Here is a 144179-nt window from a genome sequence, read left to right as displayed (position 1 = left end):
CAAAATGGGTTGTGTGTGTTGGATTCATGGGTTGGCTGGAGTAACTTCAGACCCCATATTCCATTTCTTTGGTTTAGATGACTCTGGATATAGAAATCCATAACTGGAAGCATCAAAGAGGTAATCTAGTTCAAACCATGTTGGATTTGTTAGAGTTGCCACGAAGTCTACTGTTCTCTTTTCTTGTTTAGACAGCCCCTGATATAGAAACTCATAACTGAAGGCACCTCAGAGGTCAACTTGTCCAACTCCAGTGTTTTGGAATGATCACAGGGTCCAGCGTCCATTTTGATGAAACAGTCTGATTCCATCAAGTATCTAAATCTCTAGATGCCTCATAGAAACCTATAGTTTGGACAGAGCCTAAAGGATATCTAGTCCGACCCCAGTGATGGATTTGAAGATGGGTTGGAGTGACCTGGAAGCTGTCTCTATCCCCTCCTTTGCTGAGAGGGTTCCCTATGGACATTTTCCCTATTAAGGGGAATTTGCTGAATTTGCTGAAACAAATCGATCAACTGCAAGTATTTGGATTCTGATTTAGATGGCCTCCTGACATACAAACCTAGTTTGGATGGATCCCAGAGGCCATCTAATTCAATCCCAGTGATGGGTCCACAGTGGGTTGTATCACAGAGTCCTGAATCAATTAACTGCCCCCAAATGAATGGGATTCTGGGTTAGATGGCCTCCAGATATAGATGTCCATAGTCTGGAGGAACACCAGAAGCCGTCTACCAACCCAATCCAGAATGTCCCTCTGTCCAGCCTCTTTTTGATGACCACAGACCAGACGACTATCTCACCCAGCATAAAATTTCCCTAGTTTGGGACACTTGGCCTTCCTGGGCTGCGATTTGTATGGATTGGTTTCCCCTTTGGAGACTTGGAGTGGAGCCCAGGTTTTGACGTTTTTTGCTTCTCCACAGGATCCATCTTGTGATGTTTGCATCAATTTGCACCCCATCAACAATCCCAAAACGCTGGCCAAAACAAAGTTTTATGTAAGCACACAAATACACATTCCTACCACACAGGGGGCAAAGAAAACATCTCAGTTCACCCTTGTTTTTAATTAAGAGGAGAATGTCACAATGCCGAACATTTCCCCCTTAATAGGGAAAATGTCCATAGGGAACCCTCTCAGCAAAGGAGGGGGTTGAGACAGCTTCCTTTTCCTCATAAAGAGGCCCATGGACTAGGAGGCTCTATGGGGACATAGACTGTAGGGGTCTATGGGTGTTCATAGGTACACAGGCCTTTTGGGCTAGAGTTCCCAGAACCCACAGCTATAAATGCCCCCTGCTGGACTACAGGATCCATTAACCCCCAGTTTGGAACAAGTCTTGGATAATGGAGTTGACTGTGGGGAAGGCAGAGAATACACAGTGTTTCTTGTTTTTTTTTGGGGGGGGGGGGCGGGGGGGGGCTACAACTCCCAGAAACCCTAGCCCAGAGGGTCCCATCATTGCTAAGTCCTCCAGGCTTGGAAAATTCTGAGACAGGACATATTTTTTTGGATGCAGATAGTAAAGGTAAAGGTTTCCCCTGACATTAAGTCTAGTCGTGTCCGACTCTGGGGGTTGGTGCTTATCTCCATTTCTAAGCCGAAGAGCCGGCGTTGTCCGTAGACACCTCCAAGGTCATGTGGCCCGAATGACTGCATGGACCTATTAATCTACTCACATTTGCATGTTTTCAAGCTGCTAGGTTGGCAAAAGCTTGGGCTAACAGCGGGAACTCATACCACTACCCGGATTCAAACCACCAACCTTTCGGTCAGCAAGTTCAGCAGCTCAGTGGTTTAACCTGCTGCGCCACCAGGGGGCGCTGAATGCAGATAGGAGTTTAAAAAATTAAATGAAATTATTGTAAACATTTTGATATTATAAAATAATTTAAAACATTGTAAAAAATATTTCTATGTTTTGGCTGTCTCTGCATCCAGTTCTTTTGTCCAGATGAAGCTGCTTTTCCTTACCCTTTTGCTTCTGGTCTCCAAATCTCTGCTGATCTGATTCTGCAATACAACATCCACAATGTTGTCTCAAGGTCAAAACTCCAAAAGGCCCATTTCCTCTCTGGGATTCAGGTGAAAACATTCTTTGTACTAGAGGTGTTGGATAAGAAATCCCATCCCTGCTGTGCTGGTGAATGATGGGAGCTGTAGTATCACTCTTCTCAATAGTTTTCAGGAACTCTCAGAAATGTCAAGATTTGGTCTCCCAATGGGGCCATTTCAGTCTTAAAGTCGCAACGAGCATTCTCACTCAGGTGAATTATGGGAGTCATTGTCCAACCCCTCTGGTTGGCTTCCAAGATTTCAGTATCATCTTTCTAGTTTTCATGTTTAAAAGGATTCCCTTGAAGCCTTTGTACATAGAATGAGAGTGGTGTGGTACTCCAAAGTCTATCTAATCCCACCCCATTCCCCAAAGAGACCGACCCAACTTCTCTTTAAAGAACTCAAAAAATGTCTTTAAGCCTCCAAGGGAGGCCATAATCCATTGAAGATTGAAGGGACCCCCAAAGGCCATCTACTCCAACCCCATTCCCAAAAGATAGCTTCACCTGGGCCACCATCATTTACCTGGCCCAAGAAAGAGGACAGGTGGTGGTCAGTGATGGAAGCCTCTTTTTCTTCTTTCCTTTTTTATTTTTGCAAGCCACCATACAAAGGATTAGATGGGGACATGGCGGTGTTTTGTCATTTGTCCTCTCCTTTGTCCTACTCCTATCCTCTGCTTTGGGTCTCGATCAAATAAATATATTTTAACAACAGCAAAAATAATTCTTCCTCCTCTCCCTCTCCTTCTTCCTGTTCCTTTTCTCCTGTCTCTTCCTCCTCTCCTTTCTCTTCTTTTTCGACTTCTTCTATTTCTCCCCTTCTCTTCCTTTTCTTTTCCCTCTTCTCCTTCTTCCTTCCCTCATCTTCCCTTCCCCCTATTTCTTCTTCCTCCTCCTCCTCCTCCTCCTCATCTCTTCCTCTGCTTCTTCTTCCAATCTTCCTCCCCCTCACCTCCTTCCTCTGGGAATAATGGGAACTGGGGACCAAGAACATCTTGGAGGGCCAAGTGTGGTACTCACACTTGTGTCAGTACCAGCCCTTATTCTACCCCGTCTGACCATTCATCCTGCTGGATAGGGCTGATGGGTTTTAAAGTATTAGAGGAAGAAAGCAGCCAAAGGCTTCAGGGTAGATCCTCATTCTCTGACAAAGCGTCCTCCAAACCACCCAATCCCAACACCCCTTCTCTCCTCTTTGCTTCAAGGTTGGCTTCACCAGTGCTTCACAAGACCAGGAAGGAATTGGGGGTGGGGGTGGGGGGAGGTTGCCAACTTTAAATATTGGTGGGGTTTGTGGGGATAGACCCAGGATTATGGGAGTTGTAGTTCACCCACATCCTTATGTATTTTCTAATGAGACCATTCATAAAACCCCAAAACAATTATTATTTCTTATAAATATCACAACTAAAGGCCTAACCCATGAATTGCTGGATACCTAAGCTGGTTTTAAATAAATAAATACAATTTAATGGGACTTTTGGGGTGCTTCAGGGCCCCAAAGGTGAGATCTTAGGACCACACTTTGCCCTGCCTGGACTTGTTCTTTCTTTCTTTTCACGCAAATGGTCAGGGCAGCCTTTGGCATCATGATCCTTCCATCTACTGGGATCCCTTTACTGCAAACTCTTCTGGGCAGCAAGATGGGGATGGGGTGCTTTCTCTCCATCAGAATGATCTTTGGTGTCCCACATTCTCCATGGGACATTTTTAAAAAATTGTAAAAATAAACATGGAACCACAATTTGAGCATGTTTCTTCATTCATTTTTCTGCTTCCTTTGGTCCAAAATGTTCCAATTCCAAATTGTCCATAGCTTGAACATCCCTTTATCTTCAATTCTTAAATGTTCCAAAATGCTAATCGTTCGTAGTTTGAACATCACTTATTTACAATTCTGAAATGCTTCAAAATCCGAATGGTTAATGTAGTTGATCTGGGTTTTTTTGTGAAATGAAGATCCACAGTATCTCTAAAACCCTCCGTTATTTCCTATTCAGGAAGTGGACCAAAGTTGAATTGGGGCTTCGGCACATTGAAACAGGGAAGTGTTTGGCAGAGTATGTTTATCATACACAGTGAAACAATTGATTAAAATAGCAAGAAATGAGATTTCACTTAAACATTAAACCTCCTTTTATTTGTCGTGTCAGAACAACCAGTCTAACAGAACAAAGCAAACAAACAGAAAAATACACAACTTGTGAGTTTGGTAGCTGGTTGGCAATAGGTGTTGTTTAAGAGTGCAAAGCAAAATGCTGCTTCAGAGTGTGGTGGAACCCCCTTTGTCTAAAAGTTTGTTTTTTTAAAATAAAGATTAAGTTTTTTCAAGTTTTTCTTATGACATTTCTCGACCTGGATAAAATGCAATAGAATGGCACTGTGGCTTTCCTTCCCTCCCCACTCCACTTTAGCCTTCTTTGGGAAGGAGAGAGATCAGACGGTTTGGGAATACATAAAACAGGGTAGAATACACTAAACCGGATAGAACTCTGCAATCTGACCCAAAAGATTATTTAACGCTTCCATGTTATTGCCAAACATCTGACTCCAGATGAATTCGTCGAGATGACAAGGCAATATGTTGTCAATTGTGCCATTCATCTGCTTGAAAACAGTCTTGGCTTGTTTCCAAAAGGTTTCAACGTGGCGTGTACATGCCCCGGTTTCCAGGTCAACGAAGTTTGAGTATGGTTCACAGTTAAGTGAGTATATGGTGGGATCACTTGCCACTGCTCTGAGTGTATAACTGACCCAGGTTTTATGTAACGAGGGACCAGAGGCAAAAGCGATGCTGCAGAGCAGTCCTCCACAAACTGCAGTACACCCAACTTCTTCTCCATGTCATAAACACCAAAAACTATTGCTTTCGAATACGCTGTCCGCAGTTGTACTTCCGATGACACATAAAGGACTCGTCAATCTCTACAATGACTTGGTGTCCTCCAAGTGGGATAGGGTGATTGAGGAGCCACCAGGAACAAATATCACGGAAGTACACATACTACTGAATAACTGTCTGGCGGGTTACGTTAACGACCAGCTTGGTGATCGACAATGGAATACGGTAACTCCAACTGTAGGCTAATAGTATAAATTCCTGAAGAGTTATCTCCTGCCCTCCCAAGAACTATTTGTCCTGGATACTGGTTTTTCTCCTATGTGGCCATCACGCAACATCGTTATTCATATCACTCCTCTTAACCAACATCATGGCTACCCCACATCCAGGCTCTCCACAACATGGAGGCTCTTCGGCAATAATTCCATGTGCCTGCAAAAAGCTGACAGCCAGTTCTGTGATGCGGAACTTGTCAATAAACTCGATTAGATTCATTTCATACCGCTCTTGGTATTTCTCCCCTCCTTTCTATCCTTCCTTCAAATGGAACTACGAAGTATCTTCCCGCCTTCCTTCAAATGGAAGTACAAAGTATTATATATTTATAATTATATTATTATAATTTTAAAAAACATGAATGAATTCCTATGCACACTGCACATTTCTTATTGTGCAAAAAAAAAAACTACACTTAAAAACAATACAATGAAGAACAATTTTAACAAATATAAACTTTTTAGTACTTCAATGGGAAGTGTGGGCCTGGTTGTGGCTGATGAGATAGGATTGTTGTGTGCTTTCAAGTCATTTCAGACTTAGGTTGACCCTGAACGAGGGCCGGGTAAATGACCTTGGAGGGCTGTATCCGGCCCATGGGACATAGTTTGGGGACCCCTGTTCTAGACAATAACATATACTATAAATAACCTTAACCATTTTACATATATCAGCATAAAACAATATATACATTAAAATCGCATCATTAAAATGTATCAGTTAAAACAGTTATTTAAAATCACACAATCCAGGAGTATAAATGTGGAATGGTCATCTGTAATATAACAGTCTCGCCTTTTTGAAGGGTTTTAAACAGAAGCAGGAGGGCCATCTGCCAGGAGCCCTTTCACTGTGTTCGTGCCTGGCAGAATGGGGTTGGGCTGGATGGCTCTTGGAGGTCTGATTGACACATGGACACCGCGGCTCTTTAAAGGGGGCGGGACATGAACTGGAAGGAGGGCCTGCCGCGCTTTCTCAAAATGGCGGCGGCCACAGCCTCGCTTCCTCCTCCTCAGCCAATGCCCATCCCCTCCGCCTCCCTTTCCGTTCAGAGAGCGACCAATCAGCTCCTCCCCCGCGCGGGAGAACGGGAAGCGTCAGCCAATAGGAGAGCACGGAGGCCTGAGTGGGCCAAAGTAGCGGCGCGGTGGCGGCGAAGGCCTCGCTGAGGTGAAATTTCTGGAAGCGGAGGCGGCGCTGTTCGTTCCTTCGTCCGTCCGTCCGTCCGTCGGTCCAGGCGAGGCGCCTCCGTGTGAGAGCCGGGCAGGGAAGCGAGAGCGAAGGCAGGGCCAGAGCATGAACCACAAGAGCAAGAAGCGCATCCGCGAGGCCAAGCGCAGCGCCCGCCCGGAGCTCAAGGACTCGCTCGACTGGACGCGGCACAACTACTGCGAGAGCTTCCCCCTCAGCCCTGGCGCGTGCAAGGTGGGCCCCGGAGGAAGAGCGAGGGAGGGAGGGAGGGAGGCGGGCCTGGAAGGGGGGGGGGACATAGCGCCCGAGGGCGGCGCAGGTGCGCGAGGTGAGAAAGCGACGCCTGAGGCCAAGGTCGCTCGGGGACAGAAAGCCTTGCGGGTAGGCCGGCGCGTTCCCTCTTCGGGAAGGCTCCCTTTCCCGCGGAGGTAGTTCCCTCCATGAGAGGGGGCTGTGAGGAAAGCAGCTACGTCCTGTGGTCCCGAAGGATGGGAGTATTTCGTGGTGCAAGTTGAGCATCCTTCATCCGAAATGCTTGGGACCAGAAATGTCTCTTCGTCGAATCCCAGCCTGGGAAGAGACTCCAAGAGCTGTCCGGTCCATGCCAGGCACACAATCCAAGCACCCCAGGCAGATGGCCACCTAACCTCTACTAAAAAGCCTCCAGAGAATGAGACTCCACCGCACTCCGCCTATTCCACTGCCGATCAGCCCTTTCCCTCTTCCTAGAGCCCTTCCATACAGCCATGTAACCCAGAATAACAAGGCAGAAAATCCCACAATATCTGCTTTGAGTTAAGTTATCTGAGTCCACACTGTCATATATTCCAGTCCAAAGCAGAAAATGTGGGCTCTTATTCAGCTGTGTGGAAGGGGCCTTAGTGTTTATGGTAGAATCTCTTTGCTTTCCGTTTGAATCCATTGCTGCATTGTGTCATACATGAAACAAAGCAAAGGCTTCGCTATCTCAGCCATCTGTGTGGACCAGATTTGGATTTTGGAGTATTTTAGAGTTTGGAATTCCAGATTAAGGGATTCTCAAATTGTATAGTTTTATCAGAAATCCTGTATATGACCCCAAAGAGTAGTTGAACCCAGAGGAGCTAATTTCCCACTTGATGTGCCCCCCCCCTTTTAAATTAGAAAACAAATTCATCGGAGAGGATTTTCCACAGTGTAATCCTAGCTGTGCATATCTACTCACAATTCAGTCATGTTGAAGTGCATTTTACTCCAGATATTTATCATATCAGGGGCAACCAGACAATTGTATTACATTTCTAACAGAACAAAACAAACAAACAGACAAAACACAAAGTTTGCAAGCTTGGTAGTTGATGAAATGTCCTTTGACCAGTATCTGGCCACTTGGAGTGCCTCTGGTGTTGCCGCAAGAAGGTCCTCCATTGTGCATGTGGGTGCATTGCTCAGGGTGCATTGCAGGAGGTGGTCAGTGGTTTGCTCTTCTCCACACTCGCATGTCAAGGATTCCACTTTGTAGCCCCATTTCTTAAGGTTGGCTCTGCATCTCGTGGTGCTAGAGCGCAGTCTGTTCAGCGCCTTCCAAATTGCCCAGTCTTCTGTGTACCCAGGGGGGAGTCTCTCATTTGGTATCAGCCATTGGTTGGGGTTCTGGGTTTGAGCCTGCCACTTTTGGACTCGCTTGCTGAGGTGTTCCAGCGAGTGTCTCTGTAGATCTTAGAAAACTATGTCTTGATTTAAGTTGTTTACTCCAGATGAAATGGATGCAAAATTCTAGTGTTGGTGTGCCATTGGAATTACTAAAATTATAAAATTCCTAATCTATTTCTTTAAAATTAGTCTTGATTGACCATGGCAAGTGATATGCCTCTACTCAAGTATTCAAGATTATTTAAACAAACAGAGCCATTAAAAGCAGGAATAGCATAATTTTAGGACTCTTAAAATGTCGACAAACTACTATTCTCTCTGTATCACAGTGTAGAAGGAAAAGGGTGTGGAAATTCTGGCAGTTCAAACAGGTTGGGAGGGATGGGAGTGAGGGAAGTTTAAATTGTAAGTAAAGGTGGAAATTTGATTACACTTCTGAACCCCATTTGGTGAAGATAGGTTGATAAAACTGGCAAAAAGTAATATTTTTCCTTCAAGGTTGTTGGGAGGAATTTTAACAAGAGAATAGAAACAGTTGTTAAACTCTAAACTCAGGATGGTAAATAAAGAGCAACACCCAAAAAGCAGGGGAATTCCAGACAAGAATCAGTCAGGGCCAGCTGACACCTCCCCCAAGCAGCAACCAGACAGGCTTTGAAGCTTCAAGGCCATTCAGTGCTAATCAAAGTGGCCCATTGCAACATTCACACTTGCCTCAAGCAGACAAGAGTTCTTTCTTCCACCCTGGACATTCCACAGATATGTAAACCTCACTTGCCTAGTTTCCAACAAGTCCCTCAACCTTTCAGGATGTCAGCCATAGATATGGGCGAAATGTCAGGAGAGAATGCTTCTAGAACATGGCCATACAGGTCAGAAAACTCACAGTAACTCAGTTAAAGAAACCTGCAACTGTGGGAGGCTTACTTAGAGGGATGAAAGTCATACTGCAATTCATTTTAAAGGTACCTTCTTGCAATTGGTTGCATTAGAAGCTAGTGGATATCAACAATGTCAGTAGTATTGTGGCATTAAAGGCTGAGCAAACTCACAGATGATCTCAAGCTGCAACCCTTTACCCACTCATTTAGCTGTAAGATTCATTGAAGTGAGACGTACACACTTCTGTGTAGACATATATAGGATTGTGTAGGAAGTCATTATGCCAAGTTGGGAACAGATCAGGAGTAGGAATTGTAGAATGGTGAGATATATTTGACAAATGCTTGTTCCTTTACATATAAAAAACCAGACAAAGAAAGGTCTAGAATATGGCTCGTTGGTTGGATTGGCTCATTATCTTGTTTGAACTCTGAAGGGTAGAATAACACACACAGACTATATTGTCCTGTAGTAAGATGTGTTTTGAATTTCTTGGTGTGGGCAAAAGTAGACTGTCACAACATCCCTGTCCCTTTTTTTTTTTTTGCCCCTTGATTAAATGGACAATATTTGTGGGCTTTTAACATCTTTGCCTCCTGGTTTCCACACTGCTAGAATAGAAAGTAAATGATACAATGATCCATGACAGTACTCTTCCTTGTGGAACTTTGGCTATACTTCGCCTGTTAATATTCTATAGGGTCAGTTTCTAAAGACGAAATGTTGATGTTGATAGCTTGTGACTGTAGAATAGTCCATATATTACAGGATTGTTACAGTGAGTCTAAGAAAAATATAGCAGCTTAATCTCTTTGCGTTTGTTGAACACCAGTGTTAAGAGTACATGCTTGAATTACATATGCATAGAGAATATGGATTTCAGTTATCCTACTGGCAGTTCTTCTATCCCTGATTATTGTGTAATATAAGACCCCCAAGGCACAGAGTGGGTTTTGAAGATCATTTGAAGGAGGGAGTGTCAAGTGTTTAAACTCTAATTCCAGGAGACTGGGAAAGTGACTTGAGCTTTGTGCCACTGTATTGATTTAACCTAGGAATATCAGTGTTATCAGGAAACTGTAGAAACCCTGTCTCCGTGGTCCTGTAAGACAACACAAAATAGAACTTGAGCTGTTTTAGACAGAGAAGTAACATGCTGTACTAGCACACCAAATGCAGTCTTGTGCACACTTACTTGAGAGTAAGCCTTACTGAATTTGGTTGGACTTCTGTAAAAGTATGCCCAAAATAAAGCTTCATGTGTGAATGTTTACATGTTTTGGTAATTCAGGCTTCAGTTAGATGTCTGTATAATAGAATGTCTCTGCTATGATCTAAGTATGGAAAAAAACCTGCTGATGTAAACCAAGTGAGAGTAATATCATCCTCCTGTGCACACCCACTTAAACTTGAATGGAAATTTCCATTGCAAAATCTACTGCTACTGAGGATAATAGTCTCAGTTGTAGCAAGTAATTTGGATGCTTTCAGATTAAGTTGCAAAGAATTCTGTATTATTGTTCTGGTTTTGTCTATCTGTCCATGGTAATGATGTAGGTTTTGTTTTCCATTAGTAGAGTAACGTATGTGAATGTATTCTCTTTGGTCAAGAATAAAAGTAGAGTCTTATTTGTTTTGTTCACATTTGTATTTTAAAAAAATCAATGGTTTTTGCAAATAATTTTGACTTTCATATTTCCATCTGCAGAACAGAAACATGTGCCTTTCCCCTTTTTATCTGTAATGGGGAAATAAATAGCAAATAGTTCATTGTTACTCATTTTAAATCTTGTTTACTTTAATGTTGCAGTCCTTGTCTTAAATCTATTTGCTCGTCTAGGCTAGTACTCACTTAGACAAATCCCACTGATTTATTGGTACCTGGGACTACCAAAAGGTTTTAGGTTCTGTATTCTCAAGAATAAATCCTACTGAATTCATGAAGGCTTACTTTTATATAGAGTTGTGTTATTAAATGGTCTAAAATTATTCTAATTATTCTGTGCAGTATTTCTAGTGTATACAAGTGGTAGACATCATTATACTCATGCAGACAGAACCCAAATTATTTGTATTGGATTAACAATGTGAGGCTATCTGGTGATTTTTAGAAATGTGTGGATAGTGGGGAGGAAGATCTGGCCTGAGAGCTGTAAGGCCCGCAGAATAATTAGTCTGGCTCCTTTTCTCTCCCTTTCTCCCTCCTTCTCTGGCAGTGTAAGCTATGGTCAGCTCCAGGAGCAGTTAACCTGCCTACCTGCCTCCTTCCCTGCCTGGCAGCCATTCTCCCCTTCCACCCTACCATCCAGGTTGCAACACCGCCCAAGAAGTTGCCAGGGATTCCAAGGCTGTGATTGCCAGCCGAGGTTCCACTCTCCTGCTTTGGATAGAGTGAACAAAGCTTCCCTCCCCTGAGCCCCTAATCCTCTCCAGCGGCTGAGGCTCCCTCCCTTCCCCTCGACTCGCCCACTTATCTTTATGTTGATAATTTGTATGACCCTAAAGAACAAATGTATAAATAAATTCAACTGCCTTGTGATTGAGCCCCGGAGAGCTAAGGAATCATATTTTGATGGACTAACATGGTAACAAGTAGTAGCATGTCAATTTGCACTCAATTTTTTTTGTATTAAAAGTTTTTGTCGCTCTAACAGGACAATGTGGAAAGAGCAGATGCACTCCATTTGTCATTGGAAGAGTTCATTGAGCGTTACGAAAAGCCTTACAAGCCGGTTGTCCTGCTAAATGCACAGGTGGAATGGCCTGCCCAAGAGAAATGGACTCTCGAACGCCTGAAGCGCAAGTACCGGAACCAGAAGTTCAAGTGTGGGGAGGACAATGATGGTTATTCTGTTAAAATGAAGATGAAATATTACATTGAGTATATGGAGACCACACGGGATGACAGCCCACTTTATATATTTGACAGCAGTTATGGGGAGCACCCTAAGCGCAGGAAACTTCTTGAGGACTACAGGGTGCCCAAGTTCTTCACGGATGACCTGTTTAAGTATGCAGGAGAGAAGAGAAGACCACCTTACAGGTATAAATTTGCTATTCTCCACCTAAAGAGAAACAGATAAAGGCAGTTATTATTCTTGTGGCACACAACCCACTATGAGTGCAAAACTTTCCCTAATAAATGTCTTCCAGTGAGTTCAAGACAGTGTACTTTATCCTGAAAACAGCATTCTTGTAAGTCAGGCTGAGAGCATGACTGACTCAAAACTACGCAGTGCATTCCATCACTCAGTGGGGACTTGGCTCTCCAAAGTCATATTACCACACTGAACTGTTTTTCCCTTTGCTCTGTATGACATTTGTGTGTCAGATTTGAATTTTGAGCCAGAATTATTTTTTAAGAAAACTCCAAATATCAACTCTTCTGCAGAAGTGAAATAGACTGCAAAGAAAACGCAACAGGAATAACAGTGTGTGTTGTGGATGGAATAAGAATCACTATACTTCTAGCCAGTTTCCTCGATAAGACTAAATAGGAGTGGGCAGACTTCAGACTTGCTGGATCTCATTTGTTTTTCAGTTTGAAACCTAACATCCAGGTGACAAATAGTTACTACAGAATGTATATATACAGTTATTGGACATTTTCTTTATATGTAGGTGGTTTGTGATGGGTCCACCTCGATCTGGAACAGGCATTCATATTGACCCTCTGGGAACCAGTGCATGGAATTCCTTGGTCCAAGGACACAAGCGCTGGTGCCTTTTCCCAACCAGCACTCCCAGAGAATTGATTAAAGTGACTCGTGAAGATGGAGGAAACCAGCAAGATGAAGCCATCACTTGGTTCAGAGTAATATATCCCAGAACTCAGCTTCCTACTTGGCCTTCTGAGTTCAAACCTTTGGAAATTGTGCAAAAACCAGGAGAAACAGTTTTTGTACCAGGTATGTGCACTTTTCAAACTTTGAGCAAAATTGTGATTTTATTTTATACAAGAACAAATCAAACCATACCTTTATTTAAATATTCCCTTCCAAACAAAAATGGTGTCAAGGAATTGTACAATTTCCTCTGGAGCTAATGAGGATGCTGTTTTTTCACATAGTCATCTTACTGATGCCCTTCTACTTTGTGGGCACTTTTTTCTAATTTGACCAAGAAGTATGCGTGGTATTTTGTAGGGAAGCATTCCTGAAATAAAACAGTTAAGAAGTAAACTAAAATTTAGATTAATTGTACGCAAGAAAGTTTTGAAATGGGTTAACCCTTGTTAACAATTTCTCAGTGGCAGTGAGCTTCATTAACATAACATGGGAGTGAATTTGTCAATGTTAAGATTTTCATTAAAGCAAAAGCAAAAAATGAAGGTGGACAAGCTGTTTTTTTAAGAGCCAATGTAGTATGAATGATGTACCAGGACTGTGGGAGACCAAGGTTCCAATCCTGGTGACATCAGGCAAGGCACACACCTTCAACCTCAGAAGAAGGCAATAGCAAGTTTTCTCTGAATCAGTTTTACCAAGAACACCTCAGAATAGGGTACTGTATCCATGTGAAGGTACATAACAAACAAAGCTGGCTTTACCTAAACTTGCTTTTCAGAATTATCCCTTGAGTATTTATTATCCCCAGCATCTCTCTGACATCTGTACATACCTGAATCTCATTTGGGTAAAGGGATATTTGATAGGTAGAGTAGGCAATGAAACATGTACTGGCAGTGCTCAAGTTAGGAACAAGATAGTCCTTTTGGTTTGTTCTTAAGTTGAGTTTATATGTTAGTCAGAACAGGCTTATTTTTAAGGGTCACTCCAGCCAATATGTATATAGTATGTGTGTGTGTTGGATAGCACAGGGAAATATTAAACATCCGTGTAGTATTTGTTTTGCTGTCTGTGCTGCTGTTCAGAAGATTTCACCTCACTTTCTGTCCCTCTGATTATTGAATTTTGAAAAAAATGGCTTGTTGTAGAAACAAGGATTGGTGAAAAAGCTTCAGTGGAGACACCTTTTCCCCCATGATATCTCTTTCGGGAGTGAATTTCCCCTCCAAGGGGGAGATTTCTCCCACTTCCTGTTGGCTCACTCCTGTTCTTAACTATGAGCCATTTATAAGTCAGATGTTTGTAACTCAGGGGCTGCCTGTATACCCTCATTTTGTTTGGTTTCTCTTAATTTGAGGGAAATGACTTCCTGTGTTCTGTGAAATGGAAAGAACGTTTATTTTACATTCTGCCATCTTTGGAATTCAAAATAGCTAGTGCACAGTGGGTTGTAATTGCTAATTGGGGCAATAAAAAAAGTTGTTGCTGTGCTTTAATTATTGTGTGGAATGCAGAGAGCGTATTTTACTCCTGTGTAAGAGTAAAAACAGTTGGCTTTCTTAACACTGGTGTCACCATGGCCAGTATGTTTATTTTACCTCTATCTTTCTTTTTTCTCCATTTCCTTCTCTGTGAAATAGGGAGCTTTGAAATCTGCTGTTGAGGAGCCATACATATGCTGAGGCAAATTTTAATGATGTGACTGCTTACTGTACAAATTTGGGGTAAATAGTTCAAGAAGTTGCACTAGGTCAAAATGAGGGTAGTGTCTTAACAAATCCTGGACTAGATGAGGCTTCTACTTTCTCCCATACAATTTTGAGCTGGAAGTCAAACATAATTCCATACCAGGCAGGTCTCTATTTTATTCATTTAGAGCAGTTGGCAGTTCTCTTTACATAGGTGTTCTTGTAATCGTTACTTAACGGGAATTGCTTGCTAATTCATTAGAAATATATTTGTCTTGGATCATAATAGAAAAGGTACCTGCCTGTATCCCATTCTCTGGGTAACCAATGCACATGCCAGAGGATGCAGAGGGCTCTTGTTTCCTTTTGTCTTGGTCTTTTTGCAGAAGCAACATCTTTCTGCTTTAGTTCAGGAGCATCTTTTCTCTCTCTCTTCACCACAATGTAGAAAGAAATAAAAGGAAAGTATATGTGTGCTGGACATCTGGTGTAGAAATAGTTGCTGTAGTCATCAATTTGCTGGTCTTTGTGACCATGTCCCTAAAACATAATTAGACAGGGGTGGTATTTTCCCCCCAAAGTAATTTATAAGCAGGCTCATTGGTATCTACAGTTTATATTTTTGAAAAGGGATGATTATTATTATTTGATTAGTTCTTAATTATGTGTGGTCTTTGTTTTTCAGGTGGCTGGTGGCATGTTGTTCTTAATCTTGACACAACTATTGCAATTACTCAGAACTTTGCAAGTTGTACAAACTTCCCTGTGGTGTGGCACAAAACCGTAAGGGGAAGACCAAAATTATCTAGAAAATGGTACAGGTGAGAGAAGTAATAATTACTTCAGTGACTTCCCAAATGCTGGCAGGACAAGTCAAATATTTATTCCTAGAGCAAGAAATACTCCCAAAGTGAAACTTGACAGCATATATTAAATGCAAATATGATGAAGTTTTTGCATTTTGAAAAGACTGTCTGGACTATCTGGCTTGAAATGACAACATCTTGCATGAGAGTATGGAGTCCAGAAAGAAGATTAGACTTCTAGATTTCAAAACTAAACTAAGGTGACTTTGGTGTGTATATTTAAAAGACATAGTTTTAAGGTAAAACTTGCATTTAGGTGCTTCATAATTGGGCATAAAACTTCCTAATATTAACTGATGCTTACTTAGTGTCTTGAGCTCTCTCTCTCTCTCTCTATATATATATATATATATATATACACACACACATACATATATATATATTTTATATATATATATATATATATATATATATACACACATATATATATATGGCTGAAGATACACTTAAAATGCTCCTGTTCTGACTTACATACAAATTCAAATTCAACTTAAAAACAAACCTACAGAACCTATCTTGTTCATAACTTGAGGACTGCCTTTATATTTTTTTTTTACTTTGCCTGTATTCATACCCTAAGATTGCTTCCCCTTGTGTTGTGTATAAGAAGAGTCCTATTGAATAAAGCTAATGCCATATCCAGTTCACAGCAGCTTACCTTATAACTAATGGAAAACATACATGGGGCCATAAAGGCAAAACCCCATTTCTGTGATTGCTGTGATATTTGATATTATTGTTTGAAAGCATTAAATTGTGGTACTGTTATTTATTGAAAGTAACTTGTAATTGTCAGAGGAACATGGATTGCACTTCTAACTAGTCTTCTGTCTGAGACAAGAAGTAGGGCTTTGGGTGGAAAACCTTAACTATGAAAATGTCAGATAGATGACAATATTTGGGGGGGGGGGGGGAAGCTGATGATAGGTGTAGGACTGGCTTCTTCCCTTGCTTGAGACACAAGGTGCTTTGAGCAAAAGATAAAAAATAGCAGTTATGAGCCAGTGTTTTGCTGCTTTAAAGCCTGTATATATTTACTTTTTGGTTGATAACTTCAGCATTGTGCTATGAGGCTGCTCTTAAGTCTCCTATATATTGAAGACTGTGATACAAATTACTTACTTTCCGGTGTTTAATTAAAAGGCATGATGATTGTGCTCTCTACTTGTACACCGATTAACTTATTAAATACTTAAAATGCTATCTTGAATATTGTTTTTCTCACTGAAGAGTCCTAAAGCAAGAACATCCTGACCTGGCTGCACTGGCAGATTCTGTTGACTTACAAGAATCAACAGGCATTGCTTCTGATAGTTCCAGTGATTCATCTAGTTCTTCCAGCTCCAGTTCTTCAGATTCAGATTCAGAGGTATGGATTCTGTGTAACCATTTAAGTCATTTAGGAGTGAGGAATGGCTGGGATATAAGCATCTTTTCTATTCCAGAGTGAAATGTGATGCATTTCACTGAAATCAGCATTGTACTTCACTATAAATCCATTACAAATTTCTTGTGATCAAGATGTTGAAAGTTAGAAAATATTCATAAGCCAGACCTGTCTTTGAAATACATCGCAAATTCTCCGACCCTTGCAGATGATTCATGTGTCTTGCCAAGCAGAACGAGCAGCTCACTGTTCAGTTGAGGGTGCCAGCCATTGTTTTTTCCCCAGATGTTCCAGTTCATCTCCTATCTCTATTTTTTGTTTCATTATATCCCTGCCACACACAATCCTAGTTAGACTGTGTTTCCCCAGGTCCACTTATCTAAATATGGTGTTTGTGTGGCTGCTGTTTGAGTTAAAAGTAAGTATATCTGGTATGAGGCCGTTCAGTGTGGAAAAGTTTACTAAAACATTTTCAGACCAAACTCTTAGACTGAAGGCTAACTTAAATAGACGGTATAATTGTGTCTCCCAGGAGTGCCCAAAAGTATAACCATGTTCAGAAATGACAAGCTAGTGACAAGCCACGCATTACAGTTTTCTGTGTGTGTTCTATTCACCTTTACATTAGTAGAAAACAATACTGTTCTTCAGAAGCTGTCACTACTATTGAGAAGTAATGATGGAATTGCTGTTTTTCTTGTTGGGATTTATTCTTGTCATATCTGTATTTAGTGTGATTCTAACTCAGAGATGGAAGGAATGATGCATCGAAGGAAAAAGCGAAGGACATGCAGCATGATGGGGAATGGCGATACAACCTCACACGATGACTGTGTGAGCAAAGAGCGCAGCTCCTCCAGGTGACCATATCACGACACTTATTTTTAACAATCAAATAGTGGGCATTAATTCAGAACTATCAGATTGACCTTCAATAGTGATTGCAAATGTAAAAGGGAGAATAAGGGAGGGGTGTTACTTTCAGTTTGTGTAACCAACCTGCTCCACATAGATCTCCTTTCCCATTTCTGATGCTCTAGTCTAAATCAAGCCTGCACAACATGCAGCCCTCTAGGTGTTTAGGACTCCCAACTCCCAGAAGCTCTAGCCAGTTTGTCCAGTGGTTAGGAATTCTGGGAGCTGAAGTGAAAACACTTGAAAGACTACGGGTTGTGCAGGCATGCTCTAAACAGAACCTTCTAATAATTTGGAGCACCAAAGAAAGCTTTCATTTAAATTCATATTAAACGCCACCCAACGTTTCTTTTTTCAGATATGTAGAATGAAAGTATTGTTGCAGCGGTATTAAAATGCTGTTTTCAAGGAAGTGTAATGACATAATTGAAGGATTATGACTATGGTTAATTTCTTGTAACTTTGCCCAACCATTACATAGGTGTTTCTTTGTTTATACTCAAAACATTTTTTTTAAATAATCATAGATGTAAGCTATTAAGAGCAGATGATTGAGATAACCGAATAAAAGGACCAGTTACACTTTATTTTCATAAGGATCATTTTTTGACAGCAGAACGTTGATTCTTACTATCCCAACTTCTGCCAGTGGGTCATGACAGTAAAACATTTAAGTCACTTCTTTTGGAGTGCCTGTGTTCTTTTCCTAATGTCCTTTTCACAGGAGTTCAGTTGGGTAAGCATCTTGAGTATGGCTTTTTGTCCTTTTTTTCTTTTGCTTGTATGACCAAGCAAAATGGGGAATTTGTTCAATTAAAGTATCTTTACTAGGTGCCTATTTTATATTTTTTCCCAATGTCTACATGTTTGGATAACTTTGACAGTTGGTTTAAATCAGCAAAGATGAAACTGCACCTAGAATGCTTAGAATACATCCGGGGTTTTTTTTTGGTTTTTTTTGTGAAAAGCTCTATGTTGTCATTTTGCATAAGTTACAAGAAACATGCCCTGACAGGCAGTTGTATTTTATTTTTGACAGGATTAGGGAATCTTGTGGAAGTCGTGCTCATCCCTGAAAGATAACAAGACCCATCTAAAGGCAGTCGCAGCCAGCCAGTTGTCTTCTATTCCTCCCATCAACTGTCTGCTTGGATCTTTCTCAAGTCTTCACCACTTTTCACTAATTTGTTTTAAATCCAGTCTTTGCCTCCCACTACCTACTATCTAAATCTGACTCCTTCCTAACAAAAGGAGAAAACTAGAAATTTCTGTGTGTTTAACCTTCTCTTTCTACACTCCATAAAACATATATGCTAAACATGAGAAGACAAGGCTGCTGGCTGCAAGGCTGTGCTGTGGCTCAGAACTCTGTGCAGTCAGTACAGGAAGCAGGGACTTTGTATTAACAAAGCTGTCTTAAAATTTAATCAAGTTGATTTTGAAAGTTTCTATGCTGCTCCAACATTGTCATATGTTTACAAGTTGCATTCTCATGCACTACTACTATGTGTAATTGGCCAGCAGATCCTTTCCTAAAGTGCAAAAGGAACAGTGGATATATTTGCTTATGGTGATTCCTCTGCTTCATAAATGATCACCCATAAGAAGCATATTTTTGTAAGTTTTAGATATATAACATCAAACCATGGGCTAATTAGACCTATAGTAAGTAGTATGTCTAAAGCAGCAACTCATTACAATTACATGTACATTTTTGTTTTAATAAAAGCATCAAAATTGCTGGTATTTTGCAGTTGGTTTGGAGCTTGATCCAGAAAATAGTGGGTAGGAAGAAGCTATAGCTGCTTAATTTATCTCCCTGTGGGAGTTTCAGGAAATATAAAAATAGAAAGATTTTTAAAATAAGAAGTGGGTGAAGTCTGAATAAACACATTTTGTTTTATGAAGAACTACTTTAGAGCCTAGAACCCTATTACTCAATCTGCTGTTGTAGTTTGACAGGTAATTTAGGTGTGTGGTATTTTGTCTTGAAATAAGATGTGACTGTGTATCCCAAGCAGCCATTTTTTAAAAAAGAATATGCTGTTTCAAGAGTGATTTTGTTGTTGTTAACGTAGAAATGAGTTACGTTCTATGATGGGGCTTGTACCTTCATCCACTGTTGTAACTGTGTCCCAACCTTGAAAATCTGCAAAGTAGGATAAGGGTTACACCCCAATACTTGCATTTTGAGACATGACACTGAAAAATATTTCTTTGTGGAGGATAGCTGTAGGTTTTCCCCGCATCCCATTGTTCAGGTAATGTGAAATCCACCCATTTGTATCCAATTGTCCGTAAGACCTCTGGTCCCGTAAGAAGTGTATTTTCTTCCATGATTTTCAGTGTTTCAGAAAAAAATCCACCCTACATATTGGTAGAGCGAGGATCAGTATATCACTTGATAGCTTTATCTCAGTGCATTTATGAAATACATTTTTGGTGAAGAGTTATTTCATGTTATTCATAACCAGCTTTCTGACTACAGATTAATCTTAGCAGTCCAAGTAATTTTTGCATAATTTTTTCTTTAGAGACCATCTACACTGTAGAATTAATGCAGTTTTACAAGGCTTTTAGCTTTCTCTAACAAATAGTGCTAGTGCAGTGGTTCTCAACCTGTGGGTCCCCAAGTGTTTTGGCCTACAGCTCCCAGAAATCCCAGCCAGTTTACCAGCTGTTAGGATTTCTGAGAGTTGAAGGGCAAAGCATCTGGAGACCCACAGGTTGAGAACCACTGTTCTAATGTCTTCACCAAACTACTAGGATTCCATAGCATATTTGGCAGAGAATGCTAAAAATAATGTAAAACCACAATCTCATAATTCCATAGCATTGAGCCTTGGCAGTCAAGACAACATCAAAGTGCATTAATACTAAAGTGTAGATGCACTCTTAAAATATCCTTGGGATATCACTTTTGGTGATGAGGGGAATGATTCTGTAGAATTTGATATCTGTTGGTTTTGTACTAAGAATTTACAATTATTGAGGCAGATATTGGGGTAGAAAAGAAGCATAGAAAGATGCAAGTATCATTGTTCCTTGATTTAAAATTTACGAAGCTGTTGTGAGCTCAGTAGTCCAAGCCACTAGCTACCTTTCAATGGCACTAAAAGGTCTTTCCTAGTCCTGACTTGATTTCAGAATCCCTGTGAATTGAGTCCTTTGGGATGTTCCCAATAAAAGACATTAAGAGATTATTTTAATCAGCTTCTTTACCCTGAAAAACCTAGTCCTCAGCCTTGGGCATCCCACTGGAACAAGCATGAAAGGAAGGAAATTTGTTTAAAATTACCTTACCCACTTAACAACTTCCTGTAATAATAATAAATAATAAAAAATGTATTTATATTCCACCCTTTCTCCCCAAGGGGGATTCAGGGCGGATTCCAACATACAACGGCAGACATTCAATGTCTCCATAAACAGACAAATATCAACATAATAATCCCAGAGGAACCCCACATATCAAAATAACATAAGAGCCTAATATCAATAAATAAAACCCAACGTAATCAAACAAAAATTGTATAATAGCATAAAATGTGAACATAAAAACATTCACTTTGATTTATAGAAGCCTGTAAGGGCTTTGGCTGGATTCTTACCTTTTTTTCTTGCATTAGAGTTCCAGCCCCTGATGATGACTGGTAATTAAAACAGTTCAGTTCCATGCAGTTATTTAAATTAGGATTTCACGTTTATATTGGTTTAATAAATTAATCTGGTAGTATTTGCCAAATTTCTTTGGTTAGACCGAGGTTGGAAGACCTACCTTTAAGTAAAAAAAACAACAACTCCTATTTCTTGAATCAGAATTGACTTTTTAAAAGCCTTTTCCCATTTTTCTGTTTGTATCAAAAACAATCAGAATTGTGACATTTCAGGGCCAAACTAGTAATGGTTTTCCTTTTTATCGGTAGTTACCACAGGCAACTGAAGTCCAACACTGTTGCAGTCAGTGTTGTTACGCCTTTTTAAATATTTTATCTTTCATATATATTTGTTCATTTATATAAGCAATTTGCCTCTGATGTACTATGGTAAGAAATAACTTGCATTAGAAAATACAAAACTTCTGAGAAAAACAACACATATTAAACCTGGGGCTTTCTTTTAAACTGTAAATTTTGTAAACAAAATTAAAGAGAAGCTGTGTCTAACTCCACTGGTCTGGAGTTGGGCATTCTGTAATTTCCTGACTAGATGCCAAGTATATTCCCATCCTGTTGAGCTGAAGTCAAGCAACTGTCTTGAAAGGGCATTGTTTCTTATTAGTTCAAAACATTATCTGGTTACAGCTGCTTGAAAAGAAATGCTGTCATATAGGTGATTGCTTGTACTAAACAGCTTTGAGTAGTTTCTGGATATAGCATTAGGAAGCTGCAGGCTTAGATTCAAGATCCTAAGTTCTCTATTTGCTCAGAATCACAATGTCCTTAACTTGATGCCATAGTTAGAAGCCAATCACGTACTTTTTACTGAGTTATGAACAAATTTCAGATCACCTTAACCTGCTCAATAGGACAGAGAAGTCTCGCTTAACAGGTTTTCTGCACCAAGGAGAGTTCAGGGAAGTAAGTGCACATTTTGCTGTGGAAGAGGCAGGAGAACATCATTAGATCTTCACATGTGAGCTTGGCACTTCCTTTGTGGGGGAGATAAAAGCATTAGTCAGGCTTTCAAAATAGGGTTAAACTGAACACACAAGGAAGGTGCATGAGATCTGCCTGCCTTCTTTGCTTATCTCATGTAGGGAATGACAGCCAGAGGGAGAGCCTTTGCTATACAAGAAGGTTCTCCATATGATGTGGAGCCCTCAAAAAACCAAAAGCAAAAAACCAGTGGAGGCTCTTCCCAGATTCTTACTTTGGACATGAGAGTAATGGAAGATGATGATGGAGAGCACTAGAATTCAACTCACACCTGATCATTATTGAATGGAACTTTATATTCTAGGCCATGTTTAGGATGCTGTGTCCCACAATGCTGATCTTGCGCTCAATGTGCCTCTTTAAAAAATGTTATTTGTGTGTGTACACACTATGCCAGCTGTTGATATAGAGCTCAGCTCTTGTCCGCTGCTCCTTAAAATCAGGGCAACTGCTTGTTGGCTTTTATTTAACTATGAGAACTTTAAAAAAATACATTTTGATATAAACACTTGGTCAAGACTCACCAGAATCCTCCATTTCTAAAATAAGTGGTACAAGATGAGCTGCCCTGTCTAAACTAGGTATGTTTAGGATAAAGACTAAGAAACTGACTTCTGTCATGTTTTTCTGAACATTTGTTTTTGTGAATGGTTCCACTTCCTTTATGGATTTTAAGAGCATGTATGTTTTGCAGGTACCTTCATGAACAATCTCACTGAGAGTTTGAGATAACATCAGAGAAAATACTGGTTTTCTTAATTCTCCTGGTTGACTTCAGCCAAACTTGATCCATCTTGTTTTCTGATCATCTTTACCAACGGCCACTATTAAATTGGAGAACTATTCTAACAACCTTTCTTTCTTGAACTCCCAATCTCTATGCTATGATGTTGAGACCTTTTGTCTGCCAGAGGTCCCTCAGAGGTCCCTTTCCTTTTCTGAGTAAGATCTCTTTGGACTCCTACAGCCATGTTTAAAGTGCCAGCTCCACTAACTATACTCATTAAGTCAAATCCGTCCATAGAGTGGAGCCAAGATTGTCTGAATCTTCTTTTTGGATGACAATGATTATTATATACTTTTTTAATTTAAAATAAAATCTTATTTTCCATTACTTCATTTGTATTTTGCTTTCATCCAAACTTTGAAAGATTCACATATTTCATGTGTACACATTTGTCTGTCCCTCCTTTTTTCAGACTGACAGGACCTCTTCACAAAAGAAAACACTTGCTTTGATGGTATAGGAAGCATTCAGAAGAATGCAGTAAGAAGTGTATGTGGGCCAGGTGATATCTCTGAGGCCCATATATTTCAATAATTCATTATAGCTGCCATCAGGATGTCACAGTCTTGGAATTATCCTACATCGCATACAGGAAGAGAGAGAGAGTGGATGGCTCCAGTATCTGTTTCAGATCACTGAACCAGGAGTTATTACCTGATCTTTCAGATAGATCTGAGTACAAGTTATTCTTTATCAAGGATCCTGAAATTCAATATACTCTTAAATTGGGTAGATGAAGTGGTGATACCTTTGCCTTCTGATGGTTCAGTATATGCACAACATTTTAAAATATTATGTATGACATTACTTTCAGGCTATGTAGTAGTAGTAGTAAAATTTATTAATTAGCCCTTAGGCCATATCACAATACCAAGCCTTGATAAGACTTGATTACACACTATATAATGAGTTAAATAAAATACTTATAATGATACAGTAAATAAATATGATAAAACTAAATACATACATCATATTTAACTCATCACCCCTACAGTTTACCCTTACAATTTACAATTTTTCATGCTATATGTATAAAAAGTGTATGGGACCTAAATGAATTGCATATTTAGACTTGGATCTCATCACCAAGATACATTATATGCAGATATGCAAATTCAGGTGTTCCGAATTCAAAGCACTTCTAGTTCCAAGCATTTTGAAATTCTCAGCCTGTTTAACAAAAGTGCATAATCCACCTTCCTCAGTATGCCCATGAAGATACTGGAACTAACCAAATTGGGCCTCAAGATACCTGTCCATAGTTACGCCAACAATAAAGGAATGGCAATTGCTTAAAATGTGATCTTAGAAATATGAAAGGGTAAATAACTTGGAAATTGAGTTCTTCACCTACATTGCTAGTCCCTTCTCTGTAAGCACCAGTCACACCAAAAGCTCTTCAAGCGAGTGCCTTCCAGTTGTGGACTTTAGCACCCAGTTTGCCTTTAGCATGAGCATGAGAAGTGCTGTGTAAAATATTGAGAGGGTAGTAGGTTAAGAAAGGCCGATTTCCTGTTTGATAAATGTTCATACTGTTTGCAGCAAAGGAATTTACAGCTGGTGCCAGTCTTTTGCCATCTAACATTCCAGACTGAAACCACCAGAGTCTGGAAGGACAGTTGTAAAATCATTTCCTATAGGTTTTCTCCTTTCTGTGTGGGATGCTTCTTACATTCCTGCCAAACCAGCAAGCTTGGGAGCACAACCCTTGTGTCAGCTCTCTTTTCCATCTGATTGATGCCCTATTAGGTTTTCTAAGTACATCAGTATCAGTTCTCTCTCAGGAGGGAACAGGACACAAGCTAAGCATGTCTGATTATTAGCAAGTTGGGGATAATATTTACTTTGTTTATCAGAAGCCGTACAACTGAAGAAGCAACTCCCTTATTATTTAGCAGTATTGGGCTTTTAGCGGGTTTTTAAACTTTCACATTCACACCCTTTTCTGTGCAACAGTGACAGAAGTGTTTTGCTGCCTTGAGATAATGCCACATAAATTGTGAAGGAAAGCTGTGTGACCCATGGAGGTGTTGTAAAAGCAACTAAACATTGGCAGACAGGCTGCTATTAATTTTGGCTCCCTGCAGGTGTGTTTTTACAAAACTGAAAAAATTCTACATTACATTAAAACCATCACCAACATCCTATTGTGAAAGCAAAAGAATCTGTACACCCGTAAGCATTCCTGAGGGGGCACAACTATATAGGAGTCTTGGCAATTCAATGTTACCTGATTATTTCCGGGGAACTGTCCTATCTCACCCAGAAAGTATTGCTATTAACCGTTGTGCATCCACCATCATTCAAAGATCTTTTCCCATCAGTGGAATTAAGAGGAAATCACTTCCCTTTTATCCTGAAAATTCCTCAAAGTTTGTGCGTAAGGCACAGGAGACCCTCTTAACCAGATCAGAATAAATCATGTCCTGTTTAATTTTGCACGTTTTTTCATATAAACATTCATTTCAATAACTGCAGCAAAGTCTCAGATATAGCTGGCTATTTCTTGATCAGTTTTACTGCAGGGTCATCTATTCCAGCAGAGGGCAGCAAATTGCTTATATTAGAAAGTCAAAGTGAACTTGGTTATTCATATTCCTTAGTTCACAAATGGGCTTATCACCCGTAAGACTGGTATGGCCTGGGCCTAAGGAAGGCAAACAACAGTGCTAGAGGCTTTTGAACCTGGTAATTTAGACCAGAAGTTGACAGCTTGTAGCACCCTACATAAGTTGGATTGCAACTCCTAACAGCCCTTGCTAGCATAGTCAAAGATTGAAATAGCAATCCAGTGCCATTAGGGGAGGAGGCACAAGTTGTCCACCCCCTGATTTTAAGTGCACAGATGGAAAAATAGCCATTAGCAAACCACATGTTTATTTTGCCTCAAATGGATTAACTTAGCCAATACAACATTGAATAGTTGACTTATTACAGCCTAGAATAGCATAAACATTTCCATTACTATTTTAAATGAAAACACAGTTCTAGGCTCTTTTGTGACACAATACTCCTTTTTGAGCAGGGGACCCCAACAAAAGCCTAATTCTTGGATCATCTTACCACTGGCAAAATTAGGGAATTGGAAAGCTAACAGATGCTATCTCTTGTTTTGTTTTTAAAGCATCAAAATGACACTAAGGTTAGTTTCTCAAAATGTTCAGTCACGTGGGGAAAAATCTTACAATTATAAAAACAGTAGAATCAAAGACTAGCAGCTTTACGAAGAATTAACATTCTGTTATTGTGGTTAACGGTTTTTGCCATATAGGCATTACTCTGAAATCTTATTTCTCATAGAGATTTTCCAGACTAATTGAGCTCAGTCTTGCAGGAATACGCATCTACTCACAATGTTGCTTATAAATCACACATTTGTACCGAGTCCAGCTCTGTCTATTCCTCAGTGTTAAACACAAAGCTGTGTGGAGGAGAAGATTAGGTGTTATGGCTGTTTGTTACTAAGAATATAATCATCCACCTGCTAATGACCACTGCCTTGATAGGATTAGTTAGAAAAACAATCCCCATTACAACCCTGGAGAGGTTGTTTTATCCACCCCGCTTCTATCTAAAATAGATTTCCTTGGTGCTCCTTATCTCAGGAGATGAATAAAATATTTGTTGATAAAGACCACACGAATCAATATAGCACATGCCAGTTCCTTTGACAGGACTAAAACAGACAGAGTCAAAAGAATTTGTGGGGTCCTGATGGAAAACAACTTCAGTTCCTAAAGCCAGAAGTTTTAAACAAATTAGAAGGCACTCATGGAAATTTGAAACTTGGAAATTTGTTCTCCAGATGAGTGTCTTGTAGGCTTGAAAGCAATATCCTCTGGAAGACCATGGAAAACTTTCACTTTGGACAATAAATCCCAGAATCCCGCACAGCATAGCTAGTAGCTTTCCCAATATCTGCTCTCAGGAAAGGCAAGACAACCCCATCCTCCTGTATCACTTAAATTGATAGTGATTATATATTTAGTGTTTTAAATTGTTTATCTGAATTGTGTATCTCGAAATACCAACAGCAATTCCTTTTTAAAGAAAACTGGGGCATCCCTTTTATGGAGCCCCCAGTGGCGCAATGGGTTAAACTCATTGACAGGACTGAAGACCGATAGGTCGCAGGTTCAAATCCGGGGAGAGGCAGATGAGCTCCCTCTATCAGCTCCAGCTCCTCATGCGGGGACATGAGAGAAGCCTCCCACAAGGATGATAAAACATCAAATCATCCGGGCGTCCCCTGGGCAACGTCCTTGCAGATGGCCAATTCTCTCACACCAGAAGCAACTTGCAGTTTCTCAGGTCGCTCCTGACATGACAAAAAAAATCCCTTTTATACCAGCTGTTATTCAGGATTGATTTTCTTCCCATTCTGCCAGCTAGGACTCTTAGCTTAAAAGTGTGTCTGCATGCAAGCACCTCCACAAAGTCATCTAACTGGGGAGCCTTAAAGCCAGGTTGCCTCTGTCCACAGAACAACCAGATATTTGGCAGGTACAGAAAGCCCCAGTTAATGCAGCTTCAAAACCAGTATTGATGAAAATAATGTCAATATACAAATGGTTATCCAGAAAATCCTGGAACCAGTTTGAGCCCAAGATAGTAGTTAAACAAACCACAAAGTGCTGATGCACATTAAGGGCTTTATTTCACGTGCTTTTGTGTGTTTTGTCTGGCTACTGCAGTTTGAAGCTCACTTTGAACTGCATTAAATGATCAATGCAGATAGGGCCCATAAGGCTGTAGGTCTCCACCCAGAGCCTCAACACAAAACATACCATCCATTACTGTACTTTAGATAAAAAACAGTTGCCAAGGCTGTAATATTGCCTGTAAACTCCTCCTCTAGCTTTCACCTTGCCCCTAACATAGTCTTCAGAGGCCAGTGAATGAAGAAAGCAAATGCCTCATTGAAACCTGGGGCACTTTTAACACTACATGCTTAATGGTGTTACGATTCCACTTTAACTAGCAACTTGAGATTGGCACTTTAGGGAGGTGCCTTCCAGGGCCATAGCCAGAAAAAAATTTCAGGGAGGGTTGAAAATTTCGGAGGGGGGGGGTTGATAATTTCAGGGGGGGGGAGTTAAAACCTGCCTCCTAGCTCACGCTGAAGCAAAGAGCACAGCAGAGGACAGAGCAGCCTTCAATAACCTGCAGCTCCGCCCGTGTCAACCATCTCCACCAAGTCTGGCCTCCTTAATGAGAGCATTCAACACCCCTCCCCCCCCCCCCCGCCCAACATGGTTGCTTTGCTACATCGGCTATTGCTGCAAGTAATGACAGTGTGAATAAATTGTCAATATTTGCTTGAGATAGTGTTTGCAGTTCTGGAGGGACTCAATTTTTTGCATCTCATAGACTTAGCATGGGGATTTGGTTAACCAGTTAAAATTCATGAGTAAACCAGGTTTATTTTTTTTAACCTGAAAAATTTCGGGGGGGGGGGGGTTGAACCCCTACCCCCCCCCCCCCTCGCTACAGGCCTGGTGCCTTCCAAATTGTTTTGGATATGAATGACACCCCTAGAGGATCAGTCTCCTTTCTGCCTTCCCAGAGTCAACATCCAGTACCCCATGTTTTGGCTAGGGTACAATTCCATAACTTCCTTTCAGAGATCATACTAAGATGCAAACAACATAAACTAGGGCAAGGGAACCCTCAAAACCTTTGAAATATACTCGCTGGGATGGAATGAGTGAGAGAAAAGAGTTATTGCTTTAGTTGTTGTATTGACAGAGACATTCACAGCTGGAATAATTGAGGTGTTGTGCAATTTCTGGGCTGTATGGCTGTGTTCTAGCAGCATTTTCACCTGTTTCACCTGCATCTGTGGCTGGCACCTTCAGAGGATCTTCAAATGCAGGCAGAATGTCAAAACAAAATGCTGCTAGTACACGGCTATACAGCTCAGAAACCACAGAACACCCCACTGTAGTTATTGTTTCTGGATACCCAATTGCAATACCACCCAGCTCAGTAACATCTCTCTTTCCTTTGTTTCCCTTTAAAAAATGCATTCACCAGCCTGACAATGACTCTGGCACAGTACAGCTTGCATGTGTGCTGTATGGTCATAATGCATTCCTTCCCTCCCTTGCAATTCCTTTTGTTCCCTTTGGTCCTTCTTTTGGGTTGAAGCTGAAGGGGGAGCTGCAGGACTAATGGGTGCTCAGAGGCCCAAGGATATGAAGTCTGGCATGCAGGCTTTAATTTCCCTTTCCTGCTTAGAGCTTATACGCAGGCCATGAAGCAAATCAAGTAATGCTGATCCAGCACACAAGTGCTTCACTTTAAGGGCTGGAGGTGGGGGTTAAAGCTCTAAGAGGCAAGGTTTCCTCTTCCCCACCACCCCATTCTGGGCAGCTACCAGTTTTGTAAACCTAATAAGCCTGACATGGCAACTTAGTGTGGTCAAGTGTAAAAACATACAGAGATAGAGATGCTGCTTCCATCTAACGTCTTGCTTTGCTATTATTCTAAGTGTATCAAACAATGCACAGTCCTTCGAAATGATTCTGTGTAGGTGTGGATGAATGAGAGAGGATGTCAGTCCCTTTTAAAGAAATAGGTCTTTGTTCTCTTGATCTCGTTCACCCTCTCCATGACTATGTGAACAGCTATTTACAAAGAAGTAACCGATCCTGAGGTGGATTTATCCAAAGTTTTCTACTTATCTCAGTTGAGCAAGTTCTTATATATTGCCATATAGGTTCAAGATCAATAATCGTAAATCAGATGTAGATGTGTTACCATCTGAATTAAGAAAGCCAGTCTATTCAGTGCTTGTATTGCACTGTATGGGCCAGAATAGTTACTTTAACCTACTTGTAGGACAAGCTTACAGGTGACTTTGCTTGGTTAATTTAGGTCATGAGTCAGGCAATTTTAGCTTAGGGTCATGAGTCCATATATGTGTGTGCATGTTTGTAAATACATGGATAGAATCATGCTGATTTGCATGGAAAGATGGATCGTTAGGGCTGGATGGATAAAGGTGCATGCGTCTTGAATAGTAGATAGAGACACAGTATATTAATAGAGGAGTGTGCATGGAAAGAAGTGTACTGAGTGACACTGAATACAAAAGATTGTCAACAAAGAAAAATTAAAAAAATATATAATTGGGCTGATTACCCCCCCCCCCCCCCCAATTTCCACCAGCCCGTGATTTGGGATAATGGAAATAGTAGTTCAGAAGGCCACAAGTTCTCCAACTTAGCTTTGCACAAAGATGGTCAGTCTGAAAACTTCATTGCAAGCTGGAGATAATGATGCTCAAGTCCCGATATTCCCACCCTCACTGACCTTCTTGCACTAGCCTTTAGCCAGCTAAGCAAAATAACGTAACCAGATCAATACCTTTTATCGCTTTGCCAGCAAATTAGCAAATAGCAGCACTTACACTCAAGCAGGGATTTTTATATATATTACAACCCTTTCCATCCACTCATCATGCAATGACATAGCAAGTTGGAAGTATTGCAAAAAATTTTTTTTAAAAAAAGGATGCTCCAGAAGTGGAAGAAGCACTTGAGGCGTTTGTTATCTTCATCCTGGAGCAATCAATTGCTAGTTCATATCTCAGGTTGCCTTCCTCCAGTGTCCTTTTGGGTGTGACCCTTGAAGCAGTCTTTAAAATCAAAGATAAATCTTGATTTTATCAAGAGTAATTCTAAATGGAAGTAACCAAGGCCCAGGCTAAGCACAGCCACCAAGGTGGGATGTGTTGACTGTCTGAAAACTCCATTACACAGGCCTGTATGATTTTTAAAAATATTATAGCTGCTCCTAGTGTGTTGTTGGGTTCTGAATTTGGTAAACAAATTTAAAATGTTGCATACAAGGGTGGAGTGTTTTGGCAAATGCATATTTATATCAGTTCATTTACTCAGTTTTGATTAAGTGTGGGTGCTGATGTTGCAGAGCAAGTTCTTTTATTGCTGTTGAATGAATGTTTGTGTTTTATATCAGTGAATCAAAGTGTTTTGAAAGGCTGTAAGGAATGTGTGTGTATGCGTAAAGTTTTGACACCCCTTTGTTTTGCCAGCCTGTGTTCTGGACTGGTATTATAAGAATAGGAATATATATATACACACACAAATACATACATACATCACACACACACACACACTCGTGTACACATGGTCTTTCCCCAAAAGCAATATTTTTTTTTAAAAAAAATGAACATACACACAATTACAGTTGAACTCTTTCAAAACAGGCTCATCGTAATTGAATAGGATTTTTTTCTGCCGCTCTGCCACTTTTCAAGCAGTGAAGGAAGTCTTCTCATGAGATTTTGTTCAAAGCCCTCCTCACAGCTGCCCGGATCTTCCTGGATTTCAAGTGTCCCAAAATGATGTCCTTTGAGGCAGGTTTTGAGTTTGGGGAGGAAATTGCACAGTCAAGTCAAGGTACGGAGGTGTTTGGAGCACCCATCACACTATGAACTACATTGTGCTCAGTTCTTGAAGTTGAAGGGAACTGCTCCAGACTCCTGCATTTTCTCCTGTAAACTACTATGTGCTTTGCTAATGTACTGACTATTATAAATGCATGGTCTCAATTGAGGAAGGTCAACCTCCCCCTCTACCTGCCTCAACACCTACTTTCCTTTCCTGGCCTTTTTGCGCTGTACAAAAAATAATTCGCATTGCTTTTGGGACAGATCACAGGCAATGTCAAAAGTGCCTTCTCTCTCTCTCTAAAAAAAGCGCCCTGAAGTGGCTAACAGTAAAAGCAATGCAATATATAATCTAAAACCTAGAAAACATATAACCATTAAAGTTGAATTAAAAATTACAACTATTAAAAATAGTTAAAACCATTAGAACCAATTAAACAGGTACATTTTTAGTGTAACTCCAGCCAAAAGTAATATATCTATATTAGGTTTGGATAGCATAGGGAAGGGTCAACTATTTGTGCCCTTCTTCAGATTTCAACTCACTTTCTGTCCATTTTTGGATTTTGAAAAAAATTGGCATATTGTGGAAACAAATTGGCATATTGTGGAAACAAACACTTCCTGTAGTCTCATCCCTGTTCTTAACTATGAGTTGTTTGTAAGTCAGATGTTTGTAATTCGAGGACTGCTATCTATCGATCTATAAAATCATCCTTAAATACAGGCCTGCAAAACACACACACACACTATATCAGTGGTTCTCAACCTGTGGGTCCCCAGATGTTTTGGCCTTCAACTCCCAGAATCCTAACAGCTAGTAAATTGGCTGGGGTTTCTGGGACTTGTAGGCCAAAATATCTGGGTACCCACAGGTTGAGAACAACTGCACTATGTGTGTATGTGTATCTACTAGCCGCCCCCTGCCATGTGTTGATGTGGCCCAGTCTGCGTATATGTGTTTTCTGTGTGTATATATGTGTGTGTATATATTTGTGTATATGTTTTCTGTAGATGTATGTTTGTGGTTATATATATGTGTATATGGTTTTGCCCATGCGTTGTAATGGGGTTTTTTTTTTTTTTTGGCTTTTTAAGTCTCTTCTGCTGTGTTTTCCAGTGTTTTTATGAGTGACGGTCACTCGTTGGCCTGATTGGTGTATTGTGTCCAAATCTGGTGTCAATTTGTCCAGTGGTTTTTGAGTTATGTTAATCCCACAACCAAACATTACATTTTTGAATATTTTTCTTTTGTGTAAGGGGTGGCTTGAGAAACTGCAAGTCGCTTCTGGTGTGAGGGAACTGCCCGTCTGCAAGGATGTTGTTCAGGGGACGCCCGGATGTTTTGATGTGTTACCATCCTTGTGGGAGGCTTCTCTCATGTCCCCACATGAAGAGCTGGAGCTTATAGAGGGAGCTCATCCACGTTCTCCCCGGATTCGAACCTGCGATCTGCTGGCACAGAGGTTTAACCCACTGCGCCACTGGGGACTCCTTTTCATTTATATAGAAGACTAGCTGTCCCCTGCCATGCGTTGTTGTGACCCAGTCTGTTGATCTGGAAAATAAAGTAATGAGAAAGTGTTGGTTTCTAATAGATATAATGTCTTGATGCTTGTGGGTAAACAGTACTTATTGCTGTTTCTTTGTCAGTGTTGAAGTGGAGAGTGTCTGGTTTGTCCATCCTAGAACATGCAATATATAATTGTCCTTCTTTAAGGGTCCCTTTAAAATCTATGATACTATCTGTGTGTGTGTGTGTGTGTGAATCATATCTATCTATCTATCTATCTATCTATCTATATCTATGGCTGAATGGCGCTTTTTCAGGAAGACTTTGATTACGTTTTCTTGCCCTGATGAAGGGAGTTGGATTGGATGGCCTTAAGTATTTTCTGTCGGTCATGGGGGTTCTGTGTAGGAAGTTTGCCCCGATTCTGTCGTTGTTGGGGTTCAGAATGCTCTTTGATGGTAGGTGAACTGTGAATCCCAGTAACCACTACTCCCAAATGTCAAGGTCGATTTCCCCCAAACTCCATCTGTGTTCATATTTGGGTGTATTGAGTATTTGTGTAGAATTTGGTCCAGATCTATCATTGTTTGAGTCCACAGTGCTCTCTGGGTGTAGGTTAACTACAACTCCCAAACTCAAGGTCAATGCCCACCAAACCCTTCCAATATTTTCTGTTGGTCATGGGAGTTCTGTGTGGCAAGTTTGGTTCAGTTCTATCATTGATGGAGTTCAGAATGCTCTTTGATTATAGGTGAACTATAAATCCCAGCAACTACAACTCCCAAATGACAAAATCGTAATTTTTTGAGTGATGGTCACTCCTTGTGTTGTGAGGCGTTTGGTTGCCAAATTTGGTGTGATTTTGTTAATTGGTTCTTTTGTTTTTAAGGTACTCATTATGCACAGAGCATTTTTATATATATAGAAGATATAGATATAGATTAGATATATATATTTATATCGAATCTAAATCTAAATTTAGATATATATATATATTAAAAAATCTATATATATATATATATGCCGTTCTAACATCCTTCAGTTCTTCAGGCCTGTATTCTGGGATGCATGGGCAAACTTGGGCCCTCCTTCCAGGTGTTCTGGACTTCAACTCCCACCATTCCTAACAGCCTCAGGCCCCTTCCTTCCTTCCTTTCCCCCCCTCAACCTCTTAAGCGAGGGAAAGGGCCTGAGGCTATTAGGAATGGTGGGAGTTGAAGTCCAAAACACCTGGAGGGAGGGCCTAAGTTTGCTTGGTCCTGTTCCATAGTAATAGTGATGTATATGTGTGTGTATATTCCTATAAAGCCAGCCCAGAAAGCAGGCCTGCCAAGCTCTTCTCTGTGAAGGCCTGAGGCGTCCCCTCAGTCCTGCATCCCTGGATAGGCATGTCTAAGTGGCGCCTCCCTCGGCTGAAGAGGCCAGAACTTTTCCCTCAGGCGGCGGTGGGCGGGGCCTGCGAGGGGCGGGGCTTGTGACGCGCGTGTTGTGAAAGCGGACTCGGCTTCCGAAAGAGCGCGCGAGGCGGGACTGCGGCTGTGAGGGAGACTCTCTCAGTCGGGAGAAGCGGGCAGGCGGGGAGCGTCGGGATGGAGGCGCTGGCGGTGGACTGGTCCTTCGCCCTCCCGCTGCTCTTCACCGTCCTGGCGGTGCTGCTCGCCTCTGCCTTCGTCAAGCTGCGCTCCTCGGGAGCGGAGAAAGAGAAGGAGGAGAAAGAGAAAGAGAAGGAGGGCGAGGAGGAAGCCCACGCCGATGCCGCCTCAGGAGAAGTGGGGGAGCCCCGAGAGGCCGAGGCCAGGACCGTGCCTCCTGCTGCTGCTGTTGCTGAGGTCGACCCCCTCGGCGGAGGAGAAGGCATCCCCGAGGAGAAGAAAGGGGAGGAGGGGGAGCGGAGAATAAGCGTCCCTGTGGAGAACCTCGGGGCCGAAGAGAAAGAGGAGGAGGAGGAGGCGGCGGCAGGAGAAGAAGGGGAGACCCGGGAGCGGGGGAAGGAAGAGGCGGAGAGGACTGCCCGAGAGGAGCCCCAGCCCTCCACGACGCCCTCCAGGCCGGCTCAGGCCCAGGCCCAGCGGGAGGAAGAAGAGGCGGCGAAGCCCCTCGCGAAGGAGGCGGTGGCGGGAGTAGCAGCAGGAGAAGGAGAAGGGGCCTCTGTCGCCGGGGCTGCTTCGTTAGCTGTCGAAGGGGAGCAACAGGAGGACGAGGAGGACGACGACGACGACGAGGAGGAGGACGACGAGGAGGAGAGCAAGGTAACGGCTGCCCTGCCATGGATTTAAGCGACTTGTTTGGGGTCTCTTCAGACCTCGGAATAGGAGAGGCTTCTAGACCTCTCAGGGGCCTTGGTTTTCTCCTGGGACCTCCCGATCTGTCATCAGCAAGTAAAGCTATGAAATATGTGACTCCTCCTCCTCCTCCTCCTCCTCCTCCTCCTCCTGTGAGTTTTCCAGGCTGTATGGCCATGCTCCAGAAGCATAATAATAATAATAATAATAATAATAATAATAATAAACCTTTATTTATACCCCACTACCATCTCCCACAGGACTCAGTGCGGCTTACAAGAGGCAGAGCCCAAACACATCATAAAACATAACAACAACAATACAATAAATAACTCATAAAAGCAAAAAAACAATACAATAATAACACGACACATTTTAAAAACCTGTGGCAGGGCCAAATGTAAGAATTAAAATTTAAAAATGCTGGACATGTCCAAGGGAAATAGGAGGGATATTTTTGGGATAGGTGGGCGTGCAGACATTTCTAAGTCTCCCGTAAAGTGCATTTAGGACGTATTGCTTAGGATTCCTTATTCTGGGAAGGCACACTGGAACATCCACGTTTTCAAGCTCCTTCTGAAGACTGCCAGCGTTGGGGCCTGTCCTTGGGGAGACAGTTCCAGAGTTGTGGGTTCTCTGGAATTCTCTCCTGACGTTTTCCCCACATCGATGGCAGGCATCCTTAGAGGTTTTGTGAGGTCTGTTGGAAACTAGGCAAGTGGGGTTTATATATCTATGGAATCTATGGAATGTCTAGGGTGTTAGAAAGAACTCTTGTCTATTTGAATGTCTCAGTTGGACGTCTTTATTAGCATTGAATGGCCTTGCAGCTTCAAAGACTGGCTGCTTCCTGCCCAGGGAATCCTTTGTTTGGAGGTTTTGGTTTTTTTGTGTCAGGAGCAACTTGAGAAACTGCAAATCATTTCTGGTGTGAGAGAATTGGCCGTCTACAAGGACATTGCCCAAGGCACGGACAGATGTTTTGATGTTTTTACCATCCTTCTGGGAGGCTTCTCTCATATCCCCACATTATTTATTTATTTATTTATTTATTTAAAACACTTATATTCCGCCCTTCTCACCCCGAAGGGGACTCAGAGCTGGAGCTGACACAGGGAGCTCAACCACATTCTCCCCGGATTCGAACCCGCAACCTGTTGGTCTTCAGTCCTGACTGCACAAGGGTTAACCCATTGCGCCACTGGGGGTTCCGTTGTTTGGAGAAGTGTTAGCTGGCCATGATTGATTCTTTTCTGGAATTCCCCTGCTTTTTGAGTGTTGCACTTTATTTACTGATTTTAGAGTTTTTAAATACTGGTAAGGTAAATGTAAAGGTTTCCCCTGACATGGACTCTAGTCATGTATGAGTGTGGGGGGTGGTGCTCATCTCCATTTGTGAGCCAAAGAGATGGTGTTTTCCGTAGACACCTCCAAGTTCAGTTGGCCACTGGCACGACTACATGGAGCGCTGTTACCTTCCCACCTCTGCGATACCTATTGATCTACTCACACTTGGATGTTTTCGTCCTGCTAGCTTTGCATAAGCTGGAGCTAACAGTGGGAGTTCACCCTGCTCCCCAGATTCAAACCGTCAACCTTTCAGTCAGCAAGATTAGCAGCTCAATGGTTTAACCTGCTGCGCTACCAGGGGGCCCTTAATACTGGTAGCCAGTATTCAAACTCACCTCAAGACAAGAGTTCTTTCTCCCACCCTGGACATTATTCCACCTATACATAAATCCCACTTGCCCAGTTTCCAACAAACCTCACAACCTTTGAGGATGCCTGTCATAGATGTGGGTGAAATGTCAGGAGATAATGCTTTTGGAATATGGTGATACAACCCAGAAAACTCACAGGAACCCAGCGATTCTGGCCATGAAAGCCTTCTAAAACACACCCTCCTCCTTTTCTTCTTCTCTCCACTCCCATCCCCTTCTTCTTCTGCTGTCTCCATTTCTTCATTGTCTCCTTGTCTTCTTTCTCCTCCTTCTTCCTCTTTTTTTTCTTCCTTCTCCACCTTTTCTTCCTCTTCTCCCACCTCCTCTTTATCTTTTCCTTCCTCCTCCTCCTGCTCATCTTTTTCTTCCTTCTTCCCTCCACTTGTTCATCGTCTTCTTCTCTCCCCGCCTCCTCTCAATCAGTCATCAGTCAAACTGTATTTATATCCCACCCCATCTCCCTATGGAGACTCTCCTTGTAATCAACTCAGGAAATCCACTAGTTGCTTCCGAAGGGGCAGGCGGTGGCTGCTATAAACTAGGATTTGAAGTGGGTGGGGTTGTCCTATTCACCCAGGCGTTCACGGATATCAATCCAGAAAGGAGATGTTCAGATTGCCAATGAAAAGTTATGCTCAATTATGTTGATAATGTTCTCTATTGCCAGGACTCTATAGAATTTCTGTGAAGTACAGCTATTGATAAGTTTGGCTTATGCTGACATTTTTGACCTAAATTCCCAAAGAACCAAAATCTGGGTTTGAGGTTTTCTGTGATGCCGCGTGGTGCACGGATGAAACCCTTTTAAATGGCCCCTTCTTCCCTAATGACAAATGGTACCTCCTGCTGCAGTCTTATGGTTTCCAGGAGTCATGAGAGACATTGTGGTGTCGCCTATTTCCACAGAAATATGCCTGAGGTATACAGCTGAGCAGGAGGCAGTGGCATAGGCAGCTTAGGATTTTTTCCGATTGAAAATAAGTGAGCAATCCTAAGGGCAAAAACAAGACATATTGCCCGTCTGTCACTCCTGCCAACACACTGGTTCTTCGCTGCCTCTTACTTCTTGACAGCAAGTTAAAATTTTGCTTGTCTGGACTAAAAAACTGCAGAGATAACATTTATCTGTCTCCACTCTAGACTTGCCTGAAAGATGTTTCTAAATACAAAAAAATCCTCCCACACCTCTTTTTCTTTCTTTTTAAATTCCCTTCCTTTCCTACTTCTTCTCTCCAAAGTGGTTAGATTAGATTTTTTGTTAAATTTCTTTTTTGAATGAGGAGCAAAATTATCTATTGCATAGGCTCTTTATCTGCAAGAATCAGTTGGTATGGGTCACAGCATAAATCTAGGAAATTCTGACTCTGCTCTGAGAACATGTTGTGCTTAGATACTTAATTTGTAAAATGAAGTTTGTTGGAACTTGTGAGATTACACTCCATAGCTGTGAAGGCCTTTTCCCATTTTCAGACGAATGGCTGCTGGGTGTTGGTACTATAGTAAAGGAAATGCCTTCTGTACTTGCTCTGAGGCATCTTTTTTATTATTGCTTTTATTTTCTTACGGTTTTTTTTGGAGATAATAATAATAATAATAATAATAATAATAATAAACCTTTATTTGTACCCCGCTACCATCTCCCGAAGGACTCGGTGCGGCTTACAAGAGGCCGAGCCCAAATACAATAGTAAAAACAACAGCAACAACAAACAACAAAATGACTCAAAACCAAAGCAATAACATTTAACCACACACAATGACGCAGTTAAAATCAATGGCAGGGCCAAATGTAATAATTAAAATTAAAAGTGCTGGGCATGACCAGGTAGAGTGTTTGGAGGGGGATGGGCATGCAGATATCCTGGATCTCTGATAAAGTGTGTTGGGACTTAATGCTAGGAGTTTCCATATTCTGGGAAGGCACACTGGAACAACTTGCACTACAACCATATTCTCATCTCCAGGTATATTCTGAAGTTCTGTTCCATGTAGTAGTTTAGTTCAGTTTGTCAGCCATCCAGCCAGTCATTGTTTTTCTAAGAACCTTTATTCCATTCTGTCTCCCATACATTTTCTTGTCCTTACAGTATTTATTTATCGTCTCAGAATCAAATTGAGGGCACAGTTGTAATGTATTTAAAAACACAAACAAAGTTTAAAAACCTGGCATTATACTAAATGTCCTTTGCCCAGTAGCTGGCTACTTGGAGTGCCTCTGGTGTTGCTATAAGAAGGTCCTCCACTGTGCATGTGGCAGGGCTCAGACCACATTGTAATTTGTGGTCTGTGGTTTGCTCTTCTCCATACTCGTATGTTGTGGACTCCACTTTGCGACCCCATTTCTTAAGGTTGGCTCTGCATCTTGTGCTGTCAGAGCACAGTCTGTTCAGTGCCTTCCAAGTTTTCCAGTCTTCTGTGTGTCCAGGAGGGAGTCTCTCATCTGGTATCAGCCACTGATTGAGGTTCCAGGTTTTAGCCTGCCACTTTTGGACTCTCGTTTGCTGAGGTGTTCCTGCGAGTATCTCTGTAGGAATCTGTTTCTTGATTTAAGGCGTTGGCATCCTTCGAATCAGAATATGTTAATTTCTCAGTGACACAAAATGCTGTGTTCATTTTGGTACAACACAACACACCAACTCCTCTGGGTGCTGCTAAGAAATGCTCCTTAAGTTTGATGAGGAGACACTGCTTATGCTGACTGGGGAACTGGTAAACGGAATCCAAAAAAACCAACCTTTCCAGGCTCTGGGATAAAAAACTTAACTACTGCTAATACTACTAATAATAATCATCATTATCACCATGACCATCATCATCATCATCTTTTTTTTTTTTTTTGACTGCCCTATCTTCCCCAGGGGACTCAGGACGGTTTACACATACAAAGGCAAATATTTAATGCCCTGCATATACCAAAACATTACAACAATAAACATAATACAGAGTAATAGCATTGTACTAGTCAAATGAAATTAAACATCAAAATAAAAACATAGAACAATTAATTACTAAATAAGTACATTTAAAAACATGGTCAACAATTAAACATCTAACATAGCACAATTAAAAATTGGGTAAGCATTTGGCTGCTATGGCATATTTACATATACACAAGTCTACTAGGGTTGAATGTAGACATGTGAAGCCTGAGCAGAGAAGCAAATTATGTCCTGTTGGGTGTGTGGTGCTCAAACCTACCCATTTATGTATGGGCTGAAAATCTCACAAGTGCCTCTGCCCTCTCCCTAGCTTAAAAACAACAATAACAAAATAGCTAGCAATTTGCTGCCCTTCCATGGGCATCCAAAATCAGCCCCCAAATGCAGCCACTTCAGTCTGCTGTTAATGAAGATATAATAAGGCTTGGTTAGGAGCCAAGCCAGGATACTTTAAGATGATCTAATCCCATTGAGGTCACTATTTTATCTGGCTTCTGTGTTCACTGCTGCTTCATATACATCTGTTGCTTCCTAACTTCCCTTCCGCAACAGAGGGATAATAGGTCATGTTGACTTGCAATAAAGTAAGACAACAATGAGTAATCTAGTAGCCTTCTGGATATTGTTGGATTACAGGTCCCATAATTCTTTATTACTGTCTGTGCTGTAGGGATAATGGAAGTTGCAGACAAAATATATCTGGAGGATCACTAATTGCTCATCCATGTTGTAATCGTTACTGAGATAATGTATTTGAAATTGAATTTGCAAAAGTGCTAGATAAAAGCAAATTATTTGTCACTGTTTGCTTTATGATTTATTTTCAGAATAGTCAGAAATATCAATATTGTGGAAAAACATGTAGTGTAGGAAATGAAACATGTTTATTCCCTTATGTTCCCGAGGTTTTTTTTGAACGCCAAAGTTTTCCCATAACTTCAGTTTTGCTTTGGGCTTCTCAATTGAGTACTGCATTTATGCTACTTTTTTGTTGTTTCTGCTTCGTGTGCTTCTTATATTTCCCCAAGAGAAACACCACCTTTGCTTTGTGAGGTAAATGGAAGTTAGTTTATCTTTAAACAGACCTCCATAGCCTGTGTGGGAGGATCTTCATTGTTCATTTCTTTCCTAATTTGTCCTTGGAGCTGGTGGTTACTCCCCACACACACACACACACACCCCACACACATTCCTCTAGCTTTCTGCCTTTGCCTTCAGGCACCTTTCTGTAATTTCCCAGGGGAAACATTGGCATGGCAAAGAACTTGCTGTAAGCAGCCGTGCTCATCAAGAGATAGATCCCTTGCTGTTGTGGCCACTGTGAGCCAGATGGGCTTTTCAGTACCCCTTCCTTGCAAGCTGGGGTGCAGGACATTAGCGGGCTTTTGTGGCAGGAAACTTACATGAGAGCTGACCTTAGCAAACTGTGATTCTGACAGTATGCTCTGTTGAAGCATTACTATTCTTCTGGCATGAGTTTCCTGGGTGAAAAAGAATGGCCTTTCTTTCTCTGTGGCAAGGGTGGCTGGTTGACGTCCTTTTCTTTCCTATGTCATACCAGCCTCAGTTTATCTAATGCTGTCTAAAGGTGCCTTACTATAGCCACATTTAGCCCTGGCTCTCTATGGAAGATTACCTCATTTTATTGCCTGTTTATTGTCTATGTCAGAAGATATCCATGGAATGTTGCCATATTGTGTTGCAGACAAATGTCTCTTGTCTCTTCGTGTACTGTCTGGTAAACTTTACTTCACAGGCAAGGCCAATGCTAGATTTGTTTGCAAGCTAAGAGGCCCAGAGTATGAGAAACCTCTAATGGTTTTTAGAGCCCCAAATGTCATGTTTTATATAATTATTAGAATAAGATAAAATGGGTTTGTTGAATGCAATGGATTGTGTTTAAATAGTTTAAGGCAAGAGTAGCCAGACTGGTTGCTCTTGAAGTTTTTGTACTGCAGTTCTCATAACCCCCTTAGCTTTGGCAGTGCTGTCTAGGGTAGATGGGAATTGCAGGCCAAAAATGCCTGCAAGGTCCACAGTTGCCCACTCTTGGCTCAGGAATTCAGAGATTCCATGATGTGCAACTCTCCCACTTTAGGTGAGGAGGGCAAGCTTAATTATCTGCCTTCACATTTATTCATGTGCTTTTAACATGTCCTATATACTCTGCTTGGTAGGGTCTGTGAAAACTTGGCTAGGCTGAGTGGAGGTCAAGTTCCTGGCCTCCTCTTCCTCTTTGCCACTGCTGTTTCATCCACCGAACAAGGCTGCTACACTGCTCTGCATGGTTCACGAAGGCTCAGCTAGGCCAGATATAGGGACAAGTTGTTCCCTTCACCTTTTCCCTTCAAGTGCATCCTCCACTTGACCATCCAAGAACCATACTTTCACTTGACTATGCCAAATAAGAGTGCCTTATCCTCTGTTGAGGGGAAATCAGCTGAGCTGGTGGCTCAATTGCTCCAGCCTAGTTCCCCATCTAGTCCTTGGGGGGGGGGGGGGGAAGGACAAGAAGATGAAGACAGCAGACACAGGTTACCAGTAGAAACAGCAACAGTTTAATAGCTGCTTGGAGAGAACCACCACACCTTGTACTGTGGCAAGCGTATTGGTCCAGGTTTTTATCTTTGGAATGTTGGAGGGGTGTGTGACATGAACAAGTCTGTCATGTGAAATTAAATTTGGCACAGAACTGGGATTCCCGAGAGTCCCAGTTTTCACCTCTCCCTACTGTCAAAAATAGCTAGTCTAACCAGTTCCAGTGATCTTCAGTGTACACGACTTTGTGCATTGTGCTTGTCTCCAGTGCTCTTTCTCTCATTTCATTTCAGGTCCATTGTCCTGTACCCTATCTATTACCATGCATTGATGGGATGCTATGTGTGTTTCTGAAACTTAATGGTATCCTTGAAAAGCAGCTTTCAAGCACCACAGCATGCTGCTATGGTTATTTCATGGCCATTCCTGGCAGAGACCTGGAAAGTCAGTGACAACTCTCCCTAGTCACATTCTTGCAGCCATATGCTTTCTCGGTCAATGCACAAACACAGGAACAACCACCATAACATCAGATCATTTCTCCAAAATTTTAAAATATATGGCTGCAACCATGCCTACATAGGAGCAGGGGACTGAACTGACAAGAATCAGATTGCACTACAAAATGTAGATCACTACTATAATTCAAATTAGGAGCAGCCTCAATCACCAGTCTTTCATAGAATTCACAGATTTTGCCAGCTTCCTAAAACTCAGCAAGGAAGTGGCTTGCTAGATGTCCTTTGCAGAAGGCCTTCCACCTTTGCATTCACATCCTAGACAAAACACACCTGAGAAGCTCCACCATGAGCTGCTAGAAACAGGCTTTCCTCTGATAAGGAAGTCAGTAGGGTGGGGCTCCTATATAAGGAATATTTTCCCATCAGGATCACTAAGTCCAACCTTCCAGAAGCAAGCAGGAGCACACAGTGCAGCTATGAGGAAAGGACCGGATATTCTGTGATCTTTTAGGTCCATTGCCTGTCGAAAGAGAAGCAGCTACACTCTGTACTCAGCTGTGCTTTTGGGCAGTCTTCAAGGACAGACCAATGAGAGCAGGGAACTGCTGCCAAATGAATGCTGGGACTAAGGCAGAGAGCTGCAAGGGAGAGGCACACTTTGAGTTAACACTGTTTTATGTTGAAGGTTTTTTGTTTTTTGTTTTTTTGTCGTGTCAGGAGCATCCTGTTGTGAGAGAATTGGCTGTCTGCAAGGACGTTGCCCAGGAGACGCCCGGATGATTTTGATGTTTTATCATCCTTGTGGGAGGCTTCTCTCATGTCCCCGCATGAGGAACTGGAGCTGATAGAGGGAGCTCATCCGCCTCTCCCCGGATTCGAACCTGTGACCTGTCGGTCTTCAGTCCTGCTGGCACAGGCTTTAACCCACTGCGCCACCGGGGCTCCTTATGTTGAAGTTGTCTCCTGCAGAATTCTGGGGCTTGTAGGTTTAGGAGAGGAACCTTTAAAATGTTCAGCCAGAGAGGTCCTGAGTTTCACTAAGCTACAAAACCCAGAATTCTGCAGGAGGAGGCAGCCACAGGGTTTCAAATGGGAAATGCATACTCTGCCTATTCTTTAAGCTCTAGTGTGAGAAGGCTGTTGTTAAAGGTTGGAGGCATTGCTGGAGTTTGGAAATGTTTAATTTTGGGGGACTGCATGTCCCAGAATCCATAGATCTTTGCCCTTATAATATGGTAAAATGTTTATCCACTTAAGTGTACCTGTTTGGATAGTAACCTTCAAGGGCTTGGCAGATGTTTACATCGTTTGAAACTTCATAGTCACTACATACATTGCCCTTTTAAAGAAAACAATTTCTGAGGAATAGATGATTTTGTAGGCTGGATTTTGTAGGCCACCTGCTACGATCTCCACCTTTAAGCAAAACCCAGTTTAGCCTTGGAAAGCCGAGATCAGCTCCATACCACAGTCTCCTGATCTCATTTTGTCCCACCCCATTGGATCTTCAAAGAAGTGCCAGAATGTTGAGATTTATTACTTTGCTGCCACTTGCCATGCATTGTTTGTAAGAAGAATGGTCCCATTTAGACTATTTGCTTTTCAGAGTTTATTTTGGTTGGTTACAGGAGGAGACTGTGTTTGATTGGTATCCACGGTAACCCCCCCCCCCTTTCTGAATAAGTTCGTAAAAGAACTAGGCTTGACTGGCACAGTGCATGCTGGACCAGGCGTGTGCCAAGGCTTTTCTGAGCAAACTGTTTGTTTAGTCGGCATTGATGTCCACAGAATTCGTGTTGGGTGGCAGTCATGGCAATATAAAGATGTGCTGCTTCCTGGCATCCTCCCATCCTGTAGAACTTTGAAAACCTGGTCTGTGACACTTCTTACAGTTCTGTCTAGTATCAGACTGCTCCAACTACAGGGTTAAAGCCTAAGTAAAACTGGCCAGCATTTGAATGGTTGTATTCAGACTTTTAATTATCTGATCATGGGATGTGCGTTGCATCTCCAGGAGGAGGTTTCCTGTGTTTGGAACACAAGACTGATTTATATCAAAAGATCAGAGTATTAGTCCATTTAACCTAGTACTGTCATCTTGGATGGCCGCAGCAACCCAGGATTTTCAGGAATGGTCTTTTCACCAAAGCTTAGGACAGATACTTTCTTGCAGAATTGTGCTGTTCTGTCCTACAACTCCGACTGGTTTGTATAAGAAGATATCATATTTCAGATAGTTTGAACCAAAGCCATACATTACCACTGAGGTATGTCTCCTTTTTTCTATTGATTCCTTCCACTTTCATTGTGGAGTTATTCCATGTTATTTGAGCCTGTGGATTCTGTTCATTTATTTGATTGGGTAGCAAATTGGTACATGTCATTGCTTTATTTGATTTGTACAGCCATTTTCTTGGTTATTTGTTAAAGTCTTTGTTTGAAATCATTGTATAATGGCCCGCCAAAAATGTAGAATTCAAAAAGATACTTCAGCTGCAGTTTTATAATCATTTTCATGGTTGTAAGCCCCTCTATTCAGTTTGATGAAACTTACTACTGAGAAGCCACGAACAGAATTATGATGTATATCTACACCAGAATGGCTTGAGTCAGCTTCGTTTGAGGGAAAGGAATTTCAGTGCAGATGCTTAGATTAGCTTTTAATGGTTGACTTGATTTATTTTACTCCCAGAAGGGGAATGCAGTTTTACTATTTCATTTGTTTCATCAAAACCAAATACCTGTCAAAAAGAAGAAATGGAAAAAAGAATCGCAATATATTGCCTTGTATAAGCTAATCTCGTGTATAAGTCAATTGCAGGTTTTGGGGTGTGAATTATGTATTTTGACATGACCAACAGATAAGTTCTGATGGTCATTTTGCAGCAAGGGTAAAGTGGCAGAAGAACCTCAGGGGCAGTTACTGTCACAATTTCCCCATCCAGGCACTTGAAAAGGCTGCAAGTAGCACCATGGCAGAAAGTATTTGTGGGGTGTGTCAGTGCTTGTTTTATGATCTTGCAGGACTAAAATTTCTAGATTTATATATGAATATGTACAGTAAGCAAGAAAATGCCTGTTTTAAAAATATTCTGTTCTTAGTTGTAGTGGGAGGTTGGAAATTAGAGAAGAAAATCCAGAATAGTTGGCCTCTTAATCATGAAGATTTGGAGAGGAGGCTGGGCTACTGTTATCCAGATGTCTGTTTAGTTAGGGAAGTGACCATTTGACTATTTCTGAAGGCCAAGGAAGGGCCTGGAGAAAGATTTGGGTGTCCTGAGCATAATGATATTGCATGCCTCATGGCTCCTTTTTAATCTGTGTCAGACATGATTTATAATATCTCATCAAGGAAATACCCAGTGCTTGTGATTTTTAGACACTGTGAGCTCAGCTGTCAGTTCTGCAGAAACCCCAGGGGTTTATTGCAGGAGACAAGAAAGTCTGTTTAATTTCATCACTGAATGCAGAATGGCAGAAAAAAGTGATGAGCAAATGATTTGCATCCAGAAGGTCTTGAGTTCAATCATTAAAATATCTGGTAGAATCAGAACACAATTCTGCCTGAAATGATGGTGAGACACTGACAGTTTATCAACAAAACTAGATTAGATAGGCCGGTGGTCTATGACAGAGTATAAAGTTGTTTCCATGTTCCCAAAAACTGGAATGCATCATGAAATGCATGGTTTGTATGCACATGCTAACTTCTCATTTAAAATATTTATTATAAAGACTGCTTTGAGTTTCAATGCAGTGAGAAAAGCAGGGTGCAAATAAATAGAAGGAGGCAGAGGAATTGTTGTTGTTTCTATAGTTTATTGACATTCACAAGCTGTTTTCCCATAAAATTTAGCCTATCCCATCTTCACAGACAAACAGTTAAGGGTTGGCCTGGGCATACACAATGATCACTTGATGACTTTATCATCAATAGTGTATTTAGCAACATTTTTGTACATAATATAAAGTAACAAAATCAGTGCACAAAAAGGAGAATGCCTCGATATTGTATTGAAAACAAGTGACCAGAAAGAGTTGAATGTACACTGAATGTACAAGAAGAAGAAGTCTTGCTACAAAATTACTATATTGTTTCAGCTTTGATAGGTCATTCACCCATGCAATCACCCTTCCATGTTTCAGCAGTCATAAAATGATGGGTGTGCACAACATTCTCGTTCCTTGAATTGTTTTCCTCACTCAGAAATATAATACAGCAAGCATTGTAGTTCAGCCTCTATAAATTTGAGGACTTTTTGAAAGAGTGATTGACCATATATATATATATATATAGAGAGAGAGAGAGAGACCCAGAATTTTTTGACCATTTAGGGAAGTACTGCACTTTTTCCTGTCCTTAGTATGAGTGTTCAATCACAACAGACAGTGAAAGGAAAGAAGGTAGACAAATCATGCATGTTGTCTTCTGCTGAAACAATAGACAATGGATGTGTGTGTGGAAGTCTTATGCCAGAAACTAGCAACTTTGCTGACTGTTCATGGACAAACAATAAATAGATCCGAGTAATATGAGGCCTAGCATTTCAATTTACTTTCTAATTTTACATTTTCCGATTACTTAAAGGATGCTCTCCTGAAGCCACAACAAAATTCCTCCCTGTTTAATCTGCTACAAAGATGATGTACACAGAATAATGCTGCTAAGCTGCCTTAGTGTAGAATGTATGGCATAAAAAAAACACATTTCTCTTATCTGAGCTCTGGTCAAACTAATACAAAATAAATATTGTAGCTGTTTGCCCTTCTCTTTATGGTTTAGAACACCATTTGTGGTGGGATGAACCTGTTCTTGAAGTTGTTTAATATTTTTCATCAGATTTTAGTGAATACATGAGTACTTCTCTCCTGCATCTAGCAAGCTTGCTGTTTGTTAACAGGAGGGATGCAAAAGAGAAGACTTCTTTCTTCAGAGATGGTGCAGTCTCTTCAAAGGGTGGTAAATTTGCTGATCGGCCATAGGGATCTGGTAGAAGAAGGGGAAAAAAACTATAATCTGCAGGCATGATCTCTAGGTCATATAATTTCCTTCAGCACTTTAGTCTTTGATAAACTGTTAAAAGATACCAGTTCTTGTTTGCTGAATAGGCCTTGCTTTATAGTATCAGGAGTGTTATGCTACTCCCGAAATTCCTTGTGACTGGTATAGATGTAACCAACAGTGTCTCGTGACTAGGAAGCACTGTGAGATAAATCAAAAAGTGGGTTTATGCTTCTCAAAGCTGTAAAGCCTTGATATTGAATCTATTTTAAAAGGATTTGGTACCCATTTAAAGGGGTATGATAATTCAAATAAGAAAGAAAGTGACCATATCCAGAGACTAGCAATACTAAAGCTGTGTTTCTTAAGAGCCCTCCTTTGCCTGCTATGTGTCTTACTTTGGCTGTTGAAAGAGGATGGGAGCACATACCAGCCTTTATAGCCATTCATATTCCAGACCTGGAGAACCCTGCACTTAAAACACACACACACTCACACAAAAACACACACCCAATTATTTTAGAGATGATTCTTTATTTAGGGTACATAAATGTGGATTTAAAACAAGGTTTGTGAACTCTCCTATTTACTGATATTAGAAAGGGAAATCTACCATTGGCCACAGTGAGGCCTAAGCAGTGGCAAGATATCAGAGGACAAAGAACTGTATACGTACATCTACTAAGCTTGCCTCTTGCTTCCATTGCAGTGAATGGATTGTGTCCCATCACCAGTCTTGTAGTAAGATTCAGCTTCTGTAGTCATTTTCTGTAAATGAGACATTGCGGCACTACCTTGTTTGCCTCATGCAATGGAATGTCTTTAGGTGGCATTTCTTGCTCTTATAATAATCACTTGCAGCATAGGAGTAAGCCTTATTTGCACCACAGAAGTATGTTGTCCCTACCTTTTTATGTGTGGAAATGAATCCTGCCAGCTATACAAAACTCCTACTTAATCACTTTACCCTAAAACCACAGCATACTTTGTTCTACAGTCAATGAAGCTTTAATACCGTTGTTCCCATTTGCAGATTACTAACCTAAGGTTATAGTGTGGGCTGGTAGTAATAAAGTAAAAAGCATTGCATGCTAAATGAGCAGCTGAGCCAGAAGGAAAACATACAGCTTCCCAGGCACTCTAGTCTAGTTGTTATGAGTGCCTTGTGTGTGAGCATTTAGCTTACCATCTGGTGACCTAAAATGCTGCTGTAACCTCACTCCTTGTTGCATGATTATTAAGGTGAGAACTTCATATCTCTTCCTAATTTGCAAAGGCATGTGCACAAATGACTTCCTGTTCCCAGTCAGCAGCTGAAATTCATAATTTCTTATTTTGGGATGAAAATTGCTAATTGTTTCCCTTAGAAACAGAGACGGGCAGACTGCTTGATGAAAACACATCTGCACAATCTTTGATTTTCTTGGTGTTATGGTATTCTAACATCCCAGCAGGAATGGCTAATCCCAAAGGATTATGGAAATTGTAGTCCAAATAATCTGGAGGGCCAAGGGATCTTCATCCTGGCCCTGATCTACACAAAATGCAGATTGCAGCCTTGATTGTTTTCTATTATTTCAAATGATTTGATGTTAAATAAATTGATAGTTGGGAATTTGCATGTGGATTCCCCCACAAAAAGATACCAGCCTCATATGTAGATGTGCTTTATGTTTTGTATGATGTCAAGGATATTAAATAATTTTCACTTATACATTAGACTGGCACATTTCTCACAGAAGCTGTGTAAGCCTGCTGGTTGACTTTGGGCAAGTTACATTCTCTCAGCCTGTGGTCCAAAAGCAATACACCTTTTCCAAGTTGTGTATATTTCACTGGAGACATTGTTTATCAAGTTACATATGTATAGGTAAATGAAGAATTGGTTCTTGAAGACTTTTCCTAACTTACTCTTTGGGGTTAATATTTTAACGGGAATTTTGGAAGATGGTGGCTGTAGCAAAGAAGCAAAGATGTGAAAATCACAGTGCGGCACTCTTAGTTCCTCAGAGCAGGGGCCACCTCTGACAGGCACAGCCATGTGGAAAATGGATTGTGCCAAACAACAGTGGTCTTATTCAGCCAGTAAACTGACACTTCCCCTTGCAGAGTCAGCTGCCTCCTAACTCACGCCTTGCTTTTCAGGCATACAATATCCTGATTAACAGGGAGAGGATGGATGTTAAGCCAGCTGCTCTGTAGGAGGTTTTTTGAGGAGTGGGTGGGGTGGGTGTGGGTAATATAGCTGCCATATATTTCCTAATTGAAAGCCAGAATGCCCTTGCTATGGGAAGGGAGGTTGTTCCTAAACGTCTTTCAGAATACAATAGACACACTGAACTGTATATAAAGGGGAAGATCCCTCATCTTGTATTCTAGTCAGGAGTAGGTATTGAGATTATTCTTTGACATAAAGCTTTGCATTGATCAGCTCTTTTAGAAGAGAGGAGAGAGGAAAGAATAATGAGAATATCAAATAAATGAACTGAGAGTAATAGTTCAGTTAAAAACTGTGTAGGTATTGAATCCATATTCAATTACAGTCCAGTTCATTTATATAGGCTCCAGTTTAAGCTTGTTGACTACTAGCAGTATATAGAGAACTCACATTTAAACAACCCATTTTAGTGTCTTAAATTGACAGGGTTTTTTCATAAGAAGAAAAGCTGACACTACAGAACTGTCACTGTTGTGACTATTGATAGCCCCTGATGGAAACTTACCCACTTATTTCTTTCTCTTTAATTTCTCGTACAGAGTTGCTTTTTATGGTTCTTGAATATCTCTGAAGGATGATTGAGAAATAAACACTTACCCACACTGAAATCTTCCACTGAAGGCAAGGACACCAGCCCAAATTATGGTTTTGAACTCAGTGTATGTGTACAAGTTCATGTAATGACTTTCTTTTGTTAGAGCTGCTGGGACAGATGCCACCTGCTGTGAGGGAGACCAATTAGAGGGGTCTTAATAGGCCACCGTCAGTTCTATTTTAGGGGTCAGGAACTCGGCAAACCTGTCTTGCATGTGTATATAATAAAGTGTTTAATTTCCCTTTTTGTCTAGTATGTGACATTAATGAGAAGCACAAGCAGTGTCTTCCTACGTGTATTGCCCAAGTAGGAAGCCATTTTGGCAGAATGAGCCAAACCTTTAGAGCAGTGATGGAGAATCACATGCCCTCCAGATGTGGATGGCTTACAACTCCTAGTATTCCTCATAGTTCTCTATACTAAGTAAGGCTGCTAGAACTGGCAGTGCAACAGCACCTGAAAAGCTAAATGATTCCCAAGGTTGCTTGACAGCAGAAATTCAGATGTTTTGTATATCCACATTCCTTCACCATTAACCATTATCCCATGAACTTTATGCCTTCCTACTGGGGACACCATGGAGGCGGATACTCACATCACTCATACAGGACATTTATCTTTTCCCTTACCATTTGGCTCTAGCATGTGTTACATTTCTTGCTATCCAATTTGAATGGAGCTGCAACTTGCTCTCACATCAGATCTGTGAAGGAAAATGACAGATCCCTCCTTATGGAATATGCATTATTTGACTGTAAGTCTGGGAGATTTTATTATTCAGGTTTCTTTGCTGTTGAGTTGCTGGAATAAAAATCACTGTAATTACCACCTTGAAACATTGAAAAGTCGATTGTGTAGGAAAGTGCTACTCAAAGCACTTTCCTAGAGCATTCACGGTGGTGGCTCCTTACCTGTGGAATGCCTTGCCAGCAGAAACACGAGCTCTCCGAGACTTACTATCTTTTCGTAGAGCTTGTAAAACTTATTTATTTAGGCTGGCATTTGAATCTTGCTGATTGAAATTTTTCTTTGATTTTAAATGTAATGTATCACATATGTATATTGTAAACTGCTCCGAGCTTTTGGGGAGTGGCGGAATATAAAATTGATAAATAAATAAATAAATAAAAGTGATGCTAGATCCCAAGCTATTAACTGCAGGTTCCTGATGAGTTTCAAGGAAATAAAATGTTGTAGCCAATGGGCACAAATCTGGTGCTGGTCTTTGCCATATTGAAAAAAAAATTCCGTATATACTTGAGTTTTTTAGCCTATACTGAAGAAGCCCCCCTAAGCTTATATTCGAGTCAAGGTTATATGTTATTTTTCTCTGTTATTATTGTTATTACATTTATTATTTTACTGTATTATTAATATTTTAATACAATTATTATTTTACTATTATTATCATTATTACATTTATTATTTCACTCTACTGTTATTGCATTTACATAATTTTACACTATTATTATTTTATTACATTTATTATTTTACTCTCTTTATTAATATTGGAAGGATACGTAAGCACATTTACATTGAAGAAGGTTATAATATTGGTTTAATCAGAGTTGGACAGTCTTGTCATAAATTACAAAAACATTTAACTTACTGATGCCTCAATGTAATTTTATTGGTATCTGTTTTTTATTCTGAAAATTACTAGTAGCTGCTGCATTTTCCACCCTCGGCTTATATTCAGGTCAACACGTTTTCCCAGTTTTTTATGGTAAAAGTAGTTTATATGGCTTAGATTCGAGTCGGCTTATACTCGAGTATATATGGTTCTATTGGGAAAACTGGATATTTATATCCTTGGAAACTAGGAGGAGCATGCTGTCTTTTTGCAAGTAGTAAAAGTGAAAGAAATCAACATGATGTACCCCAGATTGCATTGTACCAATGAAAAGGAAGTATAAAATCATTTGTTTTGGACTCTTGGTCTTGTGCTGTTATAATTACTGAATGCCTGAGCAAAATGACATTGCATATCATCAGGGCTGGCAGTGGGAGGTCTGTTATCAATGAACTAATTTGGTTAAAAGCAGTCCCTTGCAAAGTCTTCCAGGAAGAGGGGCAGAGTGGGACTGGGGGAACTTTGTTATCTTTATCACTGCATACAGGGCTGGGGCAAATATAGAAAGGGAATAAATAGCAAATAAGAGTAGTTGCCTGCTTGATAATAAATAATGTATCAAGGGTTTGGCTCTAATTGTCTGCCTGGGGATGTTGGCACCTGGACGCAGTTACAAGCAACTGGCTCCTAGAGAACTGCATTCCCCTGGGTTGTTGTTTTGACTTCAAGATCTGTGTGGATATTATTTGCTGTTTGAAATTATAAATGGGAACATAGCTCCGCTGAGAGTGACCTCTCTGCAGAGCTCAGCAATCCCACTGACCCCAACCTTTGGTAACCTTAGGAGCTTTACAACTAATGCTTGATTTATGTGTCAGAGAAATAAGCTATGGTCTAGGGCAGAGCTTTCCAAACTATGTGTCAGCACAGGTTCGTGTGTTAGCTGCAGAGTATGGGTGTGTCATGTGAACATAACAAAAAATGACAAAATCTTGAAATTTTATGCTATTATCTTACAAATTACATGTTTTAAATATATATATAAAGGAAAGGTTTTCATGAGATAGATTGTGTCCCCAGTAATTTCATACTTACAATTTATGTATGTGTTCATCTCTCTTATAAGGGATTGGTTTAACCTCTGGTCTGCTAGTAAAACTAAATTACTGTGTTGTGAAATGATGCATGTCTAAAATGTGTGTCACCAACATGAAATGTTTGGAAAGCTCTGGTCTAGTGATTCATATCCTGTGGTCCACAGTGGGTCCATGGATGGGCTTCAGGCAATCTGTGGGCTGCCTCACCCCATGAGAGTTTTGCTGAACCTTGAAATAGGGGACAGCCCATGCTAGCAAGTAAGTCACCACTGAAGCATTCCCACCCCGTTATGGTTCATGGTTAATAGCTGCATGCCTTCTAACTGCAAGATAAGAAAATACTTCATCTCTTATTCCAGTGAGTCTGGGAAAAGTTTGTTTTAGCAGCTGCTTCCTCAGTATAATGATGAAGACTTTAGATGCAGGATTGTGACAGAGGGAAGGAACCGGGCATGATGTAACCATCTCTCTCTAGCCACGCTCAGGAAATGTGTCCTTTATTCCAGACTTTATTCTTTCCTCTTGCAGTCTGTTGCATCAGGCTTGGGTCAGAAAGCAGAACCATAAATGGCAACATGTTGCACACTTTGGCACTAAAGCCAAGAGTTATTTTTCCAAGCTCTGGTTTTCCGCTTAAACTCTCCTTCCTCCGAGCTGGGTGTTTGCATTCCCTTCACACCCTCTTCCTTCCTGGGACAGAGAGATGACAGAGATTTTTCTTTTGGGATCTCTAAACTTGAAATTGTAGTTTCATATTTGAAATTCTTTATCATCAACAGTTACATAAATAACAACAATGCCTCTGGCAGAGCTGATACACCTTTCTGCTTTTTTTCTTCTGCAAGAATCATCTAATAATACTTGCTGTTTATATCTCTAGACTGGACTCTTCAGATTTAGGACAGGATCTCCCATGAGCTAGGAATGTTGAAAGCTGCAAACCTGCAACCCAACAGTGTTGTCCAACCCAGAATGGGTTGAGTCCTATGAAAATTCCTAAATTAATGACTGAATTCCTATGTGTAGAAGGCACACAGGAAAGCCCTCTAAAAAGGATACAGTCAGACTTAAGAAGGAGATTGTAAACTCCTAACTTACTGTACTCCTAGTAAGCTAGGATATGTTCTTTCTACCACTTCCTTCCGTCTTTTTGCCAATATGTGAAAGTATCGAACATGGATGAGCTTGATCTCTCGCCTAGAAATGCCCTTCCTTTGAGACATTAATGCATCCTTCATATAGTATCACCAACCTGAATGAAAAGGGAAAAGAAAGTAAAAGATCCTCAGATAAAAAGATCCTTGTAAAAACAAAAGTTTCACCAAAAAGAATGTTATTTCTCCCTTTATTAAATCAATATTTAATTTCAGTTTTCTGGAAATATTTTGCTCTTTCTCTGATGTAATTGTAAATTCTGAACGCATATTAATACTTGCAGAACAAAGCTTGCTTTTTAAGCATTGAACATTCAAAAGAGTTGAAACCTGACAAGAAACTCTGCTTTGATGTTAGTCCTTAATTTTTAGTGTATCAGCTTCGGTAAAGTTTACCAAAATTGCCAGTAGGCTTGTTTAGGGTGCCCCAGTAAATAAAGTAATGGGTACCACTTCAGATTAAGCTGTCTGGAAATAAAATGAAGAGGAGATGGATTAAAACAATCAGAGTTGGGAAAAGTTACTTCTGGTGTCAACTTATTGAGGGAATTCTGGAAATTGTAATCCAAAAATGCAGCTTTTTACAAGCTCTATCAATATCTTAAGGCCATGGGTCATCCCCAATAATGGCAGTTAGTTGCTCAGATAGATCTGTTTAGCAGATCTGTAGCCATATCTCTGTGATTCATTACAGAACATTTGCTGGGAGAAATCACAAACAGATTAAACTGAGCTCAGACAAGAGTGTGGCTAAGCATAAAGAGAAACCCTACAGCAGGGATGTTCTGGTGCTGGCATCCATTTGGGGGACTACATGTTTCCAAATTTAGAAACAAAAGGTTGTTTTGGGTGGGCCACCCTGAGTATTCAAAATCCTTATCTCAGTACTTTGCTTCCATCTACTCCCAGCCTTTTCATTGTTGCCCCACCCTACAGTTCACAATGCAAATGGTGCTGCCCAAAAGAGGCATGGCTACACACAGTACCCAGCCTGGCTCCTTCAAATATGTTCTGTTGGTTGTTTACCAGAAGTCAATGTGTGCCTTAGAAAATTACAAATGAAGCATTTCATTTTCTTGAACTTCTTTATTTCATTTCCTTGAACAATCATTATGTCAGGGTTTTACAGTCTTCTTATCAAGAGCTTATTTCTCTCTCCTACACAGATCCATACTGTTACTGGGAAGAGATTAATTCTAGCAGGGGACATGTTCTGCATTCAGACAGTCAGATAAATGATCACTGTCACTCAACTGACAATATTATATATTTTGTGAATTAGAGTGGTCAAAAGTCACAAATGACTTGAAGACACACAACAACAAATATCCCTACTTTTCCTCTCCTGTGAACTCAATGCAGCACACCTGGATCCTTTCCCATCTACTTTCTCCTCACTGGCAACCTTATGAGGTAGGTCAGATTGAGAGAGAGTTCTTGGCTCAAGGTTCTACACTGTGTTTCATGGCGTATTGAAGACTTGAATGGGAGATGTCTTAGGATAAAGTCCAATGCTTTTACTACGGCTCCTCCAGTGGCCTGACACCAAAGCAGACTTCTTTTCTCATTTCACAATGCATTTTTCTCCCTTGATCCCATTGGGGTTTGCTAGTGATTTTTCCAAAGCTAAGCGTAATAGATGATGTTTGACAGAAGCTTTGTTTTGTAAGGCAGTGCTGACTAAGGATTAAAGCAGGGAGACTGCTGAATACTGGATGTCTTACTGTTTTGACAACTGGACCTTTTTTGTTTTAAAATCTATTCCTTGGCTTAACTGTACTGTGCAGAAGAGAGGTTTATAAGGTATAAAGATGTGTGGCAAGGCTGGCGAGTTTGTTGTGAGGAAGTGTTTGGGTCCAAAGCAACACAGTTTGGGAGAAATGCTCTGAGGAATAAGACTGGCACAATTACAGAATGCAAAATGATTTAGACACCCTTTAGCCCCAGTCCCTGCTGACTGGGTACCTCAGGCAGCTGCTGGGCAAGAGGCCTCTTCATTAAGCCCCAGTCAAGAGATCTTTGTCTTGTATAGCAGCTGTTCAAACTCCCTTTGCATGTAGGAAATCTCCAGATGCTCTCAGAGTGTTCCTCCTTCAGGCAGGAACCTTTCCTTTTTTCTTGAAGAGAGCATTCTTGCTTTCTGTGGTAGCCATGTCACTATCAAAATCCAATCAGCACACATTGGGAGAGAAGAAGCTCAGGGGTGCTGAGGCGGCTGTTCCTTTGCAGGCTCCTTGCCAACTGGGTCACCCATATTCCCCCACTTGGTAGCAATTTTTGTCTTCTTTCTTTGCCCATTATGGGAACAGCCATCAAACCTCCTTACAGTGGAGGTGGGGGTCCTACGAAAGATTTTGCAAAGCTGAGTAAGGATAAGACATATTTAGTATGTGCTGCTCAAACTCAGCTGCACATTGGTGGTATAGTCATGATGGTGGAAAACTGCAGGCCAGACATAAGAGCAAAAGTCTGTGCCTGACAAGAGGAAAAAGGAACAACATCTGGCACGTTATGACTGTCCCAAGACATTTGCTGCCTATACCAGAACTTAGGAAAGTTACCTGTTTGGATTACCATTTGCAGGACATGGAAGTTACTTCCCCAAAAGGTAGCAATTTATCTAGGAGGAGACATTTCCACCCCTATCTGTTGTACATACAAAAGTCAGATAAAGTTGCAGCATAATCTTCCTGAGACATTGTCCACTGCACCTGAATGTGAAACCTTAGAGGACACGAGCCAAAATGGATAGTTAACATAGTTTGGGTGGTGGTGGTGGTGGTGGGGATATGAGATTTAAAGGCAATTTTAGGGTATGTATTTTAATTCTGTTTTCACCACGCTGTTACTATTTAATTGGTTTTTGTATTGCTCTTTTTAAACTGCCTAGTGTGGATAGATGTTAGCTGCCTTGAGTCCCCATGAGGAGAAAGGCGGGATATAAAGATGATGATGATGATGATGATGATAATTCAGACTGACAGAGATTTTGAGCACAATACTCCTGACCTCACGATCGTGTTAAAAAACAAAGTATGGATTGTCGATGTTGCAATCTCAGGTGACAGCAGGATTGAAGAGAAACAATTGGAAAAGCTGACATGATATGAGGATTTAAAGACTGAACTGCAAAGACTCTGACACAAGCCACTAAAGGTGGTCCCAGTGGTGATCGGCACACTGGATGCGTGCCTAAAGACCTTGGCCTGCACTTAAACACAATCGGCGCTGACAAAATTACCATCTGTCAGCTGCAAAAGGCCACCTTACTGGGATCTGCACGCATTATTTGCCGATACATCACACAGTCCTAGACACTTGGGAAGTGTCCGACATGTGATCCAATACAACAGCCAGCAGAGTGATCTTGTTTGCTGTGGACTCATCTTGTTGTGTTTATAATAATAATAATAATAATAATAATAATAATAATAATAATAATAATAATAATAATTCTGCCCTCCAACACATTTGCCACTACTCTGCACCTAGCAGTGCAGCTATTTAGAAATTTAAGTATGGCCCCAAACAATTCTCTGCTCCCAAATTAAATTTTCCTTTCTACCGTTGCTGTAGCTTAACATTTTAGTTTTCGCAAACATAGAAAAGGAGTAAACAAAATTATTAAGACATTGTGAACACAGTAAATATAAGAGATCTGAGTGTGACTAATTTTCAATATCTCATTCCCTTCAGTGCTAGAAATTGGGAAAGTGGATGAAAAATACATTTTGATTGGTAGGGTTTTTATATTTGGGAAGGCAATGCCCCTATTTTACATACTCCCACTCATAGCTACCACAGCTATATACTTCCAGTGTTTGCCATCTGAGGCAACTACTTTGTTCTGCTTAGGATTATGGCTGACATGAAGAGAACTAAAGTCAATGCATCAAAAATGTTCAAGATGAATGTGGAGCACATAATTACGGGTAGTCCCCGAGTTACAAAAAATCAACTTACAAACAACTCATAGTTAAGAACAGGAGTGAGACAATAGGAAGTGAGAGAAGTCTACCTCTAGGAAGGGAAATTCACTCCTGAAAGTTATCATGGGGAAAAGATTTCTCAGCTGAAGCTTTATCACCACTCCTTGTTTCCACAAGAAGCCAATTGTTTTCAAAATCAATTTATCACAGGGATAGCAAGTGAGGTGAAATCTTCTGAGCAGGGGCACAGGCAGCAAAACAAACACCACAGGGGTCTTAACCCCTTAAAGCTTTAAAAATAGCTGGAGTTACACTTTGAAAATGTACCTGTTCCAACATACATATTAATTCAATTTAAGAACAAACCTACAGAACCTATCTTGTTCATAACTTGAGGACTGCCTGTACTACCTTGTGAGGAAAAACAAATCTTCAGGACTGGAGGGGAGGTACCATGCATAACTTTTTAACAGCTAAGCTTTACAGAGGAACATGTTTAAAATCATGGGAAAGCAAAAGAGCAATAAATGGTTAAGTATTTTTCTCAGAAACCTGCAAGTGTGAGAAGGTCAAGAAACAGCGTACTTTACATATTAGATGGACATAACAAAGTCAGATGGACCTTTATCTAAGAAATAAGTTGGATCTTATGTTAATTTTGTTTTTAAATCAAAATTATTTTGTACTTAACAGAAGTTAGCACCATAGTTCCAGAGCCTGACTTAAATAATAATGTGATATACAATTTCTGGCTAAATATACATGCAATTGTTTAATTACGTAACTGGCAAGCATTGAACTGATGAAGACAGCAATCCCGAAGCTGAAAACAATGGGACTTAATCTGAGGGAAAACGTTTACTTGGTTCAAAGTTCTGTACGAAAGCAGTAAGGAAACCAGTAAGTGGTTTCCTACCAATGAAAGTATACACAAATTGTTATTTGTGGTAGCCCTGTCACTTTCAAAAAATTTATGGACTGGGTGGCCGGTGTGGTGTCTTCTAACTCTATGATTTATGTAAATTATTTAAAAACATATATATTATTATGTGCCTTCAAGTTGTTTCGGATTTATGGCAACTCTAAGGGAAATGTCTCTTTTTTAGTAAACAGTAGCTGTATGTAAATAGACAAAGACCTGATTGAGTATTTACTTCTTCTGTCCAATCTCATCTGTTTTCTATCTTTTCTTTTCTTTTTCTTTTTTTTTAAGAAATAAGTCCTGGGATGTCACCAGAAAGGGGATGGGGGACGCATGTGGGGCTTCTGTTTTAAAACCTGCAGCATCAGCAGTGGAGCCAAAGGCTTTTTTCTTTATTCTGCTTGGGGAGAATTGCATGAGGTACACTAGTAGACTAATGCTCGTTTTGCAAAATCAGTCAATTAGGCAAAATGTGCACATCTGTTTTGCAGTTGTTGCATGTTGCCCTCCAGCCTTCCCTACTTTTGGTCTGTCAATGCCACCTTTCCATGTAGTTGAAGTGTAATATTTTGCAGCATAAAAAATGTAGAACTTGACCTCAGATGGTGCATTTATTTATGGATGCTGTTATTTATTCATAAAGCATTATAATCAGAAGGCACTCAAAATGGGAGCAGAAAGAATCATTTTGACACAGTGGAAATTAATGTGAGGTATGGTGGAGGGAAAAAAAGGAAGGATGGAGATCTATGAACTTAAGACATTATTTCCCGTTTTAGAACAACCCAGGCATTTTGACATTACAAAGAGAAAATACAGCCTGTCCATACAGAGTTATTTCCAGCAAAATTGTTGTCAATGTAGCACTCTGTGTTCTGTGTTATGCCTTTGAAATTTTTATTGACACTAGTAAGACCTATTTAAAATAAGATAGAATACAATTTTATCAGCAGCTGCTGTATGCGAGGAGAAAGCAGGTGGAATGCAAATTATCCACTCATTTGCAGTTCCAGATGAATGTTTTGATTTATCGTATTCATCAGCCCCATCCTGCAGGGGGAATGGTAAAAGATTTTGGGGGCTATAGTTCAAAACATCCCATAAACTAGTGAGTGTAAATTCCACTGGGTTGTATAGGAGTCACCATTCTGTGATGAAATTTTCAAAGTTTTATCTATATTTTTCTCCCTTTCTCAGCACAAAATCACACAAGCAGACATATAAAAAGAGGAGTAATAGAGACATAAAACAGGTGAGAATCCAGCTGTCCTCCAGATGTTGCTGGGCTGCAGCTTACAGAAATTCCTCACGTGTGCCTTGCCAAGTAGGAATCCTAGGAATTTATTCAACATCTGAATGGTGGTATGATTCCCATCCCAATGTCATTGAGCTGGAAAACATTGTGTGGGGTAAATGTGGATCAATCCCTGTCAGTTTAATGTTGGACACAGCTATATGCTACTGTAGCCAGAGCTTCAGAATAACAACCTTCCATATATGGAGTCAGCATTTTGTTGGTCCAGTGCATTCCTTTCAGCGTGGGAGGGCTGGGCTAAGCCACTTTTTCTTGGGCACTTATTCAGAATGATGCATGAGAAAAGCCAGCTGGCTGGATCACAACTCTTCTTGTCTCCTCACCCCACCTGCAACCCTGAAAATGGGTTGGGAAAGACATGAATGAAGAATGGAGCTTCCATTTTGGGAACAGAGACTGAAATAGATGTGTGTGTAGGAAGTTGGTAATTCAGGGCATGTGCCTAGTGAATGAGTCAGGGATCAGAAAATCCTTCAAAGGGCAGATGAATAACCCACATTCTTTATTGATGACACCATTCACCCCTATTTGGCCTGTGGCGTACTAAGACAGCAAATCTGGTTTTAGTAAAAGCCTTTTCACTTCCCAAGACTTTTTCCCCAAGGAGATTATTCCTGTTTTCCTTACTTCTCTCTTTCCTTACTTTTCTGTGTTCCAAATTCTTGATAGAGACATATGGCCCTGACATCAGTATTTGCTCCCTCTGTCTCATCTCCATCTTGACTTTGCCTACCTAATTGAGATTGGCAGTCTCCTGTGATTCTTCCTCTGTATGTGCACTGTTCTCTACAAACAGAGCAAAATGGTAGCAGCTGCAAAGGCCCTGTCCCATTGAATCAACCCTAGGAGATAAGACAGGTTGGGGCAGAGCAGACAGGCCCACACACCATCTGGGATCTGACTGGCTGTTCCCCTCCTCTCCAGGGACACAGCAGAGCCACAAAGAGAGGATGTGTGTGGCTGCTTGCTGCCGTGGTGTTGCACATTCCAGCACCTAACCACTAACGAAAAAGTAAGTGTGTGTGTGTATCTGGGTGTATACACATAGGAGTGTCCCTCCCATATGTACAAGGAGCAGATGTGTGCAGATGTGGGAAACGAACCTCAGATCTGAACATAAGTCAAGTCTGATAAAACAGGCTCATGAACACCTTGCTGTTTTTTTGTGGTCATCTAGTTGGATACAAGAACTGAATCATATCCGACGTATATTTTGGGCAGAGCTTGGAAAGTAACAATGCCAGTTGTGGGATTTGGAAACCTTTCAGAACCCTGATGTTGGAAATATGGACATTGTGAAAGTGAACAAAGACAACCAGTTGTGAAATAATGCTATTAGTTTTTATGTCAATATTTTCCCCCTTTTGGTCTGTTTTTGCAGGATGTTGTCAAGGGAATGCATGCTCGGTTTGGGTTGCAGTCTTAACTTCTGCAAAGGGGATATGCAGGGCATTATGGGAATTTTATGAGAAATACTGACCCTCTCCAAATGTAAAGTATACTGCATGTGTGTATTAATGAGGGAAATAACTTTGTACATGTTCAGAGGTGCTATATATATTAGCAAGGTTATAGTCGCAGGGATGGGTCTAAATTTCAGAGCCAAAGGGCTTCTCCAAAACATATTATAGAATAGAAATAGGTCAAAACCCTTGCCTTTAACATACATAGAAAGTATCACCAGGAATAGAAACAGATAGTGTTCTGTCAGGAGCCTTTGTGTGTGCACAAGGGTATGAAAACCATTTCAGAATTAAATATACATGGTAGGCAATCAAGCTCGTTTGATCTCCTTAAAATAAAATAACATAAAATAATTAAAACAATAACAAATAAAATTCTGTGTTTTAATTTTTTAAATATCTGTTTATGTTCTATTTTAATACTATTTTAATGGTTTAATTTATAGTTATGTTATTGTTTTAGTAATTATACTTTGGTTTGTATATATTTTAGCATTGAATCTTGCCATTACTTGATGTACACCGCTTTGAGACTCCCCAGGGGCGAGAAAAGTGGTATATAAATGCAGGAAAGAATAAAGCATGTATAAGTAGATAAAAGGTGTGTGGTAGAGGTATACGCCAGGAGCCCCCGGTGGCGCAGTGGGTTAAAGCACTGAGCTGCTGAGCTTGTTGATCGAAAGGTCGCAGGTTCAATTCCGGGGAGCAGCGTGAGCTACCGCTGTCAGCCCTAGCTCCTGCCAACCTAGCAGTTCGAAAACATGCAAATGTGAGTAGATTAATAGGTACCGCTCCGGCGGGAAGGTAACGACGCTCCATGCAGTCATGCCGGCCACATGACCTTGGAGGTGTCTACGGACAATGCTGGCTCTTCGGCTTAGAAATGGAGATGAGCACCACACCCCAGAGTCAGACATGACTGGACTTAATGTCAGGAGACTACCTTTACCTTTACCTAGAGGTATACTTAGTATAAGTTGCAATGGAAAGTTTAAAAAAAATGATAAATATGCTTAAAGATGTTTTTTTATTTTTTAATTGTTATATTTTTTAATTTATATAATATAACATACTCTTCTGTTTAAGATGTTGTAAAAAGAGGGAAGAATCTGTGCTTATACACTTTGTTTGATAAATTAATAAATAAAATTTTAAAAATGCAGGAAAGAAAGAAAGAATACAAAACAAATTAAAGAACAGTGATTAAAACAAAACAAAAGTAATTTCATTTCTATATTGGGATATATGGACTCCCCTCACAAAGAAATTCAAATTTCTTTTGAAAAATCCTTACCTTAGTCTTTCCAATTGTCTTGTTTTATGAAATAGCAGGCATACCCTGAGGGTATTTTAAATGAGATTCTGTCATACATTAATGATGCTTTAAATTGTATTTGACTATTCCTATTGCTTGTAAGAGCATTGGTGAGGAAAGTGTACATGAATTCCAGGCTCATTTTATGTGGAAGGCTTTTTCCTAAGCTTTTCCTAAGCTAAATTCTGTTTCTGAAATATGATGTCTATAATTCTTTTGTGCTTTTGTTTAGAAAAAAAGTTTTCTAAATAATAGCTTGGTAGCAGTTTTATGTAAGGCCAGCTCCGTCATTAGACAGAATGGAGCAGCTACCTCTATCAGAAGATTTTCATTGTCATAAAGGGACAACATGCTAACTATTGACTATTGAATTTATTATTTTTATGGTTAGGGATGTGGAGAGATGTACAGTATGTGGAATTTTCTGTCACATGACTAAATAACCGAAGAGAATGTGAGAGGATTTTTTTTGTTCTGCCCCAGACAACAAAATTATTTATATCCTCATTGTTTATGTTTACCTCTTTTGTTTTAGGAGGAAGATCAGGAATCGGAAAATGAGAAACTAGTGGTGAAAGAACCTGAGACTGAAGATGGTAAGTGTGGGATATTATAATTGGAGGGTTAAAAGTTAGAGACGAAAGCCTTTTCAGCTGGTGTAAAGACCATCAGTCACTCTCAGGTCCAAACATTCTACAACAAAAGGGCCATTCTTACTTATTTTCTCTACTGTAATTTCTGATAGCAAAAATGGGGGCAACTTAGTGAATGTGCCTTTTTGATTTAATGTTATGAGAAACAGAACAAATATCAGTGTCACATACGAAAATAATTATATATAACAAATCTGAACTGAAAATGTGAACTTCAAAATGGACAGACATAATATTTTAGAAAACAGCAGTGCTAATCATGCCATACTGCTACAACGCATTGTCACAGGGTTGTTTTCAGTATACCTTTTTTTGTTTCTTTTTGGTTCCATTTTAATCCTATTCCAATTAAGGTCAATTGTGAATATCTGTACTCCTTAATGCACATTATCAATAGTTTATGAGATATGTAATATCTCTGATTCAACACAATTTCTTACTTTATAAGTGTCAGATTGGCGATTTTAATGTATATAGTGCAGTATCTACAGGTAGTTCCTAGATTTCCACTTTTATTTTGGCCCTTCAAACATATTGGAAAACATGGCAGATTTCTGGAATTGTGTGCCTCCCATTTTCCTTTTTTGTTTAGTTTTTATTAGATTGTGGGAATATTATTCAAGAATATTTCAGAGGGAGAGAAAAATTCAAAAGCAGAAGACCTCTGGGCACTAAGATTAAGTGCTTGTCCCTCTCTCAAATGCTCATCTGTGAAGGAATTAATTAATGGACTCACAAGAACACAAAGGGATGGGATTGTTTGATGTCTTAGTTAGATGTGCTGCAATATCACTCTTTTTTAATGCAATGGAAGGGGAGCTGAAAAAGAATTCTAGTATTTACAATCAGACCTTGACAAAGACAGATGTTTAACAAAGCAGTTATTAAAAGCTGCATGGGCAGTTATAGCATATGGTTGGAAAGAGGCACAAAAGAGAGATTTAAGCAAGTGGAAACAATATGAAGCTGATTAGATTATTTTTATTTTATATGGGAAATAAGGATTGCATGTAATTGTGAGATAAATGAAGATGTATGGATTAGAAATTGTAGGAAACTAGTTGGATATGTGAATGGGAGAACAAGAAAATGGAAGATACAATTAAAATGATCTTCCACATGAAATATAATGGTTATTAAAATAAATAGTTAAGCTTTTCCTGGAGGAAAGGGTTTAAGAATGGGAGAAAAGAAGATAAGTATGGAAGATGTGATATTGTATTGAATTTTAAAAAAAATTCTGCTGTCATGTGAAAAGAGTAATAAATAACTCAAATAAACAACAACACATAGACCTTGACAAATGTTACATCATCCCACCCAGATCTTTTAAGTGTTCCCCTTAATGTCTGTTTCTCAGAGCCATCCTGCCTTTCCTGTGCGTGTGGCGGGGAGTCTGAGTCCAGATATAGGACAATCCTGAGCTCTGATGAAGGAGGACTAGGGCATGGTTGTCACTTTCTATAAATATGGCCTCTGATGAAGCAGGCTTGGGCACTGAAGCCACTGTCACATCCCTCCTGGGAGAAGGGAGAGGATTAGCTGCCTGCCCTCAAGCAGCTGAGATTCAAAGACGGGCAACTTCCTCTTCCTGATTATTACTGAGCTCTTAATTCTTTTCAGTTGTAGGGAAAGAACAAAGGGCAAGATATTGTTGCTAGCATTTGTCAGTGAACATTTGAAAATCTCTCCACACATACTTGAGGTGGGGATCGAAGTAAAAGGGTGATGTAGATTGCTGGTGTTTTAATATAACAGACTGAATGTAACACCTAATGGTTAGCTGGGTGTAGGATACATGAACATTTAAACACATATGAGTAAGAACTGCAAACCACTGTACAAAGATGGTGTGGAATATACAGGCTTAGAACCTGTCTCTTCAAGACACAAGGGTAACAGGAATCTTCTCTATGACCGTAAAGCAGACCTCCTAGATCAGTGGTTCCCAAACTTGGATTCCTAGATGTTTTTGGACAACAGTTTAAGAAAATCTTGTATGACCCGTGGAAGGGATTCCAAGAGCTGAAATCCAATAGCATCACAGGGTACAAATTTAGAAGCCACAATGTTAGGTGAAAAATACTCATCAATTGAGTTGTCCATTCTGCTGAATTTCTGCAAAAGTGGGGATAGCAGAGGATACACACTTGGGCACTGCTAAAGGAAGCCATGCTAAGTTTTCAAGAAAAGGTGCTAAGGGACCAATGAATGTTGTGGGTCTCCCTTTGCAGGCAGAAGTCTCTTTGATGGGGCAAGAGATTTCCAATGTTGCTCTTATGGATTTAGCAGCCCGAAGCATAAAAATAACATAGAAGAAGCGATGGATCCTAAGTTCTTAAGCCTTTTTGCTCCCTGTAGTGTAGGCAAACACAGACACCCTTCAAAAAACCCATAACTTCACCAGCCCAGGTTCATGGCAGCACTGGACTATTGATCGCATTCTGACAGCAAGAACAAAGGGGAGGAAAATAAGGAAAAATTGCTTCCTGGCTAGTAATTTTTGCTCTGGCCATAGTGATCTAGGAGGGCTTTGGATTTGGTGGCTAATCATCTACAAAATCATCTTGCTCCATCTAGTAGTTGAGCTCTGAGGTGCACTAAAAAGATGTGTTGGTCTGCTGTGGCATGTGAGTTCTTACAAAAGGTATACTAGCTTAAGAAACAAAACTGTATCCAATATGCATTAGAGCTAGGAACTTTGTTACCCTGTTATTATTTGTATTGCCCAGAGAATTCCAGTCTTGTGTCATTTGAAATTAGCTTTCTTAATGGCAATTTAAAGAACTAGCTTAAAACACTGAAGAATCTGGACCGTAATTAAGAATGACTTCATTTTTTAGTTTTTAATTTCTATAGTTTCTAAGTATCCAAATCAAAATTCTAAAGCTGAATACAAACCTTCTTTCCCCAACGTAGTTCATTCTTCTAGAGATAACATAATATAGAATTATTTAAATATATGTAACTCAATTTTTTTTAAAAAAAGCTGAATGTATTATGTAGTGTTAACACAGTAGACTAATCTGTTGGAGACTGGGATCCTCTATGTTCATTAAAGTACTGTACTATGCATTCAATAAAAATGAAATTACAGTGTAGCTGTAGACCTCCAACTGTAGTACATTTCTAATCTAGATCTCATTGGGGAATAAATTTACATCTTCCTATTCAGAAATTCTTATACTTTAAAAACAGATCTTTTTAGCCTTACTCCCTCTCGATACCAGAGCTTAGAAAAGCTCCTTTTTTTGAAAGTACAACTATTAGACTCTCACAGCCTATATGATCTGTTGGCTGGAGGATTTGGGGAATTGTATCCTCAAAAGTATTTTTCCAGACTCATATCAATATATGTTTACAGCCATTCAAGACAAAATTGGTTTCAATCTCCCCATACCCTTGCCTTATATTTAAAGACCAGGCTTAGGCCTTCATGCTAAACCTAGAAAAGTTGCATTGAATTGATTAGTTGACTAGTTAGTTAATAGAAAATGAACAATTTGATAAGATTATAAAACATAAAACAAGATATATGAAAACATGTGCTATGAACATTTATGAATAAAACATTTTCCAAGAAACTGAACAAATATATTTATTTATGATTTATTTATTTACAATATTTCTAATCCACCTTTCTTGAACCCGAAGGTGATTCAAGGCGGCTTTACAACACAGGCAGCTATTTGATGCTATTAAAACAATGTAAAAATTACAATAAACATTTAAAACAGAATTATAAGACACATACCTTTAAAAACATATAAAACCACTACCTTCACTATTAGTCTCGTCATCCAAAAACATCGTCTAAGCTGTTCCAGTATTCGATTTCACATAGTTCTGTGTTTATCTATTGCACTAGATTCCCATAGGCTTGTTCAGAAAACCATGTTTTTACTTTTCTGTGGAAAGTCAGGAGTGAAGGGGCTCATCTAATATCCCTAGGGAGGGAGTTCCACAGCCGAGGGGCTACCATTGAGAAGGCCCTGTCCCTCAAATATATGTTATAAAATGATATGTATTCTGATAACCCATTAAGGTTGCCAACGTTTAAACATGACCTTGTACATTGTGGTGGTGGTGGTTGTTGTTGTTATATTTATTTTATATTTGCATCCCACTTTTTATCCCTTAATCAAAACAAAAAGTAGCACACAACATTAAAATGTGATTTAAAATCCACATGTTGCATGTTTAAAATAGAATTAAGGTCAATTAAAGTCACTCAAAACACTTACGTTAAAATAATTTAATACCTTGCAGTAGCCACCTGGTGTGCTTTTAAAAACGTTTTTCTTTAAACATCTGCCTGAATAAAAAGATTTTAGCTTGCCGCCAGAAGGACAAGTTAACAATCTGGTCATAGATTTTTGGATCATCCAAGTTTACATACAGTCTTCAAAGGCTGTGATACAGTAAGTAAATTAGTGTATAACTAAGGCCTGTACCATCATGGCCAGAAGAAGCAGGCACAGTTGATGCACAAGTTTTAAATGTACAAAGGCAATTCTGGCCACCGTTGAAAGCAGGGCCTCCAGGTTCAACACTGAGTCCAGGAGGACCCCCAAACTGCAGACCTGTATCTTCAGGGGGAGTGTAACCCCATCCAGCATAGATTTAATCCCTATACCCTGATCTGCTTTCTGACCAATCAGTAGCACCTCTGTCTTGTCTGGATTTAATTTCAGTTTGTTTGCCCTCATTCAGTCCATTACTGATGGCATATACTGGTTTAGGGTCAGGGCAGGAGTCCCACAGTCCAATGCCCATAGATTCAAACGGAAATCAATCAGTACCACTCTCTGTGTTTGTTGCTCCAGGAAGTAACAGAGCCGTTGCAAAACAGCTCCTCCTAAGACCCATCCCAGTGAGGTGGCCCAGAAGGATACCATGGTTGATAGTATTGAAAGCCACCAAGAGATCCAGCAGAACCAGCAAGGGCACACCCCTCTGTCCAGTTCTCTGTGTAGGACATTTACCAAGGTGACCAAAGTAATGTCTCCCATCACCAGGCCTGAAACCAGATTACAATAGATCTCATCCATCCATGTCATCCAAAAATCCTGGAATTAGGAGGCCATCAAACACCCCTAAATCTTATCCAAAAATGGAAGGTTGGTCACTGGCTAATAATTACTCATTATGAGGGGATTCAGGAATTGCTTTTTAAATATAGACCTCGCAACTATCTCCTTTAGACAAGTTGTAATTCTGCCTTGTTCTAAGAAGACATTGACAACAGCCTTCACCTACTCCACCATTCCCCCTCTGGCCTGTTTGATCAACCAGGAAGGGCAAGGATTTAGAGGACATGTGATAGCTTTCACCTCACCAAAGATCCTGTCTACATCGTCAGGCTGTGCAGATTGAAAAGTAACTGTCAACTCTGTTTAAGCAGGATTACATCCACTGGGACTGTATAAACTACATCACCAAAGTTGGAGTGAAAATTCTTCATAATGAGCTCTTGAGTTGTCAGCATTTTCCTCTTGAGGACCAGTTTGTAACAGTCATCTGACCACTTGAAACAACTCCACTGGACAGTTCTTTGCCAATGTAATGGTGACAGCAAAAACATTGTTCTAGTCTCCGCCTTACTTACTTCATTGCTGCAAACTCAGGGGACCAGTTTGGCTCCACTCTATAAGAGGGACGTTCAGGAACAATTGTGCCCACTGTCGGCTATTTCCCCATTCTAGAGGTCAGCCAGAGTGTCAACAGAATTGCCTGCCAAGATGACAGGAAAATCCCTTAGACCATCAGTAACCCATCCAGATCACTCAGCCTCCTGGTGTGGATCACCCTAATCAGTTCCTAAACCCTGTGGAGATTTTGAGTTTCATATGACTTTGGCATTGGTGTTATGCATAACATAGAAGGTGAGCCTGCCTTGGAAACTTCATCTCTGCTGATAAAGTAACCGGCAATGTTCTGTTGGTATTGTTTACTTGTTTTCAAGGTGCCAACGTTAATCCTAATATCCTGTCTCTGTGCAACTAAAGAAGTAAACCATATAGTAATGTATTTTTAAAAGTTCTGCATCGCCTTTCTAGAAAGAGGACAAAATTATCATTTAAGAAGATTTACATCTACATCTTGTAATTGCAGTCAATGGAGAAAATCTGTTTATGTTTTCAGTTGACATACTCGTTTCTTGCCCTTCCCCTCTAGCACTTAGAATGGCACATATGAGTATTGTTTTGTCTGGTTTGGTTGAGCACAGTGCCCAAGATTACCCAGTATAATGATGGGGAACCTCTAGCCTGTGAGATGTTGTTGGACTCATAACTCCTTTATCAGCCCCAGACAGCATGACCAATGGTTGGAGGTGAAAGCTGTAGTCCAACATCTGGAGGACCATTGGTTGCCTTTACACGAAGACCATTGGTTGCCTTTACTCTTCAGTCTAAGTTAAAGATGGTAGTAATGTGCATTGCTGAATAGCAGGTCCCATCATTCCTTCTCTTTAGCTGGTTTGCCTAAGGTGGTCGAACAACATCCAGAGGACAGTGCAGTTCTCACACTTTCCTTTGTTCTGACTGAGATATGTATGTGATCATAATTAGCAAGAGCCAAAGCTTAGAGATGCCATCCCTCTGCCCATTCTCTTACCCCCCCCCCCCCCCCCCCCACACACTGATACACTGCATGTTTTTCCAGTAAAAAGGAAAGGGTACAGATGGAAGCTGTGCTACTTTGTCCCACTTTCCTGCTGTGACGAGGCCCGATGTCACAGCCACAATCCTATTGACTGAGGAGGATTATGCCTATAATACTTATAAACAATCTTTAATCCTCACACACCATGTCCACAAGATAGAGATAGCATTATCTGTGTTTGAGAAAGACAGAGGAACATCACACATAACATTTGCTCATGTAGCAAGTAATTTGGGGGTGAGAGTTAGTATTGCTATATTTCTTCATAGGTCTGGCTCATGTGTCTTTAACAATAGCTTGATGCACAAACTAAGCCAGTCAATCCTTTTCTGTCATTTTAGTCCTATGTCAGGCCAAGATTTACTTGCTTAAATAGATAGGAGACTGGCTAGTTGTATAGTTTCAATAAACAAACTGATACTGGATGAAATTGGCTTGTCCTGGTAAATAGTATTGTATCATCTGTCAGCAGTTGTTCAGGACTTCCTTGGGTGGAAGGCCTTATTTTCAACTACATTCTGATCCATTATAACCTAAACAAAACTGGCGATGGTCAGGACGGAGCTTGTAAACCCTCCATATCCTCAGATTCAGCCATCCTTAGCTTGGAAATATCACCTGCCCTCAAAACATGGGTACCCCATTTTAACATTAGCAAAAGCCCATGACTGGCTAGAAGTGACAACGGTAACACTCGGTGCTACTCAGATCAGGGAAAGGGTGATAGTATGGTTTTTGGATAGCACATTTGCCCGAACCAGACCTGATCCTGCTGTCCTGATTACCACACAGTCCCAGGATGTTCTGGAGTTTTCCACAAGCTCAGTTTTACCCCCAAATTGGGGCAAAGTAATTTTACATCTAAAAATCAGAAGCTGGTAAACATTTTGGAGATTGCCAGCAATGGATTTGAGGTGATTCCACTTTTTTTTTTGCCCATGTAGACTAGGCCTTAGATAGTTGGTTTTCAAGGGCCAAGAGAGAACAGTTGTGGAGGTGTAAGATGGTGGCTGTTGGCGCAGTTTCTTTCAGCAGGTTGAAAGCATGAGAAATTCCTGCACCTCCTGAAATTGCAAAATTTCCCCAATTATGGGGAAAAGGTGTAATATACACCAGATAAGTCATATGTTGTTTGATTTAGTTTATGTATGTAAGGCATTGAATTTAATAATAATAATAATAATAATAATAATAAACCTTTATTTATACCCCGCTACCATCTCCCGAAGGACTCGATGCGGCTTACAAGAGGCCGAGCCCAAATACATCAACAAAACAACAGCAAATCAAAATAAATGAACTTATAAACAAAGCAATAAACATTAACAAAACATCACGATGCATTAAAATCTGTGGCAGAGCCAAATGTAGTAGTTAAAAAATTTAAAAAGTTCTGGGCATGACAAGGCGAGAAGGATAGGTAATTAAAGGGAAAATGAAGTGGATGATCTCTTTCCTAGGCTGCAAATCGGCGGGCGCAGGAACAACAAGACAGGCAGTCAGGTTCTTTCAAGAAAGCAGTTTACTTAGAAGTCAAGCAGCTGCTTGGGTCGCCTCCTACGCAACATGGCGCCTGGTGGAAACGACACAGGCCTCAAGCCATGTGGCCTTTTTATACAGTCAAAGGGGTTCGGTTTAGGACCGCCCATTGGTTCAAAGTTGTGGTGCAGTTTAATAAACATCCAATCATCCCCTGCCACCCAAACATCCAATCACCACCCGCCACCCTTGCCAAGCCCCTCCCTAACCCCATACTGCCCCCTATCCCATGAGTACTGGTAACTTCCCCAACTTCCATTTTGTAATTCCACCTTATTCCCCCATTTTATTTTATTTTTTAAAACCCGTCCGACCTTGAAAGTCCAATTGTCTAGGGAAATTGGAAAAGCTCCCAGTAGACCATCCTATTAGACCAGTGGTCATTATCTTTTCAAACGAAACATCAAATAACCGTTTTAACAGTTCCACAAATGTGAAAATGACATTATCATTTGAGTACAACAATATAAACATTTTATGGATCCCTCCAAGTCTTACTGGGTTGAAACATAGCAACTTTTTCCACCGTTGGGGTCTGAATCATATATTTGGTACACATTTGCATGACTATGGGAGAACAACATAGTACAATGAAAAATACAAACAAGCCTAGCATAAAAATCATCAATATTTCTTTTATCCATGTTCCTGAGGGCAACCAATCGGTTAACCATGAGAAGGGGGACCATCCCAGATCTTCTTTTACATTGTCATTTATTAAGTTGTGTAACGTTTCAAGATCATCCTGAATGGTAGAGTTCAGGTTATGGAACCTAACTATGCACTGGGGCCCCACCATCTTACAGAAACCTCCTTTTGCAGCCAGCAAATAGTCTAGAGCTACCTTTTGCTGCATAATCATCTGGCTTAACTCTTCAACTTCAGTCTGTAAGGCCCTTACAATCTCCCCAGTGGCATTTACACTCTTCTCCAATCTACAGGTGAGGCCTAAAATACTCCTCCTATTTTCCTGAGAGATGATCCCTGGATAGGACCCGAGTGTCAGAGTCCCAGTGAATGATCCTCCAATCACCCTTGCCCCCTCTGAGTAGGACAAACCTTGTCCTATTATAACCTCGTCCGAGCACCCTGCCCCTAGGGGCCCTGTTTGGTAAGTTGTCCTCTTTTTCCGTGCTCGGGGTCCGGCGGATATCTTTCCTGTGAGGTGTAAAACCCGGACTGGGAAAGTCAGGTATCCTATGCCGGCACACTGATATTTCCCAGGATGGTATTTAGTAGCCCATTTATCAAAGAAAAACCATAAGTTGGGATCTCTTATCCACCATACATTTATAGGGTCCGGAAAGATTCTTACTTGGGAAGTGTATTGAAAATTTGGATATATCTCTTTCCATTCGGACTCATTTAGAAAATCCGAGAGATTATTAGTGTCATTAAGGTATGAGTAATTATAGGCACCATGGAGAAAGAAACGATCTCTACAGGCACTATAGTTTCCCATCTCATCAAAAATCTTTTGTATCCCCCTGGCAAAACTTGGTTGTTTTTCTTTTGTGCCAAAACAGAAACACAAACCCCTGGTGGCTTTTCGGAATCTAATCAATGTACTCCTATCGTTTCCCGCCCTATTGGAAACATTAGTAAATAGCCCTGGGGGCTGATTATTGTTTATTCGGTATAAGTCGTCCAAGACTGGTTGGGGTTCATTAAACACATCAGGGAGAAAGGCAAAATCCCCCACCCTCCGGGGGTGCTCATAAATCAGTGTCACATTTTTCCCATGTACCTTGAACATTTCGCTGGCATGAAGAGTAAACCAATTCCCAAGGGTCGGTGCAAACATGCTAAACAACACTATAAACCCAAACACCGTTCTCCGTCCCACCGGCCCTCTAGTCTCCCTCCTTCCCATGAGGACATTTTTCCACCAACTCCAGGAGAATGCTTTCGGTTGGCCACGCTGGGACATACTTGACCAACGGCGTTCTGTTGTTCCCGAAGGGGTCAGCTTCATGGCCTTGTTGTCCCCTTAGGGTGTTGCCGGACAATCCTGAGTCTTAATCCACTCGGATCGGTTCCTCCCACCCTCCACGTAGGTGGGGCTTGCTTTATGCGGGTATAATGAATCCAGGGTTTAATCTCCCTAACTTTTACTGCGGTTGGGGTTGACAATATCACCATATATGGCCCTCTCCACTTTGGCCCCAAAGGGTCAATCTTCCATTCCTTTACTAAAATCTCGTCACCTGGTGAAAAACAATGCAGAGGTGTGGTAGGATAAGGAGGATGAAGATCTGCAACATATTGAGCTAACTTTTCCAACTGCTTTCCCAAAGCTCGTAACTGTCCCTCCGTTTGCTCTTCTCCTACTACATGGGCCTCTGCCCCTTGCATTAAAATGTTTTTCAAATTGAGTGGAGGTCTCCCATACAGCCTTTCATAAGGAGACAGTCCTGTCCTCCGGTGCGGAGTACACCTGACTGTTAGCAATGCCATTGGCAGGGCGACTGGCCATTGTAGCCCAGTCTCTTGGCAAATTTTGGAAATTGCTGACTTTAAAGTCCTATTCATCCTTTCAACCTTAGCTGATGATTGAGGTCTATACGCGCAATGCAATTTCCACTTTGTTCCTAATAGGACGGCCAATCCCTGTATGGTTTTATGGACAAAAGCTGGGCCATTATCTGAGCCAATCTGCAGGGGTATTCCAAATCGAGGAATAATGTCTCTTAGGAGGGCCCTGGACACCTCGACAGCCTTTTCAGTTCGGGTGGGGTAGGCCTCTACCCACCCGGTATAAGTATCTACAAACACCAGCAGGTATCGGAGCCCCCGATGAGAGGACATCTCCGTAAAGTCAACGACCAGTGCCTCGAAAGGGGTTCCCCCAGTATGCTGGATCCCAGGAGGTTGCAAAGGTCCTTCTCTTGGATTGTTTTTGGCACATGTCCAACATCTCATGGCGGCTGCCCTGGACAGACTGTGTAGCCCGTTGATGTATAGCTGTCTCTCGAGGAGTTTCGCTAGGGCACCTTTTCCTAAGTGTGTGGTATGATGTGCCTGTTGTACTATGTGCCATGCCATGTTTTTAGGAACATAGACACGGTGATCTGGCATCACGATCACTGAATCTTCCCATTGTCCTCCTTCTGTGAGAGCCCACTCCTCCTCCTCCTTTGTGTATTGAAATCTTTCTAAAGGGGAAGTATCGGTTCTACATACTGCCACCCTTCCTTGTACAGCACCCTGCCGAGCGGCTTCCTTTGCGGCCAAATCCGCCTGGCGATTTCCTCTTGTGACCGCATCTTCCCCTCTTTGGTGGCCCTTACAGTGCATCACCGCTACCCGATCCGGATCCCAGACCGCCTCCAGGAGAGCTACAATCTCACTCGCATACTTTACGCCCTTTCCAGCCGACGTTAGGAGTCCCCGCTCCTTGTACAATGCCCCGTGGGCATGCAGCGTGGTGAATGCCTACTTGGAATCTGTGTAGACATTGACCCGCTTTCCTTTCGCCAACTGTAGAGCTCGGGTCAAGGCCACAAGCTCCGCCTTTTGAGCTGAGGTCCCCGGAGGTAGAGGCTCTGCTTCCAGGACCTCCCCTCCCTCCTGGACAACAGCGTATCCTGCTCGCCTCTCACCACTCTCAATGAAGCTGCTACCATCAGTGTATAGGGTCAAGTCTACTTTAGACAACGGCACATCCTTTAAGTCTGGCCGGCTGGAATATACCTGTTCCATCACTTGAGTGCATTGGTGAGTTGTTTCATCCCCTGGGACAGGTAACAGGGTGGCCGGGTTTAGGGAGGCACAGGTCTCAAGGGTCACCATTGGGTTATTACACAGGACCCCCTCATACTTAGTCAGTCTCTCGTTCGTGAGCCATCGAGGTCCCTTTGTATCTAGTAATGGCTTAACATGGTGTGGTACCCTTACGGTCAGCGGCTGTCCTACGGTCAGTTTACTAGCTTCCTTGATCAAGTCGACGGTTACCGCCACTGCCCTTAGGCAAGGGGGCAACCCTTGGGCCACTGTATCTAACTGCTTAGACAAATATGCTACCGGCCGCTGCCAAGATCCTAATTTCTGTGTAAGGACACCCATAGCCACTCCATCCTTTTCAGAGACGAATAGGACAAAGGGTTTTTCCACATCTGGCAGTCCAAGGGCCGGCGAAGTCATCAAAGCCTCCTTCAGTCTCTCGAACGCCTCCTGGCACCCCGGGGTCCATTTGAATGCGTCTTCTCTTCCCCCTCTCGTAGACCGCTGGGGTCCTATCCCATGGCCACTCTGGTATACTGGAGCCGCCTCCGGGGTTCCCCTCCTTTGCAACCATCAGTCTCCATTCCTCTTCCATTGGCAAAGTCAATTCCATCTGGCCCCCTTCTAAAAACTGAATCTGCGCTTGGAGCTTACTCAAAATGTCCCTTCCCAATAGGGACACTGGGCAATCTGGGTGGTACAACAGTCTATGCTTTACTTCATGACCTGCTAGGTTACAGGTCCTTTCCTGCAGAAACGGACACCTTTGCATCTTTCCAGAAAGACCCACCACTCGGGTGGTGTAATCTGTGGGGGGGCTCACCATTTGGTTTACCACTGTCCGTTCTGCCCCAGTATCTACAAGAAAGTCCAATTGCTGGTTCCCGATTTTAACCTTAACCATCGGCTCCCCGGGATCCAGCAGTACAAGAGCCTGGCCACTTCATTCTTCCTCCTCTTCCTCCATGTCCACCCACTGATTCTCTTCTGAGACTATGGCGGCTGCTATCTCCTTCCTGGGGAATGGGACGTAGCTTCCGCGTCCCCTTCCTCGACCATTCCCTCTACCTCTTCCTCGACCCCCCATATCCTTCTGGACTGGTCCCTCTACCTCCTGTCCCCTGCATTGTCCCTTCCAGTGCCCATATCTCTTACATTTGGCACACTGGTTCCAGTCCAACCGTACTCTACCTCTCCCTCGCCCCCGTCCCCTGGGCGCCTCGGGCTTCTCCATCATATTAACCAAAACCTTGTACCCTTCTTTCCTGTCCTTCTTTCTTTTCTCCTCCTCAACTTGATCTCTGGCCATATAGACTTGGTCCGCTATGGCCAGGAGTTCTGTCATAGATTTACCTATGAACCCTGGCTGTTTCTGTATCTTCCTTCTAATGTCATCCGCTGCCTGAGTAATGAATGACTGTTGTATCGCACGTTTCCCATTATCATCGTCCAGATTGTATGGACTGTATTTTCTATATGCTTCTTCTAACCTTTCAAGAAATGCTGTGGGCGATTCAGACTTCTCCTGGCGTATCCCCTGGATTTTTAAAATGTTGGCTGGTCTCGGGGGCCCTCGCCTCACAGCCTTCACCAAAATCCCCTGGAAAACACTCAACCTCTGGCGATGTGCTACCTCCTGGTAGTTCCACTGCGGGTCTACCTCTTGGGGAAACTGCTGACGTCCCCATTCGGCCACGTCAGTAGCGGCCGGCCTCCCCTCTACCTCTTGGGCAATTAGGCTTGCCTGATTTAAAATCTGCCTCCTTTCTTCGTTAGTGAAGAGGACCTGCAAAAGTTGTTTGCAGTCCTTCCAAGTGGGATTATGGGTGGACATTATTGTCTCTAAGAGATTTGCCATTGCCATCGGCTGTTCTGAGTAAGGAGGTGTGGAATTCTTCCAATTCAGGAGATCACTGCTAGTAAATGGGACCACCTGAAAGAGGGATTGGACTGCGTCATTTTGTCCTAAGGCGTAGACTTCCCTTATCGGGAATTCTCCCAATAAGTCCCCAGTAGGCATATCTGCGCCTATTCCTTTTTTCAAAGCCTCCCTTGCTCGTGTAAGAGCCGGGCTTGCATCACTGGGCAGTCTCCGATTCACATACTTCTGCAATTCTTTAGAGAGGTCCCCATGAGGCCCAGATGGAGTAGGCCTCAAGGGAGTACTATCATAAGGTGGCAAAGGCGGCGGACCCATATTTGGTGGAGCAAGAGGGTCAAATTCTGCAACTACTGACTGTCCTGGGGACAAGTTGTGGGCCGCCGGAGGGGCCGTAGGAGGAGGTGGAGGGCCTGGAAGTCCCGCCGGGATCCTCCTTCGAACCGCCTGGGGCCATTCTTCTTCTGCATCTGCCTCCAAGATCTTGGCTGGTTTTCGGCCTCCCTTTTTGCGTATAGCCATACACCTAAGCTTCTTACACTGCTGCACCCAGTCCGGATTCTGAGTCACTACAGTATCCCACGCATCTATGTAAATGAGCTGATCTGGATGATGTTCAGCACAATAGGCCTCAACCTGCCTAATCTTTTTTATATCCCAAGTTCCTTCTTCTGGCCACCCAAATGGAAAAGTCGGCCACTCATTAGTGCATAAATTCCTCAACCTATAGTCCTTAAAATCCTCTGGATCGGCCTGACTTGAAGCCGCCACAAATTTGTCAAAATTCCTCAACATGCATCCTAATGGGGTGTCCTTTTTTGAACCTCCCCCACCCATGGTTCCTACGCGGACCTTCCGCCTTGGCCTGAGCACCCGGACACTCAACGGTGTACTTCAGGAACCGCAAGGTTTTCAGTCCTTCCTCCCTTTTCCCTCCCTCAGGGAAACTTAGTGATCACCCTTCCTTTCCCCCGGTACCGGCCCTATGTGTGTGTTCCCTAGTGTCTAACTTGACCACTATACTTGCCAGATTTCTGAAGACGTCGGAACAACCTTCGCCCCTGGACTTTCCACCTGGATCCTCCCCGGACTGGTTTCTTGCGAACTTTTCGACTGCGATTGTCCTGGTTCGGGCCCGGCCCAAAGAGGGAAGCACCGCAACCGGTTATGCGGCGGTCGGGGGCCCCCTTCTTCTCGGCTCACGGTGGTTGCCTCCAGTCCCGGTCCTGGACCAGCAATCGGCCTGCCAACAGGGCCTGCCTTGTTGTTATCGGCCCTTCAAAGTAATCACGTCGGGGTCACCAAAAATGAAGTGGATGATCTCTTTCCTAGGCTGCAAATCGGCGGGCGCAGGAACAACAAGACAGGCAGTCAGGTTCTTTCAAGAAAGCAGTTTACTTAGAAGTCAAGCAGCTGCTTGGGTCGCCTCCTACGCAACATGGCGCCTGGTGGAAACGACACAGGCCTCAAGCCATGTGGCCTTTTTATACAGTCAAAGGGGTTCGGTTTAGGACCGCCCATTGGTTCAAAGTTGTGGTGCAGTTTAATAAACATCCAATCATCCCCTGCCACCCAAACATCCAATCACCACCCGCCACCCTTGCCAAGCCCCTCCCTAACCCCATACTGCCCCCTATCCCATGAGTACTGGTAACTTCCCCAACTTCCATTTTGTAATTCCACCTTAGGATGGGGCGTGCAGACATCCTGAATCTCTAAGTAAAGTGCATTGAGGAGCATATTGCCTGGAGTTTCCTTATTCTGGGAAGGCACACTGGAACAACCACATTTTCAAGCTCGTCCTAATTTTGCCATTATTTTGCCATTATATTTTGTAAATCGCTTTGAGTCCCCCCAGAGGTGAGAAAAGCGGTATATAAATATAATAAATACTATAAATACTATAAATAAATAAGTAAATCAACTCTGAAAAATACACGTCTCCTTAAGTGAGCTTGTCAGTCTCAGGGACCTTCCACACAACCCTATATCCCAGGATATCAAGGCAGAAAATCCCACAATATCTGCTTTGAACTGGGTTATCTGATTCCACACTGCTGTATATTCCAGTTCAAAGCAGATAATGTGAGATTTTTCTGCCTTGATATTCTGGGATATAGGGCTGTGTGGAAAGGCCTTCAAATTATATTAGCCCGCAGTGGGCAAAAAAAAAAAGAAAAAAGAAAAGAAGAAGAAAAAAAGAACTTCCAGTATTTTTTGTCCTGCAGTTTACACTGTTCTTGCTAGTATAGCTAGCATGGTGGGGGATTATAGGATTTGCTGTTCAAAATCATTTGGAAGGCCCACAGTGGCCCTCCCTCTGCTTATGCACACGAATATATCCTATTAAATGAAAACGAGAATGGCATTCCCTAGCAGTATACAGTAGAGTCTCGCTTATCCAGCCTTCGCTCATCTGACGTTCTGTATTATCCAACACAGTCTGTCTCCTGGCTGGATTCACAGCTGTTTCAATACATTGCAATGTTTTGGTGCTAAATTTGTAAATACAGTAATTACTACATAATGTTACCATGTATTGAACTGCTTTTTCTCTTTTGTTTGTTTGTTTGTTTTTGTCATGTCAGGAGCAACTTGAGAAACTGCAAGTTGCTTCTGGTGTAAGAGAGCTGGTCGTCTGAAAGGACCTTGCCTAGGGGATGTCCAGATGTTTTGATGTGTTACCATCCTTGCGGGAGGCTTCTCTCATGTCCCCGCATGAGGAGCTGGATCTGATAGAGGGAGCTCACCCGCGCTCTCCCCGGATTTGAACCTGTGACCTGTCGGTTTTCAGTTCTGCTTTTTGCTTTTTCTGTTGATTTGTTGTAAAACATGATGTTTTGGTGCTTAATTTGTAAAATCATAATGTAATTTGACGTTTAATAGGCTTGTCCTTAATCCCTCCTTATTATCCAACATTTTCACTTATCTAACATTCTGCCAGCCTTTTTATGTTGGATAAGCGAGACTCCACTTTATCTATCACTAATTCCTGGAACATGGCATTAAAGGGAAAGCCTACAACTCAAGAGAAGAGATCTTTATTAGAACAGCAGAAGCAGGGGCTTTAACAAAAAGAAGACAGATTTTTTTTACACTCAAGGCCCTGATGTTGAGTGCATTATTTCTCTCTGCCCCCAAGAAAAACATTATATAATTTAGGATTATTAATAGGACTGGTGAAGCCAGAAAGGTGAAGCCTCCAGCAACCATGTGTTACTTGAGTGGTTAGGCAGCACATTTTTGTACCTCACTAATGCATTTTGTGTATATGCCTGCAGCATTCATGATCTGAAACATCTTTCCATTATAAATGGTTGCTTTTCTAAAGGAAGTCTAACTCCTTATTTCTTTTCTCAACTTTCTGGTCAACTTCCCACTGCTTTCTTCTTTTACTGTTGTTGAGCTAGTGTGTCATAGTGGTTGGAGTGCTGGTTGGCCCCATGTCTGAACAGGCCACATAAAACATTCTCAGCTTGAACCTATGCAAGCAGTCCAGGTGATATATGGCCAATTTTGTAGAAATGCTTATTCCAGTCTTTAGGTAATAAAGGATGCCTTCATACTATCACTTTATTTTTCTGCAGCAGATATAATAGCATATATCACATTTTTTGTTCTTGGGTTATAAATGTCATTTTCTAATTGGTTCTATCATAAAAACATGGAAAAGGTTTATTAAACTGCAAAAACTTAGCTTTTGCAGGACATCCTGCAGCACATTTCACTATAGTTTTTCATTGAATATCTCATAGTCTCAACTAATTCAGTTTGTGGCAGCTATAAAAACAAAGTTTCTGTAGTATAGCAACTAATTTCAAGGAAAGTGCCATACAATTAAACAGGAAATAACACTTTCAAACCAGGACATAAATGTTTTCAAATTTTATTACATAGTATGAAACCAGTCAGTAGTTGCAATGGGTGTATATCAATCTAGCATCCGCCTGTTTTAAGTTCAGTTTTCTTTCCTGGTTCTAGCCAATGTGATCAAAACAACACTTTTAACCAATATATATAATCTGAATGTTGGTTCCTATCTCTGAAATAAAAAAACATTAACGCTTCACATGGCACCCTCTTCACTGCTGTCCTACTTCTGGCCATTTTGAGTGCCTGACCAGGAAAATGGTGGCAGCAGTGACCAGGGATGGATGAACCCCCAGACAATACTAGCACTTTCCTTTCCTTGCATATTGATCTGACATCTATAATTTTGACCCTCAAATCTGCCTTTGATTTATTCCTGAGGTTGATGTTTACAAAAGTATATATAGTATCTTCCAAACCAGCCTTCATGCCTTCGTCACTTGCCATTAAAAAAATAACATTACACAATGTTAAGTGGATGAATTTCCAGTCAGGTGGCAGAGTCACCAAAGTAAAACCAATTAAAACCCAAGTAAAGCTGCAAGGCCTTCTGTGGTAGAAAGTTCAATCCCATTCAGTTGTCTGGGACCACATCTATTCCCCATAGTAACCTATGGATGTGAAAGTTGGACCATAAGGAAGGCTGAGCAAAAGAAGATAGATCCTTTTGAACTGTGGTATTGGTGGAAAACTCTGAGAGTGCCTTGAACTGTGAGAAGGTCCAACCAGTCCATACTTGAGGGAAGGATATAAGTGGCAAAGATGAAGTACTTTGGCCACATCATGAGAAGACAGGAAAGCTAAGAGAAGACAATGATGCTGGGGAAAATGGAAGGAAAAAGGAAGAGAGGCCGACCAGGAGCAAGATGGATGGATGGATGGTATCCTTGAAGTGGCTGGCTTGACTCTGAAGGAGCTGGAAGTGGTGACAGCCGACAGGGAGTTCTGGCGTGGGCTGGTCCATGAGGTCACGAAGAGTCGGAAGCAACTGAACAAATAAACAACAACAACACATCTATGAAAATGTGCATGGGATTGTATTGCAGGAGTTTCAGTAGAAACTTCTTTATTGGTAAGGGTGGCAATGACTGCAAGGGGGAAAATATCTTTCAGGACAGAGTGTCATAGCATTTCACAGATTCTTAGTGCGGTGAGTAAAGACAGTAAAGACAGTGAGTAAAAGCCTTTTTAAAATGATAGTTCCTGAGCTGCGTTGTTTAAAGTAGGTCATTCCATTCCTCTTACATACTTTGATATGAGTCCAGAACCTGAAAAATGTATCCTGAGGTTTGGCAGAAGCAACGATTTTCTGTAGGGGCTTCTCTTCCCATCTCAGCTCAGGTAAAATATCTGTCAAAGGATTTCTTTGCCATGTTTAGAATGCTTTGTTCTTGTGTATGAATAATGTTAAGTGTATACGCACTCCCATATATGTTATTAGAAGGAAAAAATGCTAAATGTTTTTCATCCTTCTGCAAACTTTGACGTTTTCCAAGATTCCCTTCCTGTATGAATGGTGCCATTTTGGCAACATAAGCACTGGCACTCATGCCTGAATGTCATAGAAACAATATGCTTAATTACCTAGTTTTCTTTTTAAGGTTTAAATAAGTAAGGCTGGTCCAACTGATTGATACAGCAGATGCTGAAATTGGTCTCACAGGCATTGAATAGAGGGACTCTAAGACTAGTGACCTGTTAAAATCCCATTTTAACCTTTCTTGATAGCATGTGATAATTCAGTGAGCTAAATTTCCATTTGCTTCCAGTCAATCAGACTTGTATGCTTGCTATAGTTAGGGGATGGCATTGGTTTTTCCGTGAGGGGAAATGAGAATTTGATGAAGCTGAATTTCTTGATGTTCCTGAGCCAAGGGCTATGGTGTTTGTGGTTACTGTGACCGCTGGCTGTACTGAAAGCATTTGGTATGTGAGGAGGAAATGCACGAGGGAGGGGCTACTTTTTGCTTTTTGGTCCAGTGACAAAACAAGCTTTTATAGCTGGCCTTTTAAACTCACAATTTAAGATGTTTCTCTCTGGATATTAGCTGTAATCTAAGCAACATAAATCAACACATTGGGATTAAAAAGAAGAATGAAAATGGGTTGACATATTCCAGCAAAACCTTGTCGTTCTTTCCATCTTAGATCAAATTATACATTTATATACAGACGTCCTCAGCTTATTCGACAAATTAACCTTGTCAAATCAGAAAATCATTGAAATATGGAACCGTATGTTGTATTTTAATCTGATCTTATTTTCTATTTGGTTAAATTGATTAAATTTTAAATTAGTTTATTTAATTTGGTTTTATTATATGACAAAGCAGCAGAGCAAATATATGGATTCAGGATATAATTTAAAATGGTTAAAAAAGCAAGTAATATAAAAAAGGGTGGTTGAAAAGCAAGTAATCCCTGTATATCAAGTGGAGGATAAAACCATCTGAAAATCATTACATTACTCTTCCTTTCCTGTCTATAGTCAACTTGGACTGCCATTCATAGCTACACATAATTCTATTCTTTTTTTCTAAGCAAAACTTTAAATACCATCCTGGTATGGTATATGCAGAAAGATTGTGAATCACATTGCATAATGAATCACAGCAGGACTTCCAACTCTTCTAGTCTAAACTAGATTAGAGATACAGAATAGGGCTGTGCAAAACTTGGTTTGTAATTCTTTTGTCGTATGTGTTTTGTAAGATTCGTACATAAGAGGTGATATTAAGAAATATGAGGGGTGGCGGCCACACAAAAAACTTAGGAATCAATACACTCACCTATAACTTTTCGTTACATTTCAATAAACCTCGTAAATTTCCCAGTTAGTATGAAGCCAAAGAGGCCATTCCTCTTCAAATTAAGGTTGCCTGTCACCATTAGGAGGGCAAGCTAGCTGGGAAAGAGACTGAGAATTCTGGGAAATGTAGTTTGGGATGGCGAGGACCCCTCTGACAAGAGAATTCAAGTCTCATGCCTATAGCTCTAACAATGAGGAAAAAAGGAGCCCCTTTAGCACAATTACTTAAAGGGGAAAAAAAGTCATAGTTACATTTAAAATGTTTTAAAAACATTTTGGAAATGACTTTTTCCAATTTAGTAATGAGTATTGAAACTTTTTTTAATTGATCACACAGGCCTAATACAGAATACTATAATATATTGAATGTCTATATATCTTGTAAGCTGCTCTGAGTCCCCTTCGGGGTGAGAAGGGCAGCATATAAATGCAGCAAATAAATAAATAAATAAATCCCTTGGCATTCGTAATGCCAAGGAGACTAAGTGACAGTGATTTTGCAGAATGCCATGCCTTTCTTGTACTGAGCCCACCCGAAACTGATTTGCATTTATCAAAGCACAAACCTCATATTTCCCCTATTTTAGGGGGTGCTCTTTTTGCTCTTTGTCCCATAAAAAGTATGTGGTAAAGCTTTTGGTTCTTCCCTTCAATCTGTTGTGCCTCCATCTCTTTAAAGTGAAATCAATCAAGTTATTAGCTTGACTTTTGTACATATTTCACACAGAGAAGTAAGGTAATATCATTAGTAGGAAATGAAGTACTATGGTCCAGTGTTTGGTAGTCAAACTTTTCCCATTGGTAATCATGGTTGTTTGTTTGTTTTTTTAAAAAAAAGAAAATTAAAAATGGAGAGCACGACAAGATTTCATGGGTAGACAGAAGTATTTGGAGTATTGCTTCTTCATATGTATATCGCACATGTGGGATTTTTTGAGGAAACTTTTTGTGTGGTGTGAACTGTGGGTTAGAGGTCAATGACAAAGCCAAGACTGGATCAATACACGTCTTGCCTTAGGCAGAACAGCAAATGACACCCTCCATCCACCAGATAATTTGCTTTCCCACATGGAAAGACAGCTCACAAGTACCCCCACCCTACCTGCAAATGAATATACAGTAATAATAAACTGTGTAGTTTAAAGAATCCAATCTCCCTTCAGTGCCCTCTGTGCCTGAAATACCTGTTTCATTCTACCGAGTAGTAGGGCCAGCTGGAGATCTGGCATCACTTGTGGGAGAGGATCCCAGTCATTGCTATTCCTCATTCACTACTAATCTGTCATAGGTCATTAATGACTCAGTCTGTTCATCAAAGTAAAAGTTTAGATAACTGGGCTTAGATTACCTGGCATTGGTCAAAATTTAATTGTGAAACAGGACTGTGTGTGTTGAGCATGGGCTTTTCTTCTTTGGCAATCAGGCTTTCCTACAACTCCAAGTAGCTGCAAAAGAAGGAAGCCTGGGTTGTTGCCAGGAAGTAGCCAAGCAATACTTCTCTCATATCTGTTTCTTACGTATTCCAAAGACAAGCACTTCTTGTAGTTTTAATGAAAGGTGATAGAATAATTCCAGACTAAGATATGGAGCACAAGGCTTTTTGGTAATTCTGTAATCTTCCAAATGAGATGCAAATTACTGACAGGATGTCATTATGTTGCTGACGGCATGACATTACCATATACAAATTAGCTATGGGCCTCTGTCTCACAATGAATGGCAAATCACAATGGTGAACAAACTACACTGTTTGCTTTTCAGCTTAGCCATAAAAAGCATGGATGTCAGTACAGGCTGCACTTTGAGAGCAGACATTTCTCTACTCCTCTGCCCACACTAAGAACAACCTATGCCCCTCTGGAGATCGCCACAATATTCTAGCATTGCTTTATACTCCATCTGGTGCAGAGATTATTTAAATAAAACCTTTATCTCTCTTCACTTAAAACAAAAACAAATGGGCACAGGTGCATCCCTTCACGATAGAGCTGGTAATTGACTTTCAGTGGTATTGCTTACTGGGCCTCTTGTAGGAGGATAACCCAGAGGGGCGATTTAAAACATAAACAAAGAGCTGAGGCAAAATCTGCTTTGAAGAGATAAACCTCTGGCTCCTTGTCTGTTCGCCAGAGTGCTTTAATTGGCAGAAATGTGGTCCAGCAGGATTCAAGAAAGAAAACATAATGCATTGTTACAAATGGAAAGAAACTTGCTTGACCGTATTTAGAAATTCTGTTCTTATCAGCTGGTAACAAAGAAAACTTGGTGTCGGCATGATTTCCATGACCTCTTAGCCAACCAATTAGCATTACAATGCTCTACTCTGTATCCCCCTGGTAACATTATGGATTCTAAGACAAGTATTTGTTGATCATTAGACCTAGACATCCATCTCTAATAATTCTGTTGCTCTCATTTACTAGGTTCCTTGGATTATATGGTGACAAAGTCTGTCCCTAAGGCCATAACCAACCCCCATAACATGTTTTTGTCACCCTCAAACTGCTGCAGTCCCCAGGCTGCCCTTTTTCTACCCCAAAGAATAGGCAAATTGCTATTCATGGAACCCCCTGTGTGCAGTAATTTACCTTTTAAATAGGATGCGAGGCCTCCCTATATTAACATAAAATACCAATTTTTGAGAACCAGCAGTAGTCTGCTTTGTAGGAGCTGTTGACGAGAATCTTGGAAGGTCCCAGGATTAAAAATTATCCAGGACCTGCTGCAGTTGGCCAGCCCTGTACTATATGGTATGGTGATAGTAACAGTTCAGCAAGGGAGTGGAACTATGGTCTTGAATCTTATTGGTTAGGAGAACAAGAGAAACAGCCAGAAACACTGTTTGCAGTGGATATGAGATAGAAAAACAGACAGAACAAAAGGAAAAGTTTTGAGTTAGCTTCAAATTCTAGAGATTGAGATTTTTAACTGAACAGTTCCCCTCATTAGGTCAGGGATTCTGAAAGTTGGAAACTGACTTCTGAAGGTTTCCCACCCCTGTCTTAAACTCAAGGAGCATAAGATACAATATTAGATTAGGTTCTCTTCGGTCCCATTCCATAGGGTCTTTTCTGAAAGTCAGTCACGTCCCAAAGTCTTTTCCATCACAGGTCTCCTGTTTCTTTTAACTTCATACCGTCTGCCTGTGAAGTTTGCTCTGAATTTGTGATCCCTCTTTTAAGGGGGAATTGGGGACACAATCAGAAATCTGAAGCGTGGGTTTGAAAATGTGCTGCCTCTCATAAATGAATAATCAGCCTGTTTACATCTTCAGTGTGCTTGTTACATGTTCAGCGTGCTTACATCTAAAGGCAGTTAAGTTTTGTTGTGCTCTCTGTAGAATGTGTCACTGGGTGTTTAAGGAAGTAAGGAATCCAAATAATAAACTAAAAGTATCCTTCTCTGATGCATTATCTTTCTCTCATTTGTAGCAGATGAACAGTTCTTTAAATATAGCCCTGGAAAACTGAGGGGAAGCCAGTATAAAGCTATGATGACCAAAGAAGAACTTGAAGATGAACAAAGGTAGGTTGGGCTTCTGTTAAGTTCAGCACAGTGCCTAGTGATTCTAACCCAGCTTCTACTAGCCACACCATGTAGCCAGAAATTAGTTGATTCTTGAAATATTTATATGTATGGTTGTACTAACTATTTATCTGGTAATGAAAGAGCAATGTAGTTCTCCGTGATATCCCTAACATAACAGACTGGATCATTTGGCTAAGAACAGCCCTAGGCTTTCATTTCAAGTCAAAGAACATTACACTTTTCTCAAAATAACAAGTACTTTACTTTCTGTGTTGCCATCAGTGGCTATCAGACAGATTACAATGTATTGGGTACCTGACAGTCCCCGTCCCTGGTTTCCCTGTCTTGATCATGCTGTGACCTTCTGGTGCAATGAATCCTTTCATTATTAAAGGAGTACATGACTAGTGTGAATTTCCTTCTTTTAATTCCTTATTACTCAGAATAGCCCATGGGAATGATAATACAACATGGAATAGCATTGTTCCAATTGCAGTTTATTGCAGCTTAGCTGACACATGAAGTGGTTGTGAAGTAATTTTTTAGGAAGAAAAGTGAGAACTGTGGCATCCCAGATATTTTGGTCTATAGACCCCATCAGCATCATCAGTATTAAGGGATTACGAACGCTGTAGAGCAAACACCCGGAGTGCCACATTTCCTAACCCTTGCATTAAAGACCAAACCTATGCTGCCTTGGATCTGTCATGATAAGCTCTTGCCTGAAAAATAGGGAAAATTTCCCCAGCCCTCAGAGATTAAAATGCGCCCTGACACTCCCCACTTCCCTCTTTTTCCCCCTGGAAACTGCTAGCATGAAGAAAACCATTGAACCACGCCCAATTAGTGCCATGGGACCAGACTATGTAGTGCTGCTTTTAAAGTGTGGTTTGTTTTTATTTACTATGATGATTTGAAAAATAATTCATTGTGTTACTTGTTGCTTTTGAAAAGCAAGTAAATTCCCCTAACACCTCTAAAAATTCCTGAAAATGTATTTTGAAGGATTAAAAAAAACTAGGAAACATTGCTTCTTGCACCTATACTAAGAACTAGACTACTTCTAACTAATTTCTTCCAAGTCCCAATGGGTAGAAGACAGCTCAGCTGTACACAAACAGTTTCATGGTTAGCATCATTTTTGTGACAAAGTGTTCTTAGTTGCAATCAGTCAACCAATGAGTTGTTTCCAAATGAAAATAATTAGAAAAGCAGTTGAATATCATCTCATTTCTTGCTAATGGCTTGGTGGTTCTGTCTCGTTACACTTCATGATGTGGTCAACAAAGTCTGCTTTGTCTTTTCTCTCTGTTGTTTTGTATGATCTGCTTGGTCTCTGAGCTATATACAAATATGCTTCTTAAAGAGACTTGAGGTCAGATTCATCTGAAGCTACATACTTGCACAATCACTTCATCCCTACTTCCTTAAATCCCAAGGCTGGCTTCAAAAGCACAAACATTTTTTAAAAATAATAATACTGGGGCATGTGCACTTTTCTTCCAATAACAACAAAGGCTGTAAAGGAGACTGTAATGTAAAGTAATAGAAATGTTTACAGTTTGTTCCACCAAAGCTCTACACATAATTCTGCTGTAGTTTTCAAGGTGCGTGCCGGGGGGGGACACGACAACCCACACAGCCATTGCCATTTGGGTCTAAAATTAGTATAGACCTAGAACTGAAACATTTTCCTAAAGCTGTTAGTTGGTTAAGTGTTCCGAACTAGCTATGATTTCTGCCAGCATAATTCCAGTAAGAAAAATTAATATATTAGTTTGGAATTGATCATGAATTTATTTGGAATTAATTCATAAGCAAATAATTGCATTTAGGCTGATCTAACCAGCTGAATTGAGTGGGTCCAAACTGCACCAAAGAACTTGGTATAAATATTGAGTGCAGCTGTGGTTTGCAGCCATGTGTCAGATCCAAATGGTGATAGTACCCTCATTCAATAGAGCACAGAGTTTATTGTGTTGAATATCTATATGGTAGATTTAATTTTAGGCACTTCCACTTTTCTTATCCATCCAGTGCCGTGACATAACAAGCTGAATATTCCAGAATACTGTATTTCACTGCATAATGTTCACACACATTACTTTTCCCCCATATGAAAAAGAGGTGTGAAACTTTTATGTGGTGAAGTTTTGGAGGCCTACAGTGCATCCCCTGAATAAGTCCATTTTCTAGAGCAGTGCTTCATAAACTTTTGCCCTCAGTACCCCTTTTGGCCTTACAAATTTTTACCTAACCCGGGCATATAAGTATATAAAATAGATACAAAATCAGACATTTACTGATAAGAAAGTAGCATTTGCTAGGTTAGCTAAACACTTATTTTCCTCTTTCTTTGGAAGTACAGCTGAATCCTCTTCCACAGAGTCCGTAGTGCGGCCACTAGGTTCAGAAACCTTTCACTGCTGTCAAAATTTTCAGGACCCTACACTGAGCTAAGGAATCCCCATTTAGGGTCAGGACCCACAATTTAAGAAGATCTGCTCTAGAAAATATATTGATCCTGTCACCAATAGTTGGCCCAGGTGATGCCAATGAGCAAACAAAATAGGGAAATAGCCTAAGAAATATCTAAATATGAACAAGCTGGTAATCACCTGATGTCTCGTGACATTATTTACCAGGTAAGTAATCATGTTGAAAAGCCAAATGCACAGTACAAATGAAATTGTGTATTTATTTTAAAAATGTGTATGTATATGTGTTTTTATTTATACATACTTTTTTCTCTAAGCTTCATTTAGTAGGGAGATATGGAGTTCATTGCCTCTTTCATTTATACCTTAGAACCATATAACTAGGAAAGGTCTAGTGGTCCTCTTGTCTGCCCAGTTGCTTAACCTCACTCAGCTTTCCTTAGTAGATGAGTCAATTCATGGGTTGGGTGAAATGCCTTCAGCTTGGTTTGTTACCATGGTGTTTCTTCTGAAGGGAGAATGTTATGTTCATGCTGGAAACAAAACAAATGATTCAAAATACATAATAAATGCACAAACTCTGTTTGTTTGCCAAACTAATCTGATTTAAAATTCGTTATAAGGTTATCATATACTGCAAGCCTATTTTTTTTCTTACTAGTAGAGCTGCTTGAGGTACCACTTTATTTATCAGAAATAATGTTGGTCACAATGCTCAGTGCAGCTTTTGTTTTTGTTTTATATTCACAATATGAAATAAAGTGTGCAAATTATTTGGTCTTTTATCTTCATGTACATCAATAATGCAGAAAAAGTAGAGTTGGATACTTCAAGGGAATCAGTTTTCCCTCACTTATCAAAATAGAATTTGTTTTCCTTTCTTCATCAGTTATTTTTCAAATGCCAGTGAAGATTTGACATACTGAACATTTTCTATCCTTACCAGCATGTTAGCTAGGTTTTTTCTTGCTGAGCCAGCAGGCAAAAGAGGGTCTTTAGGGACCTATCCCAGTGCTGTATTTTTGTTCCACTGATGACTGGTGTGAAATCTTGTTTCACCCTTTCCTGCTGGACACCCTTCTCTACTCTGTTTATTAGAGAGTGTGGGCATGTCTCTGCTTGCATTACTGCATAGTTCTTGTGTGAGAAAGGTCCATATTTGAGTGTCCTCTAAAACAGAACAAAAAGGATAGGAGAGCTGAGATAGCTGATAGAAAAAGCCATGAACACCATGAGCAATGAAGAGTCCTATGGGAACTTAAAGAATGAGAAATGTACTATGACATGGATTTTCATAAATGGTACACCATCTCTCTAGATGTATGAAGTGTCACCCAGGATATTTAAGTTTATAATTTCTGTCTGATCTTACTGATTACAGCCATACTGCATCTATACCTGAAATCAAAACACTATCTCATTCATCTGATGAAATACACTTTAGTCCAGAAAAATATAATGTGCTATACATTTCTTGCTTCTTAGATGCTATGAGAATTTTAGGGTCATTTTTACTGCAACAGATGAACAACACTCAACATGCAGACTTATTGCTATATATGATGTGCCAGCTATGTATGGCAGCTTACCATGTGATAACTTCTGAAACTATCCAACCAGGAAATAAACTGCGACCTATTTAGTGACTGATATATTGCACACTCTGCATAGTGAACAGGCCCACTTTAATATATTAATTGTCTGGAGCAAGAATGTTGAACTTTTTGTCTTCCAGATGTTAAATAATTGAGTCTCCTATTTGGAACAATTAGCTAAGGCTGACTGAGGCTGTAAGCACCTGGAGTCTTAACTATATCTGGAGATACTTGGGTTCTACAGTCCTGCAGTAGATTTGTGAGAGATTTTCTAGCTTCCATTAAGGAACTGTTACATGGTGAATATGACACTTCCACGAATCTTTTATCCAATAGGAAAAAAAGTTCTACATGACAGTTTTTTCGTAAGAGACAAATCTAGATGCTGTGCCACGGCTTCCTCCCTTGGATTGCAGTGGTACCACTTGCAATGGCAGTTTGTTTTCTGGTTGACAGTGTTTCTTGTGCTATATGTATATATATATATCACCTTCCACAATTTACGTGGAATACTGACTGCTTGCTGTCTCTGTCTGTGCAGAGTCCTTTGCATTTGCCAAACTCCCTCCAACCTCCTGCACTAATTGGCTTTGGCAGATTGTTGCATTTCTTCTAACGGATTCTCAGTTTCTTGTCAATGTGCCATATTTTCTCTGTTTCTCTGTGTCTGTTCATTTGTTTGTTTTTCCAAGCTCTAGTTTTGTTTTGTTTCCTGTCCCTGCCCCCTTACCTCTGAGTGCTGGTTGTGGCATCAGCAATTTTTCATTTCAGGCTTCTCCAAATCATCCTTCCTTCTAGCTGGTTTGTTGGGCAGGGCTGCCCACAGGTAAGGAGCTACACTGGATCAGCCGAGGGGAGCCATGCCATCCATTACCCAGTCCTTTGGATTCCCCGTTCTTCGTGTGCGTGCACATGCACACTTGCTTCTTTTCCCTCCCTCTCCCCCCCCTCCTTCCCCAGCCAGGCAGTGCCTGGCAATGCTGCCATTTTGATGTGACCAAGGTTTGCTGCATTTATATTACAGGATTGAGCTGACCTCTGACCTCACATCCCTGTAGCAAGTACCTTAGGTCCTCGGCCACAAACATTCTTACAAATCCTTTTGGTAAGGAGATGATGCATCATAGAAGTAGTGATACCACCTATAACCTCTGCTAATGTGATTTGAAACTAAAGTTGACTATGTTTCCTTACCCCCCAACCCGCACCTTCCCGTCTCCCTCTTCATAACTAATTAGTCTTCCTCCCCTCTGTGCCCCATTTCATTTCCCATGAGCACCAAAAGTGAAATCAATATTTTAAAAAACACACAGGTTATACCACTTTCCCTGGTATTCTGAAATTGCCCTTACTACTAGACAAAAAGAACTAAACAATTCCAGAGCAAGATTCAAGAATTCATCACTCAGCTCTAAGGATTTAGGTATGGAAATAATATTGTGAAATCTCTCTCTCCCCCCCCCCCCCCCCAAATGTTGAGAAACCGTAAAATTATAGATTGACATTAATCTTGGCAATTTGGAGCATATGTTGCACAAAATTTGCACATGGTTTTTGTGTGTGCAGAAAACTTCATTTTCTAAGTATGAAACCACATTTTTGTGCAGAAAATGCTGTTTCTCTGAAACAACAACCATGTTCAGATTTTGCATGGATTAAATCCTGAATTGCAAATAGACTGTAGTTTTCAGAGTTTCCCACGGTAGGAAAAAAATTGCTAAAATCTCTCATTACTTCCTTCAAGAAGAAAATTAGTGGATAACTATATCCCTATTAGGATCCTTACATCAGATTTCTGAGTGCACATTCTTGGAACTACAGTACTAAACTTGCCTCCTAAATCTGAACACTAAGCCTCTAGTCCAGTTGCTAATTTGTGTGGGTGTTGGACAGCCCTTCTTTCCATTCTGTGTTAGAGTTGAGTTTCCGACTGTAATTGTTGCAGCTTCTTATGCCTAGAGCCAAGTTCCACCAAAAATTAATGGATTTCTGCAGACCTGTTACTACATAATGGGAATAATAAGTTTGCTACAATATACCATCTAAGTATGAGAGAATGTCACCTAGTGACCTGACAGTTGTACTAAGAAATGACACTTCTGTTTGAAAAGTCTGTTCTTATTTCCTAATTCAAATTAACACATGCATAAGACTTCCCATCAAATTATTGGAGTTTTAATAATTTGTCTCGATTACACCCCAAAATCTTCAATATTAAAAACATATCTTCATTACAGGATATTCTAACCACTCTGTCTGCTAAGAGCCTACTCACTGTTTTTTTTTAATTATATGAAGCTTACATTTTGTCTTAAGCAGATACCATGGAATTATAAGGCACTTAACTAATCCTATAGACATTGAATAGTGGGAACATTATTTAAACTTGCTCAAGAGTTTCAGAGAATTTAATACATGAGGAAAGAAAGATAGATCAAGGTATTTGTTATTTAGCATTTAAGTAGCACTATGAGTATCATGCGACATATATTACTTTATTCATCCTTTGAACAATCGAGGAAGGTAGACTAGTGCTATTCTTTGCAGACTGAGGCAGGAAATAAGAAAATTCCTTGCCCAGATCCGTCTACTGGTCTCATGGCTGAGGTTTGAACCTTTGACTTCTTTATCATAGGTGCAGTCTTTTAACTCTAAAGCTACTACAGTTCTCATATTCTGCCTTTGGTTGGCAGCTGACCATAAAATGGATAACAACGCAAGCTGGCTTCTCTCTTTCTAGTATAGGTTTGACATTGGAACATGAAGCTTTTCAAATGAGGACCTAATGTTTATCAATGAGTAATTGCTACAGATCAAAGTGCTCTTCACGGTTACCTGAATCACTTCAAAATCTAAAAAGGTAATTATGGCTGTCAAAGAGGTAATTCATATGATGGCCTGGAAACTCAGTTGACTGGTCCCCAAGGGGATTAGTGGGCGCCAGATAAATGTAATTTTAGCTGGCTTGAGAGTTACTATTAAAATAGCCCTAACTCATACTAGACTTCATACTATAGCATATCATAAACCCTGTATTCACTTTATATTAATATTGAAATATAGTAATTAAAAACAAAACAAACAAACATAATGTAACACCATTTTATTATATGTAAAGCTGCATTCACAGCTTTGTGAATGCAACATGCAATTTTAGTTAAATGGCAGTCATTAACTTTACAGTTTAATGAACTTCACTAACATAATTTTAACTCTTAGTAACTTAGAAAAAACACAAACATACACACTTATATGATTTTATTTATTTTTTTATTTAAAATATTATTTTGTTTCTTTGACTTTTGGCTTGAGTTCAAGCTAATTTAGAGTCTACTGTAATAGTTTTCTTATTAAGGATGATTTAACCATCAGAAGAAGAAAAAGGCATTATTAAAAGACACTCAGCAGAACTACTCCAAGCCAGAGGACAAGGAAATAGACAAGAACAGCAAAGCCGGAAAGTGGCTGAAGACCATGGCTTATGATTATGCTAAGGGCGAGCAAGCTAGGGGATCAATTCAGGATTAAAGCTCACCAGATTACAGCACAACAGACAAACAGGGAGAGGGGGAAGGGAGAAGGCAGCTCCTGCTGGAGAAGGGGAAAGCAATAGGGGACATTGAACAAACTACAAGGCAGGATTGAGGCTCAAGAAAAGCAGAAAAATCTAGTTCTGAACTCAGTGAAAAGAGTAAAGAAATAATACACAGCAATAATTTAATTACCGTGTCTAGAAGTCAACACTGTAGGCTCTGTATTGTCAGTTTCTCGAAGCTTTTGCTTTCATAGCCTAGTTCTATTTCATAATCTTGCTTTGTAACGGGGAATTGGTATAATTGACCAGCACCCTTTCCCGGGATAGTTTGAGTTATGGAGGGAATTTTAACTCCCAGAATGTCTCCAGTAAGCATGAACAGTAGATAGCTTACTCACGAGGATTTTCTAGAAGAAGACTTAGTCCCCAAAAGTAATTTTTCTGATCAGCGGTTCCAGAATTTTTCTTTGAAGGAGTTGGGAAAAATCCTTTCCCTCCCTCACCCGCCTCCTCCCTTCCCACTGCTTCATTGCCCTTCCCATTGGCCTTCTGAAAACACTGCCCAAAAGAACATCCAGCAGACTTCAGTGGCAATTGTATTGTGTTTTTTTAAATAAAACACTTACTTCTTCTCCACCAGTCTTTATCTGCCATTCAGAAGTTTAAAGCTTATATTGTAGAACCTGAATACATAAGGCACATTCAGTAGATGATCTGTACATTTTCCAATATATTTCTAGTTCCGCTCATGCTGTCATTTGATCCTGAAGGTTGGAAGTTAGAATTCAAAGGAGAATTTGATTCTGGATGAGCTCCTCTCAGTTTGTCTAGTTCTTAAAAGGCATTCTTGTTTAAGACAACATACATTCCTGGGGTTGAAGCGCCCTCTGTTGGTTGTAGCAACTATTTCTGATTTGAAATTTGGTAAATCACAGCTGCAAAATCCCTTTGCCTTGGTTGAATAAACAAATTTAAATTTGCTATGGAACCAGTGTCATATCTGGAGAACTCCTGGGATTGTAGTTTGGTGGTAGCCATCATTCACAGAATGTTCAGCACTTTTCAAAATTGGTTGTTCCAAGTGGTTAAGCCTTGACAGAATGGTGTGACATCAGCACAGATATTTAAGCAGGGATGGAGATGCACATTTACTTATTTTGAGCTACAATCAGGTATAGGGAGCATTCCTTTTTGGACTCAACTGAGGAAAAATTACTTTGGAGGCCACAACTCCTTGAATCCCATCTGTCTGGGGGAGATTCTGAGATTACTGGCACCACCAGTAGTTAAATTTTCAAGACCTGGTTTTTGTGGTAAGGAATTGTGAGCACATACATGATTAAGATAAGGATCCATGTAGTTTGAGGCTGAATTGTTTGATCTCAAGTGAGAAAGAGAAGAGGGGAGTATATGAATATATATATATATAGAAAGAGAGAGAGAGAGAGCTCTTTAATCGGCTTGTTCTTTGAGATTCAATAGAGAAGGTTACAGCAAACTGGGACACCACAATCTGAAACTCAAATCTTATAGAATGGAAAGAAGTAAAATACCATTATGGCATCCATTGAAGTATAATATAATCCTTTTTCTGAAACCAAGCAGGACATATGGCAAGAGAGACCTACATTTTCCCAGAGTTTAGCCCTACGTCTTTCTAGCAGAACAGAAAAAAAAAATGTTTACCCATAACACCACATTGTTGCAGATGGTATGATTAGGCTTGAACTGGTTGATATCCCAAGGAGAACTTCATTCCCCAAAGACCAAAAGAAAGACCAAAGAGGTGGCAGAGACCAAAACAAGTAACCATTCTTCCCAGCTTTTCCTTCCACAAACACAGCTAGATGTTCAAAGGGAAGGGGATACATTTGAGCAGATACCTGTTGGTGCCTGCCAACTCTGCTCTCCAGTGCATGCTCCCTCACTGCTTGCTCCTCCATGATTTCTGCTTGCTAAATCCTAATGTGTGTAGTAGTCTTGGGATAAGGATAATTTTCCTTTCCCATTAACATTTGCTGTTTCATGCTACCTGCATCCTCTTCTTCCTCCTCCTCCTTTATCAGCAGCTTTGCTTTCCTGTCTGGCATGATACTTCTTTAAGATAAGAGGCTGGTAAGTTCCTATTCCCTTTTTTTGCTGTTCATCTTCTGCAGCACGATAGAGCATTCAGGGGTGGGGAAAGACTGATGACATGGTTAAGGTGCTACCATAATCAACATAATGGCAAACCCATTCTTGTATCTGCAGTAAACATGGTTTCCGATGCTGTTCAAACTGTCAACAAACATGAGACTTTGCAGCCCTACCATTAGGTCAAGTGAAGGGGCTGTCTTAGGCAGCAGATGTTGAGGAGTAGCAGCAAGATTTTGGAGGAGAGAGCTTTGTACTGTACAGGCCTCTAAGCTAGGCAGCAGTTGTTGTATGTAGTAGCTGCTCTTGAAAAAAGATTTAACTTCCATTCTAGCTGTTTTTTTCTGAATAGAAAGGGCAATGAGTGTGTCATATTGTTATTCATTGTGGGCATACGTTTAGCATCACTTACCCGAAATGTTTGGGACCAGATCTGTTTGGAATTTCAGATTTTTTCTGGATTTTGGAATACTTGTAATTGCATATATAGAATCCTAGAGTTGGAAGAGACCTCGTGGGCCATTCAATCCAGCCTCTGTTTAAAAGCCTCCAAAGAAGGAGCCTCCACCACACCCTGTGCATAATGAGGTATCTTGGAGATGGAACCCAACTCCCAGAAATCCTAACAGCTGGTGAACTGACTGGGATTCCTGGGAGTTGTATGCCAAAACACCTGGGGACCCACAGGTTGAGAACCACTGCATTAAATAATCCCACAGTGTTTTTACTCGATGCATTTCAGATACTGCATTTTTCTTGCAGGAGTCTTGCAAGATATCTTCCTACATATACATTGACTTTGAAAGCAGGCCTCACAGACTCCTACTAGGCCACCAGTGCTTAGTTGCTGTTCCTGTTGATTAAAGGAGAGTTGTTTTAAAATGAATGAAATATAAAATTTAATGCCCTTAACCAATTTTTATACCAATAATTTCAGACACTAATATTAAGCATAATCAATTTTTTCTAACGAAATTAAATTGTAGAAAATTCAACTTGAGTCTGTATTGGGATAGAATGCCAACATACTCTGACTACAGCATACTGTGACTGGCAACCAACAATTATAAGAGTGCCTTAGAAAGTAACATTAACGTTTGAGACCACACTTGCAGCTAAACATCAAAAAAACCAAGATTATGGCAACAAGAGTGATTGACAACTGGAAAATAGAGGGAGAAAATGTGGAGGCCCTGACAGACTTTGTATTTCTAGGCGCAAAGATTACTGCAGATGCAGACTTCTTGGGAGGAGAGCAATGTCCAGTCTTGATAAAATAGTAAAGAGTAGAGACATCAGACTGGCAACAAAGATCCGCCTAGTCAAAGCCATGGTATTCCCTGTAGTAACCTACGGATGTGAGAGCTGGACCTTAGGGAAGGCTGAGCGAAGGAAGATCGATGCTTTTGAGCTGTGGTGCTGGAGGAAAGTTCTGAGAGTGCCTTGGTCTGCGAGAAGATCCAACCAGTCCATCCTCCAGGAAATAAAGCCCGACTGCTCACTGGAGGGAAGGATACTAGAGACAAAGTTGAAGTACTTTGGCCACATCATGAGGAGACAGGAAAGCCTAGAGAAGACAATTATGCTGGGGAAAGTGGAAGGCAAAAGGAAGAGGGGGCTGACCAAGGGCAAGATGGATGGATGGCATCCTTGAAGTGACTGGACTGACCTTGAAGGAGCTGGGGGTGGTGACGGCCGACGGAGCTCTGGCGTGGGCTGGTCCATGAGGTCATGAAGAGTTGGAGACGACTGAACGAATGAACAACAACAACAAAATTTTAGAAGTAGTGCTAAATCATCAGTAGGCCAGTTCTAATAATATTTTCTGAAAAATCTTTGGCTAGAATATGAATAATTCTACCAACTCTGTCTGCAGTAACTTGGTGGCTATCATCAGTCTCCATATTCACACAGCCAGTGCAACTTCAAAAATGTAGGCAAACATCTCGGTCCATGTCAGCATGCCCATTGCTGCAATTCCATTGAGCCTCGCAAGCACTAATGACTTGTAAGATTAATGTGTCTTAATTGCCCATTCAAGATCAAGCTACTAAAAAAATTGCATTAGATCAGGAATTATTCACAATCGCACCTCCACTTCTAGTTACTGTGGGGATTGTAACTAAATTCAGAGATTAAAAAGTAACTGGGGTGAGGGACCAGCAGATTACTTTATAATCCTTGCTAATTAAAAAAAATCAGATTGTTGCTTTGACAGTGTGATTCCTGATGCCAGATCATCGTTGTCTGGTGACCTCTTCCTATGCATTTCCTAAATCCAACTGGCACAGAGCACAGTGGATGCACAACTTTTGTTTATCCTTGCTGAAGTTATTTAGTTACATGAAATCTTTCCTATACAGAATAGCAAAGGTGTATTTCACCAATAGATTTGAGTTTTTCTTCACTTTGGGGAGAGCAGGGCAAAGGAAATAATGCTTTGAGCTCTTGATTTTTTTTTCCTTTTTCTGCTCAGCTATGACTTCTTTCTTGGTCTTTGTTGTTCCACTGTGCCCCCTTTGGCACCCCTTCACAATGAGTCCTATTATGTTCTACATTGTACTGATCTTCCTAAGCTTGTTTCTCATTATCCATCTGCGAACTCATTTGGTGTTATAAATATTCTCCCATTCTTCTGTTTAGTATAAGATACACGATGATAGGAAGATGCAGAAAAATATGGAAAATGCATTATGTGAGTGTAAGAACATTTATCATAATGCAAAGTATTCTGTATTAAAATTTGCAAAGTATGGTTTTTTTTTCTATGTTGGCTCTACAAAAGAGACAATTATATCAAATTGATCATCTGTACCTAAGGCATTTCCCTTACTGATAATGCAGGTAAAATACAAATAGATGAAATAAATATTTGAACTCATTTTGGACTGTGTCAACAGTGAATTGCTCAGAAATTAATGTTTTGGTATGGTGATGGACAGAATTTCCAGACTCTTGCAGTAATTGTCCCTTAACCCGAGAAAGGGGTGCCCAGTCAGTGCCCTCTTCCAGTACATCAAGAGGAACGGTCTTTCCAAAAAAGAATGTCCTGATGAAGTTGATTCAGAAGTACCGTACTCACATGAGCCACATTACCAGCCTCATGCTGAAATACACATTGATATTAAGTATTCTTTCCCAGCATGAGGTAATTGTTTGACAATTGGACTACCATTCTACAGATCAGGGAGTTCAGTTTCCCAATCACCTACAAAAACCTACTGAGTGAACCTGGTCAAGTCACACACTCAGATCCAGAAAAACCCATGAAAGGGTAGTCTTAGGACTGCCATAGGTCAGAAACTACTTGAGGGCACATAACAACAATCTCCTCCTTTCTATCCTTTAGCTTTTTTCTATCCCTTACCATTGGTAATAGTATAGATACAAGATATTTATAGTGAAATTGCCATTATTATTTAGAAAAACAATACTGTAATAACAAGCTACCAACATTGTTTGTTATGTGATTCTACTCATTTACTACCTATTTTTTGACAATATAAGAACATATGAGAAAGTTCCGACTTAATATTTAACTCAAATAAGTTAATAATGCCCCATTAAACAGTAGCTTATTGACTGCAACTGTATAGTTATTCCATGATCACTCATTCTGTTTTAGTCTGCTTAATTTTGGCAAGTCCACATCAGTACAATTGGTCTGATGCATCTACATTGCCTCTTCCATTCCTCCCTTTATTCAGTTTATAGCATACTCCTGCTGTATTGGATGGATCAGTCCAAATTTAGTCAAATATTCCCATTGTGTTTATGAAATGGTCCAGTGCTTGACTTATGAAAAACATAATACAGTGGAAAACCAGAGAATGAAGTAATGTACATTTGTAGAAAGAGGGTTATATTGTAAGTAGATGAGATGTTGTTTATGGTTATGCACTGTAGTAATTGCTTTCATTGTGAGCTCCGGTTATTTGGACTAGTGAAAAGAGAGTCTGATCTTCCTGGAATGACTCATGAATAAACTTTGGTGCCTGAAAAGTGAGCACCAGGCAAGAATTGTGATGTATGATACACGTGCACTATTTTCTAAGTTCAGATCTATGAATGTGAATACACATATATCATGAAATACATACACTGTTGATCTAATGATCTTGGATACCTGAAAGGATGAAGTGTTCAGGATGGGACATGGAAGCATATTGAATCTGTATCTTCCCTCAAAAATGTTTCAAGAGATTCCTGCCAGTTGATAGAGGTAGAACAGACTGTAAGTATTCAGGATACAAGCCAGGAGGTTTTGTAGATGCTCAGCTTATTGGGCTTAGACTATCCTGCTGCAAATGATGAAGCAAATGCCTTAAATCTCAAGGTACACTTTCTGCTAATGTTTTGTGTTTGTGCCCTGGTGGTTCAAAAACATTCCTTAAATTTCTCTCTCTGCACTAAGTTCTTCTCCTCCACTTATTACAAAAAATAAGAATAATAAATAAGCCTTCAGAGGTGACATGTCTCAAATGAATTCTCTTTATTTTTCTTCTTGTTTCTTTTTGCAGAACTGAAGACTATATGAAGTTATCCTTAGACTCTTCCTAAGGCTTTTCCTTTGGCATCTTTTAAAGGCTTGAGAAAAAACAAACCCCTAAATCTACCAGATACACTTATTCAACTGAAATATAAGCAACCCCTCAAAGTATGGGACTTTCTCTTTGGCTGAACCTAATTTCCCCCAAAATATAATGCTGTAATGTCAAGACTGGAGAGAATCTATGTGTTTGGGTTTGGAGAACTGTATGGGCTGGAGAAAATAAGAAACTGCATTTTGAGGTAGCCTGTACTTTGATGTGAAAGAAAGATGCTTAAAGTTAAATGTGTTCAAGTTGTCGCGCTAGCTGCTCTACATCCACTGCATCCTCAAAGTAATAATTTCTCTTTAGACAGTATAGACTAAAGCTGACAATTACATCAGATCAATTCAGTGATTCCATCAAACTGTTTGGTCCCCCTCCATCAGTCTGCCTTGGACCAAAACATTTCTTGATAGGTTTCAAGATGATATGTTGCAATTTGAAGCATTGTAGGTGCTTCCTTCAGTTGTAGGTGGAGATTTGATGGTAAGATATAGACTCTAGTGTAGCCACTCCTCCATTGTAGCCATTTGATGAGAAGCGGTCCTCTATCTTACGTAGTGGGAAGTCCTAAGAACCAAGAAGGATTTACTGTACAGGTCTACCCAGAAGTAAGTCCCATTGAATCCAGTGGGGTTTACTATCAGATAAAGGGAACAGGAGTGCAATATTACTCTAATTGTTTATTATTAGTTTTTTTCATGAAACCTATAGCTTCATTAATTAATGCCCAATAGCTAGTGAATTTGGCCCTTGCTTCTGATCCCAAGTAGGGAGTTTGAAAAAGTAAACTTTATGAGTACTTTCCCTCAAGTTGCGATTTGATATACATTTCCTATCTTCAAATATATTGTTGATATGGTATGCTTTTGTTTTAAAAAATATTGCTTCCCTTTCCACAATAGATCAATTAATGTACTGAATTGCTACAGTATACTGTAATGTACATAAAATCTGGTCTGCAGGGGTATATTAGTGACTTTACTGAAACAATAATTCCAGTAAAAAAAAAAAACCTGTTGATTGATAAGCCTTTTCTTCCATGAGTATTGAGGCCACTTTCCATTTGTAGAATTACCACTCTGAGTTGTAATTTTCCAATATCTTACCACATTTTGAAGACAGATTAAGTCTTGTCTAACACTTCATAATATATCAAAGTCAAGCTGCTTTTAAAAATGAAAAGTTAATTCTTTGGGAATACTTGAAATTATTTACTCAATCATCCTTTGGAGTGGCCAGGTTTGGGAAATGTTTTCCTGTAGCATAATGTTTTTTAAAGGGCTTATTTAAGAAACAGCAGGAAGCTTTAGTTTTTTTTAAAAAAGGAAAACATTTTTGTTCCTGTTTTCACTAGCATAATAAGAGTTTGCAATTGATTTTTGTTTATATAAGGATACTCTGCTTTGAGATACTTGTTAGCACGCACTCTGCCTCCAGTTAAATTTTCTGACTTATTCAGTGTTCCAGGCACCATTAACTATGCAAAGATTGCCTTATATACAATATAATGCTTCAATATACAGCAATACATATATTGTACCAGGAATATGACTAGTGGCTGTGAGCAAAGATATCTCCTCAATAATGGCAAAATGGCTGTCTTGGGTATTTTCTACCTTTTTTTCTAAATGTGAAAGTGACTCTTATACACAGGACTGTAATTTCTAGTGGCTTGAAATGTATATTGCCATTACTACTCAGTCCAATAAACCTTTAGTTTATATGAACTGGTTGTTGTGTTCCTTAATGTGGATGGCTCATACTCTTCTGTTCTCAGCTACTGTGTTTCAAAGATTACACCAAAAGAAAAAATACTTTATATTTCAGTGTGAGAAACAATGCCATATTTTTCTCGAACCAAGATTAGTAGTTGGAATAAAAAAATCAATCAGAGGAAGATTTTAAACAGAAAGTCAAACACTATGTGACACAATTTTTGTTCCTGAGTTATAAATGTTATTTCCTAATTGATTCTGTCACAAAAACATGGAAAAAGTTTATTCAACTGCAAAAACTTTGTTTCTGCGGAAATTCCTGCAGCACATCTTGCTACAGTTTTTCAATGAATATTTAAAAGTCTCAACCAATTCAACATAGCTTGTAGCAGCCACAAAAATGAAGTTTCAGGAGTATACTACTTTCAAAGTAAGTATCGCACAATTAAACAGGAAATGCAAGTTTCAAACCAGGAACAGAAACATTTTCAAATTTTGTTACATAGTGTGTTTTCAGTTGGATTAGCCACAAACTAAACATGCTCAGATGCATCATTTTCACAACTCTTTTCACCCTTCCTTTCATGCTGTTGTGAGGTAGAGCTCAATTGGAGTGTAGCAGTATAAATGGGATCTGGACCAGTGGAAGGTTTGATGCTAGAACAAACAGACCCACTGAAGATCATAAGCATGCAGAAGCTAAGGAATAAGTTCACATCAAGTTGGACCAAGACAGCTAAAGACTATAAAACCAAGTTCAGACCATAGCAAGCAGGTGCGCATTGCAGGCTGCACCTAGATGGCCATTTTGACCAAGGACAGCATTAAACTAGAAATAGGTTTTAGCTTTTTTGAACCAGTAAGGACATGCGCAGTGTAAATTGCAGGCTGATTCTGCACACTAAGTGCAGAATTTGAAATCACAGTTTGTTACAAAATAAAATAGTTACTGCTTCCTGCAACTAACATCTAAGGTATAACTAGATTATAATTACAATTTAAATGACATCTAAAAATACATTTTGCTTTCAAATACTATAAATACAGTGCCTCCTATTTCTGTTCAAGCTAATTTTACCCTCCTAAAATGGACACTGAGGTAGGTGGAATAGTTTCAAGCACGTAGATATTCTTTTGGCATTGTAGTAGTGGTGCCTGATCAATTTTTCAGAGGATTCCTCCTACAGAACTACTGTTAATATTTGAAGGGCTGCCACTGCATGAGAATGACGAGCCACACAATCACTGCCTGACTAGGTCAGACGACAGCTATTGTTTGGCAAGACAAAGTGAGCCACATAATTAGTCCTACACATGGGAGTATTCCAAAATTCACTTCTAGACTTGGATACCCAGAAACTGTGGCCTGCTGAGGCTGGTATTCTGGTCATTTTGAAACTTGCCTTACATACATGTAAATGGGCTGGCTTTGAAAACTTTTGAAACGTCATTTGTTTCAAAACACTGCTGTCAGACATTTCATTAAAGGGAATATGAGATTTCTACATGACAGTAATGCTGGAGCATTCTGTAATATTGTTACAGTTCCACAGATACACTAGCCCAAACCATCCTACTACTCATACAAATCCCAAGGAGTATCTGCCTGTCAGAACTGGCAATGCTGGGCAAGATGGACCACTGGGTTGTTGTAGGTTTCTTCGGGCTATATGCCCATGGTCTAGAGCAGGGGTCCTCAAACTTTTTAAACGGGGGACCGGATTACTGTCCCCCAGACCATTGGAGGGCCAGACTATAGTTAAAAAAAAAAAAGATGACCAAATTCCTATGCACACTGCACATGTCCTATTTTGCTACTGTTATTAATTGTAATGTAAATATCTGATATGCATGATGTATTTTTATTGTTAAAATCTGAACATAAAGCATTGTTTTAGCATTTCTGGAGATAAAATAGTTCCAATTAAAATGAGGAAAGCATTCTATTTTCTGTCTTTTTGAAAGTGGTTTTTGGAATACGTAAGCATGAGTCCCCTTTCAGGGGGAGAAGGGCAGGGTATAAATATAGGAAATAAATCTATATAAATAAAAATGTAATGTTCGTTTGTGGGATTAACAGAACTCAAAAACCACTGGACACCTAACAACCCAATGTATGTCCTTCACTAAAAAAAAATTGATTTTGTCATTTGGAAGTTGTATTTGCTGGGATTTATAGTTTACCTATAATCAAAGAACATTCTGAACCCCATCAACGATGGAATTGAACCAAACTTGACATAGAGTTCTCCCATTACCAACAGAAAATACTGGAAGGGTTTGGTGGGCAGTGTCCTTTGGTTTTAGAGTTGTAGTTCACCTATATCCAGAGATCACTGTGGACTCAAACAACGATGGATCTGGACCAAACTTGGCACTGATACTCAATATGCCCAAATGTGAACACTGGTGGTGTTTGGGGGTTGTATTTGCTGGGATTTATAGTTCACCTGTAATCAAAGAGCATTCTAAACTCCACCAATGATGGAATTGAACCAGTCTTGGTACACAGAACACCCATGAACAACAGAAAATACTGGAAGGGTTTGGTGGGCATTGACCTTGAGTTTTGGAGTTGTAGTTCACCTGCCTCCATAAATCACTGTGGATTCAATGATAGATCTGGACAAAACTTGGCACGTATATTCCATATGCCCAAATGTGAACACTGGTGGAGTATGGGGGAAATAGAATCTTGACATTTGCGAGTTGTACTTGCTGGGATTTGTAGTTCACCTACAATCACAGAGCATTCTGAACCCCATCAACAATAGAATTGGGCCAAACCTTTCCAGAGCAGCGCTGCGGGGACTCCAGCAGCCGCTGCTGGTCCAGATAAGTGCTGGAGGGAGAAGCCTGTGGAGGGAGAAGCGCTCTCTGCTCTCCCGCGGAGAACAGAGAGCGAAGCAGAGCGGACACCATTCCTCTGTAACAGACGATCCCTGGTGGCAAGGAAGGCGTCCGCAAATGGTGGAGGCAGCGCCAGGTGGGCGTGGCCAAGCGATGTTGGCTTCCCTGGCCCAGAAGGCTGGCCACGCCCACCTGGTGCCACCTCCACCATTTGCGGACGCCTTCCTCGTCACCAGGGATTTTCTGTTACAGAGGAATGCCGTCCGCTCTGCTTCGCTCTCTGTTCTCCGCAGGAGAGCAGAGAGCGCTTCTCCCTCCACAGGCTTCTCCATCCTGTGTGGAGGGAGAAGCCTGTGGAGGGAGAAGTGAAGCAGAGCAGATGCCATTGGCGGCGGCGAGGGGCTTTGGACAGGCCACGCAGCGAGGGGCTTTGGACAGGCCAAGACAGGCCGCGCGGGCCGGATAAAGTCCCTTGGCGGGCCGCATGCGGCCCGCGGGTCATAGTTTGGGGACCCCTGGTCTAGAGGCAAGATGGACCACTGGTCTGACTCAGAGTAAAACCCTGTTTCATTTCTGGATGCTGGTCTATTTCTGTGTGCAATCTAAAATGCTGGATGTGACCTCTAAAGCCCTGACGTCTTGAGATACGACCTGAAGAACTGCCCTCTCTAGTACAGTTGTATAAGGTGTAAATTAAACTGCAATCTTAAATAGATTTCCTGAAAATGAACACCCATTAAACACCATGGAACTCTCCTCTGAATAGACAGGATTACACTGCACCTGTTTTAGAGAAATCACGAAGCAGGCTTTTGACTTACAACAGTTCATGTCACAATGGGCTTTAAAAGACTATCAGTCCTTGAAAGAAGAGATCTTTTCCCTTTTGCACCGGCACGTCCCCACTTTGCCTCTGAGCTTAAAGCATGTCTTTTGTTCATGGTTTGGGCATTTAATCTTAGCTATTAAAATCTACATAACGATTTGTTTTCAGTTTTTCATACTGAAATATTTTCTATTTTCAATTCTAAAATATTCCTTTCTTTTCCATAAATAATGATATCCACATTTCAGCTAAAATCAATTGATAAGACCTGTTCATCACCAGAGAGATCCTTAGAAATGTACATTCGGAAACCACTTCAGATGTCCATGTGTCTTTGAAAAAAAAATAATTTTGTTCCAAATTTAGGTAGTTCAGAGGTACATTCATACACAAAGGGTTTTCTTGGCAAGATTTGTCAGAAGAGTTCCTTTGTCTCCCCTTGAGGCTGTGAGACTGTGACTTGTGTAAGGTCACTCAGTGTGTTTCTGTGGTCAAATAGAGAATTGGAATGCTGTTCTCTAGAGACATAGTCCAATCCTCAAACCCCTAAGCCACACTGCTGGAACATTGCAGTGACCAGCATCCCAAAGCACTGGCTATAGTAGCTAAAGCAGATCAGAACCATAGTACAAGCTCATAACAATATGTACTGCTGAACTGAATCTTATGATTCATTAAAACAGATGGGAATGTTTTATAGCTTAACTACCATAATACCATGATGTCTGGAGACCACACTTACAACTTTATCATATGAGGTTGGGAAATTGCAATTACAGCAGGATAATAGTGTCAGTAGCTGGCATTTATCACTTGACATTGTGTTTTCTGTTGTGTTTTGCATTTAAATCTGTGGACTACACCATCCTATGGAGGGGAAACACCTCTTCATGGATCTGGTCAGCGGAGTGGGTTTTCTATTGCCTTATTGCACTGTCCCAAAGGCTTGGTTCCACAGCCAGGTTTTTACCATCTTTCTGAAGGACAGGGGGGAGGGGACTGATCTAATCTCACTAGGAAGGGAGTTCCATAGCCAGGGGGCAATCACTAAGAAGGCCCTCTCTCTTGTCCCCACCAAACACATGGTGGCAGGACTGAGAGCAGGGCCTCCCCAGAAGATCTTAGTCTTCGCGATCCCAAGGGAAGGGAGAAGGATGCTTAGGAAGGTTAGCGCTGATTTTGTTCCCCAAACACCCAAACCACCCCTCCTTAATCCAACACTTTTTTCCTTTGGGCTTTGCACTCCCCTGCCGCCCAGTCGGCTGTAGGGATGCCCCAGCAGAGTGGGGAGTATTCAAATACGTGGATAAGTGAAGAAGGGATCCATGTCTGCTTCTCCAGCTTAAAAAAAAAGGGGGGGGGGAATAAGAAGAAAGGATCAGGACTCCAACTCCCAGAAGCCTTAGCCAGCTTGTACAATGGTCAGGTATTCTAGTAATTGAAGTCTAAAACACCTGGAGAGCTACAGGGTATGTAGAACTGGTTTAGAGCATGAACAGGGCACCCACTGATATTCTGGTGCTTATTGTTGTACTTTGGTGCTCTTTGGCAGAGAAGTCTAAAGACTGCAAAACGACAACTCCCAGAATTCCATAGTATTGAACCATGGCAGTTAGTGGTGCTAAGATGCATTCACTCTACAGTGTAGATGCACCCAGAGATACTCCTTTCTTATCGTCTTGATTACACTTGTTTTTTAAGATCTCCATATTGGGGGACATAAGAATATTTCACTCGTCTCAAACCAGGCAACGTCTCCAGTTTGTGACGTTAAAAAAAAAATACTACATCATGAAATTCATGGAACTCTCCCACCTAATACACATGAAGTGGCTCCTATGAGCAACAAGCCATCCAAATGAAAGAAAAGCCTGAGAAGACTATGGAAGCCATGCCATTTTTTAAATAATGAAATGTGCATACTCAAAAACAAAGATTCCAAACACTCCAAGCCAAATGTGTATACAGTTTTCTATTTTTCATGTTGGGGAAGGAGTTCACTCCAATGTTCAACCTTTTTGTTTTCCTCAGATGAGAAGTATCTCATGGGTCTATATTTCAGTATCACACACACAGCTGCACAAGACAAAAGCATTTAAGAATGGTTTTGCCAAACTCCATTAATCCTGTTTGGAGGAACTCTTGACTTATGTGTCAATGACATCTCCATTTTCCATTCTGTTACTTTTCTTCTCTTCTTGACAGGGTTAAAAGGGAACAGCTGACTGCCATCTTCAGCCTCCTAAAGGAAAAACCAGACACATTTGGAGAGATGTCTGAAACTGATATGAAAGATCAACTCAGGCTGTATGATATATAGGCTGTAAGTTACTAAGATTGACTATCATTGTTTTTATCCTTCAGTATACTGGAGATAGCAGGACAATAGACTTGATACCTAAAATAACTTTTTGTATTTTAGTCTATGAGGATACTTAATGGAAACTGATTTTCCTTGAAGTAGAAAAATATTAGTTTTTTTCTTAAAAGTGATTACATTTTGTGGCCTAAAGAATATTTATGACAGAGCACACCAATAACATTATGTTGAGATTGAAAAGTGGTAAATGTAATGGTGCAGATATTTCTTTGATGGACACGGCAAATATTAAAAAGTGTGTATGTCATAATGCAATAGAAACATAGTTCTGCAAAATCATTTTTGTGCCAGGAAATTTGATAAAATGTATGCATCAGAAACATGTTGTTGAGAACCAAATAAATATCAACTTAAAATCAATATTTGGCATCCCACTTATTTTACAAGAAATTGGTTTTCTTGTTCACATTGAACATCACATCTAAAATCATTTACAGGAAATGAGAAAGAAGAATGAAATACCAGAAGTTACCTAGGTCTAATTATGTTTGGGTGGACGCTGAGGAAGACCTAATTTTTTAAAAAAAATCAAGCAGCAAGTGCTAAATTTAAACAAAATACTGGGTTGTATTATCTAGTACAAGTGCATAAACTGCTGAAGGAATGTCAATTTATGTTTTCATTTAAGAAGTTTGATTTTTTTATTGGTTTGCAGTATTTTCCTAAATTTCTTCATGGTCTCTGTTTAATACACACTAGGACTCCTGATCATGTGACACTAATTGTGTGCATTTGAACCTTGTGGGACAACAGGGCTCAGTTTTTGCTTTCATGCTATTTTGTGGAGGACAAACTGGATAAAAAGGGGGGAAATAAATTCTCTGTTTAAAGAAAAATAACATTTTGTGCCTTTTTTATTAACTTGCTTCTTGGTAAAATGAGCAAAAATTGGAGAACATCCAATAAAATCCAGAAAAGAAAGAAGAAACACATCTCAAGATGCTGAAAGATATTTATTGTCTATAAAGGCCAACACATTTCAACCTGTAGATAATGTAAGAGACTACAACACAGAGATACATACATAACAAAATATCATTTTCTATGCTGTGTAAAGGTAAAGTAAAGGTAAAGGTTTCCCCTGACATTAAGTCTAGTTGTGTCTGACTCTGGGGGTGGTGTTCATCTCCATTTCTAAGCTGAAGAGCTGGCATTGTCCGTAGACACCTCCAGAGTCATATGGCTGGCATGACTGCATGGAGTGCAGTTACCTCTCCAACAAGGTGGTACCTATTGATCTACTCACATTTGCATGATTTCGAACTGCCAGGTTGGCAGAAGTTGTGCCTAACAGCGGAAGTTCACCCCGCTCCCTGGATTCAAACCACCAACCTTTCAGTCAGCAAGTTCAGCAGCTCAGGAGTTCAACCCTCTGCACCACCAGGGGGCACTGCATACTGGCTATAATCTGTGCATAACGATCTAAGATTGGACTGCAGAAATGTCTGATCAGGAAGGCAAAAGTCTTAATTGGTTTGCTTATGTGCAATTTGAGAATGGATTTATGTAATCAATATAAAAGATAACAAAATGAGTTTAATTTAAAAGTTGTGTAGAAATTATTATCATATAATTTAAAAGTATACAAATGTATTTTGAAATTTGAGGCAGAAGGCCAATATGTAAGAGTGCATGATAAGGTGAGTCCAAAATTTGGGGCATAATGTTCATATTGATGTATGGGGAAAATGTGATTTGAAGATACAAAGCTTACTTTAAAAGAAAGCCTATATAAGATGATGTATATGTTGTACATAATTGCAAACAAGCTGCTGAAAACATCTCAGAATCTTTTACTTTTAAACTAGTGAAGATAAGGAAGGATATTTTTATGTGCCATGGACAAAAATTATTAAGAATTATATGTTAATTTTTCAAACAATTAAAGATAGATTTTGCAACATTTCCAGAAATGTTTTTGTTGGGCTTTATGAATTGGCTTGCAAATATGGATCACTTCTTCAATACATGTCAACACTAGCAAGAAGATTCTTTTCACAAACTTGGAAAACAGACCCGAGAACTGATAGTAGAAGAATAATTTAAGATTTGTTACTGCTGAGTTAGCCCAAAAAGTCAAATTAATGTAGATTCTGAAGGATAGAATAATGGAAGATTGTTTTGAGCAGTGACAAGTCTAATAATGTAATAATCTGTTTTATAATTATCAGTCATTATCAGTCATTAGTAGGACTATTTAACTGGCTCTCTAATGGTTAAGTAAAATCTCTTTTCATTACATTTGTCCTTCCTGTTTCTGTTGATTTTATTAATGTATATAATTTTGATTATGAATACAATTGCTAGTCTTTAAAAGATTTAAATAAATAATACAAAAGAAGAAAAAGCCAATAAGAAGAGCCTAGTACCATTAGCTGGCAAATGAAAGCATAAAATGAAACCTATTAGACCTAAATATCCTAAAGGCACCAGCTCCCATCTGATATTGAAAGCTAAGCAAGCTCTGTATTGATTGGTGTTTGGATGGGAGACTGCCAATAGCCATCAGTGGGAGAAACAGGGAGGCTTCCTTGCCTAAGAAACCCTCATGTTTATGGGCAATTGGGGTGCACATTCAGTCACACAACTTGATATCCTGCCTTCTCTGGTTTTAAAATGGTTTCCGAATTATTATACTGTATATGGTATATTAATGTCTCCTGTGATTACAGCCTGGGGGGTATGTATGGCCTCCCCAAAATCTATTTTGTCTTGATAAACGTCATCTTCCAGTAATTTAAGACATCTACCTACTTTTCTTGCTGGCCACAATACATAATACTGTAAAATCTCACTTATTCAACATAAATGGGTCTGCAGAACTGTAGTGCAGGCATGGGCAAACTTTGGCTCTCCGGGTGTTTTGAACTTCAACTTCCACAATTCCTAACAGCCGGTAGGAATGCCCATTCATCATCCATGACATGCAAATTGGGAGAGTGAACTGGGAATGTGGCTCAGGCGTCCTTGTAATGTGCAGCCAGGTGTGTTTTGTGCAGACAAAAGCTTAAAAGCATAGTTTGCAATATGGGCTTTAATAATAAAATAATAATAAAACTTTATTTCCAGACTGCCCTCTCTCCCCAGAAAGACTCAAAGTGGTTTACATTCAATGCCTTAAAATAGGTACAGACACATCAAAATAATACAAAATAAGCTTAACAACAGAAAACTTACAACAAAGGAATTAAGTATAATCTATATCTATATATGTCTATGTATATAATAAAAGTCAGTGTTTGTATGCGGAGGAAGGATGGGAGGTGTATGTGGCAGTGTTCTGATTGGCTGCCACTGTGGTACTATTTGCATATGGTCTACCTACTTTTCTTGCTGGCCAAAATACATCTATATATATATATAAATAAAAATGTAATGTTCATTTGTGATACCATCAAAACTCAGAAACCACTGGGGCAATTGACACCAAATTTGGACACTATGTCCCTAACAACCCAATGTATGTTCTCCACTCAAAAAAAAAACAACAAAAAAAACAAAAAGCAGAAAGGACTTCTAAACTGCATGTCCACAAAGGGGAAACTGCATGCCTACAGAGACCCATGGCAACGCGCCCCCCCCCCCCCTCCTCATGGGGAAACAGCCGGCCGTTAAAGCCAGGTGCACGTGCATGGCCACACACACACACACACAAGTGAGTGGAGTGGAGGTGCGCCACATGCAGCCCCTTCTCTTTCCCTCCTATGTCAGGAGAGCAGTCTCCTCCTCCTCCTCCTTTCCCTGTTGGGAAAGCAGCAGCAATGGCAGCAGCAACTGAACATCCACGCAAGGAAGAAGGGGAGGAGGAGGGGGGGGAGAGGAGGGGGCAAGGAAGGTCCACAGTGCTTGAATGAAGGACCTTCCTTCTCTCCCTCCCTTCCCTCCTTTCCTTCCTTTCTTTCCTTTTCTTCCTTCTTTCCCTCCTTCCTGTCCCTCCTTCCTTTCCTTCTTTTCCTTCCTCCTTCCCTTTCCTCCTTCTTTCCCTTGCTTCATTTCCTTCCCTCCCTCCTTTCTTCCCCTCCTCCCTTCCTCCTTCCTTCCTTCTCCTTCCTCCCTCCCTTCCTTTTTCCTTCCTTCCTGTCCCTCCTTCCTTTCCTTCTTTTCCTCCCTCCCTTTCCTCCTTTCCCTTTCTTCATTTCCTTCCCCTTCATTTCCTTCCCTCCCTCCTTTCTTCATCCCCCTCCTTCCTCCCTGTCCCTCCTTTCTTTCCTTCCCTTCTTTCCCTCCCTCCCTTCCTTTTTCCTTCCTTCCTGTCCCTCCTTCCTTCTTCCTTTCCTTTTTTCCTCCCTCCCTCCTTTCTTCACCCCCTCCTTTCTTCCCCTCCTTCTCCCTCCCTCCCTGTCCCTCCTTTTTTTCCCTTCCTTCCCTTCTTTCCCCCCTCCCTTTTTCCTTCCTTCCTGTCCTTCTTTCCTTTCCTTCTTTTCCTCCCTCCCCCCTTTCATCCTTCTTTCCCTTTCTTCATTTCCTTCCCTCACTCCTTTCTTCATCCCCCTCCTTTCTTTCCCTCCTCCCTCCCTCCCTCCCTTCCTGTCTCTCCTTTCTTTTCCTTCCTTCCTGTCCCTCCTTCCTTCCTTCTTCCTTTCCTTCTTTCTAAGAGATAAATACAATATTAAATGGAAGGGACAGTCAAGAAGTAACGAGAGGAGGGGAAAAGGGAAGGAAGGAAGGAGAGAAGCAGGGAAGGAAAGAAAGATAGGGAAGCAAGAAAGGAGAGAAGGAAATAAAAAAGTGAAAGGAAAAAGAGAGGGAAGGAAGGAGAGAAGGAACAAAAGATAGGGAAGGAAGGATGTAACCAAAGAGCAAAGAAAGGGAGGAAAGAAACAGGTAGAGATGGAAGAAAGATGAGAGATAGGGGGGAAAGGAAAGGAAGGAAAGAGGGAAAGAAGGAGAGAAAGAGGGAGGGAAGGTTGGCCACAGCAACGCGTGGCGGGTACAGCTAGTAATACTGTAAAATCTCACTTCACCTACAATCAAAGAGCATTCTGAACCCCACCAACGATAGAATTGGACGTAACTTTCCAACAGAACAGAAATGACCAACAGAAAATACTGTGTTTTCCGATGTTCTTTGGCAACCCCCTGACACCCTCTCCCGCCCCCCTCCCAGGTTGAGAAACGCTGATCTAGAACCGGCATGGGCGTAAGCGGTTAAGCGGCTGAGGAGGGAAAGGAAAGGTCCTGAGGCTGCTCGGAATTGTGGGAGTTGAAGTCCAAAGCACCTGCAGGGCCCAAGTTTGCTCATACCTGCTCTAGGGCAACCCAAAAACTTCCTGGGTGCTCACATGACCCCAATATAACCCGGATGAGGAGTTCCCGCTACGGCGGCCGAGAAGGCTCAATTGTCCTCAGCGCGTATTCTAACCCTGTCCCCAAGCGCTCTCGTATAGCGGGATCCTCGCGAGGGAGGCGGGTCTCCAAGGCGACGCTGCTCCCTTCGGCCAAGGGGCTTCGGAAAGTCCCGCCAAAGAAGGGAAAGCTTTGCGGCGGGAAAACGCCCCTTCCTTCGCTGCCTCTGTCTCTCTAGGCCCGTCGTTCCCAGCTCCCAGAAGCCCCCGCCTGTGAGGTATCCTGGGAGAGGAGCCCAGGCCAAAGGGGGTGTGCGGAGGGGCGCCTCGGCCTCCATCTGTTCCAGCGCCAAGGGAAACAAAGCCAGAGAAGCACTGCAAGCAGGCAGGCAGGCCGGGCTCCCTCCGTTTTGGCTTCCTAAACAAACGCCTTGGGGGATTGGGGGCCCTCCCAGTGGCCCTCTTGTGTGTGGGCAGGATTCCCCGGCCGCTCTGCGCCACTCCAGGGCCTCTTTCCCGCCATGGCAGCCGTCGGAGGACGCGAGAGCCCCAAGCCGCCGGACCCTCCCGGCGAGGCCCCCAAGCCGGCCTTTCTGAAAGCCCTGGAGGCGGTTGTCGCCGCCGGGAAGCGAGGCTTGCTCGGCCCCGCAGCCCTGGCCGCCGCGGCAAAGGTCCCGGAACTGAGCCCCCGCCACAGCAGGAGCGGCAGCGAGGAAGGCAACAACCCAGAGGGCTCTCAGGAAGGCCCAGGTCCCGGCTCATTGAAAGTGGAGAGGAAGAAGAAGAAGAAACAATTCAAGGCTGCAATGGCTATGTATGTCAAAGGTAAGTCGCTGCCTCTAAGGCCCCTTCCACACAGATAATGGACATGAACACCACATTACCTGCTTTGAATTGGAATATATGGTCGTGTGGACTCAGACAGGTATTACCCACACATAAAGCCCAGTCGTGTCCGACTCTGTGTGATGGTGCTCATCGCCATTTCTAAGCCGAATAACCGGTGTTGTCTGTAGATACCTCTAAGGTCATGTGGCCGGCATGACTGCATGGAGCGCTGTCACCTTCCCGATGTAGCAGTACCCATTGATCTACTCGCATTTGCATGTTTTCAAACTGCTGGGTTGGCAGAAACTGGGCCTAACAGCAAGAGCTCACTCCACTCCCTGGATTCGAACCGCCAACCTTTCAATCAGCAGCTCAGCGGTTTAACCCACAGTGCCATCAGGGGCTCAGATAACCCAGTCCAAAGCAGACATTGTGGGATTTTCTACCTTGGTATTCTGGGTTGTATGGCAGTGTGGAAGGGCCCTGTGACTCAAGCAGAAGTCTCTCCTGTTTTTTATTTTGCATCAGCCTTGAATCCAGGGAGCCCTCCATATGCAGTGGGTTAAATCGCTGAGCTGCTGAACTTGCTGACCAAAAGGTGGCATGCCTAATTCAGGGAGTGGCATGAGCTTGCGCTGTTAGCCCCAGCTTCTGCCAGTCTAGCAGTTCAAAAACATGCAAATGTGAGTAGATCAATAGGTACCGCTCCAGCAGGAAGGTAACGATGCTCCATGCATGGCCTTGGAGGTGTCTACAGACAACACTGGCTCTTCGGCTTAGAATGGAAATGAGCACCACCCCCCAGAGTTGGACATGACTAGACTTAATGTCAGGGGAAAACTTTTAACTCAAACCTCTAGGGGCCTATCCACACAGCCCTATATCTTAGAGGATCAAGGCAGAAAATCTCACAATATCAGCTTTGAACTGGGTTATCTGAGTCCACACTCAGATAATGTGGGATTTTCTGCCTTGATATTCTGGGATATAGGGCTGTGTGGAATGGGAAAGGAAAGGTGTTTTGGATGTCAACTTCCACCATTTCTAATAGGCTGTCAAGAATTGTAGGAGTTGAAGACCAAAACACCTGGAGGGAAGGCCAAAGTTTACCCATCCTTGACCTAAATAGAAAAACAAGAGGGGCACCTCCCAGTCCACAGCTATCAAAGATAAAGGTAAAGGTTTTCCCCCAACATTTAAGTCCAGTCATGTCTGACTCTGGGGGTTGGTGCTCATCTCCATTTCTAAGCCAAAGAGCCGACATTGTCCGTAGACACCTCCAAGGTCTACGGATGTTACCTTCCCGCCGGAGCGGCACCCATTGATCTACTCACATTTGTATGTTTTTGAACTGCTGGTGGGCAGAAGCTGGAACTAACGCCACTCCCCTTATTCGAACCTGCGGCTTTCGGTCAGCAAGTTCAGCAGCTCAGCGCTTTAACCCACTGCGCCACTGAGGGCTATCTAGTGCCACTTATTTAGCAACCCTACCAATTGTATATTTTAACTTCAATTACTTACTTACTTTAATTTACTTACTTTACTTACTTACTTACTTTACTTCAATACAATGAAAGAATGTGAATGTTTTTTCATTTGCTAAGTAAACACTTCGCCTTTGCACCTCGCAGCAAATTTATTTATTTATTGTGTCAGTACCAAATTGAGAATACAGTTATAATGTGTAGAAAAACCACAAAGTTTTTAAATTGGCATTAAAAACTTTGACCAGAAGCTGGCCACTTCAAGCGCCTCTGGTGTCACTGTAAAAATGTCCTTCATTGTGCATGGGGCAGGGCTCAGGCTGCATTGTAGTAAGTGGTAGCGGTTTGCTCTTCTCCACACTCACATTGTCGTGGACTCCACTTTGTAGCCCCATTTTTGAAAATTCGCTCTGCATCTCATGATGCTAGAGCGCAGTCTGTTCAGCGCCTTCCAAGTCACCCAGAGTTTCTCATCTAGTATCAGCCACTGATTGAGGTTCCGGGTTATAACCTGCCACTTTTGGACTCTCGCTTGCTGAAGTGTTCCTGCGAATATCTCTGTAAATCTTAGGACTCACAGCAAATAAAACTGAAATATAATGAATTACCATGTTATAGCAGGAAATAGAAAATATATATTCTCAATTTCCATATGTTTATCTTTATATATAAAATCTCGGCCTGTGTATGTTTGTGCTCACAAAACTCAAAAAGTAGTTGGTTGATTGACTTGACATTTTGACACAACGTTGCATTCGAATACATACATGTATTTAGAGTAAAACTAGCAGTCCAGGAATAGACAAAGTGGAATCTGTATGCCTAACGCAAGCTCTCACAGGTTACCTTTCATATTACTTCAGAAGTATAAGAAATGAAAATTGAGCATGAGCAACCAATCACTACACAGATTTCCTTTTACCTCATCAGTAGATGACATAACAATTAAACACAGCGCAGCTTTCCTTTTACCTCAGCAGTATAAGAAATATCAACGAATCACAGAGCAGCTGACATTTCACCTCAGCAGTGTTAGAAATGAAAGCTGTGCTGTGATTGGCTGCTGTTGGCATATCACTCATTCCGACCTACATGGTGTTCAAGTACTGACAACTTCAATTTCCAATACACCTTGCATTCGCTATGAGTATCAATAAAACACAGGGAAAATCTTTGCAAATTCGCAATTTGAATTTAGAAAACTATTGCTTCTCTCATGGTTACTTATATGTCGCATGCTCCAGAGTCGGTAAACTATCAGATATTTATGTTTCTGCAGAAAACAGATAAACCAAAAATGTAGTTAATCCACTAGCTTTACAAAAAAAAATCATTTCTGTAAAAAAAACCAACTCTTTATCTTTCCTTGCCTTTTATTCCACATTGACACAGTAACACAAAGCAGGGTATTTAATTGAATGATGTGTTTTCTCAGTGAATCTATGTTTGCAACAATAGTTTTATTTATTATCTCATTCATTTCTTGTTAGACTGAGCCAAAGCAAAGTGTGGTTGGGTTTAGCAAGTATCAATATAAATAGGTAATACACACAAACCATGCAAAGAATGAGTGTGGCCAATAAAAACAACTGCAGCTCTTTCTTCCCATACTTAAAACATTTACTCATCCTTCACATGAGTCTGTCAAAAAGAAGGGACAGTATGATGCATACTGCAGAACAAATACAAATCTATTGGGTCAGTTTGCCATAAATAGAATATTGCTTTTCTGAATCCCCAATAGGAGAAAGACATAAGAGTAGACAACAGCAACAAGTAAAGGATCCCTGGGAAATCGGGAATGAAAATCCTTAGGAAGTTGTTTGCTCAATTTCATACAGCCATGTAGGGTCTATAGAGTTGTGCAAATGAATGTAAAGGTGCGACTGATTCATATACTCCCAAATAAAAAGAGTGCTGCAGGTTTTCACACCAGATATTCCAGATTCTGGAATAACACCCATGTCCCACAAATTGTTGTTGAGAGGCCTTTTCCTCATTTGAGCCAGGATCAGTGTACTATTACAGTCCAAAAATGCAAATATGGGGCTGAGGATAAGTAACCTGATTCTTAAAAGTAGATACTGACTTCCGGAAACAACAGCAAACATGTTCTTTTGAGATTTTGTTGATCAAAATTGTTCCAGGTTTATGTTTTAATTCCAGCTGTGAAAAACTTATATAATGATGATAAGTATATATAGATTTTGAACGGAAGGTGTTGGACTAATGTTGTATTTTGCTTTTCAGGTTCTCAAAAGGAAATCTGGATATGTGGCAATTCTGTGGTCTTGGCATCAGAGAAAAGAGCTGAGAACAATTTACATGGATTGCAGTTGGGCATCCCAGTTTCAAAGGCTTATGTGTATTGGCATGGGAGATTTGCAATGAAATGGGAGGATCTCTTGCTAGTTTTAAATTACCTTTACCACAAGCGTTGTTCTCCTTCCATTCTAATAATTCATCTTGGGGAAGATGATCTGTTGTCCAATGACAACTTGTCGCTTCTTATGTCCATGAAAAATGACCTAGACATCCTCAGAAAAGCATTCCCAGACACTGTTATAATTTTGTCTTCACTACTGCCAATATGCAGTTCCAAGACTCTTGAAAAATCTGAACACGTGGAAAAAGTTGTGAAAGACATTAACACAAGAATGGCTGACTATTGTAATAAAATCAAGGTGCACTTTATGTCACATAGCTCTATTACTTCTGATAAAACTCACTTGTTCTCGCCCAATTTTTCTACACTGTCGGATGCCGGAGCCAATCTCTTCATAGCAGATGTACAGGCAGTCTTGCGTTTCTATAAACTATTTGCGTAGTTTTGAACAAGGTGTTGAAAAGACAGGCTAATAGTTCTGTTGTTGCCCAAGTAAAGTTAGAGGTGGGATGTCTATTTCATAGAAAGGCTGCACTGTATTTTACATATACGGTTGATAGGTGCACTCCTATAACCATTTTCTTGAATGAATCCTGTGATAGACAAATGAAAGAAACTGGTCCATTCCGAAGAATTTAAATGTATGCTCTAAGACTGAATGAAACTTGAGAAGGTATTTGTAACACAAGATGGTGTAATGATAATAAATATAGTTGTCTATAGAAATTGGACTCAGTAACTGCTTTCTGCTTAGTTTGTCTGGTAGACTTTAAAGGAGGATCAACTCCATGGTGTTTGACTAGTGATTATTAGGATCTCTACAAGATATGTAGAGCCTTGGTTGCCTTAGTAGATAATCTACACTGGGAGCTGTACAGGGTGTGTGTGCCCTTGTTGGTTCTGCTGGACCTCTCAGCAGCCTTTGATACTGTTGCCCACGGTATCTTTCTGGAACGCCTTGCAGATGTGGGACTTGGAGGTACTGTTTTGCAGTGGGTCCAGTCCTTTCTTGAGGACCATTCCCAGAAGGTGTTGCCAATCTAATGGCGGACACCTGCTCGACCTCACAATCATTGACTTGTGGAGCCCCACAGGGCCCAGTATTGTCCTCTATGTTGCTTAACATTTACATGAAGCCACTGGGAGAGATTATCTAGAGTTTTGGAGTGAGATGTCATTTGTACGCAGATGATGTTCAGCTCTTATCACTCCTTTCCATCTGTTACTAAGAAGGCTGTTCAGGTCCTGAACTGGTGCTTGACAGCTGTGATGGTCTGGATAAGGGTGAACAAATTGAAATTGAATCCAGACAAGACAGAAGTTCTCCTGGTCAGTTGCAAGGCTGAACAGAGCATAGGGTTACAGCCTGTGCTGGATGGGGGCCACACTTCCCCAGAAGACACAGGTTCACAGCTTGGGAGTGATCCTAGACTAATAGCTGAGCCTGGAACTCCAGGTCTCGGTGGTAGCTAGGGGAGCTTTTGCACAATTAAAACTTATGTGCCAGTTGTACCTGTACCTTAGGAAGTCAGACTTCCCAAGGTCCACACTCTCATTACATCCCAAATAGACTATTGCAACAAACTACGTGGGGTTGCCTTTGAAGACTGTTCGGAAGCTCCAACTAGTCCAGTGGACGGCAGCCAGGTTGCCCACCGGAGCAACATACAGAGAGCATACAACCCCTCTGCTACGCCAGCTCCACTGGTTGCCAATCTGTTACCGAACACAATTCAAAGTGCTGTCTTTAGCCTATAAAGCCATGAACTGTTCTGGCCCAGCTTACCTGTCTGAATGTATCTCCTGCTATGAACCATTGCGAAGTCTAAGATTGGCGGGAGAGGCCCTTCTCTCAGTTCCCCATCCTCACAAGTGAGACTGGTGGAGATGAGAGACAGGACCTTATCAGTGGTGGCCCCTCGCCTGTTGAACTCTCTACCCAATGACATTAGATTGGCCCCTTCCCTCTTATTCTTTAGAATGAAACTCAAAACCTGGTTATGGGACCAAGTGTTTGAACAGTAGAGGCAGCAGTTTAGAATGAGACCCAATTTGTGTGAATGACAATGGACTGACCTGGACTATGATTTCAAACTTGTGTGATTTAAACAATGTTTTAGTAATTTTATGTTTTAATTGCCTTTATCATTTATTACTGTTGTTGGCATTGAATGAATTGTGAAGCCGCCCTGAGTCTCCCTCCGGGGATGAGAAGAACAGGATACAAATATGTGAAATAAATAAATACATGGAATACTTTTTTTTTCACTTTTGAGCATATTGTGTGTGAAACTGTTAAGACTGAAAACATGGATGGACATCTCACCCTAAAATATTTAGCAATTTGTTTAGCAATGTCTGTGTTCATTACTGTATCAAAAAATTGTTTGATAATCCTGAAGTTATCCAAGCTAGAAGGAAAAAATGGGTTCCTGCTTGGGTACCTTAAAATGTTATTTATTTTTTTAAATTGAAGTTTAATTAAACTATTGCAGTGAAATTGTAATAAAATGTTGGCTTTCTGTTAATTGTTGTCATCGCAGTAATCCCTCCATGTCAAATTGTTTCCTACAGCTAAGTAGGAAACAATTTGAGTTAAGTAAGAAATGCTGGAAGAAACATTAACAACCTTAGATATGCAGATGGCACCACTTTGATGGCTGAAAGCGAGGAGCTGAGGAGCCTTCTAATCAAGGTGAAAGAAGAGCGCAAAAGCTGGGTTGCAGCTAAACATAAAAAAACCAAGATTATGGCAACAAGAATGATTGGCAACCAGGGAATAGAGGGAGAAAACATGGAGGCAGTGACAGACTTTGTATTTCTAGGTGCAAAGATTACTGTAGACTGAAGCCAGGAAATCAGGAGACGCTTACTTCTTGGGAGCAGAGCAATGTCCAATCTTGATAGGTGAGATATGCTCAGAATTGTATCTGGAGAACTGGACATATTTTTTCTGTTTGCAGAATGGGATATTAGATGCTAGAATCTTGTTGGTAACACATGCTCACAAAACCTGGGTTAGGCTCACATGTGTACTTTTTTCACTGTTGTGTAAGACACTTTCTCTAACAGTTTTCCCCTTTACAATTGCACATGATATGTTTTTCTACCCATACAGGGAAATTATATATCTTTGGCAGCAATAAAAGCCATGGAGCAATAAAGGCCAGACCATCATTTTGCTTGCCCGTTCCATCCCATATCTTTCAGCTATGTATAAGTGGACTGTTTGAGGTTGTGTTTTGTAAGTACTGTCATGTTTGCCACTCTTATAGATTACCTTTATTTCAAGTAATTGCCCCTTTCCTCAATTACTTATGTCATAATAATTTTATTTATTTATTTATTTAAAATGGGAAAACATGAACCCTTAGAAGTAGTAAATCTTTCCTTGAGGAAGGGTATACTCCTACTTGATCTAAAAGGATCAGTAACCTAGAAATTTGCTCTTAAATACAACAAATGTTTAATACATCTCTCAGGAAGAGGAACTTTTCATCCTTTTTAAAAGAAGCAGTAGTTAGATCATTGCTGAAAAAGCCTTCCTGGGATCCCCTAGACATTAATAATTACAGACCAGTGTCTAACCTTCCTTTTTTGGGGCAAGGTGATTGATAAGGCAGTTGTCCTTCAACTCCAAGCAGTCTTGGATGATACACACTTCCTTGACCCATGTCAAACTGGCTTCAGAGCAAGAGTTGAGACTGTGATGATCGCCTTAATGGATGATCACCACACTGGCATGGTGTGTGTGTCTCCGTTGATGCTTCTATACCTCTCGGTAGCCTTTGATACAATTGAGCAGGGTATCCTTCTGGAACACCTGGGAGGGTTCGGCATTGGAGGCACTGTGCTGCAGTGGTTCCAGTCGTACCACTTTGGCAGAGTTTCCAGATGGTGGCACTTGGGGATAGCTGCTCCTCAGAAAAGGAGCTGTTATGTGGCATCCCACAAGGGGCCATTATATCCTTAGTGCTTTTTAAACATTTACATGAAACCTTTGGGAGAGGTCATCTGTAGGCTGATCTCAAATTGATGTTTTAATGCTATGTTTTTAATGGGTTTGGTTTTAACGTTTTTGTTTTTGTTTATTTACCGATGTAGTAATATATGGCATTAAACTGTTGCCTTTGTAAGGTCAGGATATAAATGTGATATATAAATAAATAAATAAATAAATAAATAAATAGGCATAGGGCATAGTGTTATGAGTACTTTGATGACAACCAAATATATTTCTCTGTGTCTTCAAAAACAATTTTAGCTAAGAATTGCTTTCCCCTCTGAATAAATGTTTGGAGGAGGTAATGGGCTAGATGAGGAAAAAACAAACAAATTGAAACTGAATCCAGACAAGGCAGATGTTCTTGTCATTAAGGGTTCTAACCTGGGAATAGAGGTTGTCAACTAGTTCTGGATAGGGTTACGCTCCCCCTGAAAGTTTGAATCCTCAGCCTAGGAGTGCTCCTGGAGCTGTCTCCTCAAATGTCAGCACAGGTAGATGTGACAGTGTTTACTACCAGCTTCGGCTGATATGCCAGCTGTGCCCTTCCTAGATTTGGAGGACCTAAATATGGTATTGCACTCACTGGTAACCTCAAGGTTGGACTTCTGCAATGCACTTCACATTGGGCTGCCCTTGTATCAAGTTCAGAAACTCCAGTAGGTTCAAAATACAGCAGGTTACAGGAACATCAAGGGATGAGTATATTACACCTATCCTAAAATCACTCCATTGGCTACCAATTAATTTCCAGAAAAAGGATAATGTGTTGTTTTGACCTTTAAAACCCTACATGGTTTGGGTACACCGAACACTTAGGTCCTCTGGGGTTGTTTACTCCAAGCAGCCAGAACCTGACTGGCGACCATCACCTAGAGGACTGTTTCATCGGCTGCCCAAAGACTGGAACAACCTACTGAATGAGCTCCGAAAGTTAAATGAGCTGTCAGAATTTAAAAATCATCTAGAGACCTATATCTTCTGGCAAGTCTACCCAGGCATCTTTAATCATGGACTTAAACATGTGGCCTATATTTTGGTCTTTGTTCTGTGTATTTTAATATGTATTTTGTAAAAATCGGTTTTCATATGTATCTTTTATAGAAATACATTTTAATATGTGTATTTATAGAATTTTTTCAATGTTTATATGTTTTGATAATTATGTAACCTGCCACTAGGAGAGGCGGATAATAAATACAATTTATAATTATAATTATAAATAATTATTCTTATTATTGTTAAAAAAGAATGACTTTCCGTGGTTTTTCCTTGATCAGTCACTGAGCCACCTGCTTTGAACCCTAACCTAAAATGTTCTGGGAAATCTTAGGGCTCCAGTGGCAACCTGACACTTTTTGAAGATTATGGGAAAACAACCTTGGACTGAAGAATGTAGAGATTTATATAAGCCAGGTTCCTGTATTATAATGTCCTCTATCTTCTTTAAACACCCATTTCACTGACTCTAGCTGAATCCAGGATGTCCTGTTTAGTTATCTGGGCCCAGCGTGATCACAAATTGGCAAGCTCATTAGAGAAGCTGGAAAGAAATATAGAGCTAAATTAGCTGTAGCACATGCCTCGAAACAGAGCTGGGATTCTAACTGTAATTGCAGTTGCTTGGCATTCATGCTTGCATGCCTCTGGGAGCCGTAATGAAAGATTAAAACAATGCCATTGTTGCCACAAATGGCCATGTGCCCTAAATGGTTTGCCAAAACAGAAAGCTGGAGTGGAAGGCATAATGAACTCCATGTGCGTGACACATGCTCACACATACTTAGTAGTAGAGAACGGATTCTCATTATCATGGAAAGTAAGCATTGTATGAAGTTGGTCTGTAACTTGAGTTCTCAGCTAATCTGCATAAATCCATTGCTATCATTTTATTCAATGTATCTACTAAGTGTTGTCATACCACACTATGATGCCATCATAGAGATGAATTAGTTTCACTTTTGCCTCACTCTAATGTCAAGGTGTTGTGGTTTTCCGGGTATTGTTGGAAATGTGTTTTTCCCATGCTGGAAATAGTCCATTTGTGACCTCTTTCCCCTCCAACAATTCATTAAAAAGTTTGTGCACTAATAACTCATAGCACTGTATTCCGAGTAATTCATTAGTGGCTGAGCTGTGGGTGTGGCCTTCCTCAAAGTTTCCGAGGAAATCTCTGGTCCCTCTGGTGCTCAGGTGGAAAAGGCGACATTTATTTATTTACTTACTTACGTAAAGACTTTCTGTATATATTTCAGATTTCAATATTAATGTCAAAAATACATAGTATGATGTGTTTCTAGTATATTCAAACCCCATTTAATTGCTTTTTCTGATTTGTGTTCTATCTTATTTTTTGGCTGTTGTACCATCATAATATAACACATCCCCTTCTCATACCATTTTGCTGTTGTAACATTATTACAGCTACATTTAAAAAAAACAGACAAACCAATCACAAAGTGAGTTGGTTCATTAATTAGTAATGGCATTGTTATTGCAGATAAAATATGTGTAAACGAGGTTCTAAAAACATACATGTGGCAATGGTGCAATAGAGAGTCAGCAACCCACTATAGCAGTTTCCAAATGGAATAATGCAGCATAATGGAATGGTGTGATAAGGCCACACAGGTTGTTCTGTCGCCACTGGGTCCGAACAAAATGTCTTTATTCTACAGGACGCACACTTTAAACCCAGTGGGAAGCCGGGGTGCCCGAAGAGAGATTGTTAGAGACTTCCAGAAGTAATGGGCTTTAGAGTCTTTAAAAGTACAACAAAGTCTTTATTAAGGAACAAATCTTAAACAATACTTCAAGGCTTTACTATTCTAGTCTTTAAGAGACTGGCACTAACTTGGTTTAACTGTACTATCTCAGCATAAGGAAGAACTCTTTATAATCCCTCCCAGGCCGCTTTCACCTAGGCCTCGCTGGTCTGGGTAATACTGCCGATCCCCAAATGCGTCTGGAAACCGAGTAACCTACCAGACGAAGCTAAAAGATGTTTAGCAGCTGGAGTTCTGTGGTTCTATGATGCTGTCTAGTGGGAACTTCAGGTCTGTTTTCCCCTCTGGTGCTGTGAGGCTGAGAGGCTATGAGCTCTCAGCCAGAGCCTTTGGGACCTTTTCCTTCCGTATCCCTGGAACTGGATGGTCACTGGATGACCCCTGGATGGTCGCTGGATGGACCCCGGATGGCTGTTTCTGTTTCCCCGGAAGGTTTTGAGGAATGAAGCCTTTCCTACAGGACTAGCTGATCTGCGTCCTATAGACTGGCTTCCTTGTGTGACTGAAAATAGGCCCCTTCCCTCCAAAAAGCAAAAAGGGGGCGGGACCAGGGATCCTAACTATAACTGGCAGGTGGCTTACCCTATAAATGCAAATTATAACAGGAAACCCCCTGCTGCAAAATCCCAAGCATGGGTTTGCACACAAACATATAAACACAGCAAATAAATCTGGAGCTCCTGGAACAGCTGTTCCAGAACACAGGTAATGCATTCTAAACCACCCATTCACAATATGGATAGTCACATAGTGTGGCCAGGCAGATTTGTGAAAGAAAGCTTGCATCCTGGAACTTCTATACTTCTTTCTGGAAATATTTTTATTGCCATCCCCTTATTCTTGAGAGATAGGGAAGCTTTTGTTGTTGTATTGTCAAAGGTTTTTATGGCCAAAACCACTGGGTTGTAGGTTTTTCAGGCTCTATGGCCATGTTCCAGAAGCATTCCCTCCCATCCACGGCAGGCAACCTCAGAGATTGTGAGCGTCAGGAGGGAATGCTTCTAGAGCATGACCATATAGCCCAAAAAACCTACAACAACCCAGCTTTTGTTGTTGTTGTTGTTGTTGTTTTAAAAGAAAACTGGTGCTTCTGGGTCCTTCAGACTCCCTGGTGAAAAGCAATCTCAGCTTCTTCATCTGGAAAGAAGTGTATTTTCAACTAGAATAAAAGGCCCTTCTCTCCCTCAACTCTCCCTGAGTACTTTTCTGATTTTATTGCCTCCCACAGAATCGTCTTTAGAGCTGGAAGGGGCCACAGGGTCCATGTAGAAATAGACCTTTAAGTTAACACAGCTTCAGGACATTTCCGTGCCTCTTCTGTTGATCATTAATCATTTCTCCATAATTCAAGTCTTGGGTAGAGCTACAAAAAACTCTCATTCTCTTTGCTCCTGGTGATCCAGGAAAAGATTATTCAAAGAACATACAATAGAGCCATCAACATGTGGCCAGGACTGCACTGATGCACATCAGAGTAAATGAAGACATGCCACTTGGCAACCTTTAATACAATGATGGCTGTTGAGTGACATGTTAGCTCACGGACCTCTGTCATTAAACTAGATGTAGCTTTAAACAATCAAACTTTCGGTCCTTTTCAACGTCTGATGTAAAGGAAACACACCTTGCTTACTTGGAAGAAGTACAAATGTTGTTCCCCCCCAAACCATTCACATAGAAGGGCACTGGATTTAAAAAGTTCTGGTACATAATATGGGACAGGTGTGGAAGACAATCTGCCTTGAAGCAGAACATTTCAAATAAATATATCCCACTTTTCTTCAGCTTGGTCTGGAATTCTGTGGAATTATTGCATATACTAGGAACTGATGTACCCTATTGCAACCGTTGCACAGAAATAAGGCTGCCTAGAGGTCCAACAGCACTAATGTAGAGTCTCTCGGGGTGCATCTATACTGTAGAATTAAAGCAATTTGACACTTAAGTGCTATAGCACATTGATATGGAATCATGGGAGTTGTAATTTGGTGAGGCAATCTCACTGAAATTAGTGCTGCCAACTGTTGGGTAAATTGAATGGGGTTGCTCAAGATAGAGGTTTATGGTACCTCAGTTCAATAGTTTTTTATGTGTCTTGGAACTGTCTTGTACAATCTATATTTATGGGAATTTTGATTTCGCCAGGTTTTTATATTTTGATGTGTAAAGATGTAAAATAGCACCACTTGAGGAGATTGTAATATTCTGCTGCTTTCAGAACTGATTTTTTCTTCTTCACAGATATGATGCTCATAAATCCTGATGTACGTTCATGTACATCACAGGGTTTTGCCAGACTTATATAAACAGGAATTTCAAAATGTTCACATTTTGTCATGTCCACTAGTTGAGATGAATTTGCAAATGTTCACATTGCGTCTCACCTTTAAAAGTTCTATTCTCCTTCACATCTGGTCATGCAAATCCATAAAGAGAAACCTTCACATCTAAATAACTTTTCTTTATAATAGAAAGGGTTTTTTAAAAATAAAAAACAAAAACATACAGACATCATTTATGAACTGCATACCTTTTTCAAGGCAGAGTAAGTTCAGAAGGTAGGCCCAGGAAGTTCAGCAGCCATTTTAGGAGGATGCCTGGGGGCATCCATCTTAGAAACTAATTTCCTAGAGGGGGCAGTGATTAGGAGCAGCCTGGAGGGAAATGTGGGGAGTTTGTGATTATCTGGGAGAGAGTGGACAGAGCTTAACTTGAGAAAATAAAAAAATGTCTTTAAGGGTGTGTTTTAAAACCTGACAACTCAGTTAAGTTCTGTGTATGAGAGAAGAGAGGAGCGAGGGTTTGGTGTGAAGAAGAGTTAGAGAAGCCAGAAGTTGGTCGGTTGGTCAGCAGAGTTAGTTAGAAGATTTATAGCTATTAGGTAGAATAGCCGGTGGAGTGGAGAGACAGATCCAGAAGAAAAGGACTGTCTATGTGGAGTTTCAAGAATACTAGACAGAGGGAAAACCTGTTAGATTCTTGAAGGAGTGGAGAAGAATTATTGAAACTAAGTGCTGAACTTTTTATTGAAAGTAACCATAGGCTTCTATCCAACATTGCAACCGCTAAGCTTAAAGCCTGTATTGTTCAAGTTCTGTCAAATAAACAACATTTGTTCACAACAACTGTCTCAGTTGTGCCTCTGTGTGAGAAGTTTTAAAGCAGCTTATAGAAGAAATCAGAGTTAAATGGTGGCAGTGTGTATTTAAAAAGAAATCTCTTTGTTACCTCAGTGTACAGAGCCTGAGTGCAAATCCAGCACATTCTAGCCTATTCAAACTTCAAGTCAAGCCAAGGGATAAACATTTCTTTTAAGTGTGGTGGTAGCTATTTATTTTATTTATTTTATTTCAATTACTTATACCCCACCCTTCTCACCCCCAAGGGGGGACTCAGGGCGGCTTACAAACAATAGCACAATTCGATGCCTGAATCAATAAACAAACAATACCTAAAACGATTTAGACAGTTAACAAGTTAAAAACATTAGTACATAATAAATAGCAAAACAATCTCATGTTCAGTGTTCAGAGTTCCGTATATCCATTCCATTCCATTCGTCCATGTTTGTCGTCAGATCTTCCCTTAGCTGCCAGCATGTCCAAAAGCTTGTTCCCATATCCAGGTCTTCAGTTTTTTCCTGAACGTCAAAAGGGAGGTCGCTGATCTAATCTCCCCGGGGAGTGAGTTCCACAGGTGAGGGGCCACCACTGAGAAGGCCCTGCTCCTCATCCCCGCCAACCTCACTTGTGATAGTGGCGGGGTCGAGAGCAGGGCCTCCCCAGACGATGTTAAATTTCGAGATGGGATGTAGAGGGAGATCCGTTCGGACAAATACACTGGGCCGGAACCGTATAGGGTTTTGTAGGTTAAAACCAGCACTTTGAATTGTGCTCGAAATTGGATCGGCAGCCAGTGGAGCTGATGTAACTGGCTGGAAAACAGCTAGTGTTTTCCAGCCAGAAGATCGTTCCAGCTTTTTCAGCTTTTGATTTTGCTTAAAATAAGCTACAATCTTTCATATTTGGTTAGCAGCTTTTGGGATTTGTTATTAAATAATCCCACAATCCTTTATAATTGGTGTCAGCATGTGGGATCGCTAATTAAATTTATTTATTTATTTATTTATTTATACGCTTGTATACCGCTAATATCTCAGCCTAAGTCGGCGACTCATTGCGGTTTACAACAATTAAAAGACAGTATTCAGTTTAAAACATAAAACACATATACAATACAAATTATTGGGCCACCAATAATAATCCCATGCATCTCGTAACTAAAATCACAATCCAAAATTCGTCGTCCATGATTACCAGTCCTTTAGTCATCAAAATTCGTTGCAACGGATTAACCGAATGCTTGTTTAAACATCCATGTCTTCAATCTCTTCCGAAACACCATCAGCGAGGAGGCTGATCGTACCTCTATAGGGAGGGTGTTCCAAAGCCGAGGGGCCACCACAGAAAAGGCCCTGTCTCTCGTTCCCGCCAGCCGCACTTGTGAAGCCGGCGGGATAGAGAGCAGGGACTCTCCAGAAGATCTTAGGGTCCTGGTGGGCTGATAGGCTGAGATACGTTCGGATAGATAAGTTGGGCCAGAACCATTTAGGGCTTTAAAGGCCAACGCCAGCACTTTGAATTGAGCCCGGTAGCATATCGGCAGCCAGTGGAGCTGGTGCAGCAGAGGAGTTGTGTGCTCCCTGCGCCCCGCTCCTGTTAGTATCATGGCTGCCGCCAGTTGGACTAATTGGAGCTTCCGGGCTGTCTTCAAAGGCAACCCCACGTAGAGAGCGTTGCAGTAGTCAAGGCGGGATGTAACCAGAGCGTGGACTACCGTGGCTAAGTCAGACTTCCCAAGGTACGGTCGCAGTTGGCGCACAAGTTTTAACTGTGCGAATGCTCCCCTGGTCACCGCCGAAACCTGGGGATCCAGGCTCAGCGATGAGTCCAGGATCACACCCAAACTGCGAACCTGTGTCTTCAGGGGGAGTGCGACCCCGTCTAACACAGGCTGTAACCCTATACCCTGTTCGGCCTTGCGACTAACCAGGAGTACCTCTGTCTTGTCTGGATTCAAATTTCAATTTGTTCGCCCCCATCCAGACCGTCACAGCGGCCAAGCACCGGTTCAGGACCTCGACAGCCTCCTTAGTAGCAGGTGGAAAGGAGTGACAGAGTTGAACATCATCTGCGTACAGATGACATCGCACTCCGAAACTCCGGATGATCTCGCCCAGCGGCTTCATGTAGATGTTAAACAACATGGGAGACAGTATTGAACCCTGAGGAACCCCACAAGACAAAGATTGTGGGGTTGAACAGGAGGCTCCCAGTAACACCTTCTGAGACCGACCCTCAAGGAATGAGCAGAGCCACTGCAGAACAGTACCTCCCAGACCCATCCCCGTGAGGCGTCCCAGAAGGATACCGTGGTCGACGGTATCGAAGGCCGCTGAGAGGTCGAGCAGCACCAACAGGGACACACTCCCCCTGTCGAGCTCCCGACGCAGATCATCCACTAAGGCGACCAAAGCTGTCTCGGTACCATGCCCCGGCCTAAAGCCAGACTGTGCCGGATCCAGATAATCCGTGTCTACCAAGAATGCCTGGAGTTGTGAGGCCACCACACATTCCATGACTTTGCCCAAAAAGGGGAGATTGGAAACAGGCCGATAGTTGACGAATTGAGTGGGGTCCAGTGATGGTTTCTTCAACAGCGGTTTTATCACAGCTTTCTTTAAGCTGGCTGGAATTTTGCCCTCCCGAAGGGAGGCATTAACCACCACCTTCACCCACTCAGCCAATCTCCCTCTGGCCTCCTTCAGAAGCCAGGATGGGCAGGGGTCTAGGATGCATGTGGTAGCTCTCATTCCTCCAATCACCTTGTCCACATCCTCGGATTGAACCAATTGAAATGAATCCATCAAAACCGGACAAGCAGATGCTTGTGTTACATCCTCAGATACTGCCGTTAATATGGTATCCAGTCCAGAGCAGATCAAAGCGACTTTGTCTGCGAAGAACCGAACAAAGGCTTCGCAGCAAGCTGCCGAGTCATCAGGGCACCCATCCTGAGTGGCGGGTTTTAATAGGCCTCTGACAACTTGGAACAGTTCGGCTGGACGGTTCTTTGCAGATGCAATAGTGGCCGCAAAGAAAGTTTTCTTTGCGGCTTTTATTGCCGCGGCATATGCCCTTAAAAAGGACACAAACCGTGTTCGATTTGGCTCGCTCGGATCCGAACGCCACACGCTCTCTAGTTCCCTCTTCTTTCGCTTCAACGCTGCCAGCTCCTCGGTGAACCAAGGAGCTGGTTTAGCTCGGCTACTTGAGAGGGGACGTTCTGGAGCGATCGTGTCTATTGCCCTAGTCATCTCCCCATTCCAGAGAGCGACCAGAGCATCAACAGGATCACCAACCGAGGTGGCGGGAAATTCCCCAAGAGCCGTCAGGAATCCACCCGGATCCATAAGCCTCCTGGGGCGGACCAATTTAATGGGTCATCCACCTCTGCGGAGGTTGGGGGGTGCAGTGAGTCTAAAGCTGACCAGGTGGTGGTCGGTCCATGGCAACGGAGAGATGGATAACTCCTCAACACCACCGCCTTCCTCCCATCCCTGGCAGAAAACCAAGTCCAATGTATGTCCAGCACTGTGGGTGGGGCCAGATACCTGTTGGGACAGCCCCATGGTTGCCATGGTAGACATGAAGTCCTGAGCCGCTTCCGATAAGGCGATCTCGGCATGGACATTGAAGTCCCCCAGCACAAGCAGCCGTTGGGACTCCAACGCCAGGTCCGAGACCACCCCCGCTAGCTCAGTCAGGGAGTCTGTAGTGCAGCGAGGTGGACGGTACACTAACAGAATCCCTAATCTGTCCCGGTCACCCACCCTCAGGTGGACGAATTCAAAATTGGTTGACTGCGGGATGGGGGCCCTGGTCAGAAGAATGGAATCTCTATAGACCACTGCAACTCCGCCTCCCCGCCCTCCGGATCTCGGTTGGTGCTGCACAGAGAAACCTGGTGGGCAAAGCTGGGTTAAATTTACACCTCCCGCTTCGTCCAACTAGGTCTCTGTGATGCACGCCAGATCTGCCCGTTCATCCAGGATTAAATTTAGTAATCCCAAACCGGGGAGCCCCCATAGAAGTCGTGGTGGGGCGAGGGAGATACGGGAAAAGGAGACCTTTAATTCGGCCTAGGGAACGTGGAACAACTTTAGTAATCCCAAATCGGTCTCCTGATATGGTAAGTCGGTGTAACCAGGATGGCGGTCCCTCCGAATTGAAAGTGGTGCTGTTGAACGCCAGATCTGTCAACGGTAAAACAACTTTCATCGGACCGCCATCCTGGTTACACCGACTTACTATATCAGGAGACCGATTTGGGATTACTAAAGTTGTTCCACGTTCCCTAGGCCGAATTAAAGGTCTCCTTTTCCCGTATCTCCCCCGCCCCACCACGACTTCTATGGGGGCTCCCCGGTTAACGGAACCCTCTCCCTCCTCCATGACGCATTCAGTAGCCAAGATATCTGCCCATAATTCATTGTAGACTGTATGGTATGTTATAGTTCCAGAATACCATAGTCCTGCCTTCCGTTCATTTCCCACTCCTATTATATTAAACTCCGGTCTTTCTAATCTACTCCGTTCCCTTTCTCTACCAAAAACAATTAGCAGCAAGATTAACAGATGCCAGGGAAAGGGTAGTAACATGGATAGTAACTATTAACACTGTCAAAGGAGTTCTTAAAGTGCAGGAGTTAAAGTGCAGGAGTTCTTAAAGTGCAGATAGATAATTGAATCAGCATACACGATGGTATCGATAATTAAAGTGCAATAGCTTGGTCAGTTGGCTCTAAAGTGCTCAATTAAAGTGCATCATGGAGGACTGAATTTAATGCTAGACGGTTGAGTCGATTAAAGTGCTGCGGCTCAGTAAAGCTAATATATCACTGAGATAGTGAGTTAAGGTGCTGGTAGAGTAAGTGCTAGAGTCACACAAGATAAAATCACATAACCTTTACAACATCCATCCACCATATTTTGTAGAAGCCCATGTAATGAAGGCACTGTGATTATTAATATTTATTCAAAAAGACATCCTACTTAATTAACTGCTGCTTACTTTTTTGTTTTTGTTTTTTTTCATGACAGGAGTGACTTGAGAAACTGCAAGTTGCTTTCTGGTGTGGTTAATTGACCATCTGCAAGGACATTGCCCAGGGTACGCCCAGATGTATTTGATGTTTTACCATGGGAGGCTTCACTCATGTCCCCACATGGGGAGTTGGAGCTGACACAGGGAGCTCAACCCGCTCTCTCCGGATTCAAACAGTCCTGCCAGCTTACTACCAAGTAAATATTCATAGGACTGCAATGGTACTTGTCCACTTACAAGCAGGTTCCTCAGTATTCAATATTTATTCCAAGAAAACTGATATAGGATCTGGAGATTAGATTTTCTTTTCTTTTCTTTTCTTTTTCTTTTTTAAAAAGATAGCTTCTTTGTCTTTGTTTCAAATACAGGCAAGCATAATTTTATTTGTTGGCTCCTTCCCTTCCCTTCCCTTCTCCCTCTCCCCCTCCCCCTCTCTCTGCCCCATATGTAACTTCAGGTTTACAAGAGAAAATTTTGTCAGGTGCACGCTGTTTCTCAGGACTGAGAGACGACACAGCTACTGAGATACTCTTCCACATAACTTTGTGTAGGAGACCCATTCCTTCCCCCACCTGCTTACCTTACACACAGGGACATGCTATCTGTCAGCATCAGATAATGTTTGCTTCCAACTAAAGTGGAAGGTTGTTGTTTTTTACAAAATGGTTGGTGTAACACGATTTGCAGCACCCCCTTTGTTTGACTTTAGGGAGTTTCTCTGCTGGCCCATTTTGTGTGCAAGAACCATAAATCTGATATAAGGAGGAAGTAACTTCCTCTATCTTTCTGTCAGAGGAATGCAATCCTAGAGCTAAAGCTGAATGACATGTATGCCCTGCCCTCCCAGTCCAAGTGATATCAGAGGAGCAGGTTGGAGGGTTTGATTGTTCTGCAGGCTGGCAAGGAAGCAAAGTTCTCTTGGGAAGTTTAGCAAGAAATCATGAGATATATGAGGTGGAGGTTTCCTAAGGTGTCCTGGCTGTTTTTATCAACCATTTTGTTCCTTGTTCTCTTTCTTGCTGCCTACATTGGCTTTCTAGAAAAACATCCACACAGGTAAGAAAAGATACACCTCTTCTCAGAAACGCGGAATTATGTTATTTGTTGTAACAAGCAATCCATGCTTATCTTTTTATAATGTTACTATGCTTACCCACCTCTGGCTTCTCTCTCAGGGATATGTCACCAATAAATTGGTCCATTATTAAAATAATATTTTTCTGTCGCCAGCTCACTTTTATTGGCAGGGCGATCAGATCTCCTCATACAGCTTTGAAAAAAATGATTCTGAAGTCAAAACTTCCTCACGGCTACTAACTTTTATAATCCCTCACCAAACCCTTGTATAGGAGTAAAATAGATAAATGGGACAAATCCCATATTGTGGTGAAACCATAATACACTTTATGTTTATAATATGGATATTGGAATTTATTTTATTACCAGCATAGCTCCCTGCCAGTTTTTTTTTCAAACTGGCAAGCTAGTTATAATGAACATATTTCTTAAATTATGTGTAAAAGTAATCTACTTGCAAATGTATTTATGCAGAATCTCTGTGTTAAGCATAGTGTCACATGAGCTACAAATTAATTGGAGTAAATGGCGGTTGTATTTGAGTTTCCCCCCTTCATATTCCATATTGTTATTTCCAAATTACTGACTACAGCCACTGAATCCACATGGACTTTCATGAATCTATTCACCTGTATTGTGGGCTTTTATCTTTTCTACTGGTTCTCATTTTAGCAAGCATTGCAATTTACTTAATAAGTCCTGTCATCTCATTTGGCTTTTGGGGAGAATCAAGGCTTAATTTGGTCTAGGATCCATTGGTCATTTGACAGTTCGTGTTATCCACAACTCTCTCCTGAGATTTCAAACAGGTTGATGTACTGGAGAAGTAAACACCTTTTGAATGCCTTTTACAAGAAAGCCATATCCTTGATAGTCCAAAATGTGTTCCCCCTGTCACCAGTTGCATGCCTTACATCCCAGGAGTCTCCTAGATCAGAAGGCACACAGTCAACTACTGGGTAAAACCAGGGAACACGTATGAGCAGCGCTGTGTCTAATGATGCAACTGGACATTCATGTTGTGTGTGCAGATAATGGCAATGACTAAATTTCCCTGTCTGTTCCATTGAAAGACTTGTTACCTTGCCCTTTTTACTCTTTACTCAATAGAACAGTATAGGCAGACCCCGAGTTACAAACATCCGACTTACAAACTACTCATAGTTACAATTACAGATGGGGGTGAGACAACAGGGTTGTCTATACTATCTGTCTGTCTGTCTGTCTGTCTGTCTATCTATCTATTTCTCTATCTCTATATGTGGGCTGGAGTTACATTTAAAAATTTATCTGTTCTGACTTACATACAAATCCAACTTAAAAACTAACCTACAGAACCTATCTTGTTTGTAACTTGGAGACTGACTGTTACTGTCTTGCCCCAGTGCACCCCTCATCTATCCCAGGGCCATTATATCTGACCTTAATCTGCAAGATTGCTGCACTCCCATCTTCCCCCTCCTCTTTCACTGCCAGTTTCTGACTCCCTTATCATCTCCCTTCCTCCTGCACAATATCAGCACACAAGGGCTTCAGTCTGTCCAAGCAATTCATCTACCTGAAGCCTCAAACACAACAGGACAACATGGTCTGGCTATCTGAAACAGGCTGCAAAAAAGGACACTATTCCAGTCAAATACAGAAAGCTGGCATTTTCACTTCAGATGTGTGTCTGGGGAATGCAGAAAATCCACACGAGCTGGGACAAAGGTGGAAATAATAAAAGTTGAAGGTTCTTCTAGGTAGGATGTGTTATGCTGTGCACCCCATTGGTTAGTTTCAACTATAGTACCCATTGATTCAATGAGTCTGTTTTAATGTGAATTAATCAGCAGGATTGAAATAATGGCCTGTGATAAAGTTTATATGTGAGCAGTGTGTGCACGCGTGGTATCCTGAGTCCATATGCTTGGGTGCAGTGTGTGTTTACTCATTATCATCCTTCTGTGGCAATGGGTGGGTGGGGGTTCTTTTATCTGTTGTGATAGTAACTATGTCAATATGCTGTGAAAGGATAAGGACATCTGGTTTATTATCCTGACATTCCCCTCACCCCAAATATCATTTGAGGATGTCTCTTAAATGCACACACTCTAGAGTGGAATAGTCTTTCTGGACTAGAAGATGGCATAGAAATACCTTAAATAAATAAGTATTCTGGGTGTGACAGCACATTATTCGTAGTCTGTCTCCATGATTCCAGTTTCACGTCTGCCTTATGTTTTATTTCCAAGTTCCTCAGGAACTGTACTGCTTATACGCTACTTGCGATGAGGTTTTCCTCTTTCTCTGGATTTAGACACTGTTTTTAAAGTGTTGAAAACAGGCAAAATTGATACTTGTTTGGTCAGGGGGTATCTTACATTCAATCACTGAAGGCACATTGGAATAGCCAGGTTTTCAGGTTCCTCCTGAAGATTGCCAGCATGGGGGCAATCTTTGCCTTGTTTTTAAATGTTATTGCAATGTGTTATGTCATTGTTAGCTGCCTTGAGTGATGGGGGAAAAGGCAGGATAAAAATAAAGTAAATATAATGCAGACACATAACAGCTGCAACAAACAATTATCCCCAGTGTCACCCTATTTGCAAGGAAGAATACCTGCTATAGCTGTATTCGATCTCATCTTAGGAGAAAGACAGCTATAAAATCAATCCAATCAATCAATAAAGGGCTTGGTTGACTCAGCCATGATTTGAAAGGCACTTTTTCAGCTTCAGTAATAGCTACTAAACTGGTTTGTAACTGTGGTCAAATTCCAGTGACCAGTTACAGTTACAAACCAGTTTAAAAACAAGGCAAAGATTGCCCCCATGCTGGCAATCTTCAGGAGGAACCTGAAAACCTGGCTATTCCAATGTGCCTTCAGTGATTGAATGTAAGATACCCCCTGACCAAACATTGCATAAAATGACCTCAGAAGCACTTTATTTTATGGTTCGTGCAATTATCCTTCCTTATCCCCAGATCCTCCTCCCAATAATTTATATCGTCCTATCATTGAGTTCGGCCCTGCCCAGCCTCCTTTGTTTTAATGTTTGACTTGCTTTTGGTATTTCGCTTATTATATTGGTTTCACATTTATGTCTTTTATGTCTTTTCACCCTTGAAGGGCACAGCAGTGATGCTTGGGATGGAGGGAGGGCCTTTCATCTGCATGTTGGCCTGTGCATGAAGAAGCTGTGGCTGTGTCTTTTTTCTTTCTCTCTGAAGTAGTGATTCTCAACCTGTGGGTCCCCAAATGTTTTGGCCTTTTACTCCCAGAAACCCTAACAGCTGGTAAACTGGCTTGGATTTCTGGAAGTTGCAGGCCAAAACACCTGGAGACCCACAGGTTGAGAACCACTGCTCTAAAGCCAAGGCAATGGCCGTTGGGATGGAGGGAGAGATAGGTATATTACTGCAGCCTGCAGAAGTTTGGAAGTATGACCACTGGGTGATTGGTGTTGATGTAGCACAAAAATTAGATAGTGCAGGAATTAGTACAAAGTCTTTTCATATGCTTTCCTAATGTCTTTTACTAGATCTGCTATATATTTGTTGCTTTTATACGCAGAACACATTTTTCAGTCCTTCTTATAACATTTTGTCCTTGTTGGATTATTGCAATGTGTGTTGTACATGGAGCTCGCTTTCAAATCCACTCAGCAGCAATAATGAGTGCACAGTGCAGCTGCCAGCATTTTTTACTTGCATGTGTTATTCAAATCACATCTGGCTAGTTTTATAAGAGCTGTGTTGACTGCTTGTTTGTTGCCATGGCCAGTTCAAACCACTGATATTTAACTTCAAAGCTGAAATGGATTGAGGCTCTCCACGGTAGCTAAAAGAGCACCAACTCTCACATCAATTTGCCTGTGTTTTAAAATAATATGCTAAAATTCTTTGCCAAGTGCTTCCTTCTTTTAAGAAGAGCCAGTTGGCTGAAATGAACTATGAAATAAAAGAGAATCAATCACCACAAAGTTATTTTCTTTGAAGCATCAGACAATACTTTTCCTGTTCTTCCAGGGTATGAACTATGGTTAATCTATTGACAAGCTGGAATGTGCCCAGAGAAGGGTGACTAAAATGATCAAGGGTCTGAAGAACAAGCCCGATGAGGAGCGGCTTAAAGAGCTGGGCATGTTTAGCCTGCAGAAGAGAAAACAGAGAGAGACATGATGAGGGCCATGTATAAATATGTGAGGGGAAGTCATAGGGAGGAGGGAGCAGGCTTGTTTTCTGCTGCCCTGGAGACTAGGATGTGGAGCAATAGTTTCAAACTACAGGAAAGGAGAGTCCACCTGAACATTAGGAAGAACTTCCTAACTGTGAGAGCTGTTCAGCAGTGGAACTCTCTACTCCGAACTGTGGTGGAGGCTCCTTCTATGGAGGCTTTTAAACAAAGGCTGGATGGTCATCTGTTGGGGGTGCTTTGAACACAATTGTCCTGCTTCTTGGTGGGGGTTGGACTGGATGGTCTACAAGGTCTCTTCCAACTCTATGATTCTATGAACATTTAGCTCTCAGTTAAGGTTGTTAATCTTGCAGATATGTATCATTACTTGTTGTGTTGTGGGCACTGCACTAGAGACACTTTTTCCTGACTAGGAGAAAACCAATACATAATGGTTAATAAATATCAAATCCATTACATTCCTCAGACAAAGTCAAGTTTAAAATATTTTGATATCAAGTTAACTCACCTGGTAGCATTTCTATATGTGTATTAAATGCAGTCTTGGTTTTTAATGCATAAAATCTCACATTCAGTGCACATTGAGTATAACTAGATCTTGGCTATAAACCATATCCAATAGATCCAAGGTTTTGTCAAGTGAAAGAAATTGTCCAGTAAAGTGCCTGTGTGCACTATCTCGTATATATTTAATATATCAAATGTAAATGTGTGTTTTCTTAACTACCTTTCAGTCCGTTTTCTTATTTCCATTGTGCCACCGGAGTACCACAAGGGGACATCCAAAAGGCTATCCTGGCACCCGTAACTGCCAATAGAGAGACACCAGCGTTTCCAGATCCGATACTGGGGCCAAACAGCTCTCGACTGGAGCAAGATGCTATTAAAAGATTGGGAGCCATCAAATTACATGTCCAAAATGCTCCATTCAAAGGCTCAACAAAACCAAAGGAGAAGAAAACCAGGAATAAGAATATCATCTCAGTAACCAATAGAAAGGTGGCTGAAGACAAGTTATGGTCCACCCCAAATAAGAATAAAGAGAAAAATAAAAGTACCATGCCAAAACCCCATGGAAAGAAGCAAGCTGAAACCATAAATACGACACAAGCATTCAGTCCAAAGCAGACTGTGAAGAAGGATGCAACCACAACATCCGATCTACTGCAGCTTCAAGGAAGAAACATCACAGCACTCCCCAATACAAACCAAACCAAGAAGAAACAAAGCAGAGAACCAAACACAACTGGAATACACTCTGCCAAAGTGAAGCCATTTTCTGTTGTCACGAGTCACAACGCATCTACTGCTAAGGTTCAACAGACCACACATCTAATTCCCAGAAACAGGTTTAAAGCATCTGACTTCAAATCTCAGCCCCATTGGGATTTTGAAGACCAGTATCTCCTAGACAATTCAGTCACACAATCAGTAAGTAGTTATATAGCATCACATGGTCATAATTCTTATGAAGGTACTGCTGCTTCTGTATAACGTGTAAAGATAATAATAGCTTACTATAATACTTCAATTGTTTTTATCACCTAGGAATCAGTGTAAAGTGTACCTTTGACTTACCTCATAATCTTTCCTGGCATGGTGAGCTCTAACAATGTTTTTAAACACCTGCACTGATCTGAGAATATTTATATAGACTAGAGCCGTGGTTTTCAACCTGTGGGTCCCCAGGTGTTTTGGCCTACACCTCCCAGAGATCCCAGACTCTTTACCAGCTGTTAGGATTTCTGGGAGTTGAAGGCCAAAGCATCTGGGGACCCACAGGTTGAGAACCACTGAACTAGAGAAACAATAAGCTATTATTCTTTAGTCTACTTTCATTTCTCAATAACAGGAGACGTCTTGAACATCTAGAACAATTAGTGATGACTGCTGTTCCTTTGGGGTTTTAAAAAATGTCATTGCTAATATTAGTATTTGTTTTTCTGCACAGTGGCTAGCCTACTTGTTTTTTTTCCAAAATGCAGCAGCACATTGCTTGGAAGTGGTGCCATTAATCACATTGGGACCAGAGCAAATCAATACTCCCTCCCCAATGTTTTAAGTGGACTTAATTCTCTGAAAGTACCAACTCTCATCAGATCTTGGTAGTTAAACAAGGTCAACCCTGGTTAGTGAGTGGGTGAGAGACCACTATGGACCTCATCACACTTACCTTTTTTAGCTTCCTTGGGCACTGAGGGGACAGTCCAGCAATGAATGGGCACACTGTCCATCACATGTCATCACTGGACTTCCTGTTGCAGCCCCACCCCCAACTGGAGTGGAAACATTAGGAGGGCACTTCCCTCCTAATACCGGAAGGCATTTCACTGCCGCTTCTCCCATGTGCACACGGGATAACAGAGTCTCCTCGGATCCTTGCCATTTTACCACAGAGGCTGGCAAAATGGCATGGGGGGCAAGGGTCATCTGTATGATGAGGTCACAAGTAAAAAGAGCTGCTGTAGGCAGTGGCAGGCCACCTCTGAGTATCTCTTGCCCTAAGAAAATCCTATGAAATTCATGGGGTCACCATAGGTTAACAGGTGACATACAGGCACAAAAAACATCAACAAATGTTTTGTGTGATGTTATTAGTTCTTCTAAAGCAGTGGTTCCCAACTTTTCTTTTGACCAGGGACCACTCTCTAAAATTAGTATCAAAAGAGTTTCAAATCAGTTTTTGGTCAACTTTAGATTTGGTTTGGTTATTTGGGGTGCTGATTCAGAAAACTGCATTGGATAGACCACATCAGCTCTAGTTTCTGATACAACACATATGCCATCCAGTAGTCACCATCTGCTTGCCCACAGAAAACCATATTTAATAAGCCTTGGCATAATAAGAGGATTTCGTGAGACCAGTAGCTCTTATTGCAATGATGTAGTAACGGCAGGCTGTGGCCCATATTTTAGTTCTTGCGGACCACTGGTGGTCCACGGACCACAGGTTGGGAACCACGGCTCTAAAGAATTGCCTGAGCAAATATAGGGACATAGGCTCTACTGCTACTTTGTTGGTAACTGCTGTCAAGTTGTCTGTGGCTTATGGCAACCCCATGAATGAGACACCTTCAAGTCACCTTACTACCAACAGCTCTACTCAGACCTTGCACTGTTGCTGTGGTTCAATAAATGAAAAAGAGACATGCTGATATAAGTGACCCTAATGGATCAGCAGCACAATTTTTTAAAATTTTCTAATCATTTTATTTAGACTTTGTGTAATGATTTATTGCTCATCTGCAAGAATTAATATTGCATTCATTAAAAATCATTCATATACAAAATAAAACTATCCCTACCTGGGTTGATGCTATAACATGCTCCTTTTTTCCTTTTTGTATCGCAGTCCTCCTCTTGTTTCTTGATTCTCTTATCACACATTTTGATCCTAGAATTGGCTTGGGTCCCTCTAAGCCAGTGGTTCTCAACCTGTGGGTCCCCAGATGTTTTGGCCTTCAACTTCCAGAAATCTTAACAGCTGGTAAACTGGCTGGGATTTCTGTAGGCCAAAAACCTGGGGACTCACAAGTTGAGAGCCACTGCTCTAAGCCAATGTGAGTGAATCTCCAAAACTCCTCCGTGATGTTCAGGAGGATACCTTTATTCCATTTGTCTGCCTCTGTGATGCAGTGTCAATAGATGACTTAGCTAAGGGCTCCATCTCTGTATAAGCCATGGAATAAACTCTCATGCCTGGCAACACCTCAGTTCAGCACAATCTTTTTAATAATCCTCTGGATCTGCCACTGCATTTGCTTCTTGTGTTTTTATCTCAGCTGCAAGGCATGATATTGTTTATTTAAATTGAGTTT

General features: G+C 41.1%; 4 protein-coding genes across 8 annotated transcripts in view; all 4 read left to right on the top strand.

Annotated features, from left to right (window-relative positions):
- Positions 1-6265: 6265 nt before the first annotated feature.
- On the top strand, positions 6266-23306 carry JMJD6 (jumonji domain containing 6, arginine demethylase and lysine hydroxylase). 2 transcript variants are annotated; one of them, XM_060764594.2, is made up of 7 exons: positions 6266-6610; positions 11545-11933; positions 12512-12798; positions 15052-15187; positions 16463-16601; positions 17352-17479; positions 22887-23306. In XM_060764594.2, the coding sequence occupies exons 1-7, from the start codon at positions 6482-6484 to the stop codon at positions 22909-22911; spliced, it is 1233 nt and encodes a 410-aa protein (XP_060620577.2). In that variant the 5' UTR covers positions 6266-6481; the 3' UTR covers positions 22912-23306. The 2 variants fall into 2 exon arrangements, with proteins under 2 accessions (XP_060620577.2, XP_060620576.1); XM_060764593.2 differs by having other exon boundaries at positions 6267-6610; positions 18574-23306.
- Positions 23307-34396: 11090 nt separating this feature from the next.
- Positions 34397-110526, top strand: MXRA7 (matrix remodeling associated 7). 4 transcript variants are annotated; one of them, XM_060764598.2, is made up of 5 exons: positions 34398-35157; positions 63968-64028; positions 88003-88096; positions 93157-93237; positions 102321-104122. In XM_060764598.2, exons 1-4 carry the CDS (start codon positions 34498-34500, stop codon positions 93188-93190), a joined length of 849 nt encoding a protein of 282 aa, XP_060620581.2. In that variant the 5' UTR covers positions 34398-34497; the 3' UTR covers positions 93191-93237; positions 102321-104122. The 4 variants fall into 4 exon arrangements, with proteins under 4 accessions (XP_067319903.1, XP_060620581.2, XP_060620579.2 ...); XM_067463802.1 differs by lacking the exon at positions 102321-104122 and having other exon boundaries at positions 34397-35157; XM_060764596.2 differs by lacking the exons at positions 93157-93237; positions 102321-104122 and adding an exon at positions 109992-110526.
- Positions 110527-115259: 4733 nt separating this feature from the next.
- On the top strand, positions 115260-120875 carry LOC132768575 (uncharacterized). Its single transcript, XM_060764601.2, has 2 exons — positions 115260-116276; positions 120014-120875. The coding sequence occupies exons 1-2, from the start codon at positions 115973-115975 to the stop codon at positions 120589-120591; spliced, it is 882 nt and encodes a 293-aa protein (XP_060620584.2). The 5' UTR covers positions 115260-115972; the 3' UTR covers positions 120592-120875.
- Positions 120876-141329: 20454 nt separating this feature from the next.
- Positions 141330-144179, top strand: part of ST6GALNAC1 (ST6 N-acetylgalactosaminide alpha-2,6-sialyltransferase 1) — a 13893-nt gene continuing 11043 nt past the window's right edge. The window contains exon 1 of the mRNA XM_060760969.2: positions 141330-141792. Coding sequence (XP_060616952.2) covers positions 141421-141792 — 372 coding nt within the window. The 5' untranslated portion in view covers positions 141330-141420. The remainder of the gene's footprint in view (positions 141793-144179) is intronic.

This window comes from Anolis sagrei, chromosome 2 (assembly GCF_037176765.1).
Source record: "Anolis sagrei isolate rAnoSag1 chromosome 2, rAnoSag1.mat, whole genome shotgun sequence".
In the NCBI taxonomy this organism is placed as follows: domain Eukaryota; kingdom Metazoa; phylum Chordata; class Lepidosauria; order Squamata; family Dactyloidae; genus Anolis; species Anolis sagrei.
This window is presented reverse-complemented; position numbering and strand designations above follow the sequence as displayed.

What these genes read in the sequence shown, in the direction of transcription:
- LOC132768575 (XM_060764601.2), top strand. Translation starts at nt 115,973, where the DNA reads ATGGCAGCCGTCGGAGGACGCGAGAGCCCCAAGCCGCCGGACCCTCCC. An exon ending in AATGGCTATGTATGTCAAAG is followed by an intron (nt 116,277 to 120,013) that starts GTAAGTCGCTGC and finishes TTTGCTTTTCAG; the next exon opens with GTTCTCAAAAGGAAATCTGG.
- JMJD6 (XM_060764593.2), top strand. Translation starts at nt 6,482, where the DNA reads ATGAACCACAAGAGCAAGAAGCGCATCCGCGAGGCCAAGCGCAGCGCC. An exon ending in TCAGCCCTGGCGCGTGCAAG is followed by an intron (nt 6,611 to 11,544) that starts GTGGGCCCCGGA and finishes TCGCTCTAACAG; the next exon opens with GACAATGTGGAAAGAGCAGA. An exon ending in AGAAACAGTTTTTGTACCAG is followed by an intron (nt 12,799 to 15,051) that starts GTATGTGCACTT and finishes TTTGTTTTTCAG; the next exon opens with GTGGCTGGTGGCATGTTGTT.
- MXRA7 (XM_060764596.2), top strand. Translation starts at nt 34,498, where the DNA reads ATGGAGGCGCTGGCGGTGGACTGGTCCTTCGCCCTCCCGCTGCTCTTC. An exon ending in ACGACGAGGAGGAGAGCAAG is followed by an intron (nt 35,158 to 63,967) that starts GTAACGGCTGCC and finishes CTTTTGTTTTAG; the next exon opens with GAGGAAGATCAGGAATCGGA. An exon ending in GAACTTGAAGATGAACAAAG is followed by an intron (nt 88,097 to 109,991) that starts GTAGGTTGGGCT and finishes TCTTCTTGACAG; the next exon opens with GGTTAAAAGGGAACAGCTGA.